Source organism: Eschrichtius robustus, chromosome 10 (genome assembly GCF_028021215.1).
Source record: "Eschrichtius robustus isolate mEscRob2 chromosome 10, mEscRob2.pri, whole genome shotgun sequence".
In the NCBI taxonomy this organism is placed as follows: Eukaryota; Metazoa; Chordata; class Mammalia; order Artiodactyla; family Eschrichtiidae; genus Eschrichtius; species Eschrichtius robustus.
The window spans coordinates 37,810,419-37,954,597 of NC_090833.1; the positions used below are offsets into that span (position 1 = coordinate 37,810,419).

Consider the following 144,179-nt stretch of genomic DNA (forward strand, 5'->3'; position numbering starts at 1 on the left):
ATTTTATTCCAGCCTACATTGATTGTCCCCCTCTCTGAACGCCTGTGGCACACACTGTTCCCTAATATTTCTATAATGATAACCTTGTCTCCTTAACCAGCTTTTAAAGAAAGAATACTTTTTACACCTTCAGGATCTGGCACAATGCAGGAAATAATTTGGGGAAACACCATGAATCCTCCCAATGTCAACAGCCTGTGAATTGTGTAATAACTTATTTGGTAGAAAAACACACCAAGGAGTGTGGCCCCTATGATAAAGAAAGGCTGGAGCTGGCCAATAAAAACCTCATCAAATCCAATTCTGATTGGCAAAGTATACAAGTAAATTAAGGAGGCCAACATTTCTTACACAAGTTGGCAACAAGTTGTGGTTTCTCTGCATTATCTCAAGTCTTTTGAATCCTAGCCCTTGAACAATTTTGACATAAGTCAACATTAAATGGAAAGATAAAACAAGAAATGAAGTCTTGGCAGGGAATTCCAAAATGGTCCCTGTTGCCACAGTTTCAAATCTCACCTTCATTCACTTTGGAATATTAATACCAATGCTGTGGTTCAGAAAAGTTCCAGTGTATTTTTTCTTGTTTCTTTTTTAAAAGTATTACTATCTGGATATATTTGCTTCTAATTGTTTCTAAGGCATAGGTTAATTTTTTGAATAGTTGTACCTTTTTTTCTCTTTAACATTTTAGCAAATATTTTCCTACATTATTAAAAACTTGCCGTTAGCATCATAAGCTTTGAACAGTTAGGATGTTTCTAATATTTTGAAGCAAATGCTGCCCCAATGATACATCTTTTTACACGGAGATTTCTATCTCCCCTTTAATGACTATTTAGGCTAGATTCTCTAAAGTGGGAATTCTGGGTCTAACTACATGAAAAAAACCCACTTTAAATCTTGATTTACATTTCCAAATGTTCTTAAGGATTGGACTAATGTGTACTCCATCAACAGTGGAAGGGAATGCCTCTTCATCATACCCTTGCCAGTCACTGTTCTTTGAGGCGAGGTGGGGAGTTGAGGCACAGGGACAAAGTGAACTTCACTTATTTGACAGGGAAAAGAAGTTTTTTCTTTTGCAAGATTGCTTATTTATTCTTGTCTTTGGTTATTTGGTTTTATCTTTAAATCTGTTTGCCATTTGCATTTCTTCAATTGTAGATTTTCTGTTCAAGTCCTGTTGAAGGCATAGTGGATTTTGTAAAAAAGAAATTTCATTCATTATCTTTAAGATAGCGCAGTTCTTTTCTCTCTAGATCTCAGATTATTATATCCATATTTTATTTTACTTGTTATCTATTTGTTGAAAATTGACTCTTAAATCCATAAGGATTTTTAAGTACCATGCTTATTTTTTAAAAAATAAGGCTTTTAAAAAAAATTTAGGACATACAGAATTAGATAAAGAAAATTAAAATTGCCCTTAATTTTACTACCCAGTGATGAGCACTGTGTACATCTTATATATTTCCTTTCAGTCTTTATTCTATGTGTGGAAAAAAGTTTTTTTTTTTTTTTTTTTTTAAATATTTATTTATTTATTTATTTTTGGCTGTGTTGGGTCTTCTGTTCGCGTTGGGTTTCTGTGCGAGGGCCTTCCCTAGCTGCGGCGAGTGGGGGCCACTCTTCATCATGGTGCGCGGGCCTCTCACTGCCGCGGCCTCTCCTGCTGCAGAGCACAGGCTCCAGACACGCAGGCTCAGTAGCTGTGGCTCACGGGCCCAGCTGCTCCGCGGCATGTGGGATCTTCCCAGATCAGGGCTCGAACCCGTGTCCCCCGCATTGGCAGGCAGACTCTCAACCACTGCGCCACCAGGGAAGCCCGGAAAAAAGTTTTTTAAAACAAAACCATAATCACAAGGATAGTTTTGTGATTATTCATTAAATATCAATCCGTTAAATATCTTTTGAAAACATCATTAAAAAAATTTTTTTTTATGTATTTATTTTTGTCTGCATTGGGTCCTTGTTGCTGCGCGCGGGCTTTTCTCTAGTTGCGGAGAGCGGGGGCTACTCTTTGTTGCGGTGCGCGGGCTTCTCATTGCAGTGGCTTCTCCTGTTGCAGAGCACGGGCTTTAGGCGCGCGGGCTTCAGTAGTTGTGGCTCGCGGGCTCTAGAGCGCAGGCTCAGTAGTTGTGGCGCACAGGCTTAGTTGCTCCGCGGCATGTGGGATCTTCCCAGACCAGGGCTCGAACCCGTGTCCCCTGCATCGGCAGGCAGATTCTCAACCACTACACCACCAGGGAAACCCTCATATTTTTTTTTTTTTTTTAAGGTAAGTCTTCCTTGATGATACTTTCTTTTTTTAAACAATTTTATTGAATTATAGTTGATTTACAATGTTGTGTTAATTTCTGCTGTATAGCAAAGTGACTCAGTTATACATATATATATATACATTCTTTTTCATATTCTTTTCCGTTATGGTTTATCACAGGATATTGAATATAGTTCCCTGTGCTATACAGTAGGACCTTGTTGTTTATCCATCATGTATATACTAATTTGCGTCTGCTAATCCCAAACTCCCAATCCTTTTCTCCCCACCCACCTTGGCACCCATAAGTCTGTTCTCTATGTCTGTGTGTCTGTTTCTGTTTCGTAGATATGTTCATTTGTGTTGTATTTTAGAATTCACATATAAGCGGTATCATACGGTATTTGTCTTTCTCTTTCTGACTTACTTTGCTTAGTATGATAATCTCTGGGTCCATCCATGTTGTTGCAAATGACATTATTTCAGTCTTCTTTATTGCTGAGTAATATTCCACTGTATATATATATATCTCACATCTTCTTTATCCATACATCTGTTGATGGGCATTTAGGTTGTTTCCATGTCTTGGCTATTGTGTTCATAGCTAGTGCTGCTATGAACACAGGGGTGCATGTATCTTTTCAAATTATAGTTTTGCCTGGGTATACGCCCAGGAGTGGGATTGCTGGATCATATGGCAACTCTATTTTTAGTTTTTTGAGGAACTTCCGTACTGTTTTCCATAGTGGCTGTATCAGTTTACATTCCCACTAACAGTAAGGAGGGTTCCCTTCTCTCCACACACTCTCCAACATTTGTTATTTGTAGACTTTTTAATGATGGCCATTCTGATTGGTGTGAGGTGGTACCTCATTGTAGTGAAAATAATTTTTAATGGTTCCATAAAACGAATGTGCAACTGCACTAACAGATATTTGTATAATTACTAAATATTTGCTATTATGTGTAATATGATGAAAATTTTAAGATAGAATCTTAGAGGCGGAATTATTGGATCAAAGGGCAGGGACATAAATACTGCAAAATAGCTTTCTATGGAGAGGTAACAATATGCATCCCAACAGAATGTGAAAATATAATCTAACCTCATTTTGCTAGCATTGAGCACTATTATAACTTTAAATAAAAATATTTGCTTCTTTAATTGGGTCGTTTGTAGAGGCGTGGATGGACCTAGAGTCTGTCATACAGAGTGAAGTAAGCCAGAAAGAGAAAAACAAATATCGTATATTAACACATACAGGTGGAATCTAGAAAAATGGTACAGATGAACTGGTTTGCAGAGCAGAAATAGAGACACAGATATAGAAGACAAACATATGGACACCAAGGGGAGAAAGCGGAGGTGGTGGGGTTGGGGTGGTGGTGCTGGGATGAATTGGGAGATTGGGACTGACATATGTACACTAATATGTATAAAACAGATAACTAATAAGAACCTGCTGTATAAAAAAAATAAAATTTAAAAAACTAAAAAAAAAATTTCTTTGATAGATTTGAGTTATACATCATCATTTTGCTTTGCTGCAAAGTTGAACATTTATTAGAACATTTGTTTATCATGTTTATTGATTATTTGCCTCTATTCTTCTGTGGACTACATGTTTGTATTCTTGCCACACTTAAATATTTATTATTTTTTGGAATATATTATTCATGGATGTTATTGGATATTGTTCTTTGGAAACTAAAAATGTACAAAAAACATAATTATATGTATTCTTAACACCCCCAATTATCTACTATTAATGTTTAATTTTTTTCAATCTTCCTTTTATATTTTCAAGGAAAAGTCATCTACTTATAATTTATATGGTCATTATACATAATTTATTTTGCTTTTCTTCATAATTGGAGGATTGCTGAAAATTCTCAGCATTTTATTGACAGCATGAATTCTGGGGATGTTGGGGGGCGGTTAGAAACCAAGTCATACTAATCCTTCTCTGATCCAGAATCTGTTTCTTTCCTTTCAAAAGTTTTTGAAATTTATTACATTCAATGACCCTTGTCTTTGTTGGGTTGCCCTTGAAGAGTTTTAGATATTTTCAATTTTTTTTCTTGTTTCTGTTGTTCATTTTATTGGCTATTGGGGAAAAGAGATTTAATGTTATAGTTAAACATTAGACAACCCAGAAAGTCCCTTCTCACTCTTATTTTTGTCACCAGGGTAAAGTGAGGATTTGGCATAACTTCTGTGAGCTGGGCCAATTTTCTAATACTACCTGCCCCAGATAGTATTAGAAATGTTTCTAAATGGTATCTGGTTGGTTTGGAATGCTTTCTTTAACATATAGTAAGTTTTCCTCCTCATCAGAAAATATTTAATGACTATCCATTCTATTACATTAATTTGTCAATTACTGTGCTAATATCCTGTTTTTCTATATATTTTTATTAAATATTCTGATATATGAAAGAAGTTCCTTATTTTATTTGTAAACATTTTATTCTCATTCTTCCCTGTTTGCTTTTCTAGAAAATATTTATCAATAGAATTATTTTCTCATCAAAAATTCTCTTTGAAATTTTCTTATTAAATTCTTTATAAAACTTTAAGCTATTGGTGCTTCCCTGGTGGTGCAGTGGTTAAGAATCCGCCTGCCAATGCAGGGGACATGGGTTCGAGCCCTGGTCCGGGAAGATCCCACATGCCGCAAGGCAACTAAGCCCGTGCGCCACAACTACTGAGCCCACACACTGCAACTACTGAAGCCCACGCACCTAGAGCCCACACGCCACAACTACTGAAGCCCGCGCCTAGAGCCCATGCTCCGCAAGAAGGGAAGCCACCGCAATGAGAAGCCTGCGCACTGCAACAAAGAGTAGCCCCCGCTCACCACAACTAGAGAAAGCCCGCGCACAGCAACGAAGATCCAACGCAGCAAAAATAAATAAAATAAAATAAATAAATTTATTAAAAAAACAAACAAAAAAACACTTTAAGCTATTTTGGAAGAATTGTTAGCATTTATAAACATTCGCACTATGCATATTGTCTCCAGATCTTTTTCTGGTTCATTAATTCTTCCATCACATGCAATTTGCCATTTAATCCATCAATTGTTTTAAATTTTAATTTTTACATTTCATTCTTAGAAATTTTCTTTTTTTTCAAATCTGCTTAAACAATTTTGATAGTTTCTTGTTATTTGCTCATACTTTCAATGCTGTCTGTTATTTCTTTAGTGTTAATATGCATTCTTATCTTATATTCTGTACCTAAAAACTCCAATATCTGCAGGCTTTGCCCATCTGACTTTGCTACTTGTTTCTGGTAATTCTTGCTCATGGTGCCTTGTTTCCTCTAGAGGTTTGACTTTTTAAATGTCAGCTTATGTTTCAAGTTCCCCTGGAAACACCTGGAGGACTGGGTGAACACACATTTCTCCAGTAAGGATTTGCTTTTTCTTCTTCCTGGCTCCTAGAACACTACTAACCCAGAATCACTTTAAAAGAAATTCTGGACTTAGGGCTTTTCAGACCAAACAGGTGATATAAATTTAGGCCACAAAGCAGTGTGAAGGCCAACTTATGATTACCATAAATGCTCAGGGGAGCTGGGCAATTTCTGTGGTGTCTCCTTTTTTGGGGCAATCATAGTTTATTCTTTCACTGAAGGTGGAGACATTTAAGATCCTGGCTCTGTGGGCACATTTCTCCTCTGACTTCTCTGTTTGTACACACCCTAGGCTTTAAAATCCCATGTTCTGCGGTGCCCTTAAAATATAAGGTTTGAGACAAGTACCCCCATCTTCATTCTAACTCAAGATGGTAGGCCACCCATATAAGACATGCTAAGAGAGTATAATATTAGTTTTGCAGGATGGCAAACACTTAGCCTTAGCCTGTATGAGAAGTGGAGGTTGAAGAGTTGGGGGGAGGGATTTTTTTGGAATGAGTCATTGGAATACCCTTATAAGGGAGGGAAGTGTCCTTGACCTCAGGTCAAGAGGGAAGGGGTGATGAGAACAACCAGGAGAGTTTGACCCAAGTTCCCTGTGGTTTAGGAGCCCCAGGGCCTACTGTCTTCTTTGTGTTCTTTGAGTCCATTCTGCCTCCTAAATATGGTGGTTCTGATAGTTGTCACCTGTCCACATTGAGATGATGGCCACTTTGCGTAGGCTGATGTGTGCCAATTGCTGCGAGGCCTTAATAATGCTAACTACTAGAAAGGAATACAAACATTTAATTTTCTTTAAAAATATAATTGGTAAGCAACAAAATGCTTTTTTGATAAACTTGTAAGAGTTCAGTGTCCACATAAATCTGTGGATTCTTATCAACTTGATACAAGAAGTAGCAAATATGGACAAAATACGTTCCCTCCACTTTGGAAATTGATTCTTTGGAATTAGAGAGATTTAGCCTCTTGATGAGCCCATAAAATCTTTTCACTTTTAGGAAAAATGCATTGAATCTCATTGAAAGGGGAATATATAACATTGCATCTGGGAAGAAAATTAGATGGGCTAAAGCTTGCATGGAGGTAGAAATGACAATTTTTGATTAACAAATTGTCAGCATGGGGCACATTCTTTCAATTTTCAGCAATTTGAAATCTCAGCATTAATCAGCTTTTGTTGAATGCTACCCACTGTTCATACAGCAGTGAGGAAGGCAGTAATGAAAAATTGAAGAACAAGCATTAGATCAGAGATCATGCTGGCTGCCGTGTCTATTTTGTGTGAAGACTTTTTTTATCATTACTCTGGAATTGGTCAAAACATGCTTTGTCCTCATCAAATGACTTCTGTGAGTGCTTTCTTTCAGAACTATAAATGGTGCTAATAAGTTGGCCAGCCTCCCACCAACTAGACCTTTGATATATGTTGTGTGAGCACATTAATAAGAAATCAGAATTACAGAAACATAGGGACTGTTCCGCACTCATAATTATCTTTTTCTGTGATGTAAAATAAATCAAACTATCATATTGCTCCCAGGAAGCCTAAACCATTTATAAAATAATGACTTTGTTTTTATAAATTGGTTTAATTTATCCATTTTAAAATTGCTTATTAGTTTCCTACAACGTGCAAGGCACTGCAGGGACTAAGTAGATGCACAAAAATGGCCCTGCTGTAAAAGAGCACACCGCATCCACATACACTCCATCATTTGGTCCACAAGTTTTTACTTCCTCTATATTCTTGGTCTGTATTCTTCCTCTACGTTTTTGGTCTATTGAATAAATGCACCAATGTTCTTCATATGTGAATGTGACGCTGCTCACTCCTCTGTCTGTAAGCCATTGCTTTGTGCTTTTTTCTAGTATTAAGGCTAGGGACTGCCAGTTCATCACTTCTGGTGTTCTTGGTCTCCCTTGGTACCAAACTATATCACATTTTCAGAAAGACTTCTCAAGGCTAAGTAGCATATAGACTGTCACCTAGAGGGATAACAAAATAAATCGATTGATTCAGGACTGGATATTGTGACCTGGGCAACTTTGTTATTGGCTATAACTATGAGTAGTTCTGTGGAGCAAACAAGAATGTGAAATGCAAGTTCAATCATTTGTGGTTCAAAGAAAAGAGAGCCAACCTGTGGACTGTTCTCAGTAGAGTGGTTTAGTAATTTGTGATGAAAACCTCAGACAGGAAGTCTTAAGTTGGGCTTAGTGACTGCTTCAGAGGGTCTGTGAACTTCCTGAAATTATGAATAACATTTAAAAAAAATTTTACTGAAGTATAGTTGATCTACAATGTTGTGTTAATTTCTGCTGTACAGCAAAGTTACTCAATTATACATATATATATTCTTTTTCCTGAATAACATTTTATATTTAAGAAGCTGTGTGTTTTCTTGAGTGGATAATCTATAGCTTTCACTGGATTCTTTAAGACAGTCATGAATTCCTAAAAAAGTTATGAACTATTGACCTAAGTCAGGAGTTGGTGAATTTTTTCTGAAAAACATGAGATAGTATATATTTTAGGCTTTGAAGAACATAGAGTCTCTGTAAACAAATGAGTGTGGCTGTGTTCCAATGCAACTTTATTTACAAAAACAAGATTGTCCAGGGGCCATAGTTCTCCCACCTCTGGTTTAGGCTATGATTTGGTAAGAGGGAACTTTCAAAATACTGTGCTGAAGTATATCCAAGTTTTCCCTTTTATATAAATCATATTTAATGTATGAATTTTATTTATTTAATTTTCTTTTTTCTTTCTTATTGAAGTATAATTTACGTGGAGTAAAATGAACAAGTCTTAAGTGTACAACTCAGTGAATTTTTGCGTATGTATATACCCATGTAACCACCACCCACATCAAGATATAGAGTATTTCCATCACTCCAGACAGGGCCTTCACGTTCCTCTTTAGTTATAATCTTCTCCCTCCCCTGGAAGTAACCACTCTTCTCTCTTCTATCATCATAGCTTAGTTTTACCTTTCCTTGAACTTCATTTAAATGAGATTGTAGTTCTACCTTTTAAAAAATTGTGTGTATTTGAAAAACTCCTTGCATATAGACTGATATTTGTAACACACAGACAATTTAAAAGATAATTGTAAAGTACAGAGACTAATTGGAAATCACTCATATATCTATCACCTGTCTTAAGAAATGGAATATCATCTATTGCATAAAAACCCTCTGTGTACGTCACCCTGCCTCTGTAATAGAGACCATCAATGGCCTGACCTTTGTGAGAACCATCACCCTGTTTTTATTTATAGTTTTACCACATATATATGCATCCTTTAAAAATAGCTTAATTTTGCCACTTAAAATTTTTTTTATAACTGGAATCATTCTATTTATATCATTTTGTGATTTGTTTCTTTTGTTTAATATTGTTTGTGAGATGCACTGTTGTTAAAGCATATGGTTATGGTGCATTCATTTTATTTAATATATAGTATCCCATTGCATTGATACATCACACTTCTTGTATTTATCAGGTCTATTATTGATGGACATTTAGGTTGTCCAATTTGGCTTATTGCAAATAATGTTTCTATGAACAGATAGAGAAAACTTGGAAGTGAATGTTATTTGAGGAGGAAAATTTGGAGTGTGTTCTTGGCTATACTCAGTTTGAAGTGCTTTGGGATATATCAGTGGAGATGCTGAGTAGGGATATAGGACTCTGGAGCTCAGACCAGGATCTGCCTGGAGATGTAAGTTGGAGAAGCTATGGCCATGGTTGACATCCAGAGAGATATTATGGTGTAAGGGAGAAGAGGATCTTGCCTTTAGCCTTGAGAAGCTGCAATAGTCAATGATCAGATAGAAGAAGCTGAGTCTGCAAAAGAGAGCGAGAAGGAATAGCCAAAGAGATATGAGGAAAACCAGAAGAATATGGGTTTTTTTGTTCTGTTTTGTTTTTTAGAAATGAAAAGAATAAAACATTTTAAGAAATAGGCAGTGGTTAACAGTCCTGTGCTGCTTAAAGTATATAAAATCCATGTTTGTTGGATTTAGCTACTAGCAATCATGAGTGACCTTCATGAGAATTATTTTGGGGGAGTGACAGAGTAAAAAACCACATTGGCATGAAATGATGAATGAATGGGGAATAAGAAAATGGAGATAGAAAATAGCAATTTTATCTACAAGGGCAGGAAAGAAAGATAAAGTGATGACTGGATAGGAACGTGAGGTCAAAGGAACCTTTTGGTTTTTCATTGATGAAACTTGAACATGTTCAAATTCTGGTGAAGAGGATCCATTTCAGACAGAATGATTGGATATATAAGATGGAAAAAGTATAGATGACAGCATATAGTTCTGGAAAAGGCTGGAGTTGATGGGATCCAAAGATTAGGAATTAGCTTTTGAAAGGAAGAGAAATGGTCAACTAATGGAGGAGGAGTGGAGAAAGTTGAAAAAATATGTGGAAGGATATGGTAGTGGAGTGTTGAGCATGAGGTAGGAGGCAAGGTCATTGGCTATGTGGAAAAGGGAAGTTGGAGCTATAAGGACATGTCTAGAGATGAGTGACATAGGTTTGAAAGCCATTTCAGAGAGTGTAGTGTGTTGGCCAGACAAATGTAACAGGTTGCTGATCATTTGTGTAAAATGTAAGTATATTGTGTACCTTGCTCCAGTGCAAGGCCGGAGAACATGGATAGCAATTTATGTGGATTCTGACTATGACAGACAAGTGAGACAGGACTTTGGGATACTGGCTAGATTATCGGTGACATGGTAGGTCATGGGATTTAAGCAATAAGAGAATAAAGTGAGTCTTTTGTATGTATGTAGATACTTGCATGATATACCGTAGTCAACACTGATTCCCCAAAAGGTCTTGCTGCTGTCAGGTGTTTTCACTACATTCATCATAACTGTACTAAACACATTTCACCTGTAAATAAACATGGGCCATCTGGCCTTGGGGAAAAAAAAGGATAAAATGAAGACATTAGAAGGCTGATGTTAGGAGTGAAAGCAAAGAAGACAGATATTTGGAGGTCCTGATGACGTGGAAGAAGGTCTCAATGGGAGTAGGTAGAAAGGTAGTTATAAGCTGGAAAGAAAAGGTCCAAGGCCATACTAACGGAGTGGGTGGCTGATGGGGTGCAGAGGACAAGGTTCTAAGTTATTGGGTCAAGAACCCAAGGTTAAGGTGTTAGATGGGTCATCGACTTGGCAGCTGAAGTCCCCCAGGATATTGGCAGGACTTAGGGTGAAGAGGAAGACTGTGATTGTGTACTAAAGTCCTTCATGAAGGGTGGTGATTGATGTGTAACTGCAAGGGTGGTAACCGACAGCCAAGAGGAAGGGGAGAAGCTGTCACGCATGATGTGAGGGGAGGTGATAATTTTTGGCAAGTGATGATGGGGAGCACAGAGGACAAAAACTCCCTGTCCTGATTTTGAGCTACATGACAGTGAGGGAATGAACAGTCTCCACTTGTGAGGGGTGTGGGAAAGGATTTGCAGCAGGGGTCTCCCTTAAGGCAAGGTAGAGGGATTAAGCAAAGAAACAGATAAATTCATAGAGGGTTTGGTGAATGGAGCACTATTCCCATAGAGCTCAGCTCAAGGGTTTAGATGGGGTAGGGTAGCGATGGGCTGGGTCAAGGGTCCAGAAGTACCAAGCAGAAGGGAGGAGAGAATGGATGGCCAGAGATGCGTTCTCTGGGTATTCCTGGTGAAAATGCAAGCTGGGCTTTCAGTTAATCCCTTTGAAAAGAGGGGGCAGTGGACTTCTAAGACTTCTCCTAGATGATGTTGGGCTGAGCGGCTGCAATTTCTGCAGTCACTTGGCCTTGGGTGGTGTTCTTCTAGGCTGCAGCCCTGCAGCCGGGGCATTCAACCTTATAACCGAAATTCCTGGCTATGATTGGTTTCAGCTTTTATATCCTGCCATCATACTTGCTTGTCATAGTTGGCCGGGTTCTATAATAATGCAGTCATACACTTCCATAATGTTTAAAGCATTTAGAACAATTTCCAAGGTACTTTCGGTCAAGCACATGATCCCATATAATGCCATGCATTTTACTTTTATAAAAACAAAGCTTTTCTCTTATGGTTTGTTCACAATTTAGGCTGAGAGAAGAGAATTTTATTTTGGGTTTATAATTTCTGTTAGACTAATTGGTTTGTCAAGTGGAAACAAAAAACGCATTGAGGGGGGTTAAGATTTGAAAAATAAGCTTGGGGAGTGAGAGCCAAGGTGTTCCCCTTGTCAGTTTTCAGTGACTCTGAATGGGTGAAGTTGAAACTAATTTAAAGCAGGTGGGTCTTCATGCTGTTCTCTAGACTTGATGATGGCTTCCCTCCATTCTTTATTTTTTCACTTTTAACATAGTGTTCCTCAGTGCAGGAGTCTGTATTCTCTCACTCAGCTTTGTGACACTTTGAGATTGGGTGGAAGTGGCAGATATTGTGAACAGTTAGCTGGTAGTGTGAAGCTCAGTTTTGGCCTCGGAAGTAGCAAAAAGAGGTAGAAAGGGCATGAAGTGTTGAAACTTAGCATCTTACAGATGCTCAAACTTGAGTAAGCTGCACAACAGCTCCCGAACCCCATTTTCCTCCCTGTTAACAATGAAAGTTATGATACCCATTTACCTGGAATAAAATAGACATTGAATAAATGTGAGGCTTTCATTTCTTCCTCTTAGCTGAACTGTTGTTTACACTTGGCACTCAAGTGAAGTTTGAAAGTGTAGGAAGGCTATAAAGAGGTCTTTTGCCCAAGGCAAACTGGCCTTGGTAGTGGGCAAGTCTTAAATAATGTGACTTATTTTATTTTACATGTTCTGGATATCCTGATACTAGTTTGGGCAGTTAAGTGTTTTTAGAGAGCTGACATTTTATATCATTGTAACTGTATTAAAGTATACAAAACTATATTAAAGTATACAAAATTAAATGAGGGGTTTGACAGTTGATGCTGTCTACCAAGAACCGAACCATTGGGAAATGCAGAATTGTTTAGTCAGATGAAGCAAAGAATTTTCGGGGATTTGTCATTGAGATTTTCTTTTTACGGGAAGAAAAAGGAAATAATTCTTTGTAGTTTGAATGGTCTGATACCACCAGGTATATTTGTGTAGATGCATTCTCTCTCCTTTCCTTGAGCAGACACACTGATTATCAAGTGCTCTGTCGTTGCATACAGCATTTTGATTAAAGGGTCTTTTATATTGTTCATCTCCTTCTATCTCATAGACTAACTCAGTGTTTCTTACAATCTCTTTAAGAGGTTTTACAGATATCATGAAAAGAAGACTCTCAGAGAATTGCTTCTTTTTAAATTTCCTCTGTTGATTGTTTTATAGTTATGGAGTTATGGTTCACAGTTGTTTGTTTTTTTTTAATGGATTCTTATTTCTTTAAACAGGAACAATGAATTTGGAGGAAGAGTTTTCTCAAGCAAAAAGTGGGTCACTTTATGGAAACTTTATGGAAATATTTATGTAAATCTAATACCTAGAATGTGCCTAAAGAAAAATCCATTGGTACCATTAAGATCAATGTATTTTCCTTTTCCTTCTGTTGATAAGTCAGTCTTACAGGAATTTTCACACCAAGATTTCTGAGTGCTGTATTTGGAGGATTCTTTCATCAACTTGGCACAGATAGAAATGTCATCTTGACCTTGTTTCTGAAGGATGTTTTAACCTCACTAATTAAGCAATCCCCATCACTATTCAGTGAAGCTCTCTTGAGAGGGAAGGGCCTTTGATAGGTAAATTCCCTAATTGGATAGGACCTCTCATCATGAAACAGTCATAACATGTTGATTATAGTTTTACCATTAGGAATTCCATTGCTTGACACAAATGGATTATAACAAGAATTTGATTAAACTAAGTCAATTTTAGCCTGGAGATATTTGGAACCATTGAAAAAAGATCAAGTAACCTTAGTAATCCAGGAGTCTGTGGAAAGAGGATGAGCTTTTGATTCATGATAGCAAAATATTGTACAATAGAGTTTGAGTTTGAATATAATAGTCCTCCAATGATTGCTAATACTTCTTTTCCCTGTCTCTTAAATTACATTAAATTTTTTTATTATGAAAATATTCATGAATACACAAAAGAAGAACTGTATAATGAATTCCCATGTACCTCACTCAGCTTCAGTAATTACCAGTTTTTTTTTTCAATCTTCTGTTATCAATCTCCTCCCTCTTTTTTGTTTGTTTGCTGGGATAATTTAAAGCAGATCACGCATGTATTATTTCACCCATAAACACTTTAGTATTCACCTCTGTCAATCTATTTTTATGCTGTTAAAATAACTATAAATGCTAAAATTTACATAGTGCTTTATAGTTCCAGCCTGCCTTATTTCATTAGGTTATCACAAAAATTTGATCAATATTATCATCACTGTCGAGCAGATCAAAAAAACCAGAGGTTTTGAGTGGTTAAATGACATTCTCAGGGGCAGTGGGTTTCAAACCTGGGTCTCATAAATATTTCAGTCAGTCTTACACTCTGGTGCAGATGTGACCATACCAAGTAAAAGCTATTCCTTGGGTATTTGACTTCAACTGCTCTGGGCAGAGGCTCCCTTCTTTTGGTCTTGCGATACCTGTGGACCAACTAAAGAGTGTGAGCATAGCCAGAGGGAAGTGGCCTTTGGAGATGTGTGTTAAACATGTCTTTTTATTCTGATGTTTTGACATCTGGGGCTTTGCTGACCCTGGAGAGACTGCCTTTCCCAGGGCTCTAATTCCTAGACATAGTAAAGGACTCACTTGCAAGTGCGCCTTTCATAAGCAAACCAACCAATCCAATGCCCACGTTCCCCAACCACCTCCTTTACCTAGCTCTTACACTCCAGGCCACTATCTGCCAGTCGTAATCTCCCCCGGGCCAGGTACCTGACAACTAGGGGCAGCCCCTATGCCCTAGAATCCACCAAAATTATTCAATCCAGCCAATCCTAAACCTGCTTGCTCTGTCTCACCATTCCTTCCAATGAAGACCACAACAAAGGCTCTTGCCCACATTTTTCCCTCATTCCTTTGCCTCCTGACACTGGTACGTCCCCATGTGGCCCAGTGTGGTGTGGCATGCTACTTCTTCTTGGGAACTGTGAGTATAACAAACTCTCTTTTCAATGGCAGTCATCTCCTGATCTGCTGGCCTGGCCATACCTGGATAATAATAAAACCTGCACTTTAAAACAAAATGGTTAAGGCTGAGTAAAATCTCTGGGGCTTAATATCAAGGCTTGTTGCTGGAAGATCTGACAAGCTTAGTTGGAAGCAGGTGACAGTCCTGGGTCAGGTAATTGGGTTGGAGATCAAACTCTAAAAGCAATAGGGGACAGGCAATGAGGTCAACAACATGTGAAAGACATCATAATTGAATGGCAATAGGCAATCATTCAGTTATCTTGCTGGCTTCCCAAGGTGGGCTCAATTCCAGGGGGAATTATATTTTTTCTTAGGTATCAATATCATCTCAAATACATTCCCCTAGGACTACAGGAAGGCAGTGTTCCCTCACACCCTGTTGTTGATGCCTCCCCAATATTTCTTCCCTTAGGCCACCATTTCTGCTGGTCCTGCATATCCCATCCAGTCTTGCACTGGTCTACAGTGAAGGGCTATATCTGAGGCTCTCAGTACCTGACTCTACCTCAAGTGTTTCCTCTTCTCTGAGACTCTAGTTTTCAAGCTAACTCTTACATTTCCAGCTCAGTTTCCATCTCAGGTAGAAATTTAGATCAGACACCATAGACCCTTCTAAATCCAACATCCTCATTTTACATATGAGGAAACTGAGCTTCAGAGAGGTAAAGGACTTGTCCTAAGAACATAGGCTGCAAAAAGGTGAAGGCCTTTTGATACTAAGATACACATTATTTTACTATTCTGATAATTTTTGGTAAAATCTGACTTGTATTTAATGTAGATCATATCTCACAATAACAAGTTCTAGTGGACCATGAGTTACTTGGCTGTAGCACAGTCAATATAACAAATATTTATTTAGATAACTGGGAAATTAATTATTTCCTTATGAAAAAAGTTCTTATAGTAGTTTATGTTATATTTCATTATAATACCTGCACTGTATAATATGTTAGGTTTTTTTTTATACAGCAGGTTCTTATTAGTTATCTATTTTATACATATTAGTGTATATATGTCAGTCCCAATCTCCCAATTCATCCCACCACCAACCCCCCCCCAATATGTTAGGTTTTGTCTTTCTTTTTTTTTTTAAGATATTTTTTGATGTGAACCACTTTTAAAGTCTTTATTGAATTTGTTACAATATTGCTTCTATTTTATGTTTTCGTTTTTTGGCCGCGAGGCATGTAGGATCTTAGCTCCCCGACCAGGGATCGAGCCTGCACCCGCTGCATTGAAAGGTGAAGGCTTCACCACTGGACCGCCAGGGAAGTCCCAGGTTTTGTCTTTCTGACTTTTGCTTACATACACACAAATATAGTCATAAACAGCCACAAACGCACAACATACACACACCCCACACCTGAATACTCACTTTCCTATTGCCTAAAAAAAAAAACAACTCCTTAACTCAAATTAACCTATATAGATGGATGGGGTAATAAATAGTTCATGTGTTAAAACACTTCACAATAACTCATTCATTTTAATATGAATTGATTTTGAAATAATGTCCTAAAAGTATGCTGTCAGTTTAAAGAGGTATTTTATTATTTTGTACTGATTCTGGGAAATATATGATTAAAGCGTCATTATTCAGTAATGAATTCACTTATCCAAGATATAAACATGGACTCAGGGCTCATATGCCTGTGCTAACTACTGAAGTGAACTGAGTGTGATTAGGAAGATTCCTGAGGTCAGTGATTCGCAAACTAAAGGCATGAGAATCACCTGGGGGGGCTTGTTAAACCACAGATGGCTGGGCTCCACCCTCAGAGGGTCTGGGGTGGGCCCCAGGTATTTGTATTTCTAACAGGTTACTGCTGGTTCAGGAACCACATTTGGAGAGATGCTGCCTTAGGTAATCATTCAACTGAAAGTCATACAAGAAGAGGGGCTGGTGTGAGTTTCCTGATTCCTTCAGAACCAACTCATGGACTTGCAGTCTTATACCAGGTAGACAGACTTATTACTTACTATCTTCCCTGTGCCCTTATTGTGACCTGAAAGGAGGACGCTCCTAAAACCCATGCAAGTAGTAACTCAAGTCACATAAATATGTGTGAAAGATACACCAACAGTACCTGCTGCTGAAACAGAGACACTAATACCTGCAATCCTTAATGCTTTAAAACAATCAGGTTTTTCATGTCCTGTAAGTTGAGGGTGAGGGGTGGTTCCATATTCTTGTGTACTATCAATTTGTAAGAAATGTGAAAAATTTTTGATAAATCTCCACTGCCATGGATTATGGCTATCCTGTAATTTAGGTATCACTAGCACATACTAAGGTGAGCTGCTTCTACTGTAAGCTGCCTTTGACCATATATGTTGTTGCTGATTTTAATGTATCGATATTGTTGATCCTTATTATTCATGGATTCCATATTTAAGAACTTGCCTACTTGATGAAATTTACTTATAACCCCAAAATCAATACTCATGATGCTTTCCTGGCCATTTGTGGACATGTGCAGAGCAGAGATAAATTTGAGTAGCCCAAGGTGTATGTTCTCAGCTGAGATCCAACAGGGCGAGGCTTTGCCTTCTTGTTTCAGCTCTCATACTGTAAAGAAGTGTCCTTATCTTGGTCCATTTAGTGCCATGTTTTTCACATTTTTTGTGCCCTTTATTAGTGATCTTGCTGTTTAAAATGGCCCCCAAACATAGTACTGAAGTGCTGGGTAGTATTCCTGAGGGCAAGAAGGCTGTGACGTGCCTTATAGAGAAAATATGTGTCAAATTAACTTTGTTCAGGCATGAGTTACATTGCTGTTGTCCATGAGTCCAGTGTTAACGAACCAATAATATATATTAAATAAGGTGTCTTTAAACAAAAGCAAAAAACAAGGTTATGTTTTGATCATTTGACAAAAATGTATGTTCAAACGCTTGCAGAAACCTAACCCTGGTACTTCACCTAGGAGCAATGGTTGAGTATTTGCTAATCAGTGTTTGCAGCAGCTTCATATAACATAGGAGGATCAGCTGGCTTGGATTTACTGAGGATACCATGCTTAGTGAATTTTGTTCATCTGTTGATTAAATTTACCAACTTATTTCATGTTATCAGCACCATATGTTCACTTCTCATTAAACATTAAAATGCAGACTTTCCACCATGAAGTAATGCTCTGAAGTGTGCATTTTAGGAGGGAAAGAATCCCGGAGTACCAGTGTGATAGAAAGGGTTTGGACATTGGATTCTTTCTTCTACTCAAAAGAAGAAATATTTGAAACTGTTTCCCTGAGGAAACATCACTATTTAGTTAAGGAATAGGTAATAGATCTAAAAGTCAGCCCATTAACTGGATCTTTTGCCACTTTTCTAACTGAGCTAAAATTTACAATAATTCAATAAAACTATTGAACAAATGAGAGATAATGATAATAGTTATCATTTACTGAGCCTCTTCCATGTTCTAGGAACCGTACAAGGCACTTGTTACACATGTTATTTCATCAGCTTCCCATCTTCCCAATGCTACTTGTGAGAAGTAGCATTGTCCCTAGTTTACAGATAGAGTCATTGAGGCTCTGGAAGTTGAAAGAGAAATGATACAGGTCACAAAGCTAGTAAGCCTGGACCCAAGTTTGCTGTTTTCCCCCCACTGTATCCCTCTTGGCTTCCATCTGTGTGGAAGGAGAAGGGAGTCTGACTTCTCCCTCAGATACGATTAGCCAAAAGGTGATATGACAATGGGACAGGCTGATTTTCACAGACTGAATGTTGATTGCAATTCTGTGAATTTGGAGTGGGCAGTACTTCTGGCTGAGAACAGATTGTTATCATGCTTTTTGATACTGGTTGATTGGAAGCCAGTGAAAGGATATTCTGACGTAAGCAGTTGAATTAAACATTTTTTGTCCTCAGTTTTCTCTTTTACCAGGTTCATCTTGGGGTCTGAAGTGTTCTTGCCTTGAACACTGCTCTGAATGAAGTAATGAGAGAAGAACAATACTTCATTTCTTCTTTTTAATCAAAATGTCATGTCCTTGAAAGGAATTCTCCTTTAAAAGTTGACAGTCCACTCTTAACTTGCTTTGGGATGTATTTAGATATATTTGGAGAAGTCTTGCACAAACTCAAAATTCTGGAAAGAAATAAACTCTCATTCTTAGTCTCTTTTCACTCAAAACAGCAAACTCACACAGCAACAATAGCTTAATCTTACTCAATTTCTAGGCATTTACCTCTAATCCATGAAGAGCTCCTAAATTAGCATTATGTGTGCCATGTTAGATTACTTGATATCCTAAATAAGATGATGGATGCCATATAAGGGCAGAGCCTATTGCTTAAATTATTTGAGCCTAGTATAATAAGTGTTGTATTACGATCATATATGAGGTTCCTTAGTTAATCTAGGCACAATATGGGATAAGCACTTCTGTGACTCTCTGATTTATAGATTCAAATGGGGATTCTGTAGATTCTGTCACAAAAACAGACGTGCAAGAGTACAGATTTGGAGCGCAGCCCCAAAAGGTGTTTGGGGCTCTAGGTATTGATCATGAAGCAAAGCACAGTTCCTTGCACGTGGTCGGTGCTCTGTAAATTTATGTTAACTTAATGACTGGGTTGAGACCAGGCTATGAAGGCTATACCATAGTAAATTATGTGTCAATTGAAATTTTGTGAAGCAAATACCATCTTGAATGTGTAGTCAGAGCTTGTTATATTTAGGAACTTGGCCTGGCATTATCTGTAAAATGAATAGCTACTTCCTAATTTGCTTACTCTGTAAGTTTTACTTTTCAAAAAAATAATTTACTGTATTCCCCACACTATACTCACTTATTTTGCCATTGGAAGTTTGTACCTCTTAATCTCCCTTACCTATTTCTCTCGTCCTCCCACCCCCTCCCCTCTGGCAACCACCTGTTTGTTTTGTGTATCTGTATCTCTGATGATGTTTTGTTGTATTTGTTCATTTGCTTTGTTTTTAAGATTCCACATATAAGTGAAATCAAACAGTATTTGTCTTTCTCTATCTGACTTATTTCATTAGCATCACACCCTCTAGGTCTATCCATGTTGCCACAAATGGCAAGATTTCATTCCTTTTTTTTTAATTTTTAAATTTTATTTATTTTTTTATACAGCAGGTTCTTATTAGTTATCTATTTTATACATATTAGTGTATATATGTCAATCCCAACCTCCCAATTCATCACCCCACCCCCTACCGCATCCCCCCACCACTTTCCCTGCTTGGTGTCCATACGTTTGTTCTCTACATCTGTGTATCTGTTTCTGCCCTGCAAACCGGTTCGTCTGTACCATTTTTCTAGGTTCCACATATATGCGTTAATATACAATATTTGTTTTTCTCTTTCTGACTTACTTCACTCTGTATGACAGTCTCTAGATCCATCCACGTCTCTACAAATGACCCAATTTCGTTCCTTTTTATGGCTGAGTAATATTCCATTGTATATATGTACCACACCTTCTTTATCCATTCATCTGTCGATGGGCAGTTAGGTTGCTTCCATGACCTGGCTATTGTAAATAGTGCTGCAATGAACATGGGAGTGCATATGTCTTTTTGAATTACGGTTTTCTCTGGGTATATGCCCAGTAGTGGGATTGCTGGGTCATATGTTTTTTAAAGGAACTATTTTTAGTTTTTTTAAGGAACCTCCATACTGTTCTCCATAGTGGCTGTATCAATTTACATTCCCACCAACGGTGCAAGAGGGTTCCCTTTTCTCCAAACCCTCTCCAGCATTTGTTGTTTGTAGATTTTCTGATGATGCCCATTCTAACCGGTGTGAGGTGATACCTCATTGTAGTTTTGATTTGCATTTCTCTAATAATTAGTGATGTTGAGCAGCTTTTCATGTGCTTCTTGGTCATCTGTATGTCTTATTTGGAGAATGGGTTGTTTGTTTTTTTAATATTGAACTGCATGAGCTGTTTATATATTTTGGAGATTAATCCTTTGTCTGTTGATTCGTTTGCAAATATTTTCTCCCATTCTGAGGGTTGTCTTTTTGTCTTGTTTATGGTTTCCTTTGCTGTGCAAAAGCTTTGAAGTTTCATTAGGTCCCATTTGTTTATTTTTGTTTTTATTTCTATTACTCTAGGAGGTGGATCAAAAAAGATCTTGCTGTGATTTATGTCAAAGAGTGTTCTTCCTATGTTTTCCTCTAAGAGTTTTATAGTGTTCGATCTTACATTTAGGTCTCTAATCCATTTTGAGTTTATTTTTGTGTATGGTGTTACGGAGTGTTCTAATTTCATTCTTTTACAGGTAGCTGTCCAGTTTTCCCAGCACCACTTATTGAAGAGGCTGTCTCTTCTCCATAGGGTCATAGATTAGTTGACCATATGTGCATGGGTTTATCCCTGGGCTTTCTATCCTGTTCCATTGATCTATATTTCTGTTTTTGTGCCAGTACCATATTGTCTTGATTACTGCAGCTTTGTAGTATAGTCTGAAGTCAGGGAGTCTGATTCCTCCAGCTATGTTTTTTCCCTCAAGTTTGCTTTGGCTCTTCGGGGTCTTTTGTGTCTCCATACACATTTTAAGATTTTTTGTTCTAGTTCTCTAAAAAAAAATGCCACTGGTAGTTTGATAAGGATTGCATTGAATCTGTAGATTGCTTTGGGTAGTATAGTCATTTTCACAATGTTGATTCCTCCAATCCAAGAACATGGTATATCTTTCCGTCTGTTTGTGTCATCTTTGATTTCTTTCATCAGTGTCTTATAGTTTTCTGAGTACAGGTCTTTTACCTCCTTAGGTAGGTTTATTCCTAGGTATTTTATCTTTTTTGTTGCAGTGGTAAATGGGATTGTTTCCTTAATTTCTCTTTCTGATCTTTTGTTGTTAGCATATAGGAATGCAAGATATTTCTGTGCATTAATTTTGTATCCTGTACTTTACCATATTCATTGATTAGCTCTAGTAGTTTTCTGTTGGCATCTTTAGGATTCTCTATGTATAGTATCATGTCATCTGCACATAGTGACAGTTTTACTTCTTCTTTTCCAATTTGTATTCCTTTTATTTCTTTTTCTTCTCTGATTGCCGTGGCTAGGACTTCCAAAACTATGTTGAATAATAGTGGTGAGAGTGCACATCCTTGTCTTGTTCCTGATCTTAGAGGAAATGCTTTCAGTTTTTCACCATTGAGAATGATGTTGGCTGTGGGTTTGTCGTATATGGCCTTTATTATGTTGAGGTGGGTTCCCTCTATGCCCACTTTCTGGAGAGTTTTTATCATAAGTGGGTGTTGAATTTTGTCAAAAGCTTTTTCTGCATCCACTGAGATGATCATACGGTTTTTATTCTTCAGTTTGTTAATATGGTGTATCACATTGATTGATTTGCGTATATTGAAGAATCCTTGCATCCCTGGGATAAATCCCACTTGATCATGCTGTATGATCCTTTTAATGTGTTGTTGGATTCTGTTTGCTAGTATTTTGTTGAGGATTTTTGCATCTATATGCATCAGTGATATTGGTCTGTAATTTTCTTTTTTTGTAGTATCTTTGTCTGGTTTTGGTATCAGGGTGATGGTGGCCTCACAGAATGAGTTTGGGAGTGTGTCTTCCTCTGCAATTTTTTGGAAGAGTTTGAGAAGGATGGGTGTTAGCTCTTCTCTAAATGTTTGATAGAATTCACCTGTGAAGCCATCTGGCCCTGGACTTTTATTTGCTGCAAGATTTTTAATCACAGTTTCAATTTCATTACTTGTGATTGGTCTGTTCATATTTTCTATTTCTTCCTTTCAGTCTTGGAAGGTTATACCTTTCTAAGAATTTGTCCATTTCTTCCAGGTTGTCCACTTTATTGGCATAGAGTTGCTTGTAGTAGTCTCTTATGATGCTTTGTATTTCTGTGGTGTCCATGGTAACTTCTCCTTTTTCATTTCTAATTTTATTGATTTGAGTCCTCTCCCTCTTTTTCTTGATGAGTCTGGCTAAAGGTTTATCAATTTTGTTTATCTTCTCAAAGAACCAGCTTTTAGTTTTATTGATCTTTGCTATTGTTTTCTTTGTTTCTATTTCATTTATTTCTGCTCTGATTTTTATGATTTCTTTCCATCTACTAACTTTGGGTTTTGTTTGTTCTTCTTTTTAGTTCCTTTAGGTGTAAGGTTAGGTTGTTTATTTGAGATGTTTCTTGTTTCTTAAGGTAGGCTTGTATTGCTATAAACTTCCCTCTTAGAACTGCCTTTGCTGCATCCCATAGGTTTTGGGTCATCATGTTTTCATTGTAATTTGTCTCTAGGAATATTTTGATTTCCTCTTTGATTTCTTCAGTGATCTCTTGGTTATTTAATAATGTATTGTTTAGCCTCCATGTGTTTGTGTTTGTTATGTTTTTTTCCCTGTAATTGATTTCTAATCTCATAGTGTTGTGGTCAGAAAAGATGTTTGGTATGATTTCAATTTTCTTAAATTTACCAAGGCTTGATTTGTGACCCAAGATGCGATCTGTCCTGGAGAATGTTCCTTGTACACTTGAGAAGAAAATGTAATCTGCTGTTTTTGGATGGACTGTCCTATAAATATCAATTAAGTCCATCTTGTTTAATGTATCATTTAAAGCTTGTGTTCCATTATTTATTTTCATTTTGGATGATCTGTCCATTGGTGAAAGTGGGGTGTTAAAGTCCCCTACTATGATAGTGTTACTGTCGATTTCCCCTTTTATGGCTGTTAGCACATGTCTTATGTATTGAGGTGCTCCTATGTTGGGTGCATAAATATTTACAACTGTTATATCTTCTTCTTGGATTGATCCCTTGATCATTATGTAGTGTCCTTCTTTGCCTCTTGTAATAGTCTTTAGAGTCTATTTTGTCTGATATGAGAATTGCTACTCCAGCTTTCTTTTGATTTCCATTTGCATGGGATATCTTTTCCATCCCCTCACTTTCAGTCTGTATGTGTCCCTAGGTCTGAAGTGGGTCTCTTGTAGACAGCATATATATGGGTCTTCTTTTTGTATCCATTCAGCCAGTCTATGTCTTTTGGTTGGAGCATTTAATCCATTTACATTTAAGGTAGTTATCGATATGTGTGTTCCTATTACCATTTTCTTAATTGTTTTTGGTTTGTTATTGTAGGTCTTTTCCTTCTCTTGTGTTTCCTGCCTAGAGAAGTTCCTCTAACATTTGTTGTAAAGCTGGTTTGGTGGTGCTGATTTCTCTTAGTCTTTGCTTGTCTGTAAAGGTTTTAATTTCTCCGTCGAATCTGAATGAGATCCTTCTTGGGTAGAGTAATCTTGGTTGTAGGTTTTTCTCTTTCATCACTTTAAATATGTCCTGCCACTCCCTTCTGGCTTGCAGAGTTTCTGCTGAAAGGCCAGCTGTTAACATTATGGGAATTCCCTTGTATGTTATTTGTTGCTTTTCCCTTGCTGCTTTTAATATTTTTTCTTTGTATTTAATTTTTGATAGTTTGATTAATATGTGTCTTGGCGTGTTTCTCCTTGGTTTTATCCTGTATGGGACTCTCTGTGCTTCCTGGACTTGATTATTTCCTTTCCTGTACTAGGGAAATTTTCAACTATAATCTCTTCAAATATTTTTTCAGTCCCTTTTTTTCTCTTCTTCTTCTGGGACCCCTGTAATTCGAATGTTGGTGTGTTTAATGTTGTCCCAGAGGTCTCTGAGACTGTCCCCAATTCTCTTCATTCTTTTTTCTTTATTCTGGTCTGCAGTAGTTATTTCCACTATTTTATCTTCCTGGTCATTTATCCGTTCTTCTGCCTCAGGTAATCTGCTATTGATTCCTTCTAGAGAATTTTTTATTTCATTTATTGTGTTGTTCATCACTGTTTGTTTGCTCTTTCGTTCTTCTAGGTCCTTGTTAAACATTTCTTGTATTTTCTCCATTCTATTTCCAAGATTTTGGATCAACTTTACTATCATTACTCTGAATTCTTTTTCAGGTAGACAGCCTATTTCCTCTTCATTTGTTTGGTCTGGTGGGTTTTTACCTTGCTCCTTCATCTGCTGTGTGTTTCTCTGTCTTCTCATTTTGCTTAACTCACTGTGTTTGGGGGTCTCCTTTTCACAGGCTGCAGGTTCGCAGTTCCCGTTGTTTTTGTTGTCTGCCCCCAGTGGGTAAGTTTGGTTCAGTGGGTTGTGTAGGCTTCCTGGTGGAGGGCACTGGTGCCTGTATTCTGGTGGATGAGGCTGGATCTTGTCTTTTTGGTGGGCAGGACCACGTCTGGTGTTGTGTTTTGGGGTGTCTGTGAACTTATTATTATTTTAGGCAGCCTCTCTGCTAATGGGTGGGGTTGTGTTCCTTTCTTGCTAGTTGCTTGGCATAGGGTGTCCAACACAGTAGCTTACTGGTTGTTGAGTGGAGCTGGGTCTTCATGCTGATATGGAGACCTCGGAGAGAGCTTTCGCCATTTGTTATTACGTGGGTCCAGGAGGTCTCTCATGGACCAGTGTCCTGAACTTGGCTCTCCCACCTCATAGGCTCAGGCCTGACACCTGTCCAGAGCACCAAGACCCTGTCAGCCACACTGCTCAGAGGAAAGGGAGAAGAAAGAAAGAAAGAAAGAAAGAAAGAAAGAAAGAAAGAAAGAAAGAAAGAAAGAAAGAAAGAAAGAAAGAAAGAAAGAAAGAAAGAAAGAAAGAAAGAAAGAAAGAAAGGAAGGAAGGAAGGAAGGAAGGGAGGGAGGAAGAAAGAAAAATAAAATAAAATAAAATAAAGTTATTAAAATAAAAAATTAAAATATATTATTAAAAATAAAAAAATGAGAAGGTAATAAGAAAAAAGAAAGAAGAGAGCAAGCAAAACAAAAAACAAATTCACCAATGACAACAAGCGCTAAAAAGTATACTAAAAATAACCCCAAAACCAAATGGACAGACAGACCCTAGGACAAATGGTAAAAGCAAAGCTATACAGACAAAATCACACAAAGAAGCATACACATACACACTCAGAAAAGGAGAAAAAGGAAAAAAATATATATATAAAAAAAGAAGAGAGCACCAAATCAATAAACAAATCTACCAATGATTATAAGCTCTAAATACTAAACTAAGTTAAGCATAAAACCAGAAACAAATTAGATGCAGAAAGCAAACCCCAAGTCTACAGTTGCTCCCAAAGTCCACAGCGTCAGTTTTGGGACGATTCGTTGTCTATTCAGGTATTCCACAGATGCAGAGTACATCAGGTTGATTGTGGAGATTTAATCCTCTGCTCCTGAGGCTGCTAGGAGAGATTTCCCTTTCTCTTCTTTGCTCACACAGCTCCTGGGGTTCAGCTTTGGATTTGGCCCTGCCTCTGTGTGTAGGTCACCTGAGGGTATCTGTTCCCTGCGCAGACAGGAGGGGGTTAAAATAGCAGCTGATTAGGGGGATCTGGCTCACTCAGGCCAGGGGGAAGGAGCGGTACGGAATGCGGGGTGAGCCTGTGGCAGCAGAGGCTGGCGTGACGTTGCAACAGCCTGAGGCATGACGTGTGTTCTCCTGGGGAAGTTGTCCCTGGGTCACAGGACCCTGGCAGTGGTGGGCTGCACAGCCTCCCGGGAGGGGAGGTATGGATAGTGACCTGTGCTTCCATTCAGGCTTCTTGGTGGCTGCAGCAGCAGCCTTAGCGTTTCATGCCTGTCTCTGGGGTCCGTGCTGATAGCCGCGGCTCATGCCCATCTCTGGAGCTTGTTTAGGCGGTGCCCTGAATCCCGTCTCCTCGTGCCCCCTGAAACAATGCTCTTTTGCCTCCTTGGCAGTTCCAGACTTTTTCCTGGACTCTCTCCCGGCTAGCTGTGGCGCACTAACCCCCTTCAGGCTGTGTTCACGCAGCCAACCCCAGTCCTCTCCCTGGGATCTGACCTCCGAAGCCCAAGCCTCAGCTCCCAGCCCCCACCCGCCCTGGCGGGTGAGCAGAGAAGCCTCTCGGGCTGGTGAGTGCTGGTCAGCACCGATCCTCTGATCCTGTGTGTGGGAATCTCTCCGCTTTGCCCTCTGCACCCCTGTTGCTGCGCTCTGCTCTGTGGCCCTGAAGCTCCCCCCAACCCCGCCACCTGCCATCTCCACCAGTGAAGGGGCTTCCTAGTGTATGGGAACTTTTCCTCCTTCACAGCTCCCTCCCCGAGGTGCAGGTCCCGTCCCTATTCTTTTGTCTCTGTTTTTTCTTTTGCCCTACCCAGGTACGTGGGGAGTTTCTTGCCTTTTGGGAAGTCTGAGGTCTTCTGCCAGCGTTTAGTAGGTGTTCTGTAGGAGTTGTTCCTCATGTAGATGTAGTTTTGATGTATTTGTGGGGAGGCAGGTGATCTCTACGTCTTACTCCTCTGCCATCCTGAAGCTATGTCTAATAGAGATTTTTGGCGTTTCTGCCTATAGACTGACTTTTGAGAATTTGTTTCTTTGAAGTATAATTTGTTTATGTTGGTAGAATCATTGAGAATGATTCTCTGGCATCAGTATTTTTTAATCATCATGTCACAGGTGAAACTAATACATGGCCAAGGCTGTGAATTATTTTTCAGGCCAGTGGTTCTCAGATTTTTTGTGCATCAGGGTCACCTGGAAGACTTGTTAGATTGGTGAGCCTGACCCCTGGAATTTCTGATTTAGTGGGTCGGAGTGAAGCCCCCCAAATTTCTAACAATTTCCCAGGTGATTCTGCTGCTGTTGGTCCGGGAGCCATCATTTGAGAACTTGTGATTTAGGTTATAGAGATCCCTTGTCCTGAAGGAGGCTTTTTGACTCCTGAGATCTAGGTAAACATTTGCTTAAGGTTATCAAAATTCCATGCCCATAATTTTGACAAATTCTGGGGTGGGATTTATGTGCTCATGTGCCCTCCTGTCTTCTCTTGCCTCTTGGGCTCCTGTTCCCTTTCACATGATCAGTGTTAACTCAGCCTCTTCTTCTAGTTCATTTGTGAGCAAAACAGACTTCAGCAGAAATGTTTCAGGTACCCTAGGAAGGGCTTATAGCACTTTCATAAGTTCTTCCACTGGCTCCCCAGTAGCCTTCTCACCTTGCTGGCTCCAGCCTCTCTCCATTTTTCTGTCATCTCTCTTCTCTCCACTGTCTTCCTTATTCACTTGTCAGGAGGAAGAAAAATCCATCCTTGTCTATGAAAATTGGCAGAACTATTACATGTTATTCTGCAGATTCTTTTCTCTTGCAAGAGTCTATCAAGATATTACCCCAGGGACTTCCCTGGTGGTCCAGTGGTTAAGAATCCGCCTTCCAATGCAGGGGATGCGGGTTCGATCCCTGGTCAGGGAACTAAGATCCCACATGCCACGGGGCAACTAAGCCTGTGTGCCACAACTACTGAGCTTATGCGCCTCAACTACAGCCAGCATGCCACAAACTACAGAGCCCATGCGCCACAAACTACAGAGCCCATGCGCTCTAGAGCCCGTGCACCACAACTAGAGAAGAGAAAACCCTCTCGCCACAACTAGAGAGAAGCCCGCACACCACAACAAAGAGCCCGCATGCCACAACTAAGACCCGATGCAGCCAAAAATGAATAAAGATAAATAATAAATAAATCTTTTTTTTTTTTTAAATAAAGGTATTATCCCAAACTAAGATGGTTCCCTTCTGGGAGTAATTCTGGTGCCAGATGTTAAGATAATGATTACTTTTACCTCATTATTATTAAATACACATCAAAATGATAACACTGTAACAATTATCTGGATTTATCTACTTTTACCATTTTTCTCAGAATCTCAGAATGAAACTCTGACATCTTTAAATCTTTGCCTTTGTCATGTTTACTTTTTTACTTTATTTTTATGGTCTGGAAATTGTATTAGGTGTCTTCATTGTGTGTGTTTCTGGAAGGTCCATTTGTAGCCTCAGCCTGGTTGGGAAGGCAGGACCAGTAGGTGAGGAGCGATGGGGTGGGGTTAGTGGATATGCAGGGCCAAGGTAAATTTGAGGGTTGAATTTTTGTAAACTTTGTAAAAAGTGCATTTCACAATCTATTCTAATAACCTTTTGTCCTTTCTTCTTTCCAGGGTTTGCTCACTGGCTAATTATTGTCATATTAGTTTGGAATGTGTGAAATTCAGTTTCTGCAAGAATGTCACCCTGGATGTGGTTAAAAAACTTTGTAAAAACTGTTGACGGTAAGAGAATGTTGATTTTGCCCACTTGTGTCTCTTTCAGTCCCAAATGCCATTATGAAGTGAAGAGGAAACGTGATATTAGCTATGCATTGGTTTGTGCTTTATAAATCCTCGTGGTTGTTTCCATTTTATTAACAGAGTTCTAGCAATCATTAAATATTTCCCAGAAAATAGCTTCTGGTAACTTTATTTAAGACTAAACCAAGGTAACTCATAGCAGACCACTGTGGCTTCCCCTCCCTTGGTCCTAGCTCCCACTTGCCTCCTTCCTGGGCTGCTCATGTTATATGGGGCATGTAGGCTCAGCTGCTGCCCTGGAGGAACCCAGTGGCTAGGATGGGGTTGGGCTTAGTTAATTTTGTAAACAAACAAATAAATGTACCTAGGCCCTGAAAAAAAGACAAAAAAAAAAAAAAGACGAAACCAAGCTTTCATGACATCTCAAATGTACTTTGGAATTCATAGAAAAGTTCAGAAAATATATTTGGAAAACTTAAATGAAATACCTTTCAGTTATTTCAGCCTCTGTCCTTGGAACACCATTTACGAGAATTATACAAGCTAAGGAAATAAAAAGATTTCAGGAGTTACCAGAGTTGAAGCTACCATTTCAAGTGTTCCATATTTCAAGAATTATTTTATTAGTCCTAGTCTACTCTCTGAAATCTGATCTCTTTGAATGAAATCTAAGATTTTTGTAATAATCTTTCATGAAATGGGGGAATCCATGGAACAAATAGGGGAATACATAGAACAAATACTTGTATATGGGGCCCTGGAACTTTTTAGGTTTCAAAACAAACAACATATTGGAATAGTCTGAGGAAATCCCTTTTGCCAACTGTAAATATCTTATAAAAATTAACTAATAATTTGTTTATTACTGGAAGACATGAATTGAGAGCTTAAAAGACAATGCAATATACATTATTTTAAAAAATCATCTCTAAAGGTATGGCATTCTCAACAAATGTGTTGGTGGGCAAGAATTCTATCTCATTGTACGGTGCAAATGTGACCTCTTTTTTTTTTAATAAAGCTAACTTTTCATTTTATTCACTCATCTTCTATAACATTAAAGACTTACAAATTAAGGAATACATTAACAACATTAGAAATTCTGATTCTGTATTTCCAATTACTACATTAGTAAAAGATGAGTATCTTAGTTCATTGCTAAGCTGAGGCTCTTGGGTTTTGGTGAAAAGAGCCTTATTTGAATATCTCATCCTTTGAATTCTGAATTATGTAATGCTTTCCAGAGGAATAGGAATGGTTTTAGAATTTTATAGATCTCTTTCTGACTGATCTTTTGTCTCATTTTGTACTTCTAGGAATAAGAGCTTTAATCTTTTTTGGTCTAAAAAGGATTAATATTTTAACGTCTTATATAGAATTGGGAACAACTTTCATGTCACACAGAAATGTACATTTCTCCATTATTTTGCATGAATATAAATGTATCTCTGATCTAACAATGCACACACTGCATTCCCTAGAGCTAAAAGTAATTTTGGAGTATTTGAGATAAAATTCATAGGCTTTCCTAGGAAAAAATTCATTGTGGTCTTAGAACATGATCTGCCTATTGTTAGAATACAAGTTTCGTTAAAAGTTGAGTGTGTCCTGAGCAGCTCTAAAATAATTAGTAAATTGCTAACAAGGAAATATTGACATAATTATCATTCCAATATTACCAATATTAAAATGAACATAGCTGCCTAATAGTTGTTTATAATTATTTATAGTTTATAAACCCTGCCTACTGTCAAAAAGGCTTTGGGACTTTTTATGGTTAAACACACACACACACACACACACACACACACATACATGCAGCTGAGCAATTCACAATTATAATAAAAAAAAAAATTGATCAGAAACCAACTAGAGAAAGAGCAGAAATGGAACCGAGGTCAAACTGAGTCCCTCAGTTTAACACCAAACGTAAGGTGAAATCACTGGCAGGGAAATAAGATGGGAAACATCATGAAACCTTGGTCCTTTTTGCCTTCTAAAAGGAGGCTTGGCAATTCTTCATTAAAGGGAAAATTAATACATTCTAAGCAGAATTTATCATAGGATTCTTCTAAATTGCTGAGGAACCGAAAAACTTAACAACCAGACAAAATTGCATAAGATTCTGGTCGGTTGGTATTTTCTTATTTTAAAAAATGTTAAATAAGTTACCATTAATAAAATTTTTGTGCATTCTTCCTTTATCCTATCACCATTCCCTTGTGATGACTTTAATTCTTCTCCCGTAAGTTGAATTATTATGTTTTTATTGGGTTTGAAGAATTTTTAGAGGCACCGAAGCTACCTTCAGGGTAGAAGAATGGTTTGAAATTAAGACGATTCTTTGTCAATGCATTACCTTCCCTCACATCTTCAAACAGAGCAGGGTTAGCAAACTTTCTCTGTAAAGGGCCAGGGAATAAATATTTTAGACTTTTCAGGTCATATGTATCTGTTGCAGCTACTCAGCTGTGCTCCTGTAGCGTGAAAGTGAATCAGCAAGACTGTGTTCCAAAAAATCTTTATTTATGGGCAGTGATTCTCTCTCACAGCAGGGCCTAATACCCTTTCCTTTGGAACACAGGTGGTCTTTAACTTCAGACATTCTCACTATTCCTTCACTTATGGGACAGATTTAAAAAAATATATCTGTTTTCTCAAGTTTGATGGCATCTCCTTTGAGAAACATAAAGTACAAGTCAAGGTTACTTTAAAGACTTTTCATGCATTTAACATGCTTAGAATCTAGGCTCAACTGTATCTCCTCCAAATAATCTATGGCCTTGTCTTTTCTTTTTTTATATTGAAGATTCTCCATCTTTGCAGCTGTACCATCACTTCTGACCTGTGCAAAATAAAAGAAGCTTACGAAAGAGTCAAAGTATTTCACAACACGTCTGCCCTTACCTGCTAATGTTTTCAGGAAAATAGCATTTCTAGCAACAAAGACTTTGAAAATATACTTACTTAAATATGCCCAGAAATTTTCCCAATTAAAATAAGATATAAGATTTTTTGAAGTAACCTTACTTTATTCAGTATTTTGAGTCATAGATTGATCAATAATACAGACATCACTTTAAGTTCTGCCAGCTGTAGATATAAATTATGTTAAAATTTAGATGGAGATAGGTAAGCAAGAGGTAACTGCACATGAAATTTTGACATCTCATACAAAAATAATGCATTTTGCCTGCCAAACATCTCTGCCCTCTCCACCCACCTAAATAATGATAAAGTAAAAAAGTACAGAATTTTAAGTGTTTGTATTTTCTTGCTTGCTTATAATGCATTTAAATTTTTACCTGAGATTACTATGGTACATTGCAATCTACTTTTCTTCAGTCACTCAATATATTATGAGACAAGAATAAGTTGGATAACTCTGAAAGGAATATTTTCTCTCTTATAACTCACAAATATTTAACTGTATACACTCTGGTTTTATATGTACTACAGTGTACTACAGCAATGTCAGATGTGTTGATTTCAGCAGGACTTGTGTCAGGGCATTGCAGTGACTTCTAGGTAGCCCATGTATTCCATAGGGCCCTTTCACAAACTGCAGACAATGCCACACCCTTAGACTTGAGTTACTGTGGAGAATATTTCACGCCAAGGAAATAGTTGTGCACTGCCTTTAGCTGTTTCTGGATGCTAAAATAGAAAATAAATGCCTCCTATTTCTTTTTTCTCCTCTCTTTCCTCTAATTTTTCAAAATAGTAAAGATAGATTATGTAACATTTGCCTTCCCCTGAGTATATTTCTAGGGATATTCAAAAGCATTCCTTAGTACCTTGTGAGGTACTTTAAACACTTAAAAATACGAAAAGCAACCCAATAGGACTCCTTTACGAATCTTTTTATAAGCTGAAGAGTCCTTTCAAAATGTGAGTGATTCCTCAATAGACCAGACTACAAAGTCCAGAAATAAACTCAAATACGTACAGGAATTTAGTATATGCTAAAGGTGGTATTTAAATCCATGGCGAAGAGATTGTTGTATAAATGGTGTTGAGACAACTAGGCAGAAATTCAGAAAAAAATAAAGTTGAATCTACAACTCACACCTGACCCAAAATAAATTCCAGATGAATCAGAGTTTTAACGTGAAAAATAAAACTGTGAAAAAGACTAAAAAAGAAAAGAAAAAGCATTCCTGTGGCCTGAGCTGACATAGTACATGCTAAGCAATGTCCTTGTAAGTGACATGTCATAATGAAATTGTGGAAACTTTGGTAGGAAAAGCAGGATCCAACTCTTCCCCTAAGGCTGGGAAATGGTTTGGTTAGGTAGAAGTGAAAAAAGCTAAAGGATGTTTAGTATTTACATTTTGTCATGACAATAAGGAGCTTTCAAGTTAGTCATGTCATCAAGTGTGGCATATTTGGGGGACAGGAGGAGCCCTGATGGAGACTAAAGGGAGAAATGTTTGTATATACAGTATAAGGTGGGACCAGATTGTAGAGGATTTTGGATGCCCAGATGAAGAGCTTACCCTTGGTTCTCTTTTTACTGGGACACCTCTAGGGGTTGATGAGCTTGGGTGCAGGCTTTCTCAACCTCAGGACTACTGACATTTTTGACCAGATAATTTTTTTGTTATGGGTGGCTGGGCCTGTGCATCATAGGATGTTTAGCTGCATCCCTGACCTCTACCTACTAGATACTAGCATCTCCCCCTTTTCAAATTGTGACAACCAAAAATGTCTCCAGATATTGCCAAATGTCTCCTGGGGAACAAAATTACCACTGATTGAGAAACACTAAGCTCCAAAATGACAGAATAATTGGTGTTTAAGGACTATCCAGCTGTGGTTGTGTAGAACGAACAGGAGGTTGGCAGGACAGGAGCCTGAGAGAATGTGTTAGAGGCTAAGTATGGTATATTATTATAGTAAGGGCCTCCAATAAAGTACATCTCCCTGTTTTCATGACCTTGTATAATCCCCTCCTCCACTGACTTAGAGCTTGGCCATGTGACTTCCTTTGATCCATGGAATAGCAACAAACATGACACAAGCTGAGGCTTGAAAAGCATTTGTGCATTGGTACTAAACTTCTTGGAACACTGCCACCATGTGACAAAGCTAGTGTGAGCCTCCTGAAGACAGCTAACAGCCAGCACCAGCTTCCAGACATATGAGTGAGGCACTCTTAAGGCCACGCAGCCAGAGTAAAGCTACCATGACTATATGATCCCAGGGAAGCCAGCAGAAAAACCATCTACCTGAGCCCTGCCCAAGTTGATGGCAGTGAGATTATGCAAATAAAATGGTTGCTATTTTAAATCACTAGGTGTTTGTTGTGTTGTTATGATAACTGTTGTGATAACTGTCTGGAGTAGAGTAAAATCAGTGGAAATGAGAAGGCGTGTACACAGACGTTTGGAATAATCCATGTTTCCTGATGACTCCTCAGTGAAGGGGCTTATTGAAAGGACAAAGCAGGTCAAAGAATATAAGAATTTAGAATTGAGTGCAAAGGTCAGTGTGAGTTAAGGAAGGAAGTTGCAAGAGCAGTCTTCAAGAAAGCATTTCTGGCAAAGCAGTTAAAAATATTAACTTATCTATTTTGAAAAATACAGATATTAATTGCTAACAGAATGATAATATTTCAAAGATTCAGTTTAATAAGTATATTTGAAAAGCTTTAAAGGCATTACCGAGGTAATAAGTGGCATTACCGAGGCCACTTTTTACTTTATATGGAAAAATCAGTCTTTAGAATAAGCAGGAAAGCACATAAACTCAAAATCAATAACAATTTATATTGCACTAATAATAAAATTCATTCCAATGTATTAGCTATCTACTTGTACAGAACTATATTCATTTAGCAATTAGATTGCTAAGACCAGGGCTTCTTAATAGAATGCCCCTCATAATTTACCAGTTAAATTTACAGATGGTGAATATCAGTGGCATTTACAGCTTGACAGATGCTGTGAGTGTTGACCTTATTTATTGTACTATTCAAGAAGAAACAGTTCTTCAGATGTTTAGCATTTAGCTTTCTGTTTAAGAACATCAGCTTGAAGAAATGTGTCAGTCAAATCCTCTATTTTTATGACACTGAAAACAAAGTAATAAGCAATAGAGAGAATCCAGAATGAGAATAAATGGAATACAGAGTCATTACTAAAAGAAATGGAAATAAATAAAAAAGTCTAAAAAGTGGAGGGAACTGATGTGATAAAGTAAAAATAACCCAAATGCATTTTCACAAGCTATGAGAATCACCAAAGGGAACATATACATAAGTCATACGACAAAGTGAGGGTCTCTTGAAAATAAGACGAGATTTAAAAAAAAAGGATAAAAATGGATGAATTTTAAAGATCTTATACCCATTAAGCAGCCAGTATTAAAGAAACAACAGCACTGTTGAAATTAAGATCAAAGGGTAACATACATCTGCACATATAATTTCCATAAGATTTGTTTAAAAGCTATCTCAGTCCTTGTTTAAATATTGCTGCCTGTCAAGGATTTTGGTTATTAATTTTCTCAGGTTTTGGAGACAAGAACTGAGAAAAATTATTTGGATTTGAGGATCTGGAAGATCTATGTGATTCCTAATGTGCATTAACTAGTTGGATCTTAATGTTGGACGGACATGCATTAAAGAAAAGCCAGTAAAATCAGAGAATGGGGGTCTTCTGGTAAATCTTGTATATACAGAAGTTTACCAGTTTTCCGGAATCAGAAAATAATAAAATACACATAACGTTAACCAATTTGGAATCCTACCCCTACTTTCCTTTCCTCTTTCTGTCCAGTTAGTTTGCTCCCTACGCTCCTGCCAGCTCTTGATTGACCCGAGTAAACACTGTTTACGCCGAAGAGCCTACTGCCTCACTCCCAGCTCCGGCCGGGCCCCCCAACTCCAAGAGCCCCAAACCCAGGCTCCAGAGTTCTGCACGGAAAGCACAGCCGGGATCCCGGAGGCGTGGGAACCGGTGCTGGGCGCTCCTCCTCCCAGGCTGGGCAGAGCCAGGCCCCGCCGTGAAGGCGCATGCGGCCGCGCCGGGCACTCAGTCGCGGGCGGGCATTTTTGCGCGGGGCCAGGGGCGCGCTGGCACCGCTCCAGGGCTGGCAGAACGCGAAGCCGCGTCGGAGCGCGCCGTCCCGACCCACCCAGGCGCCTCGCCTCGCCCGGAGGTTCCCGCCAGTGGCCAAATCAGCCCGACTCGCCGAACTTGCCGCGGCTCCCGGGGGCAGCAGGTGGCCCCGGACTCCCCGCTGTCGCCACAGCCGGGTCGGACCGCGTGCCCCGTCGCGCCGCGGAGCCCTTTCGGTTGGCCCCACCAGGCGGGACGGGGACCTGGAGAAGCTGGCCGGGCTGCGCTCCGCCTTCGTTGCCTGCGAACCACTCAGGGCACCTGGAGCGCAAGAAGTTCACGCGCGGTGGGCGGAGCTGTGCGTGCTGCCGGCCGACGCCGAGGCAGGTTTCGGAGGCTCGAAGCCGACAGCGACTGCGCCTCACCTTCAAGGAGTTTGCGCTCGGCTTCCGCTGGGCCGGCCGTGGGGGACGGCGCCTTGCCTGGGGGCCGCGAGAACCAGGCGGGGTCCGACCCCGGGGACAGCGAGGAGGACGAGGGCGACAAGGACGCGGCGGCGGCTCTGGCCGTCTCCTGGGACGCGGCGAGGCCTGGCTAGGCGTGGCAGGACTTCCAGGCACGACTCTGGGACGAGGCCAAGTTCATCCCCAGGTGCGTGTGTGGTTTGGAGGGCGGGAGGTGGTGGTGGTGTTTCCTGTCCTCCCAGGGGCGCTGCCATCTCTCCCTCTTACACTGCGGAGTGTGCAGACCTCCTAGTCTCTCTCTGAGTTCCTTTTTCTCCATTCACCGACTCGCTTTAACTTCCCCAAGACTAGATGCCCTAGTGTTAAGGAAAGGGAATGCGTTCAGAGGCAGAGTTTGGGGAGAAAGTTTTACTTGCTCATATCTGAGCCCTGCAAAGGGCACTTTGTTAGTTATACAGGCCGAAGTGAAATCCGCAGCGTCCGGAGAATCTTCCCAGACACTGATTTAGGAGCGCTCCCACTTCTCAACGACTTGATTACGTCACCTTCTACGCCAGGCCTCCTGGCTGCACCTGAGCGGCACCTGAGCCGTGACCCGAGCTGTTAGCCAGTTTGGCTTTCTCTATAGCAGTTATTGTACTCCCTGTTTTCCTGCTACTACATAGAAAACAAGACATTGTTGTGCATTTATATTGCTATACACAAATATTCATTGATGCCTGCTATTTTACAAGCTCATTTGTTTGATTTTCAGAATTAAACAGGGTCGTAGACTCTCTTATCTCTGATTGATGGAGAAATTTAGACCTAAAGACGTTAAGGGACTTGCCCAGTTAATAAAAGAGCAGCATTTGATCCCATATGTTGTAAACTGAGAGTGAAAACACTCGCTTTTTATATCACAGAATAAAATGATAAAATCATGAAAAATAAACTCTCTCCTCTTGTGGCTCTGACAGAAATAACATAACATCAAGTTACGGAATTCTCAGACGAAAGGGGATGGCTGCAGGTTCAGGGCATAGAGGGAAGGATAGTCGGGTTTTATTGAGATTAATTTGCATCTATCTGCCAGGAGTCATGGTATGTCTTGAGCTATTTTCACTTCTTCCTCAGGCGCTACAGGCATGTTAATACTATAAAATGGTTTTCTGCTCTCTGGATTTACGTTGAAATTTTATGGATCTCTGGCTGTCATTATTAGGAAGATCTGAAAGGCATCATTTTGGTTGGCAGTTCACATATTTGAGACATATGACTCAGAAAAGGAAATAGCCCTGGAAGGCAGCAGTGGCCTGGCTCACCCATTCACCGCTTAGACCTGCAGGGCTGGAAGTCCTCACTTCCTCCTCCGGACAGCCTCTCCCTGCAGTTTGTAGAGTTCGAGAATACTGGGCATGGAAAGTGAATCGTTGCAGTATAAGATGGATTGTGTGGAGAAAGTGTGTGTGATACCCATCTTTTCTATTATTTACAAATGAGTGAAAATGCAGTGTCTCCACCAGGGAAGTAGAAAAATTTAAACTTTACTATAAGCCATATACTTCGAATTATCTTTCATGTGTAACTTGGTTTGGGTCCAGCTAGTTAAAAAAGGTAACAATATTAAGAATAAGGAAAGGTAAGCCCACACCATGTTTTACACACACACACACACACACAGAACTACTTTTCAGAGTTGTCAAGTCTCAGCAGCAAATATATGACACAACCTTTAAATGATCAAAATGACCTTCTTAGGATCAGCATACAAACCAGGACTTAATATCATTGGTGACATTATTATTATCACAACGCTTTTCCAACTCTTCAGAAGTTATTAAATTTAATGGCACCAATGTCATCTGGTAGACTTGTGTCCTAAGCCCCACCCCCATCTTCTGTGAGATTAACAGGTACAATATTTGCCTTCCTGTACTTGTTCAAGTGGAAAAGAAATAAACTGAGTTGCTTCGTCTGATTGTTCACATGGCAACCATCAGCTGTTTTGGTAAATTGGGTTGCTTCTATTCCATGTCCTCATACAGCTGTTCACCTTCCCTTCCTCCCATTCAAATATGGTAAAAAATCTTTTGTTATTGACAGTGCTGTTGCCATTATTTCAGCCAAATTAATCCTGCAAACATCAGAGTGCCTGTTTTGTGCCAGGCACTGTCTTATGTACTGTCCTAGGTCCCTGGAGACAAAGAGAAAGAGGAGACGTAGTTCATGCCCTCAGGAGGTTCATAGTGTGGGTTAAACATTTCTCAAAAATTTCATCGAAGAACTTATAAAGGCAAGGAGTTATTTGCAGGAAACACCATGTATTGTGGGCATAGTCTGACAGACTGCCCACAAGCAGGAGCTTTCTTTGAAGTCTTGAGTTTTTATCTTAAAAAAATCATGTATTTGTTCATTTTACTCTATAATATATTGGGGCTTGTTTTAATCTAAAATGTTATATTTCCTTTCAAGGGGAAAATTGTCTCTCTGGGAAGGTGTGCCATTTTCATCTGGTGGCTTAGTTTCCCACCTGGCACTCCATCTTCCCCCAGGTGACCCTGTCCCATGCCTATCCTAGGAGGATTCATGTACAGTTTGAGGAGAACAGATATCAGATAGTATAAGAATGTTTGGTTCCTGTAGAGGCAAAACATGGTGGCGATTTCCATTTCAAAGATCATTCAAGCTCTTAGATCAAAATATTAAGCAAATTTGGGTTAAATTCCTCAGTTATCAATAATTGCGATATTAGAGAGAAAATAACATTGCATTGGGAAAGAATAAAAATGGTCTCTGGGATGTGTTAACACATTCTTAAGTTCGTTTTCTCTTAGAATACTGAGGGACTCCTTTCCTTAAAGGCTGGGGACGGGAGTGTCCGAGTGACCTGTTGAGTTGGGCAGGTGTGAGTGGTCCAGAGGGTCAGGATGGGCCGTCACCACTTCCTAGTAAGCTAGAACTAGGTCAGCCAGCAGGTGAAACCAGAATGGGCAAGGCAATGTAGTTATGTAAGAGAATTCTGGAAGGAGGATTGTGTCAGGCCAAGAAAAATCCATAAAGTGGGGAGAGGATGTCTGGGGAGAAACAGAGAGCAGACTTGTAATAACCTAGTCTAGCCAGTTTCTGGTGCCAGGGGCATTCTCTTGGTGAAAGCAAGGTTTGTACCCAGTACAATAAGTGTACTCAATAAATATTTGCTGAGTGAATCAAATAAGCCCGTGTTCTTTGATTCCTTGCTTCATGTACTGAGAATGCAGTTAGTTCATGCTGCGTGTGATCTCTTCATTTCTTTTGTTGGTTCCCTCCCTATACTTTCAAGCTCCTAGTGAACGCTGGCGTGTTCTGAGATTGGCAAGGAGAAAAGGATATAGGGTGTGTGTGTGCGTGCGTGCGTGTGTGCACGCGCGCATTGAGCATTTGACTGAGGCAAGGGCATAACAGGAATTCATCTCTCTCCTCTAATCAGAGCTGAAGCTTTTCAGAGTTTTCTCAGTTCCATTTGTAGTGATAGCGAGTGTCATTTGTGGACTGATTCATGTTGATAAATTAACTTAGAACCCCACGTTCTTAGACACAGAAACACAAGGGTCCAGCTGGCACTGGAACCACAATGGGTTTGTGCATGGGCACTGGTTGTGCCACAATAGCCAGACCAGGGACAGACCCAGGGTGGGTGCATCTAGTGTAACAGGGGTTAGTGTGATTGGTGACCTGCCAGACAGGGCTAGGGTGGGATTCGTTCAGGTGCCAAAATTGGACCCATGCGGTCAGCTGTTTCACGTGATTTGCACCTTTTCTACACACACAATGTTGAAGAGGACTCTTTTGTTGAATAATTTAGAAGCAAGAAATTTAATGGAGAAGGAACCAAAATTACCCATGTGTGACCTGTATATGGGTTGTCAAAATGGTTTACTTCAGCATGTCTGTACAACTATAAAGATGATGACTAAGAGAGGAAAAGAGCAACAGTTGAACACCAATCCCACTTCACTAGATTTTTTAAAACACATAGCTACAAGTACGCAGAGGCATGGTTTCAGCATTGGTCAGGGTTTCCTTTACATTTCCCTTTCTTGGGTTCCACTTTAGGGCTTTTCCCTCTGATCATCTTCTTTTGTAATAGTGCAGTTGCTTCATAAACCCACTTCACCTACATGATACGGTGCTTTGCAAGATGGGAACGGAAGAGAGGAGAGGAGGACGCAAAGAGAGAAATAAACACAGAGAGTGTGATCTGGAGACAGAGAGAGAGGGACAGAGTGAGAGGGGGCAGAAGACGAGCAGACGGATGGAGAGACACTGATTGATTAGATAGTGCCTCAGTTTCCCTTCTCTTCCCACTCAATGAGAACAGCCCTGAGGCAGCTTGAGATGCGAGAGTTAAATCAGCTCTTCTCTGGTTGATCTCAGCTCTTGAGTATCTTCCAAATGTGAGCATCTGGGTGCTTTGGACTGTGTTTGTAGTGTTTGAAGATAAATGTGTTTTTTTTCACTCATATGGCCAGTAATATCTTGTGCTCTCCAAGGAGATAAAGATTTGTTTCAGCCTTGAGGCATGATGGTGGGTTGAGCCTCGGTCCTAGAAGAGTGTTTTTTTTTTTTTAACACAGTATTTATTTATTTATTTTAAAAATGTATTTATTTTTATTATTTATTTTTGACTGCATTGCATCTTCGTTGCTGCACTCGGGCTTTCTCTAGTTGCGGCAAGAGGGAGCTAATCTTCGTTGTGGTGCACGGGCTTCTGCTCGCAGTGGCTTCTCATTGTGGTGGCTTCTGTTGTTGCAGAGCACAGGCTCTAGAGCACAGGCTCAGTAGTTGTGGCACACGGGCTCAGTAGTTGTGGCACGTGGGCTCAGTAGTTGTGGCTCACGGGCTCTAGAGCACAGGCTCAGTAGTTGTGGTGCTCTGCGGCATGTGGGATCTTCCCGGACCAGGGCTTGAACCCCTCCCTGTTCCCTGCATTGGCAGGCGGATTCTTAACCACTGCGCCACCGAGTGTTTTTGACTGTGTGTAATGCTTTCCTTTGGCACTGGCTTTGGGGCCTATCAGTGTGCTAGCCACAGGCTTTCCAGAGATTCTCTGCCTTTTATGCATTCAGAACTGGAGATATGTAGAGATAGATGCATAAAGATATATCTATCTATCTCTATATATCTTTATCTGTGTATCTCTCTCTATACCTTTATTTTCTAATTGTTGCTGGCTTGTTGCTTTTTGTTTTTTCCCTTCAGTATATCCTCTGTCACAATTATGTTTGTCATTACTGCTGAGTGGGAGAAGCCTACCTGTCTTTTAAAACCGCAGCCTACCTTGACCCTTCCAAACCTTGCGCCTGGGCCTGGCAGGAATCTGTGTGTGGCTTAGTTTTTCTGAGCTCTACTTGCTGGTGGTGACCCCTTCTGGTTCTGATATTTGAGTTTCATCTCAAGATAGTAATTTCTTTTTGGCCTCCTGGCCCCAGAAAGGTATTCTGGCTTTCCCATCCTTAGAGGACTACCAGTGTTGGCCATTGGGACAGTGGCCTGCTCTGACCCTCAGATCTCACTGTTTGTTCCGAGCTTTGCTGTCAGATTTTGATGAGAGCTTGTTTACTCTGCCTTATGGTGTGGACAAAAAGAGAAAGGCTTAAAGTGAGGTATCATTGGAAGACTACGCTCTAAGAGCCGCAGACTCTTCTCTGGCTTGTCTTTTAACCTGAAGTTTTCATTTACTCCTATCCTGAATCGCTGTTCAAATTCACAGTCATACTACTCCTGTCACTTTGAGCATGTAAACATCTTTACCTGTTTCTCAGTTTCTTCCCAGGTTACATGATCTTATTTCATTTGTAAAATGGAAGTAGTTGAAACAGGCTAATGTGCCGTGAATGGAAGCTTAGAGGCTGATGGCGGAGAGAGCTTTTAGATGATGGGGAAGGTTAGGATGCTGTAGTGATTCAGATGTCTGCTTTCTTCCCCTAAGAGGGTATATACAATATATCTTCTTGCTTCATGTGTAGCTTGGTAAAGCTTAGGTAGGGCCTGACTGCAGTATATTGTTGGAAGGAAGAAATGGGAAGAGATTATTTATCATGGTACTCGGGCTTCTCCTATCTGACTATTAGTCTCATACCAAGTTGTAAAATGGGAAGTAAACACTATTTCCCAGAGGAAAGTTGTAATGGTGGAATGACACATATGATTTCATTGAAATTAGTTCCTCAAAAAAACAGTTTCATGGGACTTCCCTGGTGGTCCAGTGGTTAAGACTCCGTGCTTCCAATGCAGGGGGCAGGGTTCGATTCCTGGTTGGGGAACTAAGATCCGACATGCCGCACGGCCCGGCCAAAAATTTAAAAAACAAACAAACAAACAAGAAAAACAGTTTCATTGCTTCAACTGGTAAGTGTTTGGGGTCTTCCAAATTATAATTGCTTTTGTCAGAGTAATTATAAAAAGAGGAAAGTGAATTTTAAACCTTAAGGCCTTCGTTTGTATGTCTTATAAAGATATACAGATGCAGTAGCTCAGACATGTTTCTTTAATTCCCTCAGTGTTCATGTGCCTGCCTGGTCCCGAGGTGGAGGGTCAGGGGGGTTGAGGCAGCAGGCGCTGGCTTGTTGCCCATCTCCTTAGGCGTGGTGGCTGCACAGTTCATCCCCTGATGTGACACAGTCACCTTGTAATTCTTGCTCCTATAGAACAGAGTTACAGTCTGCTCTGGCTGAGGCGGAAGAATTTCTGAGGAGTCAACTGACATTTGCTTAGAAAATCCGTGTTTTAGGACATTTGTATGTCATGTTTTCTGACAGACATGCCATAAACATGTTAGTGTTTGTGATGCAAATACTTTTTCTTTTCCTCCTTGGGGCTCTGTTGGCATAGCCTGTACTTCAGTCTGGCAGATATGAGTAGCTTGGGGATGTTAATGAATGAATTATAGCGCGTGCATTTCTGCTGTAACGTAGTATGTGCATTCCAGAAAAACCTAATATTCTGCAAACACACACAAGACATATAAAAAAAGAAAGTAGGAATGGGGCCGACCTCTCCATATCTGTACAGCTTTGCAACCAGAATACTCAAAAACAGTAACAATCCTAATAAGATATTAGCACAATAAAAAAAAAAACCCACGTTACATTCTTAATAGACAGAGACATGCAGCAGTCCAGAATACCAGTCCAGGATAAACTGTAGATGTTTTAAACAGTGAAAATATAGGATTTTGCAGTTTATTTATTTATTTTTTTACGGTGACGGTAACTTGATGGATGGAGGTATATGGATTGTGGCTGCCAAGTTACGGGAACAGGGACAAAATGAACAAACACAAAGCATGTGGAATGTCTGTGCCAGGAAGAAGTCCCTGGGGAGTGGGCCCTGTGCCTAGCACTGGGTTCACTTGCAGCCGGCTGCCTTCAGTGGCGGTAATAGGCTTGCGTTTGGTGGCTGTAACTTGGGCGCAGAGCACTGATATGCTGGGAAATGCAACTTCCACTTCTGCATCTCTCACCTGTTGACCTAGGGGACGAGCTAATTGACGCTCTAGGAACATGCACTGTGTCTGAGCAGTCCTAGTCTTGAGTACAAATTCATGGGAGGCTAAAGGAAGGCACCGAGCCAGAAATGAGCGTTAGATTGATTCCATGTGTACGGATCTGGAGGTTTTATATTGGTCTAAAAAGATAATGTATTGCCTCTCTCTTAAAAGATTACAGTGAATAAGCTGTCTTCGGGCTAATAAAATCTGTCCACAGAAGTCCTCCGATCTATTAGACAGGCTGTTACAATCCTAATGAGCCCTGTGAGAATTAAAATGTTACATTATGTGAGCATTTGGGCCCTTAAAAAGTGACCTATTCTGTTGAATGATATTTAAAATTAAAGTTCTCATTCTGCAGCTGAATAAGAATTCAATTCTTCTTGAGTTCAACTTATTCAACCAAGTAAGCTGAATAATCTTACTCAACTCTTTTAAGCAGTGCTAACATATATTCACTGTGAAGCTGGTGTATTTGTTTATGTGATTAACTCCAATGAAAGTACAATGACATAACCCATTATGTTAGTTAGGGTTCTCCAGAGAAACAGAACCAGTAAGATGTGAGTGAGAGTGTGTGTGTGTGTGTGTGTGTGTGTGTGTGAGTGAGTGTGTATAGAGGTGGGGGCTAGGGGTGGATTTATTTTAAGGAATTAGCTCACACAATTGTGGAGGCTGGCAAGTCTGAAATCTGCAGGCTGGGACGGTAGGCTGGAGACTCGGGGAAGGCAGTGGGCTGGCAAAATTCCCTCTTCCTTGGGGATGATCAGTTTTCATTTAAAGGTCTTCAACTCACTGGAAGAGGCCTGCCCACATTATGGAGGGTAATCTGCTTTATTAATCTCATGTACAAAAGACCTTCACAGCACCGTCCAGACATGTACAACCAAATACGTAAGCACTGCAGCCTAGCCAAGTTGACACATAAAATTAACCATTGCAGCTACTAAATAAAATGTTTTTCAGATACTCTGTTTTTGAGATTCCTTATGTTATGGGAATCAGTTTTGGAGAGATCAGAGAGCATTTCTTTTTTTTTTTGTTTTTTTATTGCTTCCATCTTATAAAATACACACCAGAAAATTTTCAAATATTTATTTGAATCTGGGAAAAATCTCTATACATATGTTATATTCCCCTTGTATCCCTTCCAAATGCCTAAACACTTCAAAACCACATACCAAGTTTCTGGGGAGGCTTTAAAGTTATTAACATTTTTCTATCTGCCAGGAAAAGTCTTGCCCTACCTGTGTTCATGGCTCTGAGATGACCTGGGAGAAGAGGGCTTACTCACCCTGGTGTCTACCCCTCCATTCTCACCCTACAACCTCACTCTTCATGAAAATATTCGTAACTGCAAACTGAGCCCCTCATGGAAGAGACATCTTGGATTTAAGCAGCCTCTCAGCCATCTGGCAAGTCACACCAGCACTTTACATTGCTGCACTTCCCCAGGCAAACTAACTGCTTGCTTGCTCACTTCCTTTCTTTCTTTCCCTTCTTCTCCCTCCCTCCCTCCCTCCCTCCCTCCTGTAAGTGCTATGGGAAAGGCACTGCTAACAAGTCCAAAGGTGACGTTTTAATGAGAAACAGAGCAAACCTCCCTAGAGTAGGAGCAGGTTTTCACTTTACTGTCCCCAACTACTAGTTTTTGTCCCTGAGTTGGTAGAGCTAATAGGGATGCAATTTGAGAGGCATTGGGAAGCCAAGAATGTTCCACCAGATATGGGTCCTAAAACATCCATGCTCATATTCCTGGGATGAGGCATTCCTCAGCACCCAGGAGCTTGGCAGGCACTGGTTTTAAATCACGTCTTTTCTGAGGCTCTGCAGCTCAAGGCCTCACTCAAGCAGCATTGGCCACACCTGGGAATTTTTCTAGAAATGCAGGCTCTAGGTCCCACCACAGACCTACTGAGGCATCTGCATTTTAACGGGATCCCTGGGAGATTTGTGTGTGTATTAAACTCTGCTGAGGAAATGAGAAACGGGGAGGGCATGGTGTGTGACCACGCTTGGTCGGGAGTTGCTTTTCAAAAGATAGAAAAGCCCCAGAAAGAGAATGTGGAACTGAGGGAGGAAAGATAAACATCATGTGCTTCAAATTTTGCCTGGGGTTGCCTCTGGTTACTTGAAATCTGAATTGTGAAGTGTTCATGATTGGATTTACCACGAAGATAAGAAATTTATACTTCAACTATATTGTGTAATATTTTGAGAATGTGTTCTTCAGAGACAAATACACATATAGAAAAGGGCACAGAGCTTGGTGTACAGCTTGCTGAATCTTTCCAGATGGAATGCTCGCATATTCAGCACCCAGATCAGGAAACAGCATGTTACTTAGAAGCTCCCGTGCTCCCTTCCAACCAGTCACTAGAGCCCCTCCCTGACCCCCAGGCATGATCTCTTGCCTGTTCTTTTCCTTACTACATGGGTTTGGCTTCTTGCACTCAACATTATGCTTGTTAGCTTGTTATTGTAGATCTGTCATTTCCATTGCTGTAGAGTATTCATTGTGTGAAGATATCACAATTCATTTATCCATTTTACTATTAATGGCCATTTGGGTACTTTCTATGTTGTGGCTGTCACGTAGAGTGCTGCCATGGGCAGCCTGTCACATGTCTTTTGGTAAGCATATGGAGTCACCCAATGCGTTGCTTTTAATAACTGTTTGCAAAATAACTTCAGCTTTCCTTGCTAACTCAGGGTCATCATTATGAAGCCGAGTTTCATCCTGGACTGTAGTATAGTGATATGCTCAGGATTTGGGGGATGGTAGTTCAGCTTGGCTTTTTGAGTTCCTGTGTGCATTTTCTGTTTTTGCTGTCAGGCTGCCAGGTTACAGTTTACTATTGTTGGTTCTTTCTTCCTTCCTTCCTGAGTACCTTCATTTGCTGAAGACTCAGAAAGCAAAATGATCAGATGTACCAGAATTGCATTTTAAACGCCCTTGAATGCGGGTAGTCCTGTGCCAAGGAGGGGTGTCTCACAGGGTGCTGTTCATCCTTTCCTGACTTCCAGTCTTCTTTTGGATTCTTCATGGCGCCAGATATGTGAGTTTCAGATGACTGGAGTGCTGCCATCATTTTGAAATTGTTATTTTTTTCAGTTTTATTCCTTTTCTGTTTTTATGTATATTTTACCTCCTTTCCCCCTTTTGTTCATTTTGAACGTTCCCCAAAGCAGACACTGTAGTTCTAAATTATCTTTGTAGAAATTATGTCATTTAGAAAGGTAAACACAAAACATGGATTTATAATATTATGAATACATGTGAGAAGTAGGCGTCTAGCCAAGAGTGGGCATAGTCTTATGCTGATATGAAGCCATAAGCAAGATATGGGCTTGCACCTGTGTCTTGGGCCCCCAGCCCAATGGTTGGTCATTGAGATTATCTTTAATGCTCTTTTTTTTTGAGTCTTGGGAAAATGCTACAAAAACTGTACATGGAGGTAAACAGATACTACTGCTTTGTGGGTTCTCCTTATTCACTCAAGCAGATTATTGTAATAACTTTACTATGGCTCCTTCTTTAGTACCACTTGCATTTAAAGAAACCATTCAGCATTTATTTCTGTTTTGTTTAGTAGCTTTTAAGCCAGTTGTACTGCCCAAAAGGGATGTTATCTACACAGGTGAGAGAGGGTAGCTTATACCTCAGGGAACCAGAACTGGAAACCAGTAAAGTTTGGGGATGAAAAATGTAAATTGAGATAAATGTAAATACACAGCTGACTGAAATTGCTTTTTCCTTATCTGATGAACCAGTGAGTTAAGTGGTGACTCAATTAAGAGAAGACTGACTTTTTTAAAATTAATTAATTAATTTATGTATTTGGTTGCGCCGGGTCTTGGTTGTGGCATACAAACTCTTAGTTGCGGCATGCATGTGGGATCTAGTTCCCCGACCAGGGATCAAGTCTGGGCCCTGCTGCATTGGAAGCGTGGCGTCTTAACCACTGAGCAACCAGGGAAGTCCCGAAGACTGACTTTTCTTTTCTTGAATCTCCTGAGGGGTTGAGGTCAGATTCCTTCAGGAGCTAGTGTTTGCAGATCTGAAGGTTGTTTGCTCTTTTAGCGGGCTGTAGCTCTGGGAGCACAAAAGTGGGCTAGTTTTCAGGGCAAATGATCCTGGTAGTGTGAAAAAGATTTTAATAGGATTTTTGGCTACCTTCTTTTTTTTTTTTTTTTTTTTTTTAATTTATTTCTTTATTTATTTTTGGGTGTGTTGGGTCTTCGTTTCTGTGCGAGGGCTTTCTCCAGTTGCGGCAATCGGGGGCCACTCTTCTTCGCGGTGCGCGGGCCCCTCACTATCGCGGCCTCTCTTGTTGCGGAGCACAGGCTCCAGACGCGCAGGCTCAGCAATCGTGGCTCACGGGCCCAGTTGCTCCGCGGCATGTGGGATCCTCCCAGACCAGGGCTCGAACCCGTGTTCCCTGCATTGGCAGGCGGACTCTCAACCACTGCGCCACCAGGGAAGCCCTACCTTCTTTTTTAAAATCACATTCCAGAAAATCACGCTTCGGTTCTTTAGAAAATCAAATGAAAAAGTAATTAAAATTTCCTGCAGGTTTCTGGGGAAGCAATGAAGTGCAAAGTTGATGAGCAGTGGAGAGTATCTCAGGAAACTTCTACCTTGTGGAAAATACACCCCAGGCATCATTGAATGAGATGATGTCTCAAAGTGTTTTAACTGTTGAAATGTTGAAGTTGAAGATGTCAACAACATTTTGGTTTAAAGGGGAATGTGTTGAAGAAAATTTGTAAGAAAATCTCTATAATTTTGCTTTAGTTTGATATTTTTGGTCTATCTGCATAAACCAGAGAGACTGGAAAATGATTATTGGTTTACCTTTGTGTTTGAAGGTTAGGTAGCAGGGTAGGTAGGTAAAAATCAATGATTCTTAAAATTAAAAGTAGATTAAAGACTTCTTTTTGTGATTTTTTTTGTATAGTAACTAAACAAACTCTATGTGTGTACAGATAGTTTTAAGATAGTTCAAAGACATCATAGAAAAGAAATTCTCATTTAATTAGATGATTTTTCAGAGCAAACTCTTGTAACCTTTGAGAAAGACTTTTAAGAAGGCCAGAGCAGGTTGTACACAATCTCCAACAGATTTTCTTGCCAGTATCATATATACTCAAGTGTAAGGTCAAGATTTAGCTGTTGAAGAAAATTCGGCTACAGCTTATGCACCCAACAGTTATTCTTCCACAGTATCAATAATAATATAGTTAAATGCCAATCATTCAATAGTAGTAGGTGTTCAATATATATTAAATATGAATTCAAGAAATACATTTGCTGCTGAGTGAACAGATAGAATGCACTTATATCCCAGAATATGCTAATTTTAGGAGAGGAAATGAGCTCTTTACTGGTACTCATGATTCTATAGTACGTTAAGAAGTCATTGGGAGATTTAGAAAGACAAGCAAGTCCTTACCTTCTGTAGAAGCTGGTGGTGGGTAATCTATGTTATGCAGGATTTTAAGTCCATTTTCATCTACATAATCATGTGAGTTAATTTGTGGGAACATAAGGTTTATAAACTTAAACATAAATATTCTTTTATTAAAAATGCATCCGGGCTTCCCTGGTGGCGCAGTGGTTGAGAATCTGCCTGCCAATGCAGGGGACACGGGTTCGAGCCCCGGTCTGGGAAGATCCCACATGCCGCGGAGCAACTGGGCCCGTGAGCCACAACTACTGAGCCTGAGCGTCTGGAGCCTGTGCTCCGCAACAAGAGAGGCCGCGATAGTGAGAGGCCAGCGCACCGCGATGAAGAGGGACCCCCACTCGCCGCAACTGGAGAAAGCACTCACACAGAAACGAAGACCCAACACAGCCAAAAATAAAAATAATAAATAAATAATAAATAAAAAATTTTTAAAAAATGCATCCTAGTTTGTTATTGAAATATATTTAAGATTCACAACATTGTTCTGGCCATTCAGCCAGAGTTCCGATTTCAGTAACCTCGACCCATAAAAACACAAATCTGAGGTGGAAGAAAACCAAGGGACTTCTGCATATCAGAAATATTAGTTACAAATCCCTGCAGGACAGACAGTTTCTCCAGCTGATAATTTTTGAGTCTTTTCAGCTTTCTTAGTGTAGGTTATATAGGAAATATTGGGCACCTCCCCCATTCGAAACAATGTGAAAGGAGAAGAAGGAAAAATAAAGGAAGGAGAAGGCAACCAGCAGGTTGAAGAGGAGTGTATGCTCTTGCCTGTAGATTTCAGATGCAATCTGTTGTGCTTTCTAGAATCTCTCCTTTCTCACTGTGTTCAGAAGGGGATTGACCCTTTTCAGCTTGTCAGTCAGATTCCCATCGTTTGTCTCCTTCCTGACCCTGTGCCCGGCAAGGGTCCCCTGCTCCTTCCTCACCACTGTGATCTTTACCCTCCCTGCGGCAGAGTCCTTCACCTGCCTCAGATCCAGTACAAAATGCCACCTTCTTCACTTCACCTCCCACTGTGTCCTTCCCTGGGCCCCGACCTCATTTATTCATTAATGCAGGATCTGTTGCCAGTCAGATCTCTGGGTGCTGCAGGGGGTATGGAGACTGATAGGGTAACTGGGAAGATAAACAGCCACAGAAAACTCAGTACACAGAGCTTCAGATAAAATGTGGCCGGGGAAGGGATTTCCTGTGGTTGAATCAGTCAGGGCAGGCAGGCAGGCCTCATGGAACAGGTGACTTTTGGGAGAGCCTTGACTGATGTGCAGGGTTTGATTTCTAGATAGGAAATGCAAAAAGTTTTGGTTTTGATCAGAGACTGATATTAAAATATACTTTGACTAGGGACGGATAAAGCTATTTCCCAACTCTTCAGTCTCAAAAATTGAAAAAAAAAATAGTTAAGGGATGGGATGATGTGAAGTCAACCAAGATAACATATTTGTCTCCTCTGTTGAAAATTTATGTATTGTGTGTTGGGTGCTGTGCAAAATATTTGAGGACAGTGAGCACCTAAGAGTGTTTAGAAGATGGGATGTTTGAAGGAAATGAGATAGGAGAGTAGAGTGGCCATAGAAATGGTTCTCCAAACCAAAATTTTCTTGTGAATAAAATGAGAGGAACTAATTTGACAGTGTCTTTGAAGAGTAGAAATGTTTTATTTTGACGAAGTCCAATTTGTCAATTTTTTCTTTCACAGATCATGCTTTTGGTGTTTAAGAAATCTTTGCCTACCCCAAGTTTGCAAAGGTTTTCTCCTGTGTTTCTTCTATAAGTTTTATTGTTTTAGGTTTCACATTTAGGATCCATTTTGCAAGGTATGGATCAAAGTTCATTTTTTTGCACATGCATATCTAATTGTTCCAGCCCATTTGTTGAAAAGGCTGTCTCTGCTGGATTGCTTTTGCACTTTGTCCAAAATCAGTTTTCTGTATTCGTGTTGGGTTTATTTCTGAGCTCTCTGCTCTGTTATGTTGATTGAGTTGTCTATCTTTATGCCAGTGTTACATTGTCTTGATGACCATTGCTTTATGATAAGTCTTAAAATCAGGTAGTATTAGTTCTTCAACTTTTTTATTTCTCAAAGTTGTCCTGGCTATTTTAAGTCCTCTAATTTCCATAGAGTCACCTTGTCAATTTCTAAAAAAAAAAAAACAAAAACCCCAAAAAACAACAACCCCCAAAACAAAAAAACAAAACCTGCTGGGTTGGGTTTTTTTTTAATATTTATTTATTTATTATTTATTTATTTAGGCTGTGCCGGGTCTTAGTTGCGGCATGCATGTGGAATCTAGTCCCCTGGCCAGGGATCGAACCTGGGCCCCCTGCATTGGGAGCTTGGAGTCCTACCCACTGGACCAGCAGGGAAGTCCCCTGCTGGGGGGTTTGCTTGAACTTCAATTGCATCTAAAGATCAACTGGGGAAGAATTGGCATCTTAATAATTATAAATAATGAACAAACCTGGTATATTCTCCATTTATTTAGGTCTTGTTACACTCAATTCCAGTAGTTATAAACTTAAAACTTTATTTGAATACTGAACATAGGATATAAATTTCCATAATGTGTTAAGAGAAAAAAATTCCAAGATATCTGGACTCATGAGAGCTTCAGCCCCTGACCTCCTGGGGTGCCCTTCTGCCATTCTCTGCACCAGGGGTGACACATATGAGAAATACCAGCCTAAGGGGCAGCACTTTTCATAGAAATTTGCAGGTGATGTGATTTGAATTTAGATAAGGTGTAAGCTCTTGGAAAAACAGTAAACCCACCAGGACTTCCTGAGTCCTTATGACATGATAGGATTCAGGCAAGCACTGGGGCCCTTGGCTGTGCCAGTAGCTTTTAATTAAACACAGCAGTAATTAATTAGCTAGTTAATTGATGTGTTACAGCCCTCTATCACAATTGAGTAGTGGTCGTAGAGGTGTCACCCCCAGGTGATGTGTATAAGCAGGTTGCGAGATTCCTCAGTTCTTTCACTCTTATAGGTTTCCGTTCTGGAAGTGCTGGGCATCTAAAGTTTGGTTACTTCCCTTATCCCTTCTCACCATCTCTGTAGGAGACTTGGGATCAGCCTTTTTGACACAAAATGTTTCTCACCCACAGGGTTTTGAAGAACCTATTTAAGTGAACAAAATCTTTCTTTTTTTTTTTTCTTTCAGGAAAAATGCAAAGCTGAGGAAGCCCTCAGTGACCTCAGACTTCAGTGTGAAACAGAAGTGGGAGATCTACAGTGACAGTAAAGAAACTCAGAAAGGTAGGTATGTGGCAGCTGGACTTTGAGGGATAGCTTCAGTATCTCAGTGTGTCTAAATTATTAGCAACTAAAAATATATGGAATCATATTGAAGCAGCAGATGGATCAGATTTCAGATCAAATTGGACTCCTTGGCAAAAAAAAAAAATTGTTAAGGCCCCTAATTTCTTTTTCTGTTTCTAAGGGCAGCTTATCTTTTGCATAGATCTAATAAAGATTTCTGATCCCTGAACACTTGTCCATCAAACCTCAGTTTTCTTTCCTTGGTCTTTACCAACCAAGGGCCCTCAGGTCCCGGGGCTGCTTATGACAGTAGGGAAATGGTCTTTCCTTGTCATGCAGCCCTACACCCAGCTTACTACAAGGTACATGTATTCAGTGAATGTTTATTAAATGAAATGAATATTTCTCTTCTCTGTGGAAAGTTCCAGATCTAGAGGATCCCTGATGAGCAAGAAGTAGGAGGGAACCTGCTGAAGTGAAAGCAAAGGTGTGATTGGTTTTGGCCTTTGCTCTATTTGGTTTCTAATGAGTAGGGTCTGTTTCACTCTGCTGTGCTGGTAGGTGTTTAATAACAGCAGGCTCTGGAGAGGGGAGGAAGGGAAGGAGGGATTTGTAGCATTTGACGATTTCCATGGTATAAATACTCCCGCCCATTACCGATTTCAAGCTCCCAAGTTGACATCACTGAATACAGAGTTTGGGAAGAGATGCTTAAAATAAATAGCCTCTCACCTGCTGGTACACATTGTCTCCAGCACAGTACTGGATTCACTTCCTGCATGTGGATGGTCTCCATAACTAATGGAATTATCTTAGCTAAAATGAAAATGGGTGCTTAAAAAATAATCATCCATGAAAGTGGCATTGTGCAATTTAGGCACATCACTTTGCTTTTCTGGTTGTTCATATGATAACCTTTAATGCTCCTTCCAGTATTTATACTGAATGAGATGGACAATTAACTGCATTTTGTGGGTTATTGCTATTTAAACCTCTGGAATTATTAAGAATTCTCCCCATATCCTTCTTGGAAAATTATTGTCAATGTCAACCTTATATCTGATTTCCACAGGTCATTAGACCATACATACTAAGCTTTTATTACAGAATTTGAATGGACCAATCCTTTGCTTTATGCTAGAGTCACAGATTCTCCTAGCCACTGTTTTTACTTATTTCCATGTCATCCCAAATCTTTAGACTAAGAGAATGTTTGCAAAAGGAGACACAGAGTTTCTTGCCCTGATACAGCATATGATGAAGACCAAACAGGCCCTAAACGGTGAGAGTCAGTAGTGACGAGACCTGAGTCCATATCAAGACCTGCCAATTCTGCCTGTAATACGTGGGACAATTGACTTCCTCATTTTGATCATTAGCTTTTCATCTGTAAAAGGGGATTAATAATAAACTGTCCTGTCTAACCCTAATAACTAACATTTTATTGACTTTGTAGTTTATGAAGCTCTTTTTCATAATTAAAAAAAACTCAATTCTCAAACTTTCTCTGAGGAAAGTGCAAATTCCCCACTTTTATGGATGGGAACAATGAGTTCCAGGTTTAATAACTTGTTCAAAGTCACTCAGCTAATAAGCAATGGGTTGTCTTTCTGTCTTTACACAGGTGGTGCTTTCGTGTTTATACCAGACTTCCTGCCTGCCTCTTAGGGTTGTCCTGTAAGAGAGTAGGAGATGATTTATGGGAGAGCATGTTAAAGGCTGTAAAGAACTATACAGAAGTTTACCAATTTAGTATAATTGTCAACACCTTATGCCACTGGTTCTGAGAAACTCATTTCTTTCTCTCCAGTCATTATTCCTATGCCACTCAAAAGAGAAGGTTCCCAGCTTTGTGGTCAGATGAATCCCCTTTATGTACTGCCAGTTCCAAGTTTTGCTACCTCTTAATTGGTTTTGTGTTTGGTTCATGACTTTCTTGTAAAGTTGCTTATTTCTCTTGGATTCTCTGGTTGAGTTTTTGGTTTCTTGTAAAAAGAAACTCTGCCATCTTCATGATATCACTGACACCTTGCAACTTATTCTTTGCAGTGCATGGAATTTGTTTTTTTCTCCTTGAAAGTACTAATTTTGGAGTCCAGGAAATTTCTATTCTTATTGGACTGATTGCTTTTTAAACTTGCTACCCAGATGTCATCTTGGAATTTCAGATCATTTTAGGTAGCTGATGTAGCAAGTAGACCTGTTTACCTCAAGGCATCTCCTCTGAAAGATGGTCTTCCTTGGAGCTCTGTGTGTGAAGCTGGCTGTCAGACAGGGGACCCTGATTACTAGGTGCATGGGGTATGGATGTTTAGAGAGAAGCCTTAGCTTTCCTTTTGGGAATCATTCAGTTATTTTTTTTTTTTTTTTAAAAGACTGACATATACTTTTAAGCTTTTTTTTTTTTAAAGTTTAATTTTTATTTATTTATTTATTTATGGCTGTGTTGGGTCTTCGTTTCTGTGCGAGGGCTTTCTCTAGCTGTGGCAAGTGGAGGCTACTCTTCATCGCGGTGCGCGGGCCTCTCACTATCGCGGCCTCTCTTGTTGCGGAGCACAGGCTCCAGACGCGCAGGCTCAGTAGTTGTGGCTCACGGGCCTAGTTGCTCCGTGGCATGTGGGATCTTCCCAGACCAGGGCTCGAACCCGTGTCCCCTGCATTGGCAGGCAGATTCTCAACCACTGCGCCACCAGGGAAGCCCCATTCAGTTATTTTTAAAAACACAAACCCTGTCTTGTTGCATTTGGAATCAGCTCTGGCTTATCTGCTCTTCTTTCCTAGAGTAAGAGCAGGTATGGGCTTGAGAGGCAGTGTGCCTTAGTATACAATTTTAATCTCTATTTTCAGCCCCCCTTCTTACTCTCTGGGGTTCTGCATGACCGTTGTCTCTTCTTTGTTCTCTAGTAGGACCTTCAACACACATCTTCTGGACCTCCTTTTCCCCAACTCTCTTCCCTTTGTCAGCACATTACCATCCAGTTTCCTTTTTCCAGCAGTGTGTTTAAATCACTTTACTGCTGATGGGCCCCTCTTCCATTCTTTTAACTTTTTTTTTTTAATAGATCTTTATTGGAGTATAATTGCTTCACAGTACTGTTAGTTTCTGTTGTACACCAAAGTGAATCAGCTATATGTATACATATATCCCCATATCCCCTCCCTTTTGAGCCTCCTTTCCATCCTCCCTATCCCACCCCTCTAGGTCATCACAAAGCATCAAGCTGATCTCCCTGTGCTATGCTGCTGCTTCCCACTAGCTAACTATTTTATATTCAGTAGTGTATATATGTCCATGCTACTCTCTCACTTCGCCCCAGCTTTCCCTTCCCACACCATGTCTTTTAACTTTTATTGGCTTATTTCCTTTGGAATTTCATATTAATGAGGTCTCAAAAGGGAAAGAAGACAAATTCATGTGTTCTGTCCACCATATTGAACTGCAAGCCTCCAATGATTATTTTCTTCCTTCCTTTTTGTTTTTAAGAAACAATTAAACTTAAAAGCTTTTGCACAGCAAAGGAAACCATAAACAAAATGAAAAGACAACTTACTAAATGGGAGAAAATATTTGCAAATAGTATGACTCATAAAGGGTTAATATCCAACATATATAAACAGCTCATATAACTCAACATCAAAAAAACAAACAACCTGAGTAAAAAATGGGCAGAAGAACTGAATAGACATTTTTCCAAAGAGGAAATGTAGATGGTCAACAGGCCCATGAAAAGATGCTCAACATTGGTAATCATCAGGGAAATGCAAATCAAAACCACAATGAGATATCACCTGTCAGAATGGCTATCATCAAAAAGACCACAAATAACAAATGTTGGTGAGGATGTAGAGAAAAGGGAACCCTCTTACACTGTTGGTGGGAATGTAAATTGGTGCAGCCATTCTGGAAAACTGTATGGATGTTTCTCAAAAAACTAAAACTACCATATGACCCAGCAATTCCACTCCTGGGTATATATCAGAAAAAAACAAAAACACTAATTCGAAAAGATACATGCACCCAGTGTTCACAGCAGCATTACTTAACAATTGCCAAGATATGGAAACAACCTAAGTGTCCATCAAAGAAGGAGGGATAAAGAAGATGTGGTCTATATATACAATGGAATACTACTCAGCCGTAAAAAAGAATAAAATTTTGCTATTTGTGGCAGCATGGATGGACTTGGAGGGCATTATGCTAAGTGAAAAAAGTCATACAGAGACAGACAAATACTATATGATATCACTTATGTGTAGAATCCAAAAAATACAACAAACTAGTGGGTATAACAAAAAAGAAGCAGACTCACAGATATAAAGAACAAACTAGTGGTTACCACTGGGGAGAAGGAAGTGGGGAGGGGCAATATAGGGGTAGGAGATTAAAAGGTACAAACTGTTAGGTATAAAATAAGCTATAAGGATATATTGTACAACATGGAGAATATGACCAGTATTTTACAATAACTATAAATGGAGTATAACCTTTAAAAATTGTGAATCACTGTATTGCATACCTGTCATTTATATAATATATATCAACTACACTTCAATAAAAATTTTTTAAAAAAACTTAAAATCATCTTGTAAATTTAATTTTATTGCTTTTGTGGCCTTACTGGATTTTATCTTGTATATTTGTTTTAGTTTCGTCTTTTTTCTAAGAACTCTAGCAAAAATATAACTTATTTTATATTTTTACATATTTAATTGTAATGAAAATACTCTTTGGGCAGATAAGAATAGTTTACTTTTATTTTATTTTATTATTTTTTTTCATAAATTTATTTACTTATTTATTTTTGGCTGCGTTGGGTCTTCATTGCTGCACACAGGCTTTCTCTAGTTGTGGCAAGCAGGGACCACTCTTCGTTGCAGTGTGTGGGCTTCTCATTGCGGTGGCTTCTCTTGTTGCGGAGCACGGGCTGTAGGTGCTCGGGCTTCAGTAGCCGTGGCACACGGGCTCAGCAGTTGTGGCTCACAGGCTGTAGAGCGCAGGCTCAGTAGCTGTGGCACACGGGCTTAGTTGCTCTGCGGCACGTGGGATCTTCCTGGACCCGGGCTCGAACCCGCATCCCCTGCATTGGCCACTGTGCCACCAGGGAAGCCCTTGTTTTTTCTTTTTTAACATCTTTATTGGAGTATAATTGCTTTACAATTTTGTGTTAGTTTCTGCTGTATAACAAAGTGAATCAGCTATATGTATACATATATCCCCATATCCCCTCCCTCTTGCGTCTCCCTCCCACCCTCCCTATCCCACCCTTCTAGGCGGTCACAAAGCACCGAGCTGATCTCCCTGTGCTATGCAGCTGCTTCCCACTAGCTATCTATTTTACATTTGGTAGTGTATAAAAGTCAGTGCTACTCTCTCACTTCATCCCAGCTTCCCATTTCCCCTCCCTGTGTCCTCAAGTCCATTCTCTACTTCTGCGTCTTTATTCCTGCCACATCTTCTTTATCCATTCATCTGTCGATGGACACTTAGGTTGCTTCCATGTCCTGGCTATTGTAAATAGTGCTGCAATGAACATTGTGGTACATGTGTCTTTTTGAATTATGGTTTTCTCAGGGTATATGCCCAGTAGTGGGATTGCTGGGTCGTATGGTGGTTCTATTTTTAGTTTTTTAAGGAACCTCCATACTGTTCTCCATAGTGGATGTAGCAATTTACACTCCCACCAACAGTGCAAGAGGGTTCCCTTTTCTCCACACCCTCTCCAGCATGTATTTTTTGTAGATTTTTTGATGATGGCCACAGGGCCACACATTTCTAATTACCTGTCATTTCTCACCATGTTGATTAGATATTTGACTCCCAGAAAAATTCAGTTGGCCTTTATTTTGTCTTGTGCAACCTGAGGGAATGTATTCTTCCTGTGTCAGTTCTTCAAGTATTTGAAGAGAGAAACCATTACAGCTTAAGCCGAGTGCACTGACCTGAATGTTTTAAGTCTCACGTCATCAGTTGCCTTTCTCATCCAGGTTCTTGGCATCCCTTTTTTTTTTTTTAAATTATTTTATTTATTTATTTATTTATGGCTGTTTTGGGTCTTCATTGCTGCATGCGGGCTTTCTCTAGTTGCAGCGAGCGGGGGGCTACTCTTCGTTGCGGTGCACAGGCTTCTCATTGCGGTGGCTTCTCTTGTTGCAGAGGATGGGCTCTAGGCACATGGGCTTCAGTAGTTGTGGCATGCGGGCTCAGTAGTTGTGGCTTGTGGGCTCCAAAGCGCAGGCTCAGTAGTTGTGGTGAACGGGCTTAGTTGCTTCGTGGCATGTGGGATCTTCCCGGACCAGGGTTCGAACCCATGTCCCCTGCATTGGCAGGCGGATTCTTTTTTTTTTTTTTAACATCTTTATTGGAGTATAATTGCTTTACAATGGTGTGTTAGTTTCTGCTTTATAACGAAGTGAATCAGTTATACATATACATATGTTCCCATATCTCTTCGCTCTTGCATCTCCCTCCCTCCCACCCTCCCTATCCCACCTCTCTAGGTGGTCACGAAACACAGAGCTGATCTCCCTGTGCTATGCGGTTGCTTCCCACTAGCTATCTATTTTACGTTTGGTAGTGTATATATGTCCATGCCACTCTCTCACTTTGTCACATCTTACCCTTCCCCCTCCCCATATCCTCAAGTCTATTCTCTAGTAGGTCTGTGTCTTTATTCCCGTCTTGCCACTAGGTTCTTCATGACCTTTTTTTTTTTTTCCGTAGATTCCATATATATGTGTTAGCATACTGTATTTATTTTTCTCCTCCTGACTTACTTCACTCTGTATGACAGACTCTAACTCCATCCACCTCACTACAAATAACTCCATTTCGTTTCTTTTTATGGCTGAGTAATATTCCATTGTATATATGTCCCACATCTTCCTTATCCATTCATCCGATGATGGACACTTAGGTTGCTTCCATGTCCTGGCTATTGTAAATAGAGCTGCAATGAACATTTTGGTACATGACTCTTTTTGAATTATGGTTTTCTCAGGGTATATGTGGCAGGCGGATTCTTAACCACTGAGCCACCAGGGAAGCCCTTGGCATCCCTCTTCAGTAGAGATATTATCCAGAAATGGATACGCTGTTCAGAATATGGTCTGACCACATTAGAGTAGAAAGGTTCACATGTTTTGTGTACATTTTCTTAATACAACTTGAGATTGCATTTGCATCCTGGGCATTCTAATTCTTTTTGTATCAGGAAATAAAGATGGTGATTTTTAGAAGATAGCTTAATTTATTAAACGTTTGATTTAAATGTCTTTATCTTAATTGATTGTTGCATAGGATGAACTGATATTGCTCTGAGGATTTTATTTCCCCTGATGCTTAATCATGGAATACATTGTGGCTCTTGGGAAGAATGAGATTATCGGTCTTCTTGATTCTCTTGCTGTCTGATTCCACTGCTGTGTCATCTTGAGTATCGCCAGCCCTTAGGTAGCGGTCCTCTCCTTTGTCACCAGGTCATCCCACTCTCCCTACATGGGTGAGGACTGCGACTCGCTGGCCCTCTGTGATCCCATGCGGAGGATGAATTGTGATGTTGACAGCCTGCCTGAGAACAGCTCGTCTACCCTGAAAGATTCCGAGTATGACTCGGAGGTGGAGTACAAGCACCAGAGGGGATTCTGGAGGTTGCACAGCTCGCAGGAGAGCTTTGGGGGTGATGCTTCAGACACAGATGTGAGCCCCGAAATCACTGCTCTCCTAGGCCTGATCTTCAGTAGAAATACATATATCACCCCATTTGACCTTTATCTGTCATGGGCATTGTTTTAAAGGTCATACTTGTGAAACATAGGAGAATGTTTTTCTCTACTAAGTTAGGGAAAACTCTCACAGATTTCCTTTTGAGGCCACTTTGTTCCATAACAGCGTTGACTGTAGATTCAGGTGCATATTTTTCTTCTTTTTACTTCATGATGTATATATGTAATGAAAGACTTTGCTTTATAATGGCTGACTTTTTAATAAAAAACAGGTTCCTGATATAAGGGATGAAGGTGGCTCAGATGGTGTGGCTTCCATCCTTGACTAGAAGCCCGAGGGGTCTGCTAGTGAAGACCATGTCATTATTAGCTCCTCAGGAAAGCCCATCTCGGCCCTTTCACCACAGGCAGGTGGCTTCGGGGGCACTTTTATTCATGAACACTTCATTTTTGTGCCGTATAACTTACTAGGAAGAAAGCTGGCACTACCCTTGTCATCCACTGTGGCTTTCTCTCCCTAGACGGACATGGTGGATGGTAACCATAAATGCTATGGCTTGCGGAAGGCTTACAGGATTGTGCTGGCCGGGGATGCTGCAGTGGGGAAGCCAAGTTTCCTCATGAGACTTTGCAAGGATGAATTTTGAGGAAGTATAAGTGCCACCCTGGGTATGGTTCCTTTTTCAGTGGATAATGGGAAAAATACCTTCTTTAGCTTGATTCTATTTTCTTTGGGGATTATATACACAGATACATGGATCTCTCCCTTTCTCTGTCTCTGTATAATACATATATATATATAGGTAGGTGTGTGTGTGTGTCCTTGTCCGTAGAAGTCCTCCTCTGTTTTGGCTAAGGCCTAAATTTGGGAAAGGAAGACTAACAAAGGACTTAGGTATTTACTTACCCAGTGAAATCAACCAAACCAAGTTTAGAGCCAGAGACGACAGATTCATTTATGCAGCAAGCATTTCCTGAGTCCTGCTGTAAGTCACATACTGTTGTAGGACTACGGGCACGCAACAAAGTCGATTAAGTCCCAGCCTGAAAGGAACTTACATCCAAAGGAAGGAAATGGATGAAAAGCAAATTGAAAAAATGAGGTTTGGGAGAGGTGCACTTTTACACAGGGTGCCCAGGGAAAGCCTTTCTGATCAGGTGTCATTGATAAAGTGATCTTACTGATGGCCTTTTTGCCATTATGTTCAAAATCATAGCTGGCTGTATGTTCCTTCCCCTCCTTCACAACAGAATGTATGAATAATACCTCTCAGAACAAGGAAAAAGAAGTGTCATGATTTCTCAGATTTGCGTAATAATCAGAAAAAGGACTTGAAAATATGCAAATTATCATTTATTTTTCTTCATCTAAAGAGTTCTTATTTTGATAACCAGAAACGTTAGAGCAGATTGACTACCCTCTTCACAATGGGTGTCTTTTTTTTTTTTTTAAACATCTTTATGGAGTATAATTGCTTTACAATGGTGTGTTAGTTTCTGCTGTATAACAAAGTGAATCAGCTATACATATACATATATCCCCATATCTCCTCCCTCTTGCGTCTCCCTACCCCCCTCCCTATCCCACCCCTCTAGGTGGTCACAAAGCACCGAGCTGATCTCCTTGTGCTATGCGGCTGCTTCCCACTAGCTATCTATTTTACATTTGGTAGTGTATATATGTCCATGCCACTCTCTTCGTCCCAGCTTACCCTTCCCCCTCCGTGTGTCCTCAAGTCCATTCTCTACGTCTGCATCTTTATTCCTGTCCTGCCCCTAGGTTCTTCAGAACCTTTTTTTTTTTTTTTTTTTTAGATTCCATATATATGTGTTAGCATATGGTATTTGTTTTTCTCTTTCTGACTTACTTCACTCTGTATGACAGACTCTGGGTCCATCCACCTCACTACAAATAACTCAATTTCATTTCTTTTCATGGCTGAGTAATTTTCCATTGTATATATGTGCCACATCTTCCTTATCCATTCATCTGTTGATGGACACTTAGGTTACTTCCATGTCCTAGCTATTGTAAATAGAGCTGCAATGAACATTGTGGTACATGACTCTTTCTCAATTATGGATTTCTCAGGGTATATGCCCAGTAGTGGAATTGCTGGGTCGTATGGTAGTTCTACTTTTAGTTTTTTCAGGAACCTCCATACTGTTCTCCATAGTGGCTGTATCAATTTACATTCCCACCAACAGTGCAAGAGGGTTCCCTTTTCTCCACACCCTCTCCAGCATTTATTGTTTCTAGATTTTTTGATGATGGCCATTCTAACCGGTGTGAGGTGATACCTCATTGTAGTTTTGATTTGCATTTCTCTAATGATTAGTGATGTTGAGCATCGTTTCATGTGTCTGTTGGCAATCTGTATATCTTCTTTGGAGAAATGTCTATTTAGGTCTTCTGCCCATTTTTGGATTGGGTTATTTGTTTTTTTGATATTGAGCTGCATGAGCTGCTTGTATATTTTGGAGATTAATCCTTTGTCAGTTGCTTCATTTGCAAATATTTTCTCCTATTCTGAGGGTTGTCTTTTTGTCTTGTTTATGGTTTCCTTTGTTGTGCAAAAGCTATTAAGTTTCATTAGGTCCCATTTGTTTATTTTTGTTTTTATTTCCATTTCTCTAGGAGGTGGGTCAAAAAGGATCTTTCTGTGATTTATGTCATCGAGTGTTCTGACTTGTTTTCCTCTAGCAGTTTTATAGTGTCTGGCCTTAAATTTAGGTCTGTAATCCATTTTGAGTTTATTTTTGTGTATGGTGTTAGGGAGTGGTCTAATTTCATTCTTTTACATGTAGCTGTCCAGTTTTCCCAGCACCACTTATTGAAGAGGCTGTCTTTTCTCCATTGTATATTCTTGCCTCCCTTATAAAAATAAGGTGACCATATGTGTGTGGGTTTATCTCTGGGCTTTCTATCCTGTTCCATTGATCTGTATTTCTGTTTTTGTGCCAGTACCATACTGTCTTGATTACTGTAGCTTTGTAGTATCGTCTGAAATCCAGGAGCCTGATTCCTCCAGCTCTGTTTTTCTTTCTCAAGATTGCTTTGGCTGTTCGGGGTCTTTTGTGTTTCCATACAGATTGTGAAATTTTTTGTTCTAGTTCTGTGAAATATGTCATTGGTAGTTTGATAGAGATTACACTGAATCTGTAAGTTGCTTTGGGTAGTATAGTCATTTTCACAATGTTGATTCTTCCAATCCAAGAGCATGGTATATCTCTCCATCTGTTTGTATCATCTTTAATTTCTTTCATCAGTGTCTTACAGTTTTCTGCATACAGGTCTTTTGTCTCCTTAGGTAGGTTTATTCCTAGGTATTTTATTTTTTTTGTTGCAATGGTAAATGGGAGTGTTTGCTTAATTTCTCTTTCAGATTTTTCATCATTAGTGTATAGGAATGCAAGAGATTTCTGTGCATTAATTTTGTATCCTGCTGCTTTACCAAATTCATTGATTAGCTCCAGTAGTTTTCTGGTATAGCATCTTTAGGATTCTCTATGTGTAGTATCATGTCATCTGCAAACAGTGACAGCTTTACTTCTTCTTTTCCGATTTGGATTATTTTATTTCTTTTTCTTCTCTGATTGCTGTGGCTAAAACTTCCAAAACTGTGTTGAATAATAGTGGTGAGAGTGGGCAACCTTCTCTTGTTCCTGATCTTAGAGGAAATGGTTTCACTTTTTCACCATTGAGGACAATGTTGGCTGTGGGTTTGTCATATATGGCCTTTATTATGTTGAGGTAGGTTCCCTCTATGCCTGCTTTCTGGAGAATTTTTATCATAAATGGGTGTTGAATTTTGTCAAAAGCTTTTTCTGCATCTATTGAGATGATCATATGATTTTTCTCCTTCAATTTGTTAATATGGTGTATCACATTGATTGATTTATGTATATTGAAGAATCCTTGCATTCCTGGGATAAACCCCACTTGATCATGGTGTATGATCCTTTTAATGTGCTATTGGATTCTGTTTACTAGTATTTTGTTAAGGATTTTTGCATCTATGTTCATCAGTGATATTGGCCTGTAGTTTTCTTTCTTTGTGACATCTTTGTCTGGTTTTGGTATCAGGTTGATGGTGGTCTCGTAGAATGAGTTTGGGAGTGTTCCTCCCTCTGCTATATTTTGGAAAAGTTTGAGAAGGATGGGTGTTAGCTCTTCTCTAAATGTTTGATAGAAGTCACCTGTGAAGCCATCTGGTCCTGGGCTTTTGTTTTTTGGAAGATTTTTAATCACAGTTTCAATTTCAGTGCTTGTGATTGGTCTGTTTATATTTTCTATTTCTTCCTGGTTCAGTCTTGGAAGGTTGTGCTTTTCTAAGAATTTGTCCATTTCTTCCAGTTTGTCCATTTTATTGGTATATAGTTGCTTGTAGTAATCTCTCATGATCCTTTGTATTTCTACAGTGTCAGTTGTTACTTCTCCTTTTTCATTTCTAATTTTTTTTTTGAATTTTTGAATTGTATTTAATTTATTTTTTTATACAGCAGGTTCTTATTAGTTATCCATTTTATACATATTAGTGTATATATGTCAATCCCAATCTCCCAATTCATCATTTATGATTTCTTTCCTTCTGTTAACTTTGGGGATTTTTTGTTCTTCTTTCTCTAATTGCTTTAGGTGTAAAGTTAGGTTGTTTATTTGAGATGTTTCTTGTTTCTTGAGGTAGGATTGTATTGCTATAAACTTCCCTTTAGAACTGCTTTTGCTGCATCCCATAGTTTTTGGGTCATCGTGTTTTCATTGTCATTTGTTTCTAGGTATTTTTTGATTTCCTCTTTGATTTCTTCAGTGATCTCTTGGTTTTTTAGTAATGTATTGTTTAGCCTCCATGTGTTCGTATTTTTTTTTTTTACAGATTTTTCCCTGTAATTGATATCTAAGCACATCAAAGTCTCATAGTGTTGTGGTCGGAAGAGATACTTGATATAATTTCAATTTTCTTAAATTTACCAAGGCTTGATTTGTGACCGAAGATGTGATCTGTCCTGGAGAGTGTTCTTTGAGCACTTGAGAAGAAAGTGTATTCTGTTGTTTTAGAATGCAATGTCCTATAAATATCAATTAAGTCCATCTTGTTTAATGTATCATTTAAAGCTTGTGTTTCATTATTTATTTTCATTTTGGATGATCTGTCCATTGGTGAAAGTGGGGTGTTAAATTCCCCTACTATGGTAGTGTTACTGTCGATTTCCCCTTTTATGGCTGTTAGCATTTGCCTTATGTATTGAGGTGCTCCTATGTTGGGTGTGTAAATATTTACAATTGTTATATCTTCTTCTTGGATTGATCCCTTGATCATTATGTAGTGTCCTTCTTTGTCTCTTGTAATAGTCTGTATTTTAAAGTCTATTTTGTCTGATATGAGAATTGCTACTCCAGCTTTCTTTTGATTTCCATTTGCATGGAATATCTTTTTCCATCCCGTCACTTTCAGTCTGTATGTGTCCCTAGGTCTGAAGGGGGTCTTTTGTAGACAGCATATATACGGGTCTTGTTTTTGTATCCAATCAGCCAGTCTGTGTCTTTTGGTTGGAGCATTTAGTCCATTTACATTTAAGGTAATTATCGATATGTATGTTCCTTTTACCATTTTCTTGATTTGGGTTTGTTATTGTAGGTCTTTTCCTTCTCTTGTGTTTCCTGCCTAGATGTTGCTTTACTATTTGTTGTAAAGCTGGTTTGGTGGTGCTGAAATCTCTTAGGTTTTGCTTGTCTGTAAAGGTTTTAATTTCTCCGTCGAATTTTATGAGATCCTTGTTAGGTAGAGTAATCTTGGTTGTAGGTTTTCCCCTTTCATCACTTTAACTATGTCCTGCCACTGCCTTCTGGCTTGCAGATTTCCTGCTGAAAGATCGGCTGTTAACTTTATGGGGATTCCCTTGTATGTTATTTGTTGCTTTTCCCTTGCTGTTTTTAGTATTTTTATTTTGTATTTAATTTTTGATAGTTTGATTGATATGTGTCTTGGCGTGTTTCTCCTTGGATTTATCCTGTATGGAACTCTGCGCTTCCTGGACTTGATTGACTATTTCCTTTCCCGTATTAGGGAAGTCTTCAAGTATAATCTCTTCAAATATTTTCTCATTCCCTTTCTTTTTCTTTTCTTCTTCTGGGACCCCTATAATTCGAATGTTGGTGCGTTTAATGTTATCCCGGAGGTCTCTGAGACTATCCTCAATTCTTTTCATTCTTTTTTCTTCTTTCTGCTCTGTGGTAGTTATTTCCAGTATTTTATCTTCTAGGTCACTTATCCATTCTTCTGCCTCAGTTATTCTGCTATTGATTCCTTCTAGAGGATTTTAAATTTATTTATTGTGTTGTTCATCATTGTTTGTTTGCTCTTTAGTTCTTCTAGGTCCTTGTTAGATGTTTCATGTCTCTTCTCCATTCTATTTCCAAGATTTTGGGTCATCTTTACTATCAGTACTCTGAATTCTTTTTCAGGTAGACTGCCTATTTCCTCTTCATTTGTTTGGTCTGGTGGGTTTTTACCTTGCTCCTTCATCTGCTGTGTATTTCTCTGTCTTCTCCTTTTGCTTAACTTACTGTGTTTGGGGTCTCCTTTTCGCAGGCTGCAGGTTTGCAGTTCCTGTTGTTTTTGTTGTCTGCCCCCAGTGGCTAAGGTTGGTTCAGTGGGTTGTGTAGGCCTCCTTGTGGAGGAGACTAGTGTCTGTGTTCTGGTGGATGAGGCTGGATCTTGTCTTTTTGGTGGTCAGGACCATGTCCGATGTTGTGTTTTGGGGTGTCTGTGACCTTATTATGATTTTATGGAGCCTCTCTGCTAATCGGTGGGGTTGTGTTTCTGTCTTGCTAGTTGTTTGGCATAGGGTGTCCAGCACTGGAGCGTGCTGGTCTTTGAGTGGAGCTGGGTCTTAGCTCCACTTAGCTCTTAGATGGAGATCTCTGGGAGAGCTTTTGCCATTTGATATTACATGGAGCCAGGAGGTCTCTGGTGGACCAATGTCCTGAACTCAGCTGTCCCACCTCATAGGCACAGCCCTGACACCTGGCCGGAGCACCAAGACCCTGTCAGCCACACGGCTCGGTCAGCCGTCCTGTCACGGAGTTGCCTGAGGGCCGGGCATCCTGTCGGGGGCTCCTCTCCTCGGGTCCCGGAGACACTTGTGGGGCGGCCTCCTGTCAGGGGCTTCCAGGTCAGTTGCAGTCACCTGAGGTCCGGACTCGGGTGTGAGTCATGTGGGGCATTGGGCGCTTGCCTTCTCTGCTCCTGTGCACAGCATCGGGGGGTTTGGCCGGCGTCTGAGCAGGTTACGGCTTCCACCCAGGTTTACATCTGGGCCCCATGTTTACGACTGGGGGGGTTTACGTCTGAGGGTTTACTACTGGAACCCAGTTTTACATCTGGGCCTGGTTTACCACTTGGGGGGTTTACACAGTGGGTGTCTTTGTAAATTTGTGGTTCTCTGTTATACCCTTCAAGATAACAAATTTGAAAGTTCACTTCAGTTTGATTCATAAAAATACCACAATATTTGGTTCGGTTGCTAGAGAGTGTACCATATATACATACACAGAATATACCTGCATATATACATATGTACATAGACATATTTATGTACATGCACACACACAGGTATAACTGAGTCCATCTAATTACGTGGTCAAATAGAACATAGATGTTCCTTTTGTCCATAGATCTTCTTTTGTCCATAGATCAAATCCTTCCCCAAGTCAGCCAACCTGCGGATGTGCATCTGTGCACATGTCTGTGGTCTGACTTATAATTAGTTTGTGAAGGTTACTTTTCATGAAGGCCAGGTTTGTTTCTCTCTACCTTGCTGAACTTTGGCTTACAGGCCCTTGTCTCATCCAAATAGGGCTTGAAAGTAAAAACCAATGGAATTATTTACATCGTGTTCTCCATGTCCTTTTATATTTTTTTCAGAAGTTGATTTTCAAATGAAAACTCTCATCGTAGATGGAGAGCTAACAGCCCTGCAGCAGTGGGATATGGCTGGGCAGGAGAGGCAAGTGCTTTCCATAATGCTTTGAATTCTGCTGAGGTTTGCACAGACAAGCCATTTAAAAAATATGTGTGGTTGACATGGCCCTATTTAAGGTCCTGTAAAGTGCTGCACCTGGTTTAGAGTTAGGACGTGTGAGTGGAGGTGTGCTCTTCCTCTGGTGAGTGCCCCGTACCCTGTGTGTGTGCCCTGTGGTGTTGCACATGGGTAGTTCTTCTCCCACCCACCCACCCACAGTACTCCCTACCCACCACCCCCAAAATAATTTTTCTCTGATGTGCCTCTTCTTCCATCCTTCTCTGTACCTCCACATGGGATCTGGTAGCTTGCTGCTGAGGCTGAAATTTTTAGAACTTATGCTCTCAAGCTATGCTCTGAGGCTTGTAGACATTCTTGGGATTGTTTGGTGGAGAAAATGATTTGCTTTTCTAAATCAGCAGCCCAGATTCTTATGCTATTGCCGTTCAACAAGTCATTCTAGGCCTCGGGGATGGCTATTTCACAGTAATAGGCTGCTATTAGAGTCTTCTCAATTGGGGCTTATTTTAGAAGATGAGAAGAAAGTGAGCATCAAAGAGATGAAGAAGGAGGCAGCCCCAAACTGACTGAGTGATTAGAACCGTTACTTATGTGCTTTTCTCTCTTCCAGATTCAGAAGTATTGCCAAGTCTTACTTCAGAAGAGCAGGTGGTGTTTTGCTGCTGTATGACGTTACGTGTGAGACAAGCTTTCTCAATGTACGAGAATGGGAAGATATGGTTGAGGTAAGAAGTCCAAACAGAGAAACAAAAAAATTACACAGGAGAGTCACAGGCTGTCTTGGAAAATGCACTTTCCTCTTCTTTGTCAAAACGGACTTGATTAGAAGCCACTGATGCAGGCCATCAGGAAGAACTGGATATGAGATGTGGGGTTCCCAGCGGCATCTGACAGTACTGGTCTCTTCCTCAGTAGCTGGGCAAGTTCCCACAGAGCCAAGGACGCTACTAAAGTGAGCTTCTGGGGAAAAAAAGATAACTTCTGGGTTTTCTTATAGATAAAATCAGAATCCCATGGGCAGCGAATGAAAATTCAGGCAGCCCAAGAACGAGCAGCAGCTGTCACAAACAAGGGGATGATGGGGCTGGGTGTGTAGTGTGATTGGAGGTATAATAGGGCCTCCATGTGCGCTAGAGGCATAGGTGAGACACCACCTGGGTGTGAGCTTGTGCCAGGTCCAAATTCTATAGCACAGAGAACCGTGTTCTCGACCTTATTCTTTCTGGCAGTGGTTTGGGTGATTTACACATCTCCAAGTACCACTGAAATAACCAGTTGGTATTTTAAACATGCATGGTAACTATCTGTGCTTTGTTTTGCTCCAGTAAGATGGTGTCTTTCATCTGAGGAGCTTTCATATCCTTTGGTTTCATGGTAAATACTTTTTAAAGTAGGAAATGATTTTGACCACAGTTAGTGTGCTACCAACAGTCATTAATAACCATGAAACTACAGTTCAAGCCGTGGTTTAGCATGCTCTCCCGGAGAAAAACAAAACAAAACTGGTGGCTAATACAATTTTTCAAGTAAGTCTGTTATCTATAATTTTTAACAGGCTTTAAGTGCAGTGGTGGCTGAACAGAGAACTGATTGCTGTCTGATCTCAGGTTAGCCTCTAGATTCTTCAGTTGGGCCTATTTCATACCCTGTAAATCACCAGAATGAGTGTTTTCTTTCTAACTAGAGAAGTGATTTAAGAAATGACTGGTTGAAATTGCAGTAAGACTTAGACAATGATAAATAAACATGCATTTTGTTCAACTGAAATATCAATGACTTAAAATTATTATAAACACAATGAAAGCGTGTTGACATTTATATAGTATTTTATTTCACAAAATTTCCCACATGTTATATTCATCTCTATAACATATCTGAGAAAGGAAGTAAGAAATGTAATGTTATTCTCACTTTTTATGAGAAACCTAAGGCATAGAAAGTGTATGACACTGGTTTTTGGTTATTTAGGGGTTAGGAGTAGAAGGGGAAATGGGACCTCCTGATTCAACATTGGTTGCTCCTTTGATTAAGCACCAGAGTGTGCAACAAATTAAGAAAAAAAAAATCTTTTGATGTCAAGAAAGGATCTCCAAGGTAGTTAGTGCATAGAGGAGAGGCATCTACTCAAGGGAACAGATGACCTCCCTGGGATAGACCAGTGAGTTTGGAGAATCTGGTGAGAATGGATAATCCCAGCTCACTCATACCTACAGATATTTAAGATCTATAGCAAAACATTTTATTGTTGGAACTGTTGGATTTGGTCTTCATTTTAAGACTTTGGATTATATTCAAGAAAAGGAGGCACAAAAGGCAGGGTCGGCCATAGGGTTGAAATAGCCCTTAGTGACCAGCTGTGGCCTGTGCCAGGGGCTCCATGGCCATAATTTGCTAAATAAGCACCTACATATGATAAGTGACCTTTTTAGCTATTCGTATTACCTTTCATATGGTCTAAAAAGGAAGAAAACTGTACTCAAGATGAATTCTTGAATTTGTTACGGAGAAAAAATTAGATGCCACTTGGCGTTTGACTTTTCACTTATCACAGTGAAACTTTGCCATGGCTTACCTTTTCTAATTTGAGGAAATTGTATTGGGATGATTTATATGGCCGCTATAAATATGGGTAGAAACTAATGGTGAGATCGTTGGGATAAGCCAGAGGGTTGAGAAGCAGTAGAATGTCAGTGGTGAATGGACCCTCTGAATTAATAATTAATACACTTTGATTGAAAACCACTGGGTTACAAAATCTTATAATAAAGTGAAGACCATTTACTTACCTGTCATGAATCATTTATTGTTTGAATATTTACAATATTCAAACAATATTGATCTCTTTTACACATTCAAAAATATTTTTGAAATACCTGCTTTGTGTGTGTACTGGGCTAGTGCTTGCAATATATCCATTAATAAAACACAGAGCCCTACCCTTATGGAGCTTGTGCTCCAGTGGGGGAGACATAACACACAACAAACTTAAATAAACTAAGTAGAATGATAGAAAGTGATAAATGTTATGAAAACAAAAAGAGGGCTGGATAACGGGTCTTACGGTGAGGCAGGGGCTGCAGGTAGTGTGGTCAGGGTAGCCACACCAGAAGGTGATATGTGAGTCAGGACTTGAAGGAGGTGCCAGTATGTTCCTTATGACTTTGGGAAGTCATTTAGACGCTCAGACCCTTGGTTTACTTAAGCGAATATTTGACTCATGGCTTCCACGTGATGCCCCCTTGGATCCTGAGCAGTTCCCCACCGAACGCAATTACTTAACACCTTAATGGCTGGGGTGTCCAGTTTTAGGGAAGGCCTTTCATTTCCTTCTCCCCTTAGTTTTTTTTAATGAAGTATCTTTATTTATTTATTTTTGGCTGTGTTGGGTCTTCGTTTCTGTGCGAGGGCTTTCTCTAGTTGCGGCAAGCGGGGGCCACTCTTCATCGCGGTGCGCGGGCCTCTCACTATCGCGGCCTCTCTTGTTGCAGAGCACAGGCTCCAGACGCGCAGGCTCAGTAGTTGTGGCTCATGGGCCTAGTTGCTCCGCGGCATGTGGGATCTTTCCAGACCAGGGCTCGAACCCGTGTGCCCTGCATTAGCAGGCAGATTCTCAACCACTGCGCCACCAGGGAAGCCCTCCCCTTCGCTTTTACTTCACTCTGGTACGTTCATTTGGAGGAAAATGGTCTGAAGAGAAAGGACGTCGAATACAGTTTCCTTGTTCCTGTTGAATCTTGATAGGTTGATAGGAAAAGATGTTAGGGTGAAGGGGAATGTGTGTTAGCTTCTGGCCAAAAGGAGACTTTCTTTCTTTCTTTCTTTCTTTCTTTCTTTCTTTCTTTCTTTCTTTCTTTCTTTCTTTCTTTCTTTCTTTCTTTCTTTCTTTCTTTCCTTCCTTCCTTCCTTCCTTCCTTCCTTCCTTCCTTCCTTCCTTCCTTCCTTCCTTCCTTCCTTCCTTCCCTCCTTCCTTCCTTCCTTCCTTCCTTTCTCTTTCTTTCTTTCTTTCTTTCTCTCTCTCTCTCTCTCCCTCCCTCCCTCCCTCCCTCCCTCCCTTCCTCCCTCCCTTCCTTCCTTCCTTCCTTCCTTCCTTCCTTCCTTCCTTCCTTCCTTTCTTTTCACAGTAGGTTCTTATTAGTTATCCATTTTATACATATTAGTGTATATATGTCAATCCCAACCTCCCAATTCATCACATACTTTAGATGGACATTTAATTCCTGAGTGGTTACCTTAAGCTATCATTTTTCTCTCTCTCAAATTATTTGATAGAGAACACTTGGTAGCACGTGTGACTCTTGGAAATAAGAACCTTAAAACATGAAATTTTGTATTACGGGGTTTTTTTTTTTTTTTGGCTGCAAAATAAAAATCTTCTGACTAGGAGTTGTTCCTGGAATAACTAGGCTCAAACCTGTTTTTTTTAAAGTATTGAAACTTTGAATTCAATTTCTTAGCTATTAGTTTTAGCATACTCAAAAGGGGAGTATTTTTACTTTATTTATTGGTTTTAAAAGCTAACATTCCAGGAAACCTAATTAAAGCCTTCATGTAATGGTGTATTTATATTTTTTACAGACCTATGGGGCATTATTTTGTAAAACAAAACGCCAAAGTTGGTTCGAATATAGTGGAAGCTGTTTTCCATCTCTCCCGGTAAAGTTTTGCCTTACATTTGGAAAACTGGATGCAGGATTGAATTTTCACTTAGCTGTTGTGTGTGCCAGATTTGTTGACCATAACATGAATCTACATTGGAAAACACTGTCTTGTCTTTCAGTAGTGGTTGGAGAAACAAACGTGGTTTTTATAAAAACTGGTAATGCTGCTTATTCACTGTGAACTTTAGCAAAATACCTTTACTGCCAAACAAAGGAGGTGCATCCGAGGTGTCGTTGACGTTTCTGCAAGATGTCACCACAAAGCTAATAGTTGATGTGTATGAATCACTTCCAGGAGCCAGATTTTAAACACAGGAGACTATTATGAATATAGCTGTCTATTATGACATTTTCCAAGGTAAAGGGAAAAAAAAACTCAACAAAGCAAATTGTATATCATGCCAGTTGGAAGCACTTTGTTTAAATTATTACCCAGGTAATTATTAAGCTAAGTCAATGGTGTTAGCAATAAATAATATTTGGGGATGTGGATTAGAATGAAAATTGCATCATTGAAGAACTTGGATTTAACTGTACTTTAATCCTTGCAGCATTCTTAGGAAATAAGAATGTTTTCTGTTAGATTTATTTTTTCTGCCTAGTTTTCTGCCACAAATGAAGAGATGATTCTTTGCTGGTCTAAAGGGATTAAATATCCAAAAAAAAAAAAAAAGAGAGAATAAAAACGTGCATTAACAAAATCCAGGCCAATGATACTTTAATTGCTGACAAAGCAAAAACATAACTTTAGGCGTGTAGTTCTTTTCCTGATCATTTGTGAGATTCTGGTTTCATAAGAATCTTAACTTTAGTACAATAAGGGGCTCGGTGCTACCTTAGCTTCAGGCAGGGGGTGCTGCACTGCTGTCCTGGATGAGCAGGAAAGGATGCTGCAGGTCAGGCCCTCCACGTGGCTGCTGGCTTCTGCCCAGCACGTTGGAGGACTGGAGTGTCAGGAGGCTCAAAGTCTGATCTTAAATCTACCCCGAACAGCTGAAGAGTCTTGACTAAGTCCCTGTCTTCCTTTAGGCATCTCTAATCTGTACAGCGAGGGAGGGGGCTGAAGAAAATGATCTCTGAGGCCCTTTCTAGTCCTGACAGTCTGTGATTCTATGTATAACAGCCTGGACTCCACGGAATAACATAATCACTGTTTAACACTGGATTGTCTTGTGGGGTCATATTACAGTTAAATGACTCCAAAGTGCCGCAGTCACACCCAGATTGCAGAATTGATTCTCTTTTTATAATCGATTCTCTATGTTGCAAAGACAGGAGAGCTGGAGGCTGCTTGTGCCCTTCCCCCGTGTGCTCCTGCCGGTGAGTTGGGTCAGCCCGGCAGCCACCTTGTTTACAGTGTAGCTTCCACTCAGGTTTGTGTTTCTTTGGGAACACAAAACACCTGCGTGCAGAAGCGTTTGATAACAAGGTCACTTCTTGTGAACCACTTATCAAGGAGTTTTTTAAATGGTTGTTATTGCATTGTGGCCTGGCTTGAGGCCTCTGAGTTATGTTAACAGTGTGTTAAATATGAAAATTAGAAATAAACAAACATGTAAAGACTTTAATTTGCTTTATACTGTGCCATCAGATTTGCTTGTCAAAGTACCCAAGTCTTAAGTGAAAACGGCATAGTTTCCACAGGTAAAACTACCATTTAAAAAAGTGTTACACACCATACACGAAAATAAACTCAAAATGGATTAAAGACCTAAATGTAAGGCCAGACACTATCAAACTCTTAGAGGAAAACATAGGCAGAATACTCTATAACGTAAATCACAGCAAGATCCTTCTTGACCCACCTCCTAGAGAAATGGAAATAAAAACAAAAATAGACAAATGGGACCTAATAAAACTTAAAAACTTTTGCACAGCAAAGGAAACCATGAACAACACGAAAAGACAACCCTCAGAATGGGAGAAAGTATTTGCAAACGAAGCAACTGACAAAGGATTAATCTCAAAAATATACAAGCAGCTCATGCAGCTCAATATCAAAAAAACAAATAACCCAATCCAAAAATGGGCAGAAGACCTAAATAGACATTTCTCCAAAGAAGGCATACAGATTGCCAACAAACACATGAAAAGATGCTCAACATCACTAATCATTAGAGAAATGCAAATCAAAACCACAATGAAGTATCACCTCACACCAGTCTGAATGGCCATCATCAAAAAATCTACAAACAATAAATGCTGGAGAGGGTGTGGAGAAAAGGGAACCCTCTTGCGCTGTTGGTGGGAATGTAAATTGATAGAGCCACTATGGAGAACTGTATGGAGGTTCCTTAAAAAACTAAAAATAGAACTACCATACAACCCAGCAATCCCACTACTGGGCATATACCCTGAGAAAACCATAATTCAAAAAGAGACATGTACCACAATGTCCACTGCAGCAGTATTTACAATAGCCAGGACATGGAAGCAACCTAAATGTCCATAGACAGATGAATGGATAAAGAAGATGTGGCACATATATACAATGGAATATTACTCAGCCATTAAAAAAGAAATTGAGTTATTTGTAGTGAGCTGGATGGACCTAGAGTCTGTCATACAGAGTGAAGTAAGAAAGAGAAAAACAAATAACCGTATGCTAACACATATATATGGAATCTAAAAAAATGGTACTGCTGAACCTAGTGGCAGGGCAGGAATAAAGTTGCAGATGTAGAGAATGGACTTGAGGACACGGGGAGAGGGAAGGGTAAGCTGGGACGAAGTGAGAGAGTGGCATGGACATATACACACTACCAAATGTGAAATAGATAGCTAGTGGGAAGCAGCCGCATAGCACAGGGAGATCAGCTCAGTGCTTTGTGACCACCTAGAGGGGTGGGATAGGGAGGGTGGGAGGGAGGCTCAAGAGGGAGGGGATATGGGAATATATGTATACATACAGCTGATTCACTTTGTTGTACAGCAGAAACTAACACAACATTGTAAAGCAATTATACTCCAATAAAGATGTGAAAAAAAAAGTGTTACAGCCTTTAGAATGTTATATATAATGCAAAACATGTAAGTTCTTTTTTTTTTTATACACACACACTGTATTTTATTTTTACAAGAGATAAATAGACTGACACCAAGCATTGTACATGGATGACCACAACAAAAGCAACAATGATTGCAATTACCAAACATGAAACACACTCATACTATGTCATAATATTGACATTCAGTCCGGTAATCCTGCACTGTAACAGCTCCTTTACTTTGCAGTGAAAATTGATTTGTATATTCTTTGCCTCTGAGTCCTTGTGGGATTTTTTTTTTTTAAATTCAGACAGAAAGTCACAAAAATTATACTCATCCTCATCAGTTCACTCAGTCCCATGTAATTAATTTTTTTTTTCATCTTGATCTTTTGTTAGCACTTTTATGAGTTCATCAGTTTTTCATTAGAGTTCTGAAAATGCTTATTCATTCAGTTCAGCAGTACAGTCAGTTACCAGAAACCTGTACTTGTCAGAGTCTTTTCCATGAATTTCTTGAAGATGAAACCCTTTTATAGGAACATATTTGCAAAAGCATCAGAGTACACCCAGAACTGTCTGTAAATGATTAGATTGATTTAGATTTCATAAGATATTTCCCGGCGTGGTCCCTTTCATTCCATGTCACGTCATAAAACTTGAACTAGAAGAGTTTATGGATTTGCACTGTCTGAAACAAAATTTGTTTTCGGAAGGAGGCCATAAATGTTTGGTTAACAACCTGAACTCCTCTGCTTTTTCTTGGAAAACCTCTCAACCCCAGGAAAAGTTTCTCCTAGAAATGCGCTTTCCCTGTAGGGCTGATAGGACATTCATCCCAACCATTGTCCATTGGTAAATACATTTGCCGTCACTAGAGCCACAGGCTTTAAACATTCAAGTTCAACAGGCATTAAATCGATCAACGGCCTGAAATTTGAGAAAAACACAAAAGTTCAGGCTGATGTATCAGCGCCACTGCTGAGCCCACTGGGTGTAAACCTGTCCATAAGATTGAGTCATTCAAAATGCAGTTGTGAAGCACATGGTAGTTTTTGGTGAGGTAATTTAATTTTCCCAGCCTTAAGCCTGTTTGAGTTGTATGAAATTGTATCTTTCTGATTTCCTTAAAGTAGGATGTGCCTGCATTTTTGGTAGATTAAAGAAACTGAAGGCCAGGTGAACAATATGGGTACCTATTTTTTTTCCCTTAGTATTTGCTTTCAGGTTCAATAATATCTGTATAATTATGAGTGCTCAGCATCAAAGCTGTGTAGGGATATCAGGGTATGTAAGATAGGCCATACAATTTAATATTAGAGAAAAAGAAGAAAACAAAATATATGACCAGGCAGCCATATGATATGTAGCTAATAGAGGCTGTTGGACCTCCCAGAAGGGAGCGATGTGAGTTGTCTTGTGAGGATGCTGTGAGTACTATACCCATTGTACAGATAAGAAAATTGGGGATTAGAATGCTTAATCAGCTTGCTCCAAGTGACACAGCTACTAAGAGCAAAATTGGGACTTTTCACTACTCTGAATGTCTGGCTTGCCTTTTGAATATTGGTAATCTCAGGATTCTATTCTGCACTCTCTTCCTCTTTCCTTTCTCTCTCTGCCTAATGTCTTCCACCCCCATGGTTTCTAGAACTATGTCTAGCTGATGACTTCCAATTTCTGTATTTTTAATCCCCATCTTTTAAAAAAATTCCATGACCATATTCCCATCCACTAACAAATGGGAATTCCATAGGCATGACTGCCCCAACATGTCCAAATTCTAATGTGTTAATTTTTCTTTAAAATTGTTCCTCATTCTACATTTCCTATCTCAGGAAGCTACCAACCAGAATCAGTCTTTACTCCTTCCTCTCTTTCTCCATCACCTACCTCTAGTGGGTTCTGGGGCCCTATTGATTAGGTGACCTCTCTGTAATCTTTCTTGAATCTGTCCATATTCTCTCTCTCTCTCTCTCTCTCTCTGTTTTGCTTCAAGCCTCAGAATTTCCTACTCCAGGTAGAGCAGGAGGCACCTCAGTTTCTGCCTCAGAGTTTCTCCAGCATCAGTTCATCCCCAACCCTGTAAACAGGGTGATCTTTATAAATAAAAATCCAATTAAGACTTTCTTTCTTGCACTTTCTTTCTTGCTTTAGGTAGGTGTCCTACCTACAGCATAGAGTCCAAGCTCCTTAACAAGTGGCTAATAGTCCCTCAGAGCCCAACCTCACCTACCTGTGTTTGCATCTCTTATCTTGCTTCCCAAACGAAAGATAATCTATCCACACAGCAAACTTTGCTTCCAGTTGTGGCCAAGTTCTTTTATGCCTCTTCGCCTCATGCATGCTGTTTCCTGCACCTGGGATCTCCCTTCCTCGTTACATGAAGGTGAATTCCTATCCCATCAAGAGGTCGCTCCACTGTCAAAGTCTCCCTGAAGCTCAGTCTCCACAAAGCCTTCCTTCCCCTCACCCCAGCACAACTGTGGTGCACCTTTTGTGTTCCTGCAAACGCTGTGCTTGTGTGTTAGCAGCTCTCTCGGGACCTGGTAACAATTTATTTAGAAAACATCTGTCTCTCTCTCAAAGCTCACTAGTTGAGGATCCCAGAGCTTGGCATAAATCAGACATTTACTGAATGACCAAATGGTTGAGATTTTGCATTTGGAAGTTGTACTAGTTTTCTATCGTCACCGTAACAAATTCCCACTAGCCTAGTGGTTTAAGCAATAAAAATGTATTATCTTACAGTTCTGGAGGTTAGAAGTCTGAACTGAGTCTTATCAGGTTTATGGGTTGAACTGTGTATCTTGCTTCTTTTCCTGAGTCCTTGATTCCTTATCTGTGAGGTGAAGCCAGTGATACTCACCTGTCACCTGTCAGGATTTTGTGCGAGCGGGTGTGAGTGTTATTTGTATTAAATAAGGAATATGTGAAGACATGTAACATAGCATTTATTAACTGGCCTTCAGCAAGAACTAGTTTCCCTTTTGTTTCCTACTCACAGTGCAGTGGTTTTCAAAGGTTAGCAGGTATCAGCTCCTTCTGGGGCTGTGCTGACCGGTTTGGTAGCCACTAGCTGCCTGAAGTATGGCTGATCCAAGCTGAGATGTGCCAGATATATTAAATAAATACTGGGTTTTGAAGACAGTATAAACATTGTAAAATACCTCATTAATATTTTTATTGGTTACATGCTGAAATGATAGTATTTTTGCAATACTGAGTTAAATAAAATATATTAATAAAATTAATTTTACTTGTCTCTTTACATTTTTTAATGTGGCTGCTAAAAATTTTAATTTACATATGTGGATTACATTGCATTCTATTCCTATTGAACAGCGTTGCTGTGCTGGGAATATGCCAGTTCCCAGGATCTACCGCTCTGTAACAAACCACCCAAAATGTAATTGCCTAGTACAGCACCACTTTTTTTTTTTTTTTTAAAGATTTATTTTATTGATTAATTGATTGATTGATTGATTGCTATGTTGGGTCTTCGTTTCTGTGCTAGGGCTTTCTCTAGTTGCGGCAAGTGGGGGCCACTCTTCATCACGGTGCGCGGGCCTCTCACTATCGTGGCCTCTCTTGTTGCGGAGCACAGTCTCCAGACGCGCAAGCTCAGCAGTTGTGGCTCACGGGCTCAGTCGCTCCGCGGCATGTGGGATCCTCCCAGACCAGGGCTCGAACCCGTGTCCCCTGCATTAGCAGGCAGATTCTCAACCACTGCGCCACCAGGGAAGCCCCAGCACCACTTTTTATTTTCTGAAATTACCAGAATTGACTGGATCTCACTTGGAGGGTCCTCAGCTCCTCTCCCTTGGGTGTCTCATGTGTTCGCAGTCAGATGGACACGGGCTGTGGCGCGTCTGCACGTCTGCGGCCAGGATGCTCCTGCCTGTGGATCTCAGCCCCCGGGACCTCTCTGACCTCACTCCAGCAAAGAACCCTGGGCTGCTTAAATTGCAGCTCAGAGCGGCCAGGCCTGATTAATGCCTGGCTTGGAAATCTCAGCACACCACTTCCTCGCCATTCTACTGGTCTGAGCAGTCACAGAGCTGGTGCTGACCACGGGGGAGCTGCACAAGCTTCACCACTTGATGGGGGAGCGCCAGACACTGACAGGGAGGCAGAATTCTTTGGGACCATCTTGGGGGCGAGCTGTCACACTCTCCTCACCCACAGAGACTGCCGTTCAGCTTGTCTAAGGGTGTATTTCCCAAGCATCCCCAGGGATAGGAGACTTCCTAGGGGGCTTTCATAAGATCATGGAGATCTTTGGTCCAGTGCTGTCTCTAGAAGTTAATTCTAAAAGAAATTTAGGAAGAGGCAAAAGGAAGACTTTTTCTTCCTGGATTTTAACCATCTGTTGTTATCTCCATGATCGTGTATAATTACAGAATGGTTATAAAGTCATCATTGCTTTTGTGCATTAGCTGGGGACGGGAGCCAGGTTCCAGAGTCCTAAGGAGTGAGCGTGCGTGTGGCAGACTGAAAGCCATGTGAAACCACAGGAGAGAGCAAGAGTAGTCTGTGTGCATGTGAGTGTGTGTACACGTGTGTATGCACCTGGGCATGTGTGTCTGTGCACATGTGTGTATGCTCCTGGGCATGTGTGTGTGTTCATGCAGGAGTGTGTGGCCTGGTGCTTAGAATGCAGGCACTGGAGCCCAACTGCTGTGCCACTTCTCCAGCTGTGTGACTGAAGGGAAATTTCTTAACTTTTTTTTTTGCCTTCGTTTCCTCACATATAAAATGGGGCACAGGGCATCCCTGGTGGCGCAGTGGTTAAGAATCTGCCTGCCTATGCAGGGGACATGGGTTCGAGCCCTGGTCCGGGAAGATCCCACATGCCGCGGAGCAACTAAGCCCATGCTCTGCAACAAGAGAAGCCACGGCAATGAGAAGCCTGCGCACCGCAAACGAAGAGTAGCCCCCACTTGCTGCAATGAAGACCCAGCACAGCCAAAAATCATAAATAAATAAATAAATAAAATGGGGCACAATAAAATCACATAGTTGTTGTGAGAAATAAGTCAACAGCTACAAAGCATTTAGAACACTGTCTGGATGGTGCATAGCAAGTGCTCAGTAGTGCTGTTTTATTTCTATAGAGCTGTTTACGGTTCAGTTTTATACCTCAGTTATCTCCTTTCTCTCTCTGTCTATGTGTCTCTCTCTCTTTCTCTCTCCAGGGAAGTGAAGAAAAGAACTGGTGAGGATGACAGCAAATCCATTACCAGTCTGAGTGGGACCAGATCCAAAAAGTCAGCCCAGATGAATTTTTGCAATGGTTAAATCCCAAACATTCTTGGCCCATGAGGCCTTCATTTCCAGAGTACTGAATGTATGTGACTTGTTTGCTTCTTACATAGCATAGTGGTGCATCCTGCGGACACTGTCGTGTGGAGAGTTACAGTGTGTGGAATCTGAGAGATGCTCTGGGGTCCCTCCAGAACCTCAGCTCTTTTTGGCTATGTTTCAACGAATGATTTGGGCCCCCGGGTTAAATGTACCTGTCTTGTCCTCACAAAGTCTTACCAGATAACATATAGATGTTTTTAAAGTGGTAAAAAAAAATCACATGCTCAGATCAAAGCTATAGAAGAAATTCACTGACATAATTAGATTCATATGGTAGCTGACTTTGTAGATAACCTATAACATTTACTTCCAATACTCAATACTAGAAAACCAGGAAAAGGGGGTTACCATCCTAGCTGTGCTGTAAACTAGCCTTGTGGTCTCGGACGTGTCACCCGCCCACATTAGATCCGTTTCCTTGTCTGTAAACAAGCAGCTTTGCCTTTCAGGCCTGGGCCCTCTCAGCTCTGTAGCCCTTTAAGCAGTGGGAAGGAGAGCGTGATGGCCCACAGTTAATAAGGACTTGGGTCATTCATGCTTTTTAAATATTGGAGTATTGATTCTTCTCACTTCATATACAAGAACAGAATTTAATTGAGGAAAAAAATGGTAATGTTTTAAGCTCCAGTGGAGACAGAAAAATCTATTTTTTTATGTATAAAAAAAGAAAACATTTTTGCAACAGAAATAGTTTGTATATAGAAGAGGGTATTTTATAATCTCAGAATACTTATAAAGTCCATTGTTTGAATTAAGTGTTAAAAGTTCTAATGAAGGGCTTCCCTGGTGGCATAGTGGTTAAGAATCTGCCTGCCAATGCAGGGGACACGGGTTTGAGCCCTGGTCCGGGAAGATCCCACATGCCGCGGAGCAGCTAAGCCCTTGCGCCACGACTACTGAGCCTGTGCTCTAGAACCTGCGAGCCACAACTACTGAGCCCACAACTACCGAAGCCCATGTGCCTAGAGCCCGTGCTCCGCAACAAGGGAAGCCACCGCAATGAGAAGCCCGCACGCCGCAACGAAGAGTAGCCCCCGCTCGCCGCAACTAGAGAAAGCCCACGTGCAGCAACGAAGACCCAACACAGCCAAAAATAAATACATTAATTAATTAATTTAAAAAAATTTCTAATGAAAACGTATAAAGCCACACACTACTGAAACTACAAAGTACAGGAAAGTTGTCACGTTTCACTTAAAAAAAAAAAAAACAACAGCAAGTGACTGCCAGGGGCTGGTGAAGGGAGGAACAGGGAGTGAGTTCTAATGGGTGTGTGGTTTCTTCGGGGGATGATGAGAACGTTGTGGAATTGTATTGTGAATGTTGCACAACTTTGTGAATATACTAAAACCCACTAAATTGTGTATTTTAAATGGTGAAGTTTTTGGTATGTGAATTATATCATTAAAAAAACACACTAGTACTTAGAACGATTTACCATTTTGCCAAGTGAAAATACCCATGCTCGAACCTCCCTGTGATTTAAAAGCATAATCTCCAGTATAACTCAAATCCCCTAACTCCCTGGTTGCCAGCATTCAGTTTCTTAAATAATGAACGGTGAAAGAAACGTTACGTGTGGTTTTGGAAAATCATCTCTTTTGAAGCGGATTGTGGTTAAGGGACAGGTAAGTCAGAGTCCTTTGTCTGAGGAGACTAGTGAGTTACTCTCACCCGCATCCTGGTGGGTCTTGCCCTCCTAGAAGCTGTGCTGCCACCCAGACTCCCCAGTGAAATATCTCCAACAGCTAAATGAGTCAACACCTGACCCCAGGCTGGCTCAGTGAGGCCTGGTTTTTAGGTTTGGCTTTTGAGTTTCAGTGGCCTGCGCCAAGTTATTCCCAACCAGAGACTTGAACTTACCTTGTGATAGGGCTAGGCCCCAAGTAGCTTGCTGAAAAAACTGAAATAATAGCTCTTTTTTATTGTACTACGTCATCTAAAAACATCCCTTTTTGTTGAATTAAAACAATTCCATGTAGCAATTTTTCTCCTGTTTATGATGTTTATGATCAGACCTTAAATTCCCCAAGCTTTATTGTTATTATTTTTAATGCATATTGACCAGATATGTTACACACATAGATTATAAATAGCCACAATGTTGTTTAGCTTTTCAGAGTGTGCCTTCTCTCTACCAACTAGATCTATTTTTTTTTTTTAAACCGCAAAGTTGGTTGTGTCTTCAGCAACTCTACCATGGATTCCTGTTTCCTGTTTTTTGGTCCCAGAAAAAAAAGTTTACATTTTTGACCAAAAAGAATGCCTTGCTGGTGGGGAATGTCAAACTGAACCGGGGAGGGAGTGGTGGTTATTTTTGTGCTACGGTCAGACAAAAGTTCTGCCACCGCTGTTTGCCTAGGTGGCATCTACAGAGCCTAGGTTAGAATGGACCTGACACCTATGTGTTGACTTACGGTACACATGTTTAGGTGTTTGGTTAATTGCACAAAACTGTGTTAGTATACATGTTATTGTGTTGTCTTTATTTTCCTCCAAGGTGTCTATATTTGTCTTATGATCTGTATATAAGAATGTACCATTGATATAGAAGTATCATCTTGATCTTTGCTTCTGGGTTGTACGGCCGGTACACCCAAATTGATTAGATTACATAGGTGCCTCTGGTAGACAAAGCCATCATCTGTAGCTCTTTGAACCTGGATAAATATTTTTGCAACGAAATCCAAATTAGAAACTTAAAGATGCAGTTAGCAATCTTGTTTAAAGAAAAGCTACTTACATCTCTTTCTGTTGCCTTGCTAGGAAATCAAGATTATTATCAACATTTGATTTCATGAAGGTGTTCTCAAATTTAAAGAATATTTTTGGTAAGAAAAAAGTATCTAATTTTTTTTAACAGATTTAATTTGATACATTTGCATAGTTCTGTGCAAGTAACTCATCTTGGCTCAGTTTTTCCTTTGAGAGCTTTTAAAATCAGTTATACTACACTCTTTTTTATGTATCCTGACACACTGGATAATATTTTAGTTTCATCATGGAAAAGAAAGTTGGATATGGAGACATCTTTCACTGTTAACTTTAGCCTCATGCATTTTCATAATTTATTTTTTCTACTTGCTGCTTTATATGACATATGTGACATTTGATTATTTAATACTAAATGTGATTTGCATAAAGCCAAACTGCACAGTCCTCTTGCTGAAGATAAAATCGAGGTTAAAGATAAAGATTTATTTTCATATTTGTACAGTGAATGGCTTCAGAGTGATGGTTTTTGTGGGCTTTTATAGTATATGTGTGTAAGAAATTTCATATGTATAAAGTAGGCCTCTGAGTATTGAATAATTATTTTATGATTTTGATTTACATGGTTTACATTTTCATAGTATCAGCTCTATTTTGCTTATACTGTTTATTTCTCTTCAAACCATTAATAATTATCCCATAAAGTATAATTTTTATAGCAATACAAATGTCTAAGGAACTACAAATATTTTCTGCATTGTAAATTCAATAAAGCACGCTTTCTTTGGCCTTCTGGGTGTTCCCTTCAGCTTTGCTGCAGGCATCCCTGAAGTAGTTTTAGCTCTAGGATGTGCCTACATGAAACTGTGCAGCTGGCAGCTGGCTGCGGGGAGAAAAGAATGAACACATGGTGTGAGGTCTGTGGCACAGCATTGTCATCTCGGCCAGTTGACCAGCTTGGGGTGTTATGGCCAGGAATACTGAGGCTTTCATAGGATGCGCTCTGGCCATCCTTATGACCTCAGGGATTAGTTCCTTTCTCTGACTACCCCCCCTTCCCCCCGCCATACACATCTAGCTAACTCCTGCTCATCCTTCTGCCTTAGCTTAAGCATCACTTCCTTCAGGAGGTTTCCCTTCTCGACCTCAAACCAGGATGAGGCTGTCTGCTCTCACTTATGTAGCACCCTTTCTAACTGGTCAGCATTCCTATTGCCCTCATACTTGTTCAACTAGATATATGCCCTGAGCTTTAGCCCTATTGTCTGCTGCTGCTTCCCCTCTGCTGTATACAGTGCTTCAAATAATTAACTAAGGCAGGATTTGTGGAATTTCTGCAGGCACACATTGACAGAGATACATACATACACGATGGTCAAGGACAGTATAAATAAGAGGCAGCATGTATTAGTGGCCACTGGTCTGAGCTCTGCAGCCAGCCTGCCTGGTTTGAACCTGGCCTCATGTATCTACTAGTAGGTAACTGTGAGCAAGGAGTGTAACCTCTGTGTACCCCAGCTTCTTCATTGGTAAAATAGGGGTGATAACAGTACCTTTCTCGTGGAGATGTTATGAGGACTAAATGAGTTACTATATGGAAAGGGCTTAGAATAGTACCTGGCACTTTGATCACTCAATTAAAAATGAAAAAGTTTTGAGGCACCATTGATTGCATTGGTCTTGTTCAGGACTCTGGGTACTACCATCAGTGTGTGATAAAATGCCCCAAATTTACCAGATTACCTGGGGGATGGGGCATTGTAGAGGATTCACTTTGACATAAGTTCACTGACCTCCCACATTTCTTGGTATTTTGATGGATACATAGTTGGGGTATCATATAGGATAGAATATTGTATAGAGTGGATTAAAAGACAAGGAAATCATTGACAAAAAAATGAGGGCCTGGAAGTTAGAATGGAAAGTTGTGAATGCAGTTCTTGTAAGTGTAGGATCTCCATTTATTAAGGGCTGATTAGATGAAGTAGTTGAAGGGGTTAAGAAAATACCAGAGCTCTGACTGGGATTTTTGAATCTAAATGACAGTAAAAGTGGTGGTGGCTATTTCTAACTGAATTGAAACTAACTTTTATAGCAGGACAAGTAGCCTGTTGACAAGGATCTCCAGTGAATATATGCAAAAATCCTCAAGATGGGAATGAATCCCCAGCAAAGCATATTGTTTTGCAAGCCTTAAAATAAAAATAACATCTCTTCTTCAGATCTAGACATTAAGATATGTCTTCATAGATGAAAATGGAAAATAGGCACAAATGCTTCAACTTGAAATTACAGGGTGAGATAAATTTTCAAGTGCAAATTCTAGGAATAATTACCCAATTAAAAATTTTTTTTCCTGCATCTGTGTATCAGATTTATTTGTGAATTTATATCTCTTAATTTTCCACAGAGTGGGAATTTAGTTGTAAGGCCCTTTAACTTGTGACCTTGCAGGCTGGCAGTGCACAAACCACGTTTCATGGCATTTGACATACATTTTTGTAGAGCCCCACGCTGTTCTTAGGATTTTGGACTTATGAACATTTTTCAATCCCAGTTTTCTGGCACATCTCCCACTTGCTGTGCAGCAGGGTAGAACTCAGGAGCTGGATTAAGATCTCTTCACGGGGATCATGAGTAGTTCCAGTGTGGTTTTAGGAGTGAAGTTAATGTTCCTTAATTCACCACAAATATCGTCTCTTCTTGATCAGTCATTCTAGAAATAGATACTTTATCTCTTAGATAAAACCCCAAAACTTCTTACCATGATCTCTCAGCCCCTTGGTGATCTCCCTCCTAACTGTTCCCTCACTAATTCAGTTGCATTTATTGAGCCTGATCATGTCCTGGGTATGATTCTAGACACTGGGGATGTGGAGTGGGTAAGACAGACCCTCAAACATATTACATTATAGTAGGGGTTGACCACAACCATGTAATTTTTTTCCCATCCAAGATAGAAATATGGATTTTTATCCATAGACCCAATGAGTCCGTGGCCCCAAATAAGAACCCCTACCCTGGGTGAGAAGTTGCAAACATAGTATATTCAGATGAGAATTCCAATGTAGTAATCAAAACTCCAAGCTTGATTTAGAGATGTTAGTCCTTTCTGTGCTCCAGTTCAGTCTGGAAGCCTACTGTGGGAAGGGGAGCTTGGTCCCCCTGCTCTGTCCTGCACCCTTGATCTACACTTACTGCTAATACATGCCCCTTGAGGCTCCAAGCAAGGGGAGCCTGGTGCTAAAACCATAGATGCTGTTTTATATGCTGGCAAGCTAAATCTCACAGAAGAAAAAGATGTATGTGGCCAATAGTTCAAGACCATCAAGTGTGCTGAAGTTTAAGAATAAAATGTGGCCTTTGCAGGAATGTGTTGTAGTCCATCTCCTGTCTTATAACTGCAGCTCTGAAACTAGCCTGATTTAATCATCCCTCTTATAGTCATGAACATGGGCTGAGGAAGTAAGGAAGGTACAAAGATGGAGGATAATTGGGTTAAGAATCAGAAGTATTGAATGTTTTCTGGGATGAGACAGTATATCATTTTTCTTCTATCTAAAACTCCATTGAAACGAGTCAAATGGATATTTCTTTTAAAGGTACAAACCCACAAAGACAGAGGACAATAGCAACACAATTATGAAACTGGAGAGCAGATGGAAAATTTGGAAATGTGTTAACAACCTAAGAAAGCTGAATCCTAAGCCAGTAGTGGGGGAAAGCTGAGAGGAATCTAGATTTACATTGCAGATTTTCCAAAAGGCTCAGGAATTGGTGGAAGCAGGTACCTCTGGAACTGGGGGTATAAGGGAAGGTGGGGGAAAAGCATTTTGAGAAGCAGCTCTATCCTTAAGTATTGTTCTCCCATGCTGTGCCACTATTACTCTGACCAAAGTCTGGAGATGTATTTTCTGGAGTGAAAGAGAGGGATGCTAGATTGGGGGCTATGCTGGGCACAGTTGAGTATACTGGTACTATTCATAAAGCAGGGGAGTTAAGTGACAACATCTGAGTGCTCAGTGCTAAAAGCTAATAATACCCACTCAGCTTTCAGGACACTGTTGCCTTTATCTTCCAGAGATTGAAAGACATTTCCCTGGAGTACTGACCAGCTAAGAGGTAAGACCTCTTTCCAAGAAATGCACCCTGCCCCCATCACCCTACAGTAAAGTTGGCAAGTTGCTCCCATCACTCAGAGCTTTCAATCAGGATTTTAGCTCCCCTGAACAATCGAAGGATCACTGGATTTTTGTGGAAGGCTCTAACATGGAAAATGGAGACCAAATAAACAGAAGAATATCAACTTAGGGGGAATAGAGCTTATGCAGGAAAAAAAAAGGTATCATTAATATATTTAGAGAGATAGACAAAACTATCAGAGCCATGAAACAAGAACAAGATACTATCAATAAGGAACATTCATAGAGCAAAAATAAGCTCTTAGAAATTAAAAACAGGGGGCAGAGACAAGATGGTTGTGTGGAAAGACACCGAGTTAATGTCTCCCTACAACTAGGGCGCCTTCCGGCCACTGGTGAGGGACCCTGACGCCCAAGGAGACGGGAGGAACCCCCAAGTGAACCGCTGGGGGTTGGGCCGAAGCTCCTGCAGTGGGGGCTCTCTGTCGGAACCACTGGACTTAACAGAGAACCTCAGACCCCAGGGAATATTCATCAGAGTGAGGTCTCACGGAGGTCCTCATCTCAGCATCAAGACCCAGCTCTACCAAACAGCCTACAAACTCCAGTGTTGGAAGCCTCAGGCCAAACAACCAGTAAGACAGGAACACAATCCCACTCTTTAAAAAAAAATAAAAATAAATGACATGGCAAGAAAATACGTCACAGATGAAGGAGCAAGGTAAAAACCTACAATACCAAATAAATGAAGAGGAAACAGGCAATCTACCTGAAAAAGAATTCAGCGTAATGATAGTAAAGATGATCTAGAATCTCGGAAATAGAATGGAGGCACAGATTGAGAAAATACAAGAAATGTTTAAAAAAGATCTAGAAGAACTAAAGAACAAACAGAGATGAACAACACAATAACTGAAATGAAAAATACACTAGAAGGAATCAATAACAGAATAACTGAGGCAGAAGAACGAATAAGTGAGCTGGAAGACAAAATGATGGAAATAACTGCCAAGGAGCAGAATAAAGAAAAAAGAATGAAAAGAATTGAAGACAATCTCAGAGACCTCTGGGATAACACTAAACACAGCAACGTTTGAATTATAGGGGTCCCAGAAGAAGAAGAGAAAAAGAAAAGGTGGGAGAAAATATTTGAAGAGATTATAGTGGAAAACTTCCCTAACATGGGAAAGGAAATAGTCACCCAAGTCCAGGAAGCACAGAGAGTCCCATACAGGATAAACCCTAGGAATAACACACCAAGACACATATTAATCAAACTAACAAAAATGAAATTCATAGAAAAAAAAGCAGCAAGGGAAAAACAAAAAATAACATATAAAGGAATCCCCATAAGGTTATCAGCTGATTTTTCAGCAGAAACTCTGCAGGCCAGAAGGGAGTGGCAGGATATACTTAAAGTGATGAAAGAGAAAAACCTACAACCAAGATTACTCTACCCAGCAAGGATCTCATTCAGATTCGACAAAAAAATCAAAAGCTTTTCAGACAAGCAAAAGCTAAGAGAATTCAGCACCACCAAACTAGCTTTACAACAAATGCTAAAGAAACTTCTCTAGGTGGGAAACACAAGAGAAGAAAAAGACCCACAAAAACAAACCCAAAACAATTAAGAAAATGGTAATAGGAACATATATATCAATAATAACCTTGAATGTAAATGGATTAAATGCCCCAACCAAAAGACACAGACTGGCTGAATGGATACAAAAACAAGACCCATATATATGCTGTCTACAAGAGACCCACTTCAGACCTAGGGACACATACAGACTGAAGGTGAAGGGATAGAAAGAGATATTCCATGCAAATGGAAATCAAAAGAAAGTGGGAGTAGCAATACTTGTATCTGATAAAATAGACTTTAAAATAAAGACTATTACAAGAGACAAAAAAGGACACTACATAATGATCAAAGGATCAATCCAAGAAGAAGATATAACAATTATAAATGTTTATGCACCCAACATAGGAGCATCTCAATACATAAGGCAAATGCTAACAGCCATAAGAGGGAAAATCGACAGTAACACAATAATAGTAGGGGAGATTAACACGCCAGTTACACCAATGGACAGATCATCCAAACAGAAAATAAATAAGGAAACACAAGCTTTAAATGACATAATAGACCAGATAGATTTAATTGATATTTATAGAACATTCCACCCAAAAGTGGCAGAATACACTTTCTTCTCAAGTGCACACAGAACATTCTCCAGGATAGATCACATCTTGGGTCACAAATCAAGCCTCGGAAAATTTAAGAAAATTGAAATCATATCAAGCAGCTTTTCTGACCACAGCACTATGAGATTGGAAATCAATTACAGGAAAAAAACTGTAAAAGACACAAATACATGGAGGCTAAACAGTGGGCTACTAAATAACCAAGAGATCACTGAAGAAATCAAAGAAGAAATAAAAAAAATACATAGAAACGACAACGAAAACACGATGACCCAAAACCTCTGGGATGCAGCAAAAGCAGTTCTAAGAGGGAAGTTTATAGCAATTCCATCTCACCTCAAGAAACAAGAAAAACTTCAAATAAACAATCTAACCCTACACTTAAAACAACTAGAGAAAGAAGAACCAAGAAAACCCAAAGTCAGTAGAAGGAAAGAAATCAAAAATCAGAGCAGAAATAAATGAAATAGAAACGAAGAAAACAATAGCAAAGATCAATAAAACTAAAAGCTGGTTCTTTGAGAAGATAAACAAAATTGATAAACCCTTAGCCAGACTCATCAAGAAAAAAAGGCAGAGGATGCAAATCAATAAAATTAGAAATGAAAAAGGAGAAATCACAACTGACACAGAAATACAAGGGATAATAAGAGACTACTACAAAAAACTATATGCCAATAAAATGGACAACCACGAAGAAATGTACAAATTCTCGGAAAGGTACAATTTTCCAAGACTGAACCAGGAAGAATTAGAAAATATAAACAGACCTATCACAGGTAATGAAATTGAAACTGTAATTTAAAAATCTTCAAACAAACAAAAGTCCAGGACTAGATGGCTTCACAGGTGAATTCTATCAAACATTTAGAGAAGAGCTAACACCCATCCTTCTCAAACTCTTCCAAAAAATTGCAGAGGGAGAAACACTCCCAAATTCAATCTATGAAACCACCATCACCCTGATACCAAAACCAGAAAAAGATATCACAGAAAAAGAAAATTATAGACCAATATCACTGATGAACATAGATGCAAAAATCCTGAACAAAATACTAGCAAACAGAATCCAACAAACATTAAAAGGATCATACACCATGATCAAGTGGGATTTATCCCAAGGATGCAAAGATTCTTCAATATATGCAAATCCATCAATGTGATACACCACATTGACAAATTAAGGAATAAAAACCATATGATCATCTCAATAGATGCAGAAAAAGCTTTTGACAAAATTCAACACATATTTATGATAAAAACTCTGCAGAAAATGGACATAGAGGGAACCTACTTCAACATAATAAAGGCCATATATGAGAAACCCATAGCAAGCATCATACTCAATGGTGAAAAACTGATAACATTTCCACTAAGATCAGGAACAAGACAAGGATGTCCACTCTCACCACTCTTATTCAACATAGTTTTGGAAGTCCTAGCCATGGCAATCAGAGAAGAAAAAGGAATACAAATTGGAAAAGAAGTAAAACTGTCACTCTTTGCGGATGACATGATACTATACATAGAAAACCCTGTAGATGCTACCAGAAAACTACTAGAACTAATCAGTGAACTTGGTAAGGTTGCAGGATACAAGATTAATGCACAGAAATCTCTTGCATTCCTATACACCAACAACGAAAAATCAGAAAGAGAAATTAAGGAAAGAATCCCATTTACCATCGCAACAAAAAGAATAAAATACCTAAGAATAAACCTGCCTAAGGAGGCGAAAGACTTGTACTCAGAAAACTATAAAACACTGATGAAAGAAATCAAAGATGACATAAACAGATGGAGAAATATACCATGTTCTTGGATTGGAAGAATCAATATTGTCAAAATGACTATACTACCCAAAGCAATCTACAGATTCAGTGCAATCCCTATCAAACTACCAATGGCATTCTTCACAGAATTAGAACAAAAAATTTTACAATTTGTATGGAAACACAAAAGACCCCAAATAACCAAAGTGATCTTAAGGAGTTGGAGGATCAGGCTCCCCTACTTCAAACTATACCACAAAGCTACAGTAATCAAGACAGTATGGTACTGGCACAAAAACAGAAATATAGATCCATGGTACAGGATAGAATGCCCAGAGATAAACCCATGCACATATGGTCACCTAATTTATGACAAGGGAGGCAAGAACATACAATGGAGAAAGGACAGCCTCTTCAATAAGTGGTGCTGGGAAAACTGGACAGCTACATGTAAAAGAATGAAATTAGAACACTACCTAACACCATACACAAAAATAAACTCCAAATGGATTAAAGACCTAAATGTAAGACCAGACACTATAAAACTCTTAGAGGAAAACATAGGAAAAACACTCTTTGACATAAACCACAGCAAGATCTTTTTTGACCCACCTCCTGGAGTAACGGAAATAAAAACAAAAACAAATGGGACTTAAAAGCTTTTGCACAGCAAAGGAAACCATAAACAAGACGAAAAGACAACCCTCAGAATGGGAGAAAATATTTGCAAATGAAACAACAGACAAAGGATTAATCTCCAAAATATACAAACAGCTCATGGAGCTCAATATCAAAACAAAAAATAATAACCCAATCCACAAATGGGCGGAAGACCTAAATAGACATTTCACCAAGGAAGACATAAAGATGGCCAAGAGGCACATGAAAAAATGCTCAACATCACTAATTATTAGAGAAATGCAAATCAAAACTACAATGAGGTATCACCTCATACTGGTCAGAATGGCTATTGTCAAAATATCTAGAAACAATAAATGCTGGAAAGGGTGTGGTGAAAAGGGAACCCTCCTGCACTGTTGGTGGGAATGTAAATTGATACAACCACTATGGAAAACAGTATGGCGTTTCCTTAAAACACTAAAAATAGAACTACTATATGACCCAGCAATCCCACTACTGGGCATATACCCTGAGAAAACCATAATTCAAAAAGAGTCATGTACCACAATGTTCATTGTAGCTCTATTTACAATAGCCAGGACATGGAAGCAACCTAAGTGTCCATCGACAGATGAATGGATAAAGAAGATGTGGCACATATATACAATGCAATATTACTCAGCCATAAAAGGGAAAGAAATTGAGTTATTTGTAGTGAGGTGGATGGACCTAGAGTCTGTCATACAGAGTGAAGTAAGTCAGAAAGAGAAAAACAAATACTGTATTATAACACACATACATGGAATCTTAAAAAAAAAAATGGTACTGATGAACCTTGTTTTGGGGCAGGAGTAAAGATGTAGACATAGATAATGGCCCTGAGGACACAGTGTGGGAGGGGGAAGCAGGGGCGAAGTGACAGTAGCATGGACATATATACACTACCGAATGTAAAATAGTTAGCCAGTGGGAAGCAGCAGCATAGCACAGGGAGATCAGCTCTGTGCTTTACCTAGAGTGACCTAGAGTGGTGGGATAGGGAGGATGGGAGGCAGGCTTAAGAGGGAGGGGATATGGGGATATGTGTATGCATATGGCTGATTCACTTTGGTGTACAACAGAAACTAACAGTATTGTGAAGAAATTATACTCCAATAAAGATCTATTAAAAGAAAAGAAATTAAAAACATGACAGCAAAGTTAAAAAAGTAAACAATACAGAGTTTGGAAGACAGATTTGAGGAGTCTTCCAGAAAGAAAAGCACAAAGAAAGAAACCAGGAGAGGAAGGAAGGCCAACATCCAAGAATAGCTGTTCTGGAAGGCAACAACAGAGAAAGCAGGATGACAAAATAAGACAAATTTCCAGAGCTGAAAGACATGAGTTGCTAGATTGAAAGAGCCTATCTAGAATGCAGAAGAATGGATGAAAATAGAGTATACCATCATTAGGACCCTATGCCTAGTGAAAAAATTGTCCAAGTTTCCAGAGAGGAGAAGCAAGAATATCAAGAAACAAGAGTTAGAATGGCTGTGCACATTTCGGCAGAAACACTAGAAGCAAAAGGCAATGAAGCAATGCTTTCAAACTTCTGAAAGAAAATTCTTTCTAAACTTTAATTCTGTACCTAGCCAAAATATCAAGAAGATGTCAATAATAATGACATTTTCAAGATATTCAAGGTCTCCAAAAACCTTCTCTTTCATATACTCTATGCACTTTTAAAAGAAGCTCTTGGAGAACTTGTTCCAACAAAGGAAGAGTAAGTGACATGGAATGTAGGAAATAAGAGATTCAGCACAGGAATGGTATGAAGTTCAATTCCCAGAGAGACACTGAAGGGAGAGCCCAGGATGAGAGACTTTGCAGTTGCAGAAGGATACTGGTCCGGATTGGAACAGTGTGACTTAAGAAAGCTGGCATCTAAATATAGCGAACACTGCTGAATGTTATACATGAAAATTGTTAAGAGAGTAAACCCTAAAAGTTCTCATCCCAAGAAAATTTTTTTTTCTGTTTCTTTAATTTTGTATCTAAATGAGATGATAGATGTTCACTAAACTTACTGTGATAATCCTTTCATGATGCATGTAAGTCAAATCATTATGCTGTACACCTTATAACTATACAGTGATGTATGTCAATTGTATCTCAGTAATACTGAAAGGAAAAAAAAAAGAATAAAAAAAAGAATAAAAAGTCCATTAAAAAAAAAAAAAAGCTGTCATCACCAAGTGCCATTATAGCATCTTTTTATCTGAGGACAGAATGCTGCGGTGAGCCTGACCCTAGTTCTCATCTGTGCTCTCCTGTCCTTGCCTCCACGTGCTGATGAAGTTCCTCCTTCCTTCCCTTCACGCTGTTTGGATTAGCTGTTCATTCTGCCTCATAGGAATATTCTGTTCCTACCTCTTGGTGGGAGGCTGTGTCGAACTATAAAACAAGAGAGGGAGGGAGGAAGGGGGAGAAAGAGAGAGAGAGAGAGAAGTGCACTCTTATATTGCCACAGACATCCTGTACCCAGCTCACACTAGATCCTCCCAGATTGCCCATCTCTGGTAAGCCTTGTTTCCAGAGAGTTACTCATTGGATTTTCAACTGATGTGCCCAGAAGGAAGGAGAGAGGGAGGGATGGAAGGAAGGAAGGAAGGAAGGAAGGAAGGAAGGAAATAAAGAAGAGGAAGGGAGGGAAGAGGAAGATTAGTGTTATATGGAACACAATTTTCAAACATTCTCTAATTTAAATATTTGAATTTCATTCAAAAAAGTTTTAATCACTTGCCTATGTTTTTCATAACTGTAGACAAATGGGTCTTCACAATAGTATTTTAAATTTCTTGATTAAATACTACACTGGATAATTCAGGTTATCGGACCCTCTGATAGCCATTTGTCACTTTCTTTTCTACCAGCATCTGAGTACCCTCCTTCTTTAGAGGGAATCCCACACCATGAATGTTAGTGGGAAGGAGAATGCCACAGATCCGGAGAGAAATTTAAAGGAACAAATATTTTCTCTCCCCATCCCCTAAAACCCCAGCTTATGTGTATAACCTAGACTTAGCACCTATCTCTAAAGGAGTGATACAGACTTAAAAGTAGTTATTAAATCACTCACACCACAGTGATGGTAGAGGGGGTGCTACAGTGGCAATATCTTGGTTGGAGCCCAGACCCTCTGGGGCATTGATGTGGTTGAACTCCTCAGAGATGAGCTTCCCTTGCTTGGTTTCTGCTTATAATCTGTAATCTGCACTGGATTCTTAAGCCTTCTCACTTATTCTGTGAGTTACCCAAAGCCTGTAGATAAGATTATTTCCTGCTAAGACTCAAAAAGGACTGTAAATCCATTAATGTTTCTAGTTTGTTTACATGTAACATCTCTTAATTTTGATATCAAAACCCCAAATAATTAGTCTCTGTATTCTGTCTTGTTTTTCTTCTTGATCTGACAAATTACCACAAACTCTATGACTTAAAACAACATAAACTTATTATTTTACAGTTTTGGAGGCCACAAGTACAAAATAGGTCTCATGGACTAAAATCAAGGTTTCGGCAGGATGGAATTTCTTCTAGAGACTGTAGGGAGAATCCATTCCTTGTCTTTTCGAGCTCCTTAGAGGCTGCCTGCTCTCTTCGGCTCATGGCATGACATCATTCCGCCATGCCCTCCAGCAGTGACATCATTCCAAGTTCCTTTTCTGCATTCGTATCTCTTTCTCTGATTCTGACTCTCCTCCCTTGCTCTTTCCCTTGTAAGGACCCTTGTGATTTTGTTGAGATGACCTGAATAATCCAGGATACCCTCTGCATCTCAAGACTGTTAATCACATCTGCAGAGATGAGATCCTTTTGCCAATAAGGTAACATGTTACAGTTTCTGTGGATTAGTACTTTGGTGGGCTATTAGTCTCTATACTGCAGCATCACAATAATTTTGTACCTTTATTTTTTTTCTTTTTACAATTTCAGAATTATTAGGTGATTTAAATTTTAAAAAGGAAGAATGCTTTATCTTCTCTCATAGTTTGCCTTTTAATCTTCTAATTTTGAGAACCTAAATAAGCACGCACCAAACCTTTTGAGACCTTTTTAATATTTGTATGTGAGGTGATTTTAAAAAATTTGTAAGTGCTTTTTTTAAAAAATTTATTTTATTTTATATATATTTTATTTTTGGCTGTGTTGGGTCTTTGTTGCTGTGTGTGGGCTTTTCTCTGGTTGTGGTGAGCTGGGGCTACTCTTCATTGCAGTGCACAGGCTTCTCATTGCAGTGGCTTCTCTTGTTGCTGAGCATGGGCTCTAGCGCACGGGCTTCAGTAGTTGTGGCACGCGGGCTCAGTAGTTGTGGCTCGCGGGCTTTGTTGCTCCGTGGCATGTGGGATCTTCCCAGACCAGGGCTCGAACCCGTGTCCCCTGCATTGGCAGGTGGATTCTTAACCACTGTGCCACCAGGGAAGCCCATAAGTGCTTTTTGAAAATAGGAAATGAGCATTTATTATTTCAAACATTAAGTTTATCTAAATGGCCACAACCTGACATAGAGCTGGCCAAATAAACACTTACACAGCATCGGTTAGAGGAAATACTCTCTGAAAGGCTGGGCAGAAAGAAAAACAAAAAAAAAAGGATATGCTTCCTATTCCTGAAGAACATATCATTTAGTTGACAAGATCACAAAAGAGGCCATCTCTTCTGCTGCTGGAGAGAATGGAGCCATTGATAAATTCCAGCTGTGTAGTGACTGGGAGAATGTGTGTTCCCGTGGGCTTCTCCGCCATCCATTGGGTTAATGTGTACTCTGTGCCTCTTATCATTTTAGAGGCTGTTCAGATAGCTGTAAATGGATATGGTCCTTTGAGGAGTTTATAACTCCAGAGATTGTAGACTCGATGGGATTTCAGTGGGAGCACTGGGCAAGTACACAGATAAACGACTAAAAATACACATCATGGCATGTACAACTGACCTTGTGCAGATGCTCTATCATAAAGGGAGCTAGATATCTACCAGACGGTACCATAGAGCATCTACCAGACTTGTGGCTAGCTTAGATTTGGGCAAGGTACGGAGAGGACATACTTTTCTTATTTTAGTCAGAAAAACAAGTATTTCCTAAGTGTTTACTGTGTCCTACGAGCTTTCTACGTATTTTCTCACTGTATCCTTGCAATAACTCCTGTTTTAACAGAAGAGGAAACATGTTTAACCAAGATGAGTGACTTAGCTCAATTGATTAAGGGCCTAAATGGCAGAGGTAGGATTCCACCTAGGTCTGTTTGAGTCTTTCCACTATAGCACCCTGCCTCAGACAAAGTATGTCTTAAAGATCACCCAGATTTACTGAGTCTAAATGATCTTGGAGAAGAAAATATTTCATGACAATGATTATTATATATACTTTAAAAAATTATAGGAAACATCTTTTCTTTCTATTGTCTTGACTCCCCGGAAGGAGAGATTAGATTGTAATGTAGCCAATGCTCAGATTCAGATTCAAGACGGTCATCTCAATGGCCTTTGCCCTGTGGCAGGCCAGGTCTCTTTCATTTTTTGTTTTGGAGCGACTATGGTTTCTATAGGGTTTTTCTCCCTCCGTCTTGAGTATTGGAAGCTCTCAAATTCTCCTAAGAACCAGTTCGTGATTTCCCAACTGGCTGGTGAGCAGAAGAAATGCTCTCCTCTCCATGGGCCTAACCCAGTGCGTGGACACCGGGATAGAATGAATGCCCGTGCTAAGAGGGATTTTAGAGATTATCCATTCTAAGCACCTTGTATTTAACTGGTGAGGTAACTGGTATTTGGGGAGAGCCTGTGACTGTCTCGTGCTGTTTCAGAGCTGGACCCAGAGTCCAGGGCTCCTGTCTTCAAGCCAATACCCTTCCTTCTGCTTTGCAGGACGAGGAGCTGAGAGTGTGGGCCAGCTTTTTTCCCCTCCCTTCCTTCCATTTCTCTTGAGTGCAAAGGTGAAGGCACAAAGGGTGTGGGGTTTTTGTTTCAAGGCACAGAAGGAAAGGACAACTAGAGGCATATGGTCCAGTCACTAGTGACTCCCCTGTTAAGCATAGAAGTAAAATTTTTTCCCAAACTAGACCTTAAGCTAAAATACTTGGGGTATTTAATGCAAAGCACTCACTGTCAGGTAATTTAAAAAAAAAAAAACAAAAAACAACCTAGTAGGCAAAAGAGGTAGGAAATTAACCAAAGGTCTTAGGGGAAAAGAGCTGTTCATGTGTGTCAGTTACATAAAGGAATACAAATTGCATAATGACTCATCAGAACATAAATTCAGAAAACCTAGCTGAGATGGCTTTTTTTTCCTTTTGATATGATACTTATGAAAGTATCATATGCATCTTATGAAAAACCCAGTTTTTCCCTTTCTTTTCATTTCTTCTTCCTTTCTTTTTTCTGTGAAGTATGCACTTAACGCACTTACTTGCTTTTTCCATTAAATCACAGATGTGGGTCAAATTGTATCCCCTCCAGAAGATATATGGAAATCCTAAACTTTGGTATTGGTGAATGTGACCTTACTTGGAAATAGGGTCTTTACAGATACTCAAATTAAGATGAGGTCCTACCTGGCTAGGGTGATCCCTAATCCAATGTGACTGGTGTCCTCATCAGAAGAGGAGAAGGCAGACAAGCAGGTAGGGAGAATAGTGTGTGATGACGGAGTCTGAGGTTAGAGTGATGCAGCTACAAAATAAAGGGACCCCAAGGATCGCCAGCAACACCAGAAACTAAGAGGAAGGCATGGAACAGATTCACCCTTAGAGCCTTTAGAGAGAGCCTGGACCTGCCAACTCCTTGATTTTGGACTTCTGGCCTCCAGAACTGAGAATACATTTGTGTTGTTTTAAGCCACCTAGTTTGTGGTAATTGGTTATGGTTGCCCTAGGAAACAAATACAGTCCTCAAACATTTCCAGAATTCCTGCTACAGCCAGAAGCTTTGAGTAGCGAGGGTGGTGGGGAAGAGAGGACCAAACAGGTGCATAGAACAATGTTTTACCTTCTAGGAGATCACAGGCCAGCAGTTCCATTAGGAACCTCAGTGATTCCCCCCATCCCATTCACACAGGTTCATCCACTTTTCAGAACAGCAGTCGAGGACAGGTGACATCCATGGTGACATCTGTGGTTACCCCTTCAATGCACGCAGTGATGGCAGGAAACACTGTGGGGAGAGGAAATGATAATAAGTCTTTGGAATCAGGCAGCCATTGAGATCAGCCTCAGAAAACTGAGAAGTATTGAAAATTTCAGTAATTTTCAATTACTGAAAGAACAACGATAATATTTAGGGTTCTGTTTGGAGTTATTTTGGGGTTCTTAGCCAAGATGAAGAGGACTGAAGAAATCAGATAGTAGAGGGTAAGAAAGTTCTGTCTGAAAAGCTGGGATTCAAGGGGAAAATGTGGGGCAGAGATCAACAGCTCCCTGAGGACCCATATCACTCTAGCATCTCCCCTTCCCAGGTCCTCTCGTGAAGAGTAAATTCCTACTGGGTTGGCTTGAATTAAGTTGTGATCATTTCCCCAGCTCTGATTTCACGTAAAGAGTTGAGCTGGTAATGAGAGAGGAGGGGACCCACAGTGGCTCTGCTTTTTGTGCTAATGAACTTACCCAGGCTGGTCTTGTCCTCTGAAGCCCAGTTCAGACCATGTCCTGTGTGGACTTTGGAGAACATGAAGAGAGAGGAAGGTGGAGGAAAGACAGTGGAAAGTCGGGGGTAGGAGAGAGCAGCAAGGAGAGGTAAGGCCAGAATGAGAAAATGGTTTGTACCCAAATGTTGGTGCTCGCACCTTGATAGAGCCTGACTTGAATGCTTCCCAACCTAAATTTTGTAAGGTAACTATGGGCTGCTTCGATTTTAAAATCAGCTGCTCACTAATTGATCATTTAAGTTTAGCAGCACTTAATTGGAAGAGGTTTATATGTCTAATGGAAACAGCCTAATAGGCCGAATAGGAGGCAGCATGATACAGTAGAAGGCACAGAAGACCTGCATCAGGTGTATGCCTAGAGCAGTGTTTCTCAACTTTTTCTCATTATCATCTCACTGAAGAGTCATTTAGACATGTTTTCCTAGTTGCCTCCCACATGAAATTTTATACCATAGATATCTTAGAAATTTGTTTATATACTACATGCACATCTGTGTTTATATACAGTTTAAATTTGTTTATATACTGTTACAAGAAGCAGTTTGTCCCATCTGGGGCCAATATTGCCCCGTTGATAATTTCTGCTTTAGATGAGAACTGACTTCAGGACCTAGGAATCCTCAGGAGTTGGGACAGAAGTCCCTGGGTACAAGCTGACAGACCTGGCCTTCAAGTCTACTTCTGCCACTTCCAACTGTGCCCGTGAGCAATTTACATAACTCATTTTGAGTTTTAGTTTCTTCATCTATCTTATCTATATTAAGAGCAATTTAGGTGAAAAGGTACAGAAAGTTTAAGTACTTTGCACATTGCTAGACACCTAGTCTGTGATCAAAGCAGACGTTTTTTCTGGCTCTTTGCTAGGCTGTTGTCCAGCCCCCTGCATCTACCATCAATGAATGGGGTATATGACAGTGACGTCAGGGAGTTAGACAAACGTGAGCCGTTCATTTGCAGAGAGTTTTCCTCCTTGAGGCACTTTTCCATAATGAGCATGATGACCTTCTTCTCTAGAAGGGTTTGCTGGGCCTGGGCAGCCTGGATCTTTGGGGAGCTCTGCTTTTGCTTCCTCTCACCTGCCTGTTCATACCATGCAGAAGAGGGCTGCAGGCTGCTGCTGCCTTCCCAATTCTCAGGACAGATCGAGCCAGGATGTAAGGGCCTCTCCAGGGAATTCAAAAAGCCAAATGAGAGAAATATATTAAGAAACAATAACAAAAAAGAAAAGTCATAAGCCTTCAAAGTGTTTAAAATGAAGGAGCAACACACAAATGAACTGTTGTGTAGAAGAAAATTTGTCTTCAGTTGTGGTTTCTAAGCGTAAGATGACTCCCTATTTAGGTAGCGAGAGAAGAAAAAAGAAAAGGAAAAAAATTATAGAGGAACTCTTCTAAGGAGATGAATGAAAGAGGAAAAATGCTTCCTTCATGCGTGCTGGTGGCACTCAGGACAAAGTTTAGAATAGGGTGGTCTGTTTCTAAATGAGGTGTTTTTAAAAAAAATTAATTAATTAATTAATTTTTAATTTTTGGCTGTGTTGGGTCTTCGTTTCTGTGCGAGGGCTTTCTCTAGTTGTGGCGAGCGGGGGCCACTCTTCATCGCGGTGCGCGGGCCTCTCACTATCGCGGCCTCTCTTGTTGCGGAGCACAGGCTCCAGACGCGCAGGCTCAGCAGTTGTGGCTCACGGGCCCAGTTGCTCCGTGGCATGTGGGATCTTCCCAGACCAGGGCTCGAACCCGTGTCCCCTGCATTGGCAGGCAGATTCTCAACCACTGCGCCACCAGGGAAGCCTCTAAATGAGGTTTTTGAAGATAATCAGCTGTGAAATTTTAGGAGCTGGTGATGGTGCATTTGCATAGGCCAGGGCTTTTGCTTTTCTTTTCCCTACAGGACATCTGAATTTTTGCCATATTACAAGGTACTACAGACTGAGGCCTGGAAGGACTTGAAGGTAACAACTCCAGCTTTTTGACAAATTCTTTGAGAAACCTGAGGACCTCCCCCGCCCCTAAAGAGGTTATCATTTACCCAAGGTCGCACAGCTAGTGAGTAGCAGATGGACATACCTAGGTTTTCTGATTTCAAATCTGCTGGCCTTGTTGCTCCAAGTTAGCAGTTAGTAATGCCAGGACGCAGAAAGAGCACAGAGTGTGGTTACAACTGACTTGGATTGCAATCCTAGCTCTTCCCTTTATCAGCCATGTAGCTTTAGAAAAGCCATTTAATCAGCTTTTTTCAGATAAATAATAGCACTGTGGAAGAGCAAGTTTCTGCTTGTTGTGAGGGGCAAGCGTGTCTGCACATAGTAGGTGCTCCATCAAGGGGACCTCATCTCAAACTCCAAACCCAGGTGTCTCGGATCCCAGAGTATGGGCCCCTTTGCCCACACGCTTGTGAAATGGGTCTAATCCTCTGTAACACATGAGATGCCAAGAAATCCTAAAGTCTCCATCAATTTTTATCATATGAAGTTTATACAGCATCATTCATTATAAGAAAAATGCATATTAAAACAATAATACTATCTCACTCTTCCTATTTGTTGGCAAGTGTCTGGGGAAACAGGCACACTCATGGTTTGGAATATTAATTTGTATCACCTCTTTGGAGAATAATTTGACAATACATATCACAATTTAAAATGCACTTACTCTTTATTAACCTACCTGTTTCACTTTTACAGATACATTCATACACATCCAAAATGCGTATCACTGCAGCATTCTCTGCTACAGCAAAGTTTGCACAGGAACTAAATATACCTTTTAAAAAACATGATAAATTGTGGTGTGTCTGTACAATGAAATATTATGCAGCCATCAGGATGAACCAGCTCTACATATACTGTTATGGAACCATTTCTAAGATGTCCTGGTAAATGTAAAAGAAAGATACAGACTGATAAGTACAATATGATATGGCTTGTGATATATAGGATGTAGATACATTTATGCTTATATATGGAAAGGCTACCTGTGGAAGTATCCAGAAGAAATTCAGGGGAGGAAAATTGGGGAACTGATGGCCAAGGGTGAGAATGAGATTACCATTTGGTATACCCTTTGGAAACTTCTGAGATTTGCTCCATGTACATGTATTACCTATTTTAAAAAATAAACACAAAGCACAAAGAAAGCCCAGCCAAACAAATAAAATACTTGTGGTCTCGGTGCTGGCACAAACAGCCCTCCTGCGCATCTACTGTAATGTGCTTGGCCCAATCTTCTTTGGCTCACTGGCCTCTTGGATCCTCACCTTGGCTCTCTCTTGACTCCCAATACCCACCACCAGCCTCCTTTGTCCTGAAAACCTGTTTCCGACAGGCTCCTCTGGCTTCCATCTCCGGTGCTCTCTCTTGGGCGCAATGCCATGCACGTTCTCTGGCTCTGCGGAGCTCAGCTTGCTGGAGCCCGCCGACTCCTGGCCAGGCCAGCCAGGTCACTAGACAACGTGCATCTCTTGGCAGCAGCCACTGCCTAGGCGTAAGGAGGGAATGGTCTACGTGGTTGTCCACTGTGTAGATGTACTACTGGGGCTGCCTGTGGTGACCTTTTACCTTTGATTGGCCCAGGGCATCTTGGTTTCTTCATTCAGTTGTTTCTTCATTGGTTGATTTGTTGGTTCTTTTGTTCATTCATTCATTCAATACTTCTGAACCAGAGAAACAGAAGCTATGGTCCGATGGGATTCATTTTAGGGATGTGCCTGGGAATTTCATTTCCCTCTACTTTCCTTTTCCCCAACCCTATGGAAAATTTAGATTTTATCATATCCTGATAGCATAAGACTTAACAATTAAACCAACTGAACATGTTGCATTATCAGGGGCAGCTTCTGGGGGTTACAATTAAATGACCTCCCTTTCACCCTCACTGAAAGGATCTACAGCAAAGAGGTGTTTAGTTTAATGACATTCGCAGATGAGTCTTATTTCTCTTGGCTGATTTTTTAAAGAAATTTATTTACTTATTTATTTTTGCCTTCATTGGGTCTTCATTGCTGCACATGGGCTTTCTCTAGTTGCGGTGAGCAGGGGCTGCTCATTGCAGTGGCTTCTCTTGTTGTGGAGCGCAGGCTCTAGGCATGCGGGCTTCAGTAGTTGTGGCTCGCGAGCTCTAGAGCACAGGCTCAGTAGTTGTGGCGCACGGGCTTAGTTGCTCCGCGGCATGTGGGAATCTTCCCAGAACAGGGATCGAACCCGTGTCCCATGCATTGGCAGGCGGATTCTCAACCACTGTGCCACCAGGGAAGCCCTGATTTTTTTTTGAACCAGTAAAATCCTTATTTTGAGACTTTTCAGTGTTTCAATTTTTTCAGAGGGCATCTTGGAGAAAACAATGAATGCCTGTAGGCCATTGACCACTTTCTATCTTCAGCCATCAGGGGTCTTGGGTGAGGTTAGAAGAGCTGCCAGGAACCGCCTCTGGCTTGATTAAGCTTCAGAAATACCTCCATTGATCCTATTCAAATGTTTATTGAGTACCTACCTCAGAAATGATACTGAATTGACTTCAGAAAATCACCTTTGCCCAAGGCCTGGGAGGGGAAGGCCTGTGGACTCTGGTGGGAAAAAGAAATTCCTTGTGGGGTGACTGAAGAATGGGCTGGCTCAGCTCCAACCAGAGAAGGATCCACGAGAGAAAGCCATTAGGTCCTGAACACTGATAGGGTTTATGGCCTCTGCTCTTAGGTGATCTGACTGAATGGGCATCTGAGCAGGAAAGGAAGCCTACAGAAGTGGCAGCAGGAGTGGTCCCTAGGAAGGCAATGACTGACATCAATTGGAGGCATCATCTTGAACAATTGCACTGGAAAAAGCTGTAGTTTCTTGTGTTGTCCTGTAGAAAATGTTCTTTAATGAGATAGCTTAGCATGGTATTTACAAGTACAGACTCTGGAGACAGACTAACTACCTGGTGATCTAGGCTCTATCTTTAAGTTTGTTGAACCTCTCTGGACCTCACTGTCCTCATCTGTAAAATGGGGATGTGATAGTGTCCACCGCACTCCGTTGCTTGAGGACCAAATGAGTAAAGCCCTAAGATAGCACCAGGACCATTGTAAGTACTCAAAAATGTAAACAGTTATTTTAACTGTGCTGTTTTGCCCTTCTGAAAATAACCATCTTCCAATGAGTTGAACTATTAATTTGCCTAATATTGAATTTTGTATTTGTGGCGTAATAGGATTTTTGCACGGCAAAATACATTTCTTTTTTTTGTGGCTTTGCTCTCTTGTTCTTTCAACATCAAAACCCTAGGTGTTTTGATCTTGGAGAAATGATGCAAACGAAGGGAGCCACACAGTCTGTGGTCCTGGGGTGTGTTCCTGAGCGTACACGTGCTCCTTCGATTCAAAGCGGAGCCTATAGTTCTTGGCTTAAAATGTCACAAAGAGATTGCAGCTGAAAATCCCCAAGCTCTTGAATGATTTGTCTCCGGCTTTTGCTCCTCTTTTATTGCAAGTATCATTAGTAATGTTGACTAAATCATTACCTCTCCAAAAGCCTGCCTAAATTATCTTTTTCCTGAACTTGTGTGTTCATTGCATTAATCATTTGGAAATAAGGTCCTCACCAAATACAAGTTCTTCAGGTTTATTTTAAATGGCTTGCATTTGTGTACAAGCTGACATTGCCTGAGGAGAAAGTCAAAGACCTTGTCAACAACAGTCTTTTGAGTTTGCCCTTGAAATAATGACAATTAGGAATACACCCGCCAGATTCTGTCATTTGCAGAACTTCAGTAATCAATAAGACATCATCAGCCTTGTCCTTTTTTCTATGCCCACAATACTCCCTGGCTTCTGATTTGAACCTGAATAACTTTTGAATAAATTTCATTTTTGCAATTGAAGTGTAGTTCTGACCAGATGGACCTATTCACACTTTTGTAACAATCCATTTCCAAATGATTTTCCAGCTATTCAGTTCAAGCTGCAAATCTAACTGTTGTAATGAAAAGAACTGTGTATTTTCCAAGAGCTCCTCAGAACCATTCTTTAAAGGATCTTCCTCTTTAGGGCCACCGTGGGTGTTTTCAGTGAAAAGTTATTATATATTTTATGATTGTATATTTTATAATATATTTTGTTTAAGTGAAGCTGAGGGAATCATTTCAGTTATTTCACCCAGCCCCGCGCAGTGGGAGAAAGGTCCCCTTTTAACCAAACAGCCGGCCACTGCTCTTTGAAGAGCAATGTGTCAGTTCTTCAGTGGTACCTCTAGGTGGCAGTGCAGCCCAAGACAACGTTCTTGGTCCTGGCTTCCTCCCCTCCCCCTCTTTCTGGGCTGGCAGCACAGGTTGGATTGGCACTCAGGGAAAATAATCATTAAAAATAAATGCAATCAAAAGAAATAGGTTATTATAGTGGCACATTGGAACTGCTTTAGTTAGAGGTCTGTCACCCTCCCATTAGAAATGTTATCTGGGAGGAGTTTGCCACTGGGCTGTGAAAATTTGCTAGAGGTTAAAAGTGACACTTGCTGGCGCCTCAACCTTGTAGCCTATTTAATCCTAAGAAGTTTGACTTTAGATGGTCGGGTGGCTTTGAACTAGCACGCAAAGGTGCACAGATGGATTTGCTTTGCTTAAGGCAATTCATAACTATTTTTGTAACACTGACATGCACTATGACCCAGTGATGTACGGTGGTTTCATTGGCCATGAGAAAGTGTGCGTCCTTAGGAGGATTTCAAGATTAAATTCTGAAAAAAAAACTGTTGTGTGAGCAGGGAAATATGATTAGAAAGTGTTGTTTAGTAAAACACTTTGGTAGGTTTAGTAAGAATCTTCCCCCACCCCGCACCTTCTCTAAGGCCAATCCCCTCCCACTGCGCCGCCTTTTTTTTTTTTTTAACTTTTTTTTTTGATGTGGACCATTTTTTTAAAAGTCTTTATTGAATTTGTTACAATATTGCTTCTGTTTTATGTTTTGATTTTATTGGCCCTGAGGCATGCGGGGTCTTACCTCCCCGAGGAGGGATGGAACTCACACCCCCTGCACTGGAAGGCAAAGTCTTAACGACTGGACCACCAGGGAAGTCCCCCCACCCCCTTCTGAAGAAGCTATGGTTTTCTTCACTTTAAAATCAGCAGTTACCCTCCATGAACGTTATCATCCCACATGAGTCAGGTGTTCTGGGTTATGCTATGGTAACAAGCAACCCCTAAGTCAGAGCGATTTATCCCCACCGAAGTATATTTCTCACCCACATAGCATGACTCACTTGGGCAGCAGGGGACTCTATCAAGGAGCTATCACAAAGCTCCACCATCTTGTAACTGCACCAAATGGAATGTGTGTTCTTGGGCCCTCTCTTCCACACTCTGCTCTGGATCGGACACACAACACTTCTACCCCTGCTTCATTACACAACTCGTTTCACAGCCCCACTTAACGGGAAGGGCCTGGGGGAGATGTTGGCTGAGCCACACAGCCTCCATCAGCAGTTTATGATCCTATGATGCTGTTGGGGGCGTTATCTTATTTATTTTTTAATGCCCTCAACTGTCAACACCACACACATGTTAATTCCTCAAAAACGAAATGTAATGGAATACCTTGATGAACGCCCAGGCCCCCTCCAGGTGCAGACTGTATGATTTTTTCTGAGGAGCTTGTTCTCCTTTGTAGGCAAAATTAATTGCTTCTTCTCTGTGGTTTGGTGGCGCTTCGTGCATGCTGACGGTTTTGCATTTGTCACAGCCCAGTTTGTTGCTCTTCTGTCTCCTCTGATAGAATATAGTCTCCAGGATGGCAGACACTCATTTTTATCCACCTTTGTATTACTGATGCCTGAGAAGATAGAGATGAAAAGAAGAAATGGGTGGAAAAAGTTATTCTATGAAAAATAACGATAAAAATAATATTTTTAAGCTCTGCGTGCTCAAAATACTGATTAAGTGTTTAATGTCTATAATATACATAGATGCCTGTCTTTCAATTCCTATAGTAATTCTATAAGGTAGGTAACTGAGAAATTGCATTTCACAGCAGTCAAATAACTTTCCCAAATTTCTGAGGTAGAAAATGCTAGAGGTGAGATTTGAATCCAGGCCTCTTTGGCTGCAGAGTTCTACTTCTGAACCATTATGCTATGCTGACTTCTATCCTGATATGTATGTTTTATTTATTTATTTTAAAGTTTATTTTATTTTATTTATTTATTTTTGGCTGCGTTGGGTCTTCGTTGTTGCGTGCGGGCTTTCTCTAGTTGCAGCGAGCGGGGGCTACTCTTCGTTGCGGTGCAGGGGCTTCTCATTGCGGTGGCTACTTTTGTTGCGGAGCACGGGTTCTAGGCGCGCGAGCTTCAGTAGTTGTGGCACACGGGCTCAGTAGTTGTGGCTCGCAGGGTCTAGAGTGCAGGCTCAGTAGTTGTGGCACACAGGTTTAGTTGCTCTGCTGCATGTGGGATCTTCCCGGACCAGGGTTCGAACCCGTGTCCCCTGCATTGGCAGTGGATTCTTAACCACTGCGCCACCAGGGAAGCCCCTGTATGTTTTAATAATAAGCACATAATTAAAAACATAATTGTGATTGGTTGAAAAGTTGACTATGCAAAGTAGTGTCAACTTGGAGTGAAGCCTTCCACGAATGACAAGAGACCTGGATTCTATTTCCCACTCACTGGCTGTATGACTTCAGCCAAGGATCTTCATTTGCCTCATCCCGGGTTCCATATCTGTAAACTGAGAGTTAAGTTTGGATCATTAATTTTCAACTTTACTGTACATACTGGAGACTGTTAAAATGCAGATTCTGATTCAACAGGTCCAGGGAGTCTGAGGTGCTGTAACTCTAACAAGCTTCCTGGTGATGCTATTGCTGCTGGTCTGGGAAGCATATTTTGAATAGCCAGGAGCTACATGCTTGCTGAGGCTTCCTACTGTCTGAGTCTGTGAGTCGTTAGAAACTCTTGATTGAACTGCTTCTGAATTTCTATAACTGGCACAAAGATATGAAGCAATTGGTTATCTTAACATCCAGGTACTTGATCATTCACCCCAACATTCACTCTCTCTTCTTCCAGCAGTAAATCTAGAGTCTCCCTGGAGATTCTCTCCAATCTTCAACCTGTGCTTCAGGTGAATTTGGAAGGCATCAGTGTTTATAATTTTCTGGCCACTATAGTTGGTTCAGGGAATGTCACGAGACAGATTGAAAGCCAGTAAAGTACAATCAAATGTGTGCCTGAGAATTCAGGGATGGGGCAGAGACTTTTTTTGCTGGACTTGAACTTGAAGGACTAGAGCCGCCATGGCCATCTCACCTTACTACCATGCGCACAGTAAGGTTACGCACAAAGAGAAAACAGATCGAAGATATGGAGGGAGAGAAGCCAAGTCCTGGGAAGTCTTCTGAGCTTTACTTGTAGGAGTAACTGGGAAGGCTCACCCATACATGGTTAGATACATTTATTAACATGTGTGCATATGTGTGTGTGCCCTTGCACACGTGTGCCATGTGTGATTACCAATTAAAGGCATGTCAACTGTGTAGGTTCAATCTCCTCCCAGATAAGGGCCTTAGGCCCTGGGATCTGGGCTCAGCATTGGAGAATGGGCCCGAGGGATTAATTCCTAAGAATTCAAGGCGGAAGACACCACTAAAAGCCAAGCAGAAAGTACAGCAGAGGCATGGATGAAGCAGAGGGATAGGAAATGGGAGGTAGGCCACAGGACCACTAGAGAGTCAAGGCCATAGCTCAGGGGATGAGAATGGGGCCTGCAGAGAGGTCCTGAGCTGCTGGTCTGACCTCTGCAGTGGGTGAGGAAGGAATCATGAGGTGTGCCAGGCCAGGAGGATGTAGAACGAGGTTGTGCTGCTGTCTCAGGCCTTAATAAGGCAAAGTCACAGACTATGGATTGAAATTTGTTTGGCTAGGAAACTGCTGCTCGCGTTGCGTGTGCATGCATGTGTGTGTGTGTGTGTGTGTGTGTGTGTGTGTGTGTGTGATTATTTATTTTCTGACAGAAGCAGTAACCTCAAATAGTCCCTTGAGACTGGGCAGCTATTATGGATGTCACAGATGAACTCCTTGTAGGATGGCCAACTTCACTTTGACCTGTGGCAAAGCTATTTAAATTTTATTAGGGAAGCAGGCCAACCACCCTATTAGACCTTTGGGTGATTAAAAGAAAATCATCTTAGAAAACGTTCCATTATGGAGGTCTCTTAACTGACCGTGGCTTCTTGATGAATTTAAAATATCTGATAGGCAGACAGCATAACAGTAACAATTTGTGTGAATCAGACTAAGCACACTCAATTTTATGGAATATCATGACATCGGTATTTTTCCTATTTATGAGCAATCCCCTTTTTTTCCCCATCCCCCCAAACATGGCTGCTTCAGCATATTCCAAAATCCATGTTCCCAAGATTGTTTTTGTCTTGCTTCAGTAACTCGGGAGCATTTATCCAGGTAATAGCATGGTCTTCCGCTCTACTGCTTATATAGCCCTCACGCCTCAGTGAATTTGCTTGATGGGATGCAGACAAAATGCTGCTTAGTTTATTTTATATATCTAAATGAATATTTATAGCAAACAAAGGAGGCAGATATTTTAAAAGACATATAATCATTTTGAGGCAAATGGCTAATTAAGTTTTTATCATATATAATAACTTACATTCAGTGTACCCCTCACTTGCCTTTCAGGACAGTGTGTTGAGCCATATTTGACTAAATGGTGGATACTGACGTGTTGGTTTATTAATAAACCAAAACACAACCTAAAATATGATTGTAAGCTGCTATCTTGGTTTAATTATTCTACAATAGTCATTTACATGTACAAAGATACTATGTGTTTTCTGAACAGGAAATTTGTGATTGGGGAAATTAGACAAAAAAATTTATTAAAAGGATGCCCATATTGTGGTACAGACTCATAGAGGAATCTAATGCAGTTGAGAGAAGGAATGCAATAGGTTTATACTTGCTGACCAGGAAGAATTTTTAAACACAAAGACAATTTTGTAGTAAGTGTATTTTATGTAAATCTGTTTTTATTAAAATTTTAATAGTAAAAATAATACTTATAAAACTATGAAGGAAAATACTTATAATAACTCCTTCTTACAAAACTATGAAGGAAACTGTAACCAAATTGTTTTCACAAGAGAAGTAAGATAATGTGTTACTATCTCTTTCTAAATACATTTCCATATAATTTTATTGTGGAATTTATTTTATAATGAGAAAAACAAAGTAAATGTTTTCTTTGTTTCCCAACTTAGTGTATATAGAAATAATTCTGGGCTACCATTGGAAATCTGACCACCAAAAAGTGATCTGTAAGGTAAAATGAAGCAATTTCTCTCCCTTTTTTTTTTTTTTAATTGAAGTGTAGTTGATTTACAGCGCTGTTCCAATCTCTGCTGTGCAGCAAAGTGACTCCATTATACGCATGTAGACATTCTTTAAAATGAAACAATTTATATTGCTGTTTATAGAAAAAAAGAATATGATAGAAATCCTTGAATGTCTGGCTTGGCAGGGAACTTAGGAACAGGGAAAATGACTCCTCGTTTAGGTGATGGGGAAAATGAAAGATTAGCAAGAGAGTGTCTTTCTTGAGCTCAGGCAGTCGGTGCATGATGAGATGGCCATGGACCCGAGGTCCCAAGATTCCCCAGAGGCCCCACCCAACGCTCTTTCCAGGAAAATATTCTTTCCAGTTTAAAGGTAAATAATGCCCAAGATTTGAAATATGTCTGCCATTGCATCTGAAAGCTAAGTAATACTTTATCTCATTAACTTAAGAATCCTAAAACACCTGTGTCTTCACTGCCTGTATTTTATTACTGTGCTGTATGATTCTCGTTTGGAGTGTGGGAAATGAATTAATCATGACTCTTCCTTGCAGCCCTGTGAGGCGGTGAGCCCTTATTATGGTACCTTCATTTTCCAGGTGAAGGAACACGACACCAAGAGGATAAGTGATGTGCCCTGGGTCACTCGTTGGGTCAGTGGCAAAGTTGGTAACAGTCAAGCCTGGGTTGGAGGGTTTTATCGCAGATTTGTTCTGTTCCTCTGCATTAAAAACAAGTTCAGAAAGATCCAGGACACTTACAGATTCTGGTATTTTGGGATTTCAAGGATTTGATATTTTGTAGTCAAAAAAAAAAAAAAAAGAAACAAAATTATAAAGTTAGAAAAGTAAATATAACAGGGATATTAATAGAATAATTAACTCTTCACCATCGAGCCTAGATTTGCATATCTGTGAAGTACAGAGTACTTACAAAATGCCTGTGTTTAAACAATGTATTTCCCTTCTATGAGAAAAATACTCTTCATCTGCTTTGTCTTTTATAAAAATGTACGCAGGTCCTATAGAAAGGTTTTAAATTTGCCTATCTCAGACTTGCATGATGTAGCAATGAATTTGTTTTTAGTAGGTCATTCTATGCATAAGAATATTTCAATTATGTTTTTTGAAATCTAAATTAATCCTCTATTAATTTGATGGGAAAGAGTCGAATAAGGTGAAACACATTATTCAGACTCTCCTGAGACCCTCACACCCTTGCTGAACCCACTGGGACTCTCAATTCATCAAGTACACTTGTGAGAATTCACAAACAGGTTTTTTTTTTTTTCCATTTTAGGTCTTTGGGGGGAATTTGTTTATACCTGCAAGTAACTTTAGTCATATGCTTCCTTATGAAACACACACATTGTTCATTCGTGGAAAGCACTGAAGCTCCTGCCCCCCATGACAAGGGCAGAAATTTGGTGATCAGAGAGCTAGAGTGAACTGGGCACCAGTCAGCATCTTAGTTGCCTCCCGGAGTTAATATGGGTTTCTGTCAAGTGATAACTGACCCAGGAAAGCAGCAAGAGCACTTTCAGGATAACGTGGCTGGGGGAGTTATCTGGGCGTTGGGTTAGCATTGACCTTACAAAAGCAGTATGATGAGTTGCTTCCTAGGTTGAGTGCGGGTAGAGAGGGCAGTCTTCAGATACACAGGCCCAGGTGACCTCCAGAACGTGATGACTTATAATGGAGACCAGCTGCATTTGCAGTTAGAGGAACAACTGCCCCCAACCCAGTAATGCTGGTGTAGAGAGATGAGCAGAGCTAATCGCACCCTTCCTCCCACGAAGTATACGTTCTTCCTTCCAGACTAAGTCTGCAGAAACCTCCATGACTACCAGCTGAATCCAAAGACAGTTCTATACAGAGGACATGGAATGGGCTCTGTCATTCCGGGGGTGGACAGCAAGGGGGCTAGTTTGGTGTGTCCTGAGGGAGGGCTGGTGACACCTCGAGGAAGGCTAAAAGAGGATACTGCAGGAGAAGCTGGGAAAGAATCTGGGGAGACGGGGAAAGTCAGACATAAGAAGCACATTCTAGGATTGTGTGGGGTTGGGGAATGAGGTGTCCCCTCCATAGATCTTTTGTCAGGGTCTATGATGGAGAAGGGCTCTAGGCAGAGAAACTAGCATGAAACATACTAGTTGAGGTGTGACAGTGGCATGTTGTAACTAGAAAGATGGTGGAAAGTGTGGGCTAATGACTCTAGAAAGGGAAATTGAGACAGATCGTGAAACTTGTTTGATTTTTCCTTCCTGAAAAATTGATCGTAATAAGCGTTAGCTAGAAACATTTAGAGTGACTCATTTGCCTTTTGGCCAGTATCACTTATGACCTTATTACTAAAAATATATGATCAAATCATAAATAGAGAGGTGGACACAGTTTTCTTTTGGTGAGCATCACTTAGCCTAGAATAATATTCTTTGCATAGCATTGTCTGTAAATCTTTTTGTGCTAGTTATCTACATTCACTGGAGAGCAGTAGTTTAGAGATGATGCATTTTACAGGTGATAAAATGGAGAGCCAGAGGGGCTGGGGCATTTCCAAAGCTGCAGAGAAAATCAGTGGTGAAGCTACGACAGGAATCAAGACTCCTCAGACCCAGGCTGACATCATTTTCCTATGAACTGTACTATCCAGTACTACTTTAGCTAAAATACTTTCCCTGGCAAATATTTCTCTCCTTCCCCACTCCCTTCACAAACCTGGAAAGGAAATATCGGTCAGTTGAGTGACAGGGTCACCTGGAACTAACACGAAAAGACTGGATAATTTCTTCGCCTGCATCATTCTCAGTAGGATGTATTTCCTCTCTCTCTTTTTCACTCACTCCCACCTCCTCCACACGTTCCAGCCCCACAAGTCAACCCTGTCCATTTTATAGGGCTGTATTGAGTCCAGCTTAATAGTGTATCTTGCAAAATATCTATATTAGATTTATTTTTATCCTTCAGAGGAGAAATAATCACAGAAAACAAGAGTATTTCTTTCATTTAGGTCATAGCTTGTCACATCTAGCCCAAGAAGCACTAGCTGAAATTATTTGTTACATCTCATCTGGGTGCTGCAAAAAAATTAGACATTGTTTTGAAACATCATCGAGTTAGATCTCTTCTTGGTGGAGAGTTTTCATTAATTTATGCAATTGTCAAGCTGCTTCATGTTTGAGTATACACTCTGTAGAGTGAATTCTTTTCTGGGCATCACGAGAGTGCAGAATTTAGAAATAATGTAGCAACAGAGATGATTTGCCCTTCTATTTATTTTCTCTCTTTTGGGAGAATTTGTTATTTTAAAAAGGAAGACTGCAGTGCAATCTGTTTCATTCCACTCTGATGGTAACCTTCCCTTGTACAACATATCAATTTTGAATGATACGGATTCCTTCTCCCCATAAACACATAAACCTATCAAGCTCCGAGAAGGCTGACAAAGCTTTAACTTTACTGAATGTGATGCTATAATTAAGGAAATGTGGACTTTGGAGGTAATCATTAGTTCTTCTGTATGAACATCTAGCCCAGGATTTTGCCGCCTACTATGTTTCCTTGTTAACGACAATGTTGGGAGGCTTCCATGTAATTGAAATTGCCCCCTTTAAAGAATTGATGTGGGAAGTGATCATGTAATCTCATAATGAGCTAGCAATGGAGAGAGGAAGACAATTTATATACTGGCACAAAGTGGAAATAACTAGTCGTACAGTAAATTTCTGTACCAATCTGTAAGTTTGTGCAGTAGAATTAAAGTAGGTATTACCCCCTGCTGCATAAATTTTAAAAAATGCTTCTAGGCTATTTTAGGTAGATCATGAATGAATTCCAATCGTATTCCATGGATTCAGCCATTCGGGGTGGAGGACCGTATATGTCTTATGTGGGGTTGGGCTGTGGAGTGTATTGCTCAGCTATTTCTGTGACAGTGTTGCATTCCAAGCGTCCCACCAAACTTGCTCAGTGGTCTGTGGGTCTGATGCACTTTGGCGAGGCTGGACTCTGGGTTCCAGGCTACGGGCTGTGGTTTGGGTTGCGTTTGGGTTTGCTCCACGAGTTTCTCATCCGCCTTGGACCGGTAGCCATCCAGAGTCTGCTCTTCATATAGCAAATGGCAGGACTGCAAGAGAGCAAATTGAAACCCGTGACCCGGTTGGAGTTCTCAGCCCTGAAATCTCACACTGTCTCTTACACCTATGGTTCATTGGCAAGTTGCAGGGCCAAGCTCAACATGAACACAGAGGACAGGAATTCTAGGTCACGTGGCAAAGGCACGGATGCATAGAATTATAATATATGTAATAATTGCAAATAGTGGTTGAAGCCACCGCAAGGCCAATAATCTCCATTCCTACAAATTCCCCAGCTGGTTCTTTTGACCCCCATCCTTGAGAACTATTGGATATATTTTGTTTATTTTTGTAGTCTCCTTACTCACAGTTTCTCTAATCAGCAATAAATGTCAAACCGTTAATACTGAATTCACTTCGAATGAGGATCACGGAGTGTGCTGTGAGGGGAGTATTTGCTCCCTGAAGGGTCTTGTTTGTTTCTTGGGGATTTGTTTAAGGATACATATAATTAGGGCCAAAGAAATGTTTAAACTTTGTCTCATTTAATCGCTAAGTACCTTTTAGAAAATGTGGAGAACTCTGTCGTAGAAGAGTCCATGTCATCAGTAAGCCCCTTCTGTCTTGGGGAGGAAAGAGAGCTGCCACCTCCTCCACCAACATCCTATACCTCCTTTTCCTCCTGGATGTCTGGCCAGTCCGCGCATGGGAAGGAAGGCTACACCCGCTTAGCCCAGGTTATGTCCGAACTGCTCTCAACCTTAGATTTGTATGGGTATAGAGTTGTGTTCAGTTCTCCAGGAAAGAATTTAAGTATACGATACATTTACTATCAAATTCACACATGAGAATGTATAGTGCCTTTGCCTGAAAGGGCACTTAGAAGTTCATATTCTTTTTTAAAAAATTTATATTTTATTTTTATTTTTATTTATTTATTTTTATTTATGGCTGTGTTGGGTCTTCGTTTCTGTGCGAGGGCTTTCTCTAGTTGCGGCAAGTGGGGGCCACTCTTCATCGCGGTGCGCGGGCCTCTCACTATCGCAGCCTCTCTTGTGGAGCACAGGCTCCAGACGCGCAGGCTCAGCAATTGTGGCTCACGGGCCCATTTGCTCCGCGGCATGTGGGATCCTCCCAGACCAGGGCCCGAACCCATGTCCCCTGCATTGGCAGGCAGACTTCCAACCACTGCGCCACCAGGGAAGCCCTATATTTTATTTTTTTTTGGCTGCTTTGGGTCTTCGTTGCTGCACGTGGGCTTTCTCTAGTTGCGGCGAGTGGGGGCTACTCTTCGTTGTGGTGCATGGGCTTCCCATTGCAGTGGTTTCTCTTGTTGCGGAGCACAGGCTCTAGGCGTGTGGGCTTCAGTAGTTGCGGCGTGTGGGCTCTAGGGCGTGCGGGCTTCAGTAGTTGTGGTGCACAGGCTCAGTAGTTGTGGCTCGCGGGCTCTAGAGTGCAAGCTCAGCAGTTGTGACGCACGGGCTTAGTTGCTCCATGGCATGTGGGATCTTCCTGGACCAGGGCTCGAACCCATGTCCCCTGCATTGGCAGGAGGATTCTTAAACACTGTGCCACAAGGGAAGTCCCAGAAGTTCATATTCTTTAGCAATTTATTTTCATATATTCTAATGGAAAGGAAAAGAAAAATGGTTAAAAAAACCTCTAGGTCCTTACTGCATAGTTATTCATGAAACCCTGCTGAGCCTTACTGTACTCCTTGCTCCACAGTATTCCATTCATTTTATTTTCACATTGTCTGAAGACAAGTGTATTTATGGAGCAGACTACTTGAAATAGGAACTGTCCACTAAACCTTGAAAACATAGTCGCTGAGTCTATAGCTGACTTACCATTCTGGTGCTCTCTCTCAACACTGAAGCTCTCAGAAGAGACCTTTTATCCACTTTATAAGTATCAGGCCCAACATCATATAAGCATTTCACAAAATAGTTTGAATTTTGGAATAATTTTGATTCAAATACTTGGATGCAGAGATGGAGAAATGAAGGAGTCAAGAAGGTACTATTCCTCTGTTCAGCCCCTTGCACTAGGTTTGTGTCCTAAGGAAAGAGGAGCATCTCTGTGTTTCTACATGGAACACGGCCCTAAGGAGAGTGAAGGGCACACAGGGCTGTCCTGCCATCTTCAGGGTATGAACCACTCTTCCAGGTTTCCTGGCAGACTAGAAAATGTGGCTCTTTCATGGAGGGCACACAGCAGTGTCAGTGTGACAGAGCCATCCTCGGATATCTTAGCTGACACCCGACATTCCAGTGGCTGCCAAAGTGGAAGAACAAATGGAACATGTTTCTGAAACCCATGCAAGCATCTCTGAGGCTGCTCAGCGTACTGGGCAGAGTCAGTGTGTGTGTCCTTAGGGACCAAAACGCCGCAACACGACAGAACTATAAACCAGGAAACTTTTGCTTGATACCATTTCTTGAACTCTATTTACGCCCACAAATAGGTGAAACCCAAGGCAATTTAGGTCACACTGACAGATGCATTTGGCCAAGTAGGTATGTTGAATACCAACTGTTGAGTTTCTTGACCTCATCTGAACAGTTCTCTGATGTGTATGGTCAAAGGAAGGTCATGGATCCCAGGAAAGCATCTCCCTACCACACCTTCTCTGTCTCTGCATTCTTTGTTCCTGTAAGTCCCCAGTTTATTGCCATCTCCTGCTCCCACTCTCCTTGCTGGCACAGGCTTTTTTGAATATGACGTGTCTCGTTCCTGGCTCATTCTTTGGCATTTCACTGAAACACCTGCTATCAGACCTCAGGAATAGGGAGAGTTATTTTTTGCCTGGTCAGGAATGAGCATTTTGTGGGAGTCATTTCTTTAGTGTGCAATGCTCTGAACCCAGTGCTTTGGGTGTGGAGGTCCGAGGCATTTCCTTGGGGAGTCTGGTCAGCTTCCTGGTATAGAAGACTTAAGTTAGCCACAGTCCTTAAAGCAGCCCTATGAGAACATATAAAATACACTTCTATGTTAGAAATGTCCTAGCATTTTTGGAATTAGGTACTTTTGAGTATTTTTAGTCCATAGACATCATGGATGCCATATCTCAATTGCATTTCAATTACTGACTTATACTTCCACAGTATAAATTTTGTAACTTCTTGCCCACAAACTAGACTGAGCACTGAGCTTGCTTCCTTTCTTTCCTCCCTCCCCCCCTCCCCCTTTCCCCTTCCTTCTTCCCTCCCTCCCCCCTTTCCTTCCTCCTTCCTTCCTTCCTTCCTCCCTCCCTCCCTCCGTCTCCCTCCTTCTCCCTCCTTCTCTCTCTCTCTCTCTTTCCCTCTCTGGCTTGGGTGATTGATGATGCCATTCAGAAACAGAGAAGATGATCTATTCAGTTTCTAATAAGTCAAATTTGAATTATCTAAACAGGTAGAGATATCCTCTACCCAGTTATGTCATACATAGTAGAAACTTTATAAACACCTGTGATTAAATATATTTGGGGTCCAGTTCTGGAGCTCAGCAGAGAGGGCAGCCTGAAGATGTAAGTAGGGGTCTTGAACATACAGGGTGGACGACATGGGCGTCTTGGGTTTAGAAGATGTCCCTTGGGGAACCTGCACAATGTGAGAGTGAAGGCCAAAGCTCTGGGGAAACAGACCAGGGGCCGGCAGAGGAGCCGAGAAGGAGCAGTTAGAGAAAAGTGAAGATAACCAGGAAAGAGAGAGGTAATGGCAACTGAGGGAAGAGAAGATGCGAGAGAGGCTGTGTGACAAAGAAGAAAAGGCCTGCAGTGCCCCGAATCCTGCAGCCCCCGGCCCTGGCACCTGGGGGCAGGGAGCAATCACTATATAGTCACAAAGTTTGTTGCTTTTTATAGAGAGGAAGGACTCATTCAGAACCAGAATGAGCAACATTGCCCCCTTTAAACATTATTTTTTATTAATAAACCTCCACAGAATTAACAGTATTTTATTTTAAAAAAATTTGTCTCTTCTTTTTTTTTTTAACCATTATTCATCATCTCTTGGATTATTTGCTCAAACCCAGTACACACGTATAGTGGTATCAGAATTGAGAACTGAGGGAACCACTTCATTAACGAGAGAACAGTGCTTATGTATATAGTTCCTTTAGTCCTCAGTCTTGTAATCTCTACTCATTTTCAGATAAATTTCCCCCCCTTCCTTTAATGAAGTTATGTCATAGATCTGTAACACAGATTCTTTGTTTAAATTTAACAACATTTAAAAATAAATGTGTACCCCCTTCACTCATTTCTCCTACCACCCCACCCCCTGCCTCTGGCAATCACTAATCTGTTTCCTGTATCTGTGAGTTTGTTTTGTGTTTTGTTTGTTTGTTTTAGAGTCTACATATAAGAGAGATCAAATGGCATTTGTCATTCTCGGTCTGACTTATTTCACTTAGCATCATGCTGTCCACCCATGTTGTTGCAAGGGGCAAGATTTCATTCTTTTTATGGCTGAGTAATATTCCATTTTGTGTGTGTGTGTGTGTGTGTGTGTGTGTGTGTGTGTGTGTATATAATATATATAAAATTCTTTATTCATTCATCCATTGATAGACACTTCTGTTGTTTCCATATCTTGGCTATTATAAAATAATGCTGTAGTGAATATGGGGGTGCATATATATTTTTGAGTTAGTGTTTTTGTTTTCTTTGGATAAATACCCAGAAGTAGAATTACTGGGTCATATGGTAGTTATAGTTTTAATTTTTTGCGGAACCTCCATACTGTTTTCCATAGTGGCTGCACCAGTTTATATTCTCACCAACAGTGCACAAGGCTTCCCTTTTCACCACATCCTCACCAATACTTGTTATTTCTTGTCTTGTTGATAATAGCCATCCTAACAGGTGTGAAGTGATATCACATTGTGGTTTTGGTTTGCATTTCCCTGATGACTAATGATGTTGACCTCCTTTTAGATTACTGATTCAGTCTTCTTACTAGTAATTGGTCTGTTCACATTTTCTACTTAATCATGATTCTCTCTTCATAGGTTGTATATTTCTGGGAATTTATCTATTTCTTCTAGGTTGTCCAATTTCTTGGTGTATAATTTTTCATAGTAGTCTCTTATGATCCTTTGTATTTATGTTGTACCATTTGTAATATTTCCTCTTTTACGTCTGTTTTATTTATTTGAGTCCTCCCTTTTTTTCTTGGTAACTCCAGCTAAAGACTTGTCAATTTTGTTTATCTTTTCAAAGAACCAGCTCTAAGTTTCATTGAACTTCTGTATTGTCTTTTTGGTCTCTGTTTCTGCTGTAATCTTTGTTATTTCCTTACTTCTACTAACTTTGAGCTTCATTTGTTCTTCTTTTTCTACTTCCTTGAAGTGTAAAGTTCGGTTGTTTGAGACTTCTTGTTTCTTGGGGTAGGTATTTATTGTTATGAACTTCTCTCTTAGAACTGCTTTTGCTGCATCCCCCAAATTTTGGTATGTTATATTTCCATTTTTGTTTGTCTCAAGGTATTTTTAAATTTCTCTCTTGAGTTCTTCTTTGACCCATTGGTTTTTTTTCTTTTTCCATGTTCACTCTTGTTTTAATTATATACAGCAGAGACCCTGACATTCAGAGTACCAAAAAAATCCCTCTTAATAACTACTGTTCCTACCAAACAGATATTTAACATATGATGCTTATTGAGAACCTACTGTGTACATGGGGCTCTGCTAAGTACGGGAGGGGGTGGTTACAAAGAAGTATAAGGCTTGCTGTCTGCCCTCAAAGAACTTACAACAAAAGGCTGATGAACTAAGGGACACGTGGGCAGGCAATATACAAGATGTGATACATGTACAGGAAGGTGAGGCCGCTGTGATGTGATGTAGTTTGAAATCCAGACTTTGCTGCTTATTAGCTGTGTCAGCTTGAAAAGTCACTGAACCCCTCTGAGCTTCATATTCCTCATTTGTAAAACGGACTACGAAGCCTACCTCAAAAGCTTATCATGATGTAATGAGCTAAGGCACATGGAAATCTTAAGGTGTCGTTATTATGGTTTCTCTGTGCTAGATACTCAAGAACAGCTCCTGGATCTATGGGATTTGGGTTTGGCTTTGAAGAATGGATAGGACTGAGAAAGCGGAAAGTTAGGGAAGGAAGCCATTCACCCAGAGCTCTCCATAGGCAGCAGTGTGACCTAAGTAGTGTTTGTCTTCCCGCTCTAGTATTTCATTACCCCATTCTTACCCGAAAAACCCCTTTTCAGGATGCTGTTTTCCAGAGACACGTTGCTACCACAATCTGAAACTTTAATATGCACCCCTCCTCAGAGTCAGTCCCTCTGTGCCTTCCAAGGAAGCTGCTGTCTAATCCAATAGACAAAGTGGCAGTATGTCTCAACTTACTGATCTGTAAAATGGGGGTGACATTACCTCCCTTTCCTTCCTTAAGGTTTACTGTGAGAAGCAAATGAGATCATTGATGTGGAAGCATTTTGTAATTGTGAGGTTCTAACTACATAGGATGTTGTTAGGATTACAAACTCAGCTGCTGATTGAATTCAATTAGATGCTACGTGGAAAGATAGGCCTGACACAATACCTGGTCTGTAGGCTCTTTCTTGAGAAATGTCAAAAGGTATATATTATTAAATGGAAAGAGTGAAAAGAGATCATCTTTAAGGTCTGTTGTTCTCTCTTAGGGGAAAGTTTTTAACGTTTAAAAATAGCTCTCTAGAATCCATGACGTGTGCTTTGTAATCAACCCCCCAAAATGACCGTTGAGAAATGGGGTTCAGTCAGGCCAAGTAGGAGGGAGGAGCAGCACCTTGCCCGCTGCGGGTGTTGGGGAAGAGATTTGTGGACGGATGGAGTCTGGTAGCACTTGCCCGACATCTCAACTGGTGGCCTTCTCTCTCACTGAGCAGAGCGCTAGGCTAGTTTTTGCAACTCTAAAAATTGCCTATTTTTTCAAGGGTTTCCCAGTAGGTGGATTTTTCACTTGTCCTTCTCTTTTAAAAAAAAAAAAAATTAATTAATTTATTTATTTATTTATTTTTGGCTGTGTTGGGTCTTCGTTTCTGTGCGAGGGCTTTCTCTAGTTGTGGCAAGAGGGGGCCGCTCTTCATCGCGGTGTGCGGGCCTCTCACTATCGCGGCCTCTATTGTTGCGGAGCACAGGCTCCAGACGCGCAGGCTCAGTAGTTGTGACGCACGGGCCTAGTTGCTCCACGGCATGTGGGATCTTCCCGGACCAGGGCTCGAACCCGTGTCCCCTGCATTGGCAGGCAGATTCTCAACCACTGTGCCACCAGGGAAGCCCTTGTCCTTCTCTTTTCTGTCTGTAATGCTGTCTCCTTTGGGCAGTTTCCCCAGCACCTCCCCTGGGTTTTATGACTGGATGGACATTGAGACTTTTATTCCTATGGGTGTTGGGTTTCATTTTTTTTAAAAATTTATTTATTTTATTTATTTTTGGCCGTGTTGGGTCTTCATTGCTGCGTGCGGGCTTTCTCTAGCTGTGGCGAGCGGGGGCTACTCTTCACTGCGGTGCGCGGGCTTCTCATTGCTGTGGCTTTTCGTTGCGGAGCACAGCATCTAGGCGCGCGGGCTTCAGTAGTTGTAGCACGCAGGATCAGTAGTTGTGGCTCACAGGCTCTAGAGCTCAGGCTCAGTAGTTGTGGCGCACGGGCTTAGTTGCTCTGTGGCGTGTGGGATCTTCCCGGACCAGGGATTGAACCCATGCCCCCTGCATTGGCAGGTGGATTCTCAACCACTGTGCCACCAGGGAAGCCCCTGGGTTTCATTTTTATTCCTAAACCTTTATGGTCTTCTGGTCCCTTGCAGGCTGAAGCATAAGGAGGGGCTGAATTTCCTAAAGCAGAGACCGGTGGAGGCTCTTTGGGCTGAGCAGGAGTGGGAGGCGGAGCCAGAGCCCCGACCTATTGGTGTTTTAGTAGCATGCTGTTTATTCCCCACATATTTTTGAATTTTCCAGCTTTCTTCATGTAATTAATTTCTGGTTTCATACCATTGTGCCTGGAAAAGATACTTGATATGATTTCAGTCCTCTTAAATTTATTAAGACTTGTTTTCTGGCCTAACATATTATCTATCCTGGAAAATGTTTCATGTGTACTTGAGAAGAATGTGTATTGTGTTGCTTTTGGATGGAATTTTCTAGATATACCTGTTAAGTTCATTTGGTCTAATGTGTCATTTAAGGCTGATGTTTCCTTATGGATTTTCTGTGTGAATGATCTATCCATTGATGTAAGTGGGGTTTTAAAATTCCCTACTATGGTATTGTTGTCTGTTTCTCTCTTTAGGTCTGTTAATGTTTGCTTTATATATTTAAGTGCTTCTGTGTTGGGTGCATATATATTTACATATGTTATATCCTCTTGTTGGAGTGACTCCTTTATCATTGTAAAACTCCCCTCCACTCCCTCGTATGACACACCTGGCTCTCCTTTGTGGAAGCCAGAGAGCCCCCAGGAAAGCAGACCAGATGATACCTCAAGCTAGTATCAAAGAAGTAGAAGTTTGATCGGGGTTTTTCATAGTCCCAGGACCCTCCCTTATAATCCTGTCCCAGGTCCAGTTCTCTCCCAGGACATTGTTTGACTACCCACATTCCAGATGGGGATAAAGAGGAAATTGTCAGGAAGGATGGTTCTCATCAGCTGGCCACTGTCACTTTCACCCCTTATTTGGAGATGATTATCCTGTTGTTCTTCTCCTATTACCTCCATTTCATTAAGGCTTTTTTTTTTTTTTTTTTTTTTGCTGAGGCTTTATCTTGTTCTTTCATTTGGAACATATACCTCTGTTTCTTCATTTTCTTGACACTCTGTTTTGGTTTCTGTGCAGTAGATGAAACAACCACCTCTCCCAGCCTTGAAGGAGTGGCCTTGTGTAGGAGGTGAACCTTGTTGTTCAACCCTACCCCAATGCTTTTTTGTCTCTCAAACCTTTGTGCTTATGCAAGCAGCCCATTATATTTTTAATAACTCCCAGTAATTGAGAATGTGCCAAGACCTGTCAGCATCCCTAATGGGAGGATCTCGGCCCCTAGTTTCAGGCTGTTTAGAAGCCAGACCCTCAGGCAGTGGTTTTTTAAAGCATGGAAACGTACACATATACATTTTTTGTAGGACCATAAGTGTAAGCTCTGCTGGCCAGGTGACCTGGCAGTCACAAAAATCAGGGCTCCAAACAAGTATATAAGCTCTTTCTGGGAGATACTGGAATGAGGCAGAGGGAGAGTGCCAAGATGGCATCCACAGCCTGCATTCCTTGAGAGCAGCTCCGTAATCCACTAGATGTGTGCTGAACCTGAAGCCTGCCCCGCAGGCTGGAGCTCCAGAACAAGCCAGGGAGCCTCCTTCACAGATGACTGGGAGATGTGTATCAGTCTGCCGCCGGCTCAGTCCCTGGGCTGGCAGCCTGCCAAGAACCATCTCTCTGATTTGCTACAATCCTGTAGGATCCACAAACGCAAGTCCCCCTGTCCACCAGAGCCAGGCAATCAAGGGGCATCCCCTGGGCAGCAACTGCAAAAACTGGGGCACCAGATACAAAAACCAAGGCAGTAGCCAAGTGTAAAGCTTCCTTCCAGGAGACACCGGCTCTCTGGAGTGCAGCAGAGGGAGAGCATGAAGACAGTGCCTGCCCTCCAAGGCCTCTGAAAAGGATTACAGTCAACCCCTAGATGTGTGTTTAATTAGAAGCTTGCCCCTCAGGCCACAGCCCTGATGATAAGCTAATAGGCCTTCTTCACAGAAAGATAGGCTTCTGGGTCTGTTGCCTCTTGCTGTGCCCCGGGGGTGGTAGCTGCTTAAGAACTCTTTCTCCTTTGGTTTTGTGAGACCCACAAGTGTAAGCCCCACTGCCTGCCAGAGCCAGGTGATGGAGATGTGTACTCTGGCATCAGCTGCAAAAATTGGGGTATGAGCTCCTTTCTGGGTGACACTGATTTTTACAGTCCCAGGGGACCAGGAATGCAAGCTCCACTTGCCCCCAGAGCCAGGTGGTCAAGAGGTATCCCCCGCCCCAGGTGGCAGCCACAGAGATCTGGGCACCAGGCGCATGGAAAGAGCTCCTTCTGGGAGATACTGGTGCTCTAGAGCACAGCAAAGGGAGAGTGTGAAGATGGCCCCACCAGTCTCCATCCCTGGAGAATGTTCCAGCAGGCTTCTAGAGGTGTGTGTTAAATTAGATGCCTGCCCCTCAGGTCAACACTAATATAAGCAGGTGAGCCTCCTTCATGTTAAATCAGGGCTTGATTGGCTGCCTCTGAGCTGGGCCCAGGGGCGGGTACATCTGAGCACGGGGCCGCTTTAAGAGCTGGCTCTCAGATAGCTGCAGCTCTGCGGGTCTCAGGACGTGAGCCCTGTTGGTTTTCAAAGTTAGGGCTTTTGGGGGCTCGTCTCTCAGGTGCAGGTCCTAAAAGGTAAGGTGTCCAATGTGGGGTTCAAACTCTTTCCTTCTTGGGGAGAAGCTCCGGGTTTTGAGTTTTCTCCTGGTTGTGGCTCACTGGGGTGAGCTGGGGGTGGCGTTTATATTGAGATTGTATGCCTGTTTTCATGTGGTTTCCTTCTTGTTTGCCAGTTGTGTAGTGGTCATTCAGCCGGACTTGGACTTTAGGTTTTCTTAAGAGAAAAATTTTCCGTATGTAGCTGTAGACTCAGGGTGTCTGTGGGAGGAGGTGAATTCAGGATCTTCTTATGTTGCCATCTTGAACCGGAACTTTTCTAGACTGAATTTTAAATACTCTTCAAATCATGCGAAAGCTTGCTGCTTACAGGTTTTTAGAGAAAGTCATAGGAAACGAACTTTTTAAGTAGTATCAATGCTAAAAGAATTATCCTGGCGGCATAAAACATTGTGAAGGTTTTCCTAAGTGCTCCTTGAGACAATAGGGCCTCAATGATTGAGATTTGAACTCCTGTGATCTGCTTAATACTGACAAGGTTATTCCAAGGGCTTTGTGCTCTCAAACATGAGCAGCATTTTATTACCCTAGATTTCAACAGAACTCCTGAAATGCCAAGAGTTTGCCTGCTGTTCCTAAGCTCGGAGAAATATAACCTGGTCCAGCAGGTCGGAGGACCTTACCTTTGGATGTGGCCCACTGTGAATGTGTAATGCTAAGTCTCTATAGCCAGAGCATTTGAAACGGCCTTTCAGTTCTTAATTAGTAGATGCTTTCTCTACCACTGACTACCTGGGAGTGACGTGAAGGAGAATTTGCCTAGTTTGCAGGGGGGTGTCTGGGAGAGCCATTATCGCTCACAGTGTGTTAGAAATGAAAGATTGAAGAAAAGATGATTAAAGCCCCAGCAGCTGCCTTCACAAATGAACTTCAGGAGAAAAAGCAGTTTAGCGTAAACGTGGCAAGTCTTCATATTGGAGCTTGATGAAATTAAAGGCAATGCCAGGTAATATAAACCACTGTTGAATCTTTCTTTTATTAAAACTGGGTTAAAACAAGGAGTAGGAATTTGTCAGGTGCAGTAATTACTTTGGTACTTTACTGATGAAAGCTCTCTTGGCAAAGCCCTCCTCTCGTCTATTTTCCATTTCCTCCTAAGTTAGACTTTCAGCTGCTAGAAGAGAATAAATATGAGCTAAGAAGAGGGTAACTTCAAAGCCTATCCATTTATGAATTAAATATTTCTAAGGGTAATACTGGTGATGTTTTTCCTCACTCTTTCAGTTGCCCTGAATTACTACCTTGAGAAAATTTCTAGATTATTTGGTCAATTATATTCTTAGGGGAACAGAGAAACATACATGTTGGTGACCACAGAAACAGGAAAAAAACTCTGATGAGACAACATTTGTTGCATGTGAAAATACTATAACCCAGCTGTTGCAGCTAAAGCGGGAGATGGAAGAAGGATACTGGGGCATTAATAGTGGGATAAAAGAAACTGATAAGGAAGAGATGATAAGTCTGTAAGGTCCTTGTTGCTTGTAGTGTGGTCTTTGAAGCAGCATAAATGTCACCTGGAAGAAATCACCTGTTAGAAATGCAGAATCTCAGGCCTTACCCCAGAATACTGAGTCAGAATCTGCATTTTAATGTGATCTGCAGGTGATTCATATGAACATTCGGGTTTAAAAAGCTCTGATCTATGGGCAGCCCTATAGATGCCCATCTAAGTGCTATCAAAGCCAGGGAGACCTATACAATCCAGAGGATATTCACAGCTTCTCAGAAGGCATTTGCAGAGGGCGTGCCAGTGGAAGGAATTACACATTCAGTGCTGGTGAAGATAGCAACAAATAGCTAGAGAAATAGAAATTCTCAGGAAATCTTTAATTTTTAAAATTTTATTTAAGTGTAGTTGACTTACAATGTTGTGTTAATTTCTCCTGTACAGCAGTGACTCAGTTATACATATATCTATTCTTTCCCATTATGGTTTATCACAGGATTGTTTTTTGGTATAAATTTTATTTATTTAGTTTTTTTTTTTTCATTTTTGGCTGCCAAAAGTCTTCGTTGTTGCCTGTGGGCTTTCTCTAGTTGTGGTGAGCGGGGACTGCTCTTCGCTGAGGTGCACGGGCTTCTCATTGCAGTGGCTTCTCCTTGTTCTGGAGCATGGGCTCTAGGCGCACAGGCTTCAGTAGCTGTGGCACGCGGGCTCTGGAGCGCAGGCTCAGTAGTTGTGGTGCAGGGGCTTACTTGCTCCGCGGCATGTGGGATCTTCCTGGACCAGGGCTCGAACCCATGTCCCCTGAATTGGCAGGCGGATTCTTAACCACTGCGCCACCAGGGAAGTCCCTATCACAGGATATAGAATATAGTTCCCTGTGCTATACAGTAGGACCTTGTTGTTTATCCATTCAGTATATACTAGTTTGCATCTGCTAATCCTAAACTCTCAATACTTCCCTCCCCTACCTCCACTCCCCTTTGGCAACCACAAGTCTGTTCTCTGTGAGTCTGTTTCTGTTTCGTAGATATGTTCATTTGTGTCATGGACAAGAAATTTTTATAGTTAAGGCAAGAAAGCTCTCTGCTTTAAGGACTGAAATGGTGCAATAGTAGAAAGGAGTTAAAACTCTTAGCAGTATATTTACTTGTTATGAAAAAAGGCACAGAGTGATCCAAACAAGGGCAGCATGGCTGAGTGTGAGACGTGGAGCTACTGGAAGCAGAAGGGACACTCAGCACCAGGCAGCAAGACAGGGGTGTGGTCCAGGGTAAAGATCTGCTTCTAATTACTTTTTGCTCGTAGCTTTTGTAGTGAGGTGGGGTTAGCAATAAACCCAGACTGTGGTTATCCACGTTAATTCTTAGTAATTTACTGCATAACCTTATCTATTCCCACGTGCACTTAAATTAAATCTTGAATAAACTCTACATAATTTGTTCGTAAATAGGTTTTGTTTCTTCACCAGCATGGGTTCATTTCCCAGCTTTTATATGCTGTGTGACTTTGACCACCTGTATCTTAGCCTCACTTGCCTGTTTCTTCAGCTTTAAAATGGGGATAACAGTAGTACTCACCTCAGAGGTTTGTTTGAGAATTAAATGAATTAGTACATGTTATTTGCTTAAAAGAGCACCTGACATATAGTTAGGGCTTAATAATTATTAGTTATGATTATTATTTATAAAGTCTTGAAATAAAAGTATCCATTCAGATACTTTAAGGAGAGGTAGCTGCATGAGGAGGATATAACCAGTACTGGCAATCACTCTGCTAGGACAGATCACATCAGTTAGACATATTATTTTTAGATGCTCCAGACCTTAAATATGGATAATAACATAAAAATCAGATAGGATTTTGAGTAGTCATAACTTAAATGTATTTTTATATACCTAAGGAATGAGCTCCCTGGAAATGGAAAATCCATTACTTATCTTTGCTTCCAGAAACCTCTTCCACTTTCTTGGGTCCTTTCTATCCTTACTCATAGAAAGGATATGGAAGGCCAAGTCCATACCAGTAGTTCTTGGATAAATAGTGATAGCTGAAGTACTGTGGCTGAATTTCACTCCTTAAAAATGGACTGAGGAATTGAACTTAATTTGTAGCTGTATTATGCATCTTGATCCACGTGACAGGAATACTAGAATACGATGTAGTGAAATTGTAAAATGTTTAGGATCAGCTGGATCTCATTAAGAATGAGATATTTATGCTTAAAACCTACTTTAGTGAAAAAATGTTTTTCTCAACTACTTTGCAGTAGTTTTTCATGTGCATTTTGAAGATTTTTCTCTTCCTCTTCCTGTTCCTTCTGCTTTCTTGAGGGGCATTTCTGCAAGGAAATGTCATTATAAAAACCATTTGTTGTAGGTAATGGCAGTAATCTCCAAAACAATGCATTTGAATAGCTCTCCTTGAAGAGGCAGGACAGTTATGTAAAATAAATAAGTTTGACCCATGTTATAGACTGGATATCTGAAAACTTTTCCTTCTGGTCATGGTTCTGCTCTGACATTGCTGTCATCTCCCTTCTCGAAGCCTCTGTGTCCCATCTATGAAATCTGAACTAAAATATAAAATCACATATTCAACCAACTTAAAATTCTAGGCCTCTATGATTAGGACCCTACACAAAGGAATTATGAAAAGCATTTCTAACCAATTAGTTAAATTTCACCTGGTTTAGGAGAATTGGGGTCAGGAACCAACACGAGACTACCCTGGGGAGAAATGCAGGTCTTTCCCTGAATATACTTTACTTGGGTAAATGTAATTTCTGAGAATAATTTCTTTTCTTGATTTTTTCCTTCAGTCTGGGGCCATGTTGGTCAGCCTTTTTGTAATATGAATTTTTATTTTCAAAACGGACTTTCTCACATCTCTCTCTGTACCACTGAAGATGTTGACAATCTATACAAAATCAGGAGAAAGAGGTCTTTGGGATGCTAATGCATTACACTCAGTCTCTTGGCCCAGGTGGCCCAGGTTTGGTGAGGAGGACATGGCAGAGATGCAAGGAGGTCCTGAGCCAGCAGGGATTACTGTAATTGAATTCCTGGGCAGCCCCTTGCTGCCTTCCAGCCCAGGCACATGTCTTTGCCTTTTTTCTATTTTCTGGCTTCCATAAATAATCTGCACAGTGGACAGTTGGCGGCCAGAAAATCAATTGGCCCTTATATCTTCTCGAATTAATTTCTCATTGTCAAGCATTCGCAAGGCATTTGTAGGGAATAAACTAATTCTTCTACCTGTTACGGTGCTTTTGATAGATGACAAGACAAAGATAGATTCAGGGTGGAACAAACAGGTAAAGTTCTATAGCTGAGTACACTCTATCTGGACTTCCTTTTATCTTGTGTATCTGTAGAGGACAATGTTTTCCCAAATAACAAATTATTAATATAAATAATAATTAATTTAGAGTTAAATATGTTATCTTTTTTTAACTCTACTTTTTTAAAACTACATTTGTGTTGTGTGACAGAAACAAACTGTGGGTATTATAAGTAAATAGAAAATAGGGATGACAAAATGAAAAGTAAAATCATAAAGTACATGAACATTCCTAAGGCTTTGAAACATGCATGTGAGGAGACCAGCAGACACATATGTTAGGTGCTCAAGAAATATTTAATGGATGAATGGAATTTTCCAAAACAGTTCTTATTTGTATTTCTACCTACTGTCAGCTTAGGAGATAACCTATTTGTTTTATACTTGCCAGTGTTGTTCAATTCTTTTCCATTTTTAAAAATTTAAGTGAGATATTCTTACTACACACCTATGAGAATGGCTAAAATTTAAATATTGAAAATACCAAATGCTGGTGAGAATGTAGAGCAACAGGAACTGTCATCCATTGCTGGTGAGAATGCAAAATTGTACAGCAACTCTAGAAAACGGCTTGGCAGTTTCATATAAAGTTAAACATATACTTATCATAAGACTCTGCAAGCACACTCCTAGGTATTTGCCCAAGAGGAATGAAGATTCGTGTTCATATAAAAACTCTACACAAATGCTTATAGTAGCTCCATTCATAATCACCCTAAACTAGAAACAGCCTAAATGTGGGCTTCAGTGGGGAAGTGAATGAACAGACTGCTGCATTCATGTGATGGAATACTACTCAGTTGTATAAAAGAACAAATTTTTGATGCACATAACAACTTAGATAATCTCAAAGGCACTATGTTGAGTGAAAGAAGCTAACCTCAAAAGACTACATACAGCATGATTTTCTCAAGGAATCAGAACTACAGTTGACCCTTGAACAATGTGGGAATTAGGAGTGCCAACCCCCTACAAGTCAAAAATCAGAATATGACTTTAGAGTTATCCTTCCTCATCCACGGTTTTGCACCTGCAGATTCAACCAACCTTGGATCATGTAGTTCTGTAGAATTTACCATTGAAAAAAAAAATCCTATATAAGTGGACCTGTGCAGTTCAAACCCATGTTGTTTAAGGGTCATCTGTATAGTGATGGGGAGTAGGTCAGTGGTTGCTAGGGGTTTGAGGCCAGGAGAGTGTGTGACTCTAAAGTGAGAGCAATGGGGAGTTTTTTTGGCTGTAATGAAACTGTTCTGTATCCTGACTGTGCTGATGGTTACATGAACCCATACATGTGCTATAATTTATAAAACTGTACCTCAAAAAGGAGCCAATTTTATGGTATAATAATTTTTAAAACAAAGTGAAAAAAAATACATTCTTATTGAAGACTATTAAACAATAGGGAAACGTAAAAGTAAAATGGAAAGTCTTCACTCCTCACCTCCCTAACTCATACCAGGATGTGTATCCTTTCAGAGCTATCTATGCTGTTCTGACAGGCTGAGAGTTGCTGGGAAAGACATCAACTCAGGAGCCACATGGCCTTGATTTGTCCCAGCCCCTCCACTTAATTGTACCTTTGTGACTTTGGGCAAATTACTTAACCTCTCTGTTTCTCATGTTTCTCTTTCTTATGTACAAAATGGTGCTTATAACTTGTTATTTACATAACAAGCACTGTGTGAGCATTTGCCATTTTTACTATAGGAACATATGACATGCACACATAAAATAGGTTTGTATTTGTATCGTTTTGACATCTTTTGTTCATTTGCAATTACATAATTAATATCTTTCCATGTCAGTGTATAAAGATCTTCCTTACTTCTATGAATTCCAAAGGCTGCATAGTAGTAGTCTATTATATATATATGAATTAAAATATATTTAATATTACATATTATTTATAAATATATATTTAATACATTCATATTAAATTTAATATATCCTATTTAACTATAATATAATATATTTAATAATGTTCTTATTGATGAAGGCACCCTTTTTAACTTAAACTGGTTTTTTATTTTTGAAAAATTTTCTCTACCAATCGGATCCCAATGTGCTCGCAATCTTCCAGGATTTGTCCACAGTTCATAGTTCACTGCTGGTACCCTTTGCTCCCTTCTCATCCTCTTCTTCCCCTTTCTCCTTCTTTTAAAAATCTTTTCCATAAGTTCCGTGGGCTTTTCGGGAGGCACTGGAAGTGACGTGTGTTTTCAGTCCGTCATCTTGAATCAGAAGCTCTTACCCTCCTAATATCCTTTCTTAAACACATCCTATGAGTTAGGGGAAGTATTGAGGCAGAAGATTGCAGTGCTTAGGGAAGAAAACTGAACTTAAGCTGGGAAATTTGAGTGTGAATTCTGCTTAGCCATCCATTAGCTGGCTGAAGGTGGGCATTCACTTCACATTCTCTGGTTCTCAGTTTCAACTGTAAAATGATATGCTTAGACTAGATGAACTCTAAAATTCTGTTACCTCCATTTACAAAATGGTGACACTAAGGCTCACAGAAATGATTTGCCAGTGGTCATCCAGGAAGTGAGATGTAGACTTGAGTCTTGAACACGTGTCTTCAGATTTCAAATCACAGCTGCACCAAGCCAGCCTGAGCAATGCCACCTCAAGAGCTGAGCGTGAAGGGGACACATCTCTCTGAGAGCCATTTCCTACCATGTGTGGACGTGGGCGTGTGTGCCCACACACAGAGGCTGTCCCAGGAGGTCACCTCATGGCCCTTATACGCCTGCCCTCCAGCGGACAGAGCTGTGTTCTAGAACGTTGCCTGCTCCGCCTCTCGCGGGGCGGGGGCGGGGGTGTAGCTCGGCTCTGGCCCAGCACTGAGAAGCAGCCCTGTACAGATGGTGGTGCGGCTGTGTGCACAGTGGTCGGGCCTCCCAGCACTGGAGAGCATGGCTGAGCTCGTTCCGAACTCGCTCTGACAACATTCCTCTCCTGGCAGCCGTGTACTCTCTCCTCCAGCCTTGTGCAAGCAAATGGCTTTGCAGCGGCTCCCCTCGGTCCTGGTGTAAGCAAGGTACAAGCATCAGGGCTGTGCATTTGTATACATTTCCCTTATTTGGATCTTTCCACAAGGCCTTCTCTAGGTGTCAATTTCTTCCTTCCTTTCCATGGATTTCCCTTTGGGTTGTATGAACACGGTTTTTCTTTTTAGTCAATATTAGGATTATTTAAAAAAATTTGCAGCAAAACCCCCCAACTCCTCTAAACACACAAACAAGCAAGCCAACAGAAAATCAAACCAGCAAACAGATGCATCCTACAAATCCATTAAAAGTGCTTCCTCAACATGATCACATCAGCTTCTAGTTAGGGGATGGTTTACTTGTTTCTTACATGGTTTAAGAATCGGGTATTCGTCTATTGCCACACACCTTTAACTTCTTTTGAATATGAGCTTCTGGAATTCCGATTTGTAACTTCATTCTTTCTGGCCTACTTCTTCCTTCTCCATTACCTGGTTCTGTCCATTCCCTGAGTCTTATGCAATTATACCATCTGGCCGACCTTTTGGTTCCTCCAGACCAGCTGTTCTCAACTCTGACTGCACGTTAGAATCACTTGGGGATTTAATTTGTCTTTGTTGGATTCTAGGTGTGCATATATTTGAACATACCTTAAGTGACTTGTACATAGAGAGGGGTAAGAAATGGATAGCATTTGTTAAATGGGATCAACTCCTTCCTTTTTCTACCTACCTAATCTAGCTTTTTCCTCTTTTAGTGATTCTCAGAGAGAAAATAGGAGGTTCCCTTGGGCGGTTGTTGGCTTTCAAGCCTTTGATCTGACAGTGCATTCATAACTCTCTGGGAGTATGGTACCCACCCTACGGGCTTATAGTCACTCTTAGAGGTCACAGGATGAACACGAGGTACAGCATGATTTTTCGCTTGCTTTTTAATTTTCTCTATATCACTCTTTCATTCATAGTTTAGAAACAGTAGATGAATTATGTAGGATTTTTAGACTCCTCAATCAAAGGAGACGGGGAAAGGGAGCTCTAGGTTGAAGAAATTTGCATAGAAAGAAAGTATGCCCCAGTCACTGCACATTTCAAAATATGTGATATCAGTATTTGAAATGTTTTTGAGTCTGGTTCTTTTTAAAATACTTAGGGGCATCCTGGCTGTAAAGACACAAGGCATTTTGCACAGGTTGTATGTTTAAGCTCATGGGAAGAGAGTCATCAAGCACATCTTCCATATCCACCTTCTGTTGGGTATTGAGAAAACTCTTTTCTCTTCGTCTAAGCACCTGTGTTGAATTTGGTAGCTGTGGTGTTTGGACTGATTCAGCAGTAATTAATCTCCAGGCTAATTATGAGCTCTGTTGTCATTTTGCTAGATGTAATTAAACTGCATAGCTGGAGAAAGTTGGGGAACTACGGTTTCCAAGAAAACTCTTCCCTGTAACTTGGCAAGGAGCTCAAGAGTGACAACATAATCAGCCAATTAAATATAAGCTGGAAGCCTGATGTCCTTCAGGATGAGTTTACATGAAGAAGACAAATGTATGTTCACAAGAGGCACCTGCTGTTTTACTGCTGCCTTTTTGGAAAGAGCTTGGAGTATTCTAGAGGTTTTCTCTCATTAATCCTTTTGATAGCTTTATTAAACAGGAAGCAGAACAAACATTTTAGTCCCTTTCAAACAGATGAGATGATTAACATCGTGAAGGTCAACTGTCTTGTCAAAGAGCATAGTGACCACGGGTCAGAAGAAATTTCAGTAATGTATTTCCTTTAAAAATGTGATGATTGTCTACATAGATTCCTATAGCAACCATCAAATACATAAGATTATACTAGCATAAAGATATGAATTGGTGAATAAATTCTTTAAGTGTTTTGGGGCCAAGGTTCTGTTTCATTTTGTAGTCTAGGGTAAGGAGATACAGACCCTAACAAAGGTGGGTGTTGCTGAATCACACTGGCCTTGGCCTTGCTCAGAAGGGCCACTTTGAAGAGATGAGGAAGAAGGTACATCTGGTCCATATTTCCACAAAAATCAGCCCTGGTAACCTGTTTGGCAAATAAGCTGCAGGCTTCCAATGCCTGACATAGGTAGAAAGACATATCGTACTTTGTTATTTTAAATAGGTTTTAATGCTTTACTAGATCTCTGAGCAGACTCTTTGCCTTGGTGTGCACAGAATACATGGTCAAGGAGAAAGCATTTAAAGCACGGGACAGCTATTCTCGTTGCTGTGTTTCAAAAGCATATGTGGGTGTGTATATGGGCTCCACCAGTGATACTCAAGAACTCAGGATGATTTGGGGATGTACATTGACTCATACAGGTAGAGTTTTATATTGTTGGATATTTTTCATAGTTTTATTTATGGCAAGGGATTTCCATTTAAAAGAGTAAGGAATAAAAATTTCCTTTTGAAAATAAATTTATCTAAGTAAAACTGTGACCCGTATAATTGTTAAATAAATAATGATATGGGTGATGTGTGGGTAGAGGCACAATTATGAAGGTGGCACTCAAATGACTAAGGTTTAGGTCACAGGGGCCTCTATCCATTCTCTCCTACTCCTGGTAAGAGATTTATCTTCTTGATTCCTTTGCCTCAACAGTAATTCCATTTTGTTAAAGGTGGGTCAGATAAGAAAACTAATGTGTTGTACCATTAAGTCACAAATATGTATTCCGTTGCTATTGCAATAATGAAAAAATAAGGAAAACCACACTCAAACTCTGCCTTGAGTCTCCGAATTAATTTTAGTGCCCAGTCATTTGACTAACAAAAGTTTGGGTCTTACAAACATATGACTTAGTGCCTATAATAATCACAGATTATGATTATTCCCTGAGAGTGTTTATTCTTTCCCTGCTATGCTGAAAACAAACAGCCATAAGAAAAAATCTGTTTCTTCCTAACCATGGACAAACTAAATGGCAAGAGATCCAGGCTTTGCATATTGACTTTGGCTTTGGAAAAATAAGGGAAACCCTAAAGGACAATATCCCAGTCCACATTTCCTGACACACACAACACGGTTAATCTCACTTACCTTGTGCTAAGTGAAAGAAGCCAAACTCAAAATGTTACATACTTGTTGATTACATTTATATGCCTTTCTGGACAAAGTAAAACTATGGGGACAGAAAACTTATTAGTGATTGTCAGGGGGCTAGAGGTTGACTTCCAAGGGGCAGGGAAAAATTTTCAGGGTGCTGGAACTATTCTCTATCTTCATTTTGGTGGAGGTTGTATGACTATATCCATTTGTCAAAACTCTTAGAACTGTACGCTAGAAAGGGTGAATTTTACTGGCTGTAAATTTTACCTCAGTAAACCTGACCGAAGAACAAATAAATGTTCTTAGTGTTCCATAAGAAGAATTACAAGTAAAATATGAAATAATAGTCAAACCAAAACGAAAAGCCACAAATACCTGCAAATCATTTCTTGAGGGTGGAGAAAGTCAATCTCAACTTTCAAATTGATTTACCTTGATAGACAGCCTCTTAATCTGTCTGCCTAGAGTGAAAATATCAAGTGTATACTTTTATACAAACTGTTTCCATTCAATCATTTTTTTTTTTTTTTGTTCACGACTAGATTCATTTCAGCCCTACTGCTCCTCATAGTTTGAACAATTTATCATGGCAGAGCGTGGTTTCTCTGGTTGGGTATTATATTAGTAAATCGCTGTTAATGATTGCCCTGTAGCAGTTTTTTTCATATAAAACACATTCTACCTTTGGTACAATTAAGGAATTCCTAAGAGTGGAAGTGATGGAGAAATTAGGAACATATAAACTTTTGGAGATAACGTACTCTGAATTAGCTAGGAATGGCCAACTTTTAAAATAGTGTGATCAGGTACAGATAAGGTTTGTAGCCCCTCTTACCTTGCATGTCCCCCTGTCCAATCTGCTCATCAGATTGTATGGAAAATTTTGGCTCACCTGGGTGTCTTCAGCCTGTGAGTTCCTTAGGAGCAAGAGACATATTCATTTTTGTATCCTATTTCCTAGCACAGTGCTTGTAGGAACTAAAAATTGTTTCTGAATGAATAAGTGAGAATTTACGGCTTTCTAATTATCTTAAATGAATCATTTCCATGTAAAAACGGACTTTTGCAAGGAGTTGGGCAAGTGGCCTGAATTCTGACATGCCAAGATGGACACGTGAGGCCATTTGTCTGTGATACCGTAGGTGTAGCTTTTCTTGGAGGCATGTGGCTGGACTTGAAGTCTTCTTGAAACTTGTTCTAGTTGCTGGTTGGTTAAAGTAAGAACTACTGAAAGCTTTTAATGCATTAATTAAAATTTGTTTAAGGTAGTATAATAATGAAAATTAAGTCATTTAAGAAAAAAAACGGATGCATTTTTAAAGGTTCCTCTGCCTTGCAAATATAATGAATTATCAAAGGTTACACATATTTTATAGACACTGTTTTTATAGGACTAATTGATTTTCTTTTGAAGCACTGGTATATTGTTGCCAATTCAGATCATTCCATAGTTCAAATAAGAGGTCCCTTTTCCTCATGGCTTTTTAGGGAAGTCTTTTAAAGTAATACATGAAAAGCTGATTAATATATAGTCTAGTTTTCATAATTGTATCTGTTGTGATTCAAGGACTGATTTAAGATTTCTATTTCATTTTATTTTTCTTGTTTTGTGGCAATCACAGACAGTTAGCCATGTTCACCTTCTGATACCTATGACCCAATTTTCATATCACAGAAGGCAGAACTCACCTTACCCAAGCCCTCAGGATTGTTTACTGATTATAGACCCAGTTAATTCTTCTCAAACAGTGCAAACAGTCAAGGTCAGCTCCTTTTTGTTGATTTATTTCCAAGAGGCCTTGTAGGATACTGCCCACCTCTGTAGCTCCATTTCACAATTTATCTTGGCTGTGTTTCCCTTCACACATCGTTATTTATCATCATTTCACTTATCCCAGACTTACTAATCAATACATCAATTAACAAATATTTGCTGAGTTCTTTTTGTGGTGGGCACGTGATATTTATCTCGCCCAGGAGACATTGCCTTTCCTATGGTACCTACACTTAGGTTTCCCTTTGGGGCATCTCTCCCTACAGCTCTCAGTCATGTGCTTTGGAAGCAGCACGAGCTCCAGCAGTGGGCACATGACTCAGACTGGCCAATCAGTGTACTCCATTTCTCTGGCCACAGTGACTTGTGTGGTGATGGGCACATGACATAAAACAGTCCATTAGGAATGAATTCCATGACTTTCGACTAAAACTGTTGGGAAGAGAAGCTCTCTTTCTCCCAGGGTTACTAACCAGGTACAGTATTTCTGGGGCTATCTTTAATCCCACTATTAGAGGATCTTTGAAGAATGAAGCCAATGTAGAGAAAACCAAACCCAAGGAATGGAGGAAGAAATTCTTATGTCCTCTTTAAAAAGGCTGATCCAACTGTGCCTGAAGCCGATACCAGGCTACACGTGTACCTTAGAATATACACAATTTCTGTCCTTCACTAAAAAGGACTACTGATTAAAATACTCACCTGTGCAAAGATTCTGAAGAATACAAATTTCTGGTTTCCAAGGGTTTACAATAGATCAGAAAGAGTAAAATATAATCATATCAAGTTAGCATTACTCTTCAAAAGTATGCTATTTTTTCTCTCTATCCCTGAAATTATGTCAGGATTGTTTGCATACATTCCTTTCTTCAAAGATAGATTGCAGAGAAGAGAGCCTGGTCTTCTATTCACCTCCTTTTTCTTAATATCTAGCAAAGTGCTTGTACATGGAAAATATTCAATACATTTCTATTGAATTTATCTGAAAAGACAACTAATGGTACTCAGGGATTTATGGTAAATGCCAAATGAGTAGTTTAGATCATGACATCCTATTGTTTTATGTTAAATCGCATTTTTTGTCCTCTGGGCCAGGTCTTCATTCAGATTGCTACCACTAGATGATTTGTGTTTTGTTTTGCTTTCTTGAACAAAGCCATGGCTCAGTACTAGACAGAGGCAGCTTTGTGGGGATAGAAGAAGGGGAATTGAGAAAGCCTCCAGGGATTTACGTTTTACAAGGAATATGCTCCATTATCAAAATAATGTTAAATTATCTTGTATCAACTTCACATTGATAAACCATAAAATTTTAATTTTAATGAGGAAAAGAGAGAGGAGAATTCACTCCCAATAATCAAAAGTATATGCAATAATAATAATGTCTTGATCATAATCATTGCTTTTGACCTTTCCTAGCTCAAATAACTCAGCCACTTCTGCATAGTTGCAGTGTAGAACCATTTTGTCACTAGTTAATTAGGACCAAATGTCCTGACAAGGTCTGATTCTTTCTTTATTCTCAGAGCTGTGAATCTTTTTTCTTCCTGGACCAAACTAAAGTGAACTTCGTTCCTGTCTGACATTTCTCCAGCTTCAAAAGTGGAAGCTCCTGAGACTACTTTGTTCAAGGTAAGTGAACTACATATCTGCAGTGAATATTTGCTTTTTTAAATTTTAATCGATACAGGCATGAATGGTCTTCTTATTATATGGGGATGCATATAAAACAGTGCTCAAAACAATGCTTTTATTACAGTAGCTAAGATTCACAGAAGGAACTGAAAATGCATGAGTGATATTCAACACCTGTATCTTTTTCTCTTGGGTTATGTCATTCTATAGGATGAAATACTGATGGTTAAAGTTTAATAATTCCTTCCTATGTTTTTTGTTAACAACTTTATTGGAGTATAATTGCTTCACAATGGTGTGCTAGTTTCTGCTCTATAACAAAGTGAATCAGCTGTACATACACATATATCCCCATATCTCCTCCCTCTTGCGTCTCCCTCCCACCCTCCCTATCCCACCCCTCTACGTGGTCACAAAGCACCGAGCTGATCTCCCTGTGCTACGCGGCTGCTTCCCACTAGCTATCTATTTTACATTTGATAGTGTATATATGTCCATGTCACTCTCTCACTTCACCCCAGCTTACCCTTCACACTCCCTGTGTCCTCAAGTCCATTCTCTACCTCTGCGTCTTTATTCCCGTCCTGCTCCTAGGTACTTCAGAACCACTTTTTTTTTTTTTAGATTCCATATATATGTGTTAGCATACGGTATTTGTTTTTCTCTTTCTGACTTACTTCACCCTGTATGACAGACTCTAGGTCCATCCACCTCACTACAAATAACTCAATTTCATTTCTTTTTATGGCTGAGTAATATTCCATTGTATGTATGTGCCACATCTTCTTTATCCATTCATCTGTCGATGGACACTTAGGTTGCTTCCATGTCCTAGCTATTGTAAATAGAGCTGCAATGAATATTGTGGTACATGACTCTTTTTGAATTATGGTTTTCTCAGGGTATATGCCCAGTAGTGGGATTGCTGGGTCGTATGGTAGTTCTATTTTTAGTTTTTTAACGAACCTCCATACTGTTCTCCATAGTGGCTGTATCAATTTATATTCCCAACAACAGTGCAAGAGGGTTCCCTTTTCTCCACACCCTCTCCAGCATTTATTGTTTGTAGATCTTTTGATGATGGCCGTTCTGACTGGTGTGAGGTGGTTCGTCATTGTAGTTTTGATTTGCATTTCTCTAATGATTAGTGATGTTGAGCATACTTTCATGTGTCTGTTGGCAATCTGTATATCTTCTTTGGAGAAATGTCTATTTAGGTCTTCTGCTCATTTTTGGATGGGGTTGTTTTTTTGATATTGAGGTGCATGAGCTGCTTGTAAACTTTGGAGATTAATCCTTTGTCAGTTGCTTCAAATATTTTGCAAATATTTTCTCCCATTCTGAGGGTTGTCTTTTCATCTTGTTTATGGTTTCCTTTGCTGTGCAAAAGCTTTTAAGTTTCATTAGGTCCCATTTATTTATTTTTATTTTTATTTACATTTGTCTGTGAGGTGGGTCAAAAAGGATCTTGCTGTGATTTATGTCATAGAGTGTTCTGCCTAGGTTTTCCTTCCTTTCTATGGTTTTATTAGATAACTAACATCATAGGTTTTTCATAAGAGAGGGACCCCTGAAATCAGACCTAAGTTTGAATCTCAGCACCACCATTTGCCAGAGCTGTTAATTGTAGACATGTCACATTTTCCAGCCTGTTTTCTCATCTGTTCCTCATGGAGTTATTGTGAGGACCAAGTATTCTAATATATGTGAGGTCAAAGGACAATGGTAGTAGTAGCAGTAGTTACAAATTAGCTGGAGTAGTAATTCTGTACAACCTTTCCCTATATCCTCCCTAGGAAACTTGATGTGAAGGCAATTCCATTTTTCCCCAATGTTGAATGGGCCATATGGCTGGCTAGGCCCCCTTTTTCTTCACATTCTGCCTGTGTCCCTCAGGGATGCATATGCGGTTGAACTGGTATCCTTCCAGGATGGAGGGAAACTGTTCTTCAGTTCAGGGTACACCTCTAGGAAACATAAGAATGACAAATAATAAAAAAGAATCAACCCCAAATGCTGTCAAATTGTGAGTACAAAACTAACGTTGGTTTTCATGTAGCTGAATTTTTTGTTAAAGGAATTGAATTCTAACAAAACTAGCTTTGGTCAAAGAAGTTGACCCAATTTCATACAAGAAATAAGGATGTTACTGGGAATTGAATGTTTTATTGCTAGAATAATAAAGGCGACAAGAGGAAGAATTTTGGTCTCTTTTGTTCTCTCTTGAATCCCAGCTCCTAAAGTTGTGCCTGGACTATAAGAGGGGCTCAATATATAATTATTGAGTAAATGAGTGAACGCTGCTAAAAAAAAAAAAAAAACAAAAAAAAACAGGTGGACTTGGGCTGAATTTTAAGCATGATAAATGTGGCCATGTAAAATAAACTAGATAGAAGCAACATAGTTAAGCCAGGAAGCTGATATTCCTCTTCTCTGAAGATATCTAAGATCTCTAAGAGTAGGTTCAACTCCCATTTCTCCAAGATCCTGTCAGTTTACCTTTTGAAAAGAGGATAGGCCAGATATATTCTGAGGTTGAAAGGCTCTAGAACTCTCATGGAAAGTTCCATATATGCGTGAAAGGTCTTTCCTCATCTTGGAACTTGGAGAGCTTTGCCAGGCACCACAAATATTTATCCACAGTTAGTCTTTTACCCCCAATCATGCCTTAAGACAGATTTTCCTGCTACAGATCCATTTTGCTTCTGACACTATTTTGTTGCAAGCCACCTGTTACCTGTGTGTGCAGGTGATGATGACCCCAGTGATATTTATTCATAGTTCACTTTTCCTTCACAGAAAGCAGGAAACAGTTCCTCATTAGTATCTGGGCCATATGTAAATAGCTGAATGACATTGTTGCTTTCTGTCCGCAAAGGAGAGAAATTTTGCTCAAGGTTTCACAGATAATACTGACTTTTTTGTGTCCGAGATCATGTTCAGGATATCATCATACATTGTGGTTCTACTTTCCTTTTGTAAACAGTGTAGTAGATCAAAGTACTTATTTCCTTTATGTGAATAATGCTTTATTCATTTAAACTCCTAATATGAAACAAGAATATTTATTAAAAGATTTCATGGAAATTTTGGGTAGAAAACAGTGCTCATTTTATAATCAATTGGAAATCAAATGGTAATTATTTGAGAAAGAACTTTCTTATTACCATGGTGGGCTACTGACAATTGTTTAGGATAAGGTAACTAATTTAATAATTGAGTGACTATATTTGTTGCCAAAATCTCTGAAAATGGACAGGTTTCATGTTAAATGGTCTAATGTATATGAAGCCAAAGCACAATTTTTGTTGTTTTCTTGTTTGGTTACTGAATAGATACAGTACCAGAAATAAATAAATAAACCACAAATAAATAAATAAATAAACCACAAATAAATAAATAAACCACACCCTAGAAGCCCCCATCATAGCTAGAATACATCTCAGGAA

General features: G+C 40.3%; 1 pseudogene; it reads left to right on the plus strand.

Moving 5' to 3' along the window:
• Positions 1-35,972: 35,972 nt before the first annotated feature.
• On the plus strand, positions 35,973-80,142 carry LOC137770931 (ras and EF-hand domain-containing protein-like; annotated as a pseudogene).
• Positions 80,143-144,179: the final 64,037 nt, after the last annotated feature.